At 32.7% G+C, this 144,179-nt stretch overlaps 3 protein-coding genes and 1 long non-coding RNA gene across 4 annotated transcripts; all 4 read left to right on the top strand.

The window, feature by feature from the left end:
* The first annotated feature begins 21,351 nt into the window (after positions 1–21,351).
* LOC123660632 lies at positions 21,352–22,373 on the top strand. The gene is made up of 2 exons (XR_006744229.1): positions 21,352–21,407; positions 21,654–22,373. It is a non-coding gene; the product is annotated as an uncharacterized LOC123660632 (long non-coding RNA).
* A 34,280-nt stretch (positions 22,374–56,653) lies between these two features.
* LOC123660103 (protein spaetzle 3) lies at positions 56,654–83,508 on the top strand. The gene is made up of 6 exons (XM_045595210.1): positions 56,654–57,580; positions 68,283–68,404; positions 78,992–79,116; positions 79,614–79,811; positions 80,700–80,825; positions 82,426–83,508. The coding sequence occupies exons 1-6, from the start codon at positions 56,785–56,787 to the stop codon at positions 82,580–82,582; spliced, it is 1,524 nt and encodes a 507-aa protein (XP_045451166.1). The 5' UTR covers positions 56,654–56,784; the 3' UTR covers positions 82,583–83,508.
* A 4,684-nt stretch (positions 83,509–88,192) lies between these two features.
* LOC123660104 (NFU1 iron-sulfur cluster scaffold homolog, mitochondrial-like) lies at positions 88,193–90,540 on the top strand. Its single transcript, XM_045595211.1, has 5 exons — positions 88,193–88,349; positions 88,460–88,686; positions 88,975–89,160; positions 89,428–89,615; positions 90,329–90,540. Exons 1-5 carry the CDS (start codon positions 88,282–88,284, stop codon positions 90,458–90,460), a joined length of 801 nt encoding a protein of 266 aa, XP_045451167.1. The 5' UTR covers positions 88,193–88,281; the 3' UTR covers positions 90,461–90,540.
* Positions 90,541–98,326: 7,786 nt separating this feature from the next.
* On the top strand, positions 98,327–113,964 carry LOC123660641 (piwi-like protein Ago3). Its single transcript, XM_045595697.1, has 17 exons — positions 98,327–98,446; positions 98,742–98,888; positions 100,772–100,850; positions 101,658–101,745; positions 102,357–102,486; positions 102,733–102,904; positions 103,637–103,764; positions 104,005–104,168; positions 104,667–104,864; positions 105,647–105,796; positions 106,247–106,424; positions 106,789–107,046; positions 107,325–107,552; positions 107,727–107,910; positions 108,523–108,688; positions 108,932–109,150; positions 113,638–113,964. Exons 2-17 carry the CDS (start codon positions 98,751–98,753, stop codon positions 113,900–113,902), a joined length of 2,745 nt encoding a protein of 914 aa, XP_045451653.1. The 5' UTR covers positions 98,327–98,446; positions 98,742–98,750; the 3' UTR covers positions 113,903–113,964.
* Positions 113,965–144,179: the final 30,215 nt, after the last annotated feature.

Here is a 144,179-nt window from a genome sequence, read left to right as displayed (position 1 = left end):
TCATTTAAATCATATGCTGTAAAAGGCCATAGAGATCTATATTAAATCAACAATGTATTTAAGGTATTTAATTAGATAAGGGTTAATGCTGTATTGGTTAAAATCGCTTTGAAAATTAGCCATTATTTGTCGTAAAAAATAATGACAAAAAAATGTTATTGTGGGATATCCATAAGAGATAGACATATACCACATTAGAAACCTCAAAAATAACAGTATTTCTCCACTATTTAATGGATGTTATTATACATATAAACCTTCCTCTTCAATCACCTTATCTAATAAAAAAAACCGTATCAAAATTCGTTGCGTAGTTTTAAAGATTTAAGCATACATAGGGACATAGGGACAGAGAAAGCGACTTTGTTTTATACTATGTAGTAGTATATATATATATATATATATATATATATATATATATATATATATATATATATCGCACATTCGGTGCAACAAAGTCAAAACAGCTCATTTCTTACTTTTACAGGACTTTTAATTTTTTTTTTTTTCTCTTTTACTTCCTCATTTCTGGATTATTATTTATGGTAGGTTTGAAATCTTTATAAAATTAATAGTTTACTTTCTTTGCTATAGTTTAAAAATCTTATATTGAACTAGCGACCCGCCCCGGCTTCGCATGGGTGCAATGCTGATACTAAATATACTACAGAATGTCTTTATTTATAGTATGAAGCTAGCTTATGACATGGTTATTAACATAATAATAATATTCAAATATGCGTCGTTAGATTACACGTTGTTACAAAATGCGTTGAAGAAATAAAGGTTCACTGCTCGTTCCCCGTAGGTGATAGCGTGATAATTTGTAGCTTATATGTTAACCCGACTTCTTAATAATATTCGTGCCAAATTTGAAGTAAATCCATGCAGTATTTTTTGAGTTTATCCCGGACATACATACAGACAAACAGACAAAAATTCTAAAAACTATATTTTTGGCTTCGGTATCGATTGTAGATCACACCCCAAGTATTCTTTTAAAAAAATATTCAGTGTACAGTTTTGACTTTACTACCATTTTATTAAATGTATTTATTATCAAAAAGTCCTAATAAAAGACATGACAAAAAAAGTGTCCTGAATATGTCCGTACTTTGTTGCACCGAAGGTGCGGTATTGAGTTTCCTTCAGCCGAATTGAGTAACCTCCTCCTTTTTTGAGTCGGTTAAAAAAGACTTCATCCAAACCGGCAGCGAATCATTTTAACTCCCTCTTCTACTACTAATCCTTCAAGATTTACTAAAAATACCGAGCTTAGCTCGGTCACCCAGGTACTATCTAATAATGCGTTTTTACTTGACGCGTTTTTCGTCGACCTACGTTGTATTATACCGCATAACTTTCTACTGGATTACCAATGTTTATAATTCTTTTTTTGTTGAAAAGGAGATATCCCAAGTTTAGTACCATGATAAGGAAACCAGGATCTGATGATGGGATCCCAGAGAAATCGAGGGAACTTCTTGAAAATCCGCAATAACTTTTTACTGGGTGTACCGATTTTAATAATTTTTAATTTAATCGAAAGCTGATGTTGAATGATGAATTTGAATGATGAATTTTATTTAGATCTGATAACTACTTTTTGAGTAATCTTTGATAACGCGCAGTTACTTGACTATTTTTTCGTCGATCTACGTTGTATTACTCGTCGATGTAATTGAAGTCGGTTTTTTTTTTTTCGTTTGCGAGCAAACACAATTATAGTTCTAATGATAAATCGCCTGTGGTATTATAATGCATATTTACCAAAAGGCATGGTATTTAGAGCCCGTGGATGTTATGTTTAAACAAAAAAACATTGAAATATTCTTTTCTAGTTTATAGTAAATAGAGTAGATCAAATTTTATGTGATTAAAAAAAAATTAAAGTGTTTTTCTGTACTCAATTTAAAAGTTGTTAAAACTATTTACTTATGTTTTGGTCCACTGTATCAAGTAATTTTAGAGATCTATGAATTCGCTTAGCCGTATTTTGATTGCATTAATATGATTGAGTTACTATATAATAATTATTATATTACATAAGTATGAAAATAATAGTAGATTGATAGAACAATAAATATGCGAAAAGAGTGGAATATTACAAAACTAATTTTGAGTGCAGGATTAGTCATGGTATAAGTAACGACGGACTAGGTGTGTGTAGTGACAAATGTTTATATAAGTATGTGTATATACATATGTAGATGTTGATCACGGTCTGGACTTTTCTGTTTGTGTGGAGTGTGTCATTCATCAAGGCAGGATTGTCGATCCAGAATGGGGCCGTTTAGTATTTAACATTTGTAAATTACGCTTTATCGTCAAATTTGATAAACTACGCAAAAATAATTACGAGTTCTAGTATAATATAAATGCATATGTCATAGAGATTGGTGTATTTAAGGTATTTTTCCGTAACATCCTTCTATAGTAAATAAAATCAAATCATAATAATTTCTGAGGTGTACAGCCTAGAATTTCGTATTGATAACCAAACCTCCTAGTATGGACTCTAGGCCATATTGAGTTGGGCACGGATCGACTCATCTCCCTCTATGTACGTCTATGGCCATAGATCTAAAAATTCGTAGTATAGGTTTCCTGAAGAGATTCTACCGTGGTCAGTCGGAGTAGCCGATAATTTTAATGTAGGTTTTCATCAGGTATTCCTTAGAATTTAGGGTTTCATCAGAGAAAGGATTGAAAGTCTTATTTGATTATCCTGATATCGACTATTCAATACATACCAAATATTTTTTATATAACTAGGTCGGCAAAAAAGCATACGACGCACCTAAAGGTAAGAGATTAACCGTAGCTAGATGCCTGCAACACCAGAAGCATTGCAAACGCGTTGCTGACCCTACCCTCAATTCCCCCCAGGAGCTCTGCTCACCTTACTCACCAACTGGAACACAACACTGCTTAAAAACAGTATTATTTAGCTGTGATCTTCTCTAAGTTCGAGGTACTATCCAGTCGGTCTGTTCCATATAATTATTATTTATCTGTAAGGAACCATTATTAGCGATAGACCGCTTTAGCAATCTGTTGCGTTTGTACATTGTAATTTTCTTTCAGGTAATTTAAATGCGTTTATTAATAAATAAACAAGACATTGTTTTTGTTTAAAAATAATTGCACGAGATCCAAAGGTGATTGGAATATTTAGAAAATTAAGAGATGAGCGATTTTTTTGTATAGCCTACGATATTCAGAAATACAAGAAGCATCAGAAAGATAAAGAGAAAATAAGGTCATAGATATCTTGAAGGAATATCGCCTCGATTTACAACAAGCTAGAATTATTTCGTTGTTTTTGTCTTCCCCATTTCGATGAAGATGTGTCCCTGGTAGCTTACGTAAGCAATGTGTATGGAATATTGTACTATGTACGTATATTTGCTAAATAAGCACTTGTGAAAAACAGAAGGATCGTATTACATGTTCGAAGAATTTGTGTTAAATTTTATCTTAAAATGTAAGATTATAAATATTATGTAATATTCTAATACCTATATTTTGACGACGTTCTTGTTAGGAATATATTCGTAAGGAAAGTTCCATTATGTGGGTGGTTGTGAATTCGATCACAGCACTGCTCGAAGAAAATTTAAATATATTTTATTTGAATTTTTAATCTTCTTTTTCAGCAAAATAAATTCACAAATAGCTCTAAAATCTAGTGACTAAAATTTAAGGATTTCTGGTATGTACATCATAGAAACATTATATATCTTGATTGTAACCGGTTGAAGCATCAATAGTGTATGTTAATGAAAGTCCGGCGCCACCGTTCCTATCTATGTGGGTCGACGGTGTTTATAAAAACCTCCCCTATTTGACCTTGTTTTAATACCGCGCTGAACTTCTGACAGTTTCAAAGCGATACGGCCCTTTAAGGGCAGTCACATTTATGTAATGTTTATTACTGTACAACTATTAGACTACCTCGATTCTACCTATCGTTCCATTAATTACTCAATTTGATGATCTGGTTGCGTGTCGTAATGGTTTGTATTTCGAGTTTGCGAGAGTCCGGTTGCGAGTAAAATTTATCTTACGCATAAATTACTAGCTTTATATGCGTTTGCATGATTTAAAGCAGTCTTTTCGGGCTTATTTCATCTTAACCAACAAACCACAACTTCACAGGTTGCGAATGTAAATATCAAATAACTAAGTACCTACAATTTGACAGTATAAAAGAAAAACGTATCATAATACATATTATCATAAACTAGTCAGTCTAATCAGTTAAAGCATGTGAAACAGACCCTAATACTTTTAATCAAACTATCGACAACTGAGTAGGAGTGACATTAAAAACGTACACTATATAATATTGACAAAATTATCAAAAATAGCATACATATTTGCCATACAAAGAAGGTAATTTCTCTTACATTTTCGTATACTTTTGATCCATGTAGACTATTTCCAATGGATTAACTATTTAATTCTAAATGAAATAGGTACATCTAGTAAATTTTTTCCCTGCTGGTCATTCTTACAAAATTAAGTCATAATGTAATATGTTACACACATTAAACAGAAGAATAGAAGATTAAAATTGATTTTTTATTACTTTTTGAAAGGTAGAGTCAATACTGATTCACTGTTTTATTCCATAAATGTAGATACCACCGCCATCTATGATTTCAACCGCACAACGTATCATTTTACACCTTTACTAACATACATCGTACAAATTAATCGGATTATTTTACCCCAAGTCACTTAGAGATGGCGTTAATTTTTCGGATTTTATAAATTCTTATTAACTCATCATTTATCACTTGGTATAAACTGCAGACTTTATCTACATCTACGATGAAATTTTTAAAATGTTTAAAAAAAATTAACTAGACAATCTCCTCACTGACAATTTTAGCACCTATTTATTTTAAATTTTTCAATTGTAACGATGTCAGATATGCCATCGTTCCATTTCAAGGTTTTTATTAATTTTGAAATGCGTATGTGGCATTTTATTTGTTTTTCATTAGGTAATTTCCCTAGATAAAGCAGTCCTTAAGAACTGTTTAGCCTTAATAAATAAATACAGATTATGGGCCAGTTTGACCAGTTAATGATAAAGTTTTCATTTATTTTATTCTGTCACCATCAAGCCATGTTACCTGTCCTGTCTTTAATCTGTGAATCCAAAAGTTGTTGTTTATTAGCTGGGGTAAAACAAGCCCTAAGGATATTAATGTTATTAGCGTTCATTTCGACACCGGTACTTTTCCAAAAGTAATTAAGGTATTATTTATTATATATTGTATGTAAATTTTATTTCATAACAGCAGACTTAACAGACGGCGTCCTGTTTTCAGGTAAAATCATACATTTCCGAAAATTGTCCGATTTTCTACGCAATTTTCCTAATTTTTTATTTGAAAGGAAAACATTGTATTAGTATACTGTAAAAAAATAATTAGCCAAGTACCCACTTGGCTTAATGTTTTCCAGCTGTTTTGACAAACTAAATAGGAACTAGTAAATATATATGTATTTATATGTAATTGCTCAATTTTATTTTATTCCTTTATATTAGTGAACTCAACTGCATTTTTTATACACAAAAAAATATATCATACATAATTATAATAAAAATGTTACGGGTCGCTGCCTGTACATTTAAGATATATGAGAAAAAACATTATTGGGACCTTAATCAACGCAAATAGGTCCCAAAACAATGGCTGTCAGAATTTTTGTCTGTTTATCTTGTCTGTGCGTTTGTTCACGCTTATCTCAGAAACAGCTTATCCGATTTAGATGTGGTTTTTACTAATATATAGTGGCAAGCTTAGCTTAACATTTAGTATTTGTTTCTTAGGTTTATAAATAAAAAGTTATGCCAATTTAAAGAATAAGAACATGTAAAGTCACTATTCCACGTGGACGAAGTCGTGACCACAGCTAGTTATAGCTAAAAACGTAAGCATTTTCTTGAGATTTGTGTGTACAAGGTCACAAAATTTTGTTTTCCATCAGTGGTTGATAAGGAGGATATATAGATGAAAGGAAATGCGTAGGCGCTGTTGCCGAGGCCGTGTCTTATTGATCATTTCACCGCTTCCTGCTGCTAAAGGTCAACCGCTTACGAAAGCCGAAAGCTCCAATTACATCAATAATGAATCAGATAACTAGTTATATTGATGACAATGTTTGAAAGCTTGAGGAAATAACGACATAGCTTTATTTTTATAAATATGTGGTATATTTGCTGCAATGGACTCAATTGCAATAATATATGAATCAATTAATAAATATACACAAATAATGTTATATTAACCTTTAACTAGGTGATTGGTAATAATATAGACTTTTCAGATGTTTAATATATATGTAAATTGTATAGTGAGAATTACATACCACTTATTTCTAAAATTATGTTGTATTTACGTAAAAAAAAAAAAAAAAAAAAAACATTTTACGGAAACAAAATTTTCTTGGTGTTTTACTTGCTTTATATACTATTTTCTTGTACAAGACAAATAGAGGTAGGAAGAGGTCTGGTAGGGTATCTCTCTTAGCTATACCAGATTGTTCAATTACCAGAAAAGAAAGAATACAATATTAATAAATTATTCAAATTGTTCAGACGACCTAAGACGAGACACATTTGAAATTATTTAATTTTTACTACATTAAATCGTGTGTCATTACTATTAATCACCGACTGAATATCATTAATTGCTGTACAATTTGTTTTAGTGTAGCAATTACTTGCTTGTTATTTTCCAAATAGCCAATATCGTGCGGTCATTGGGTGTGCCCTCATTTAAATCACAAACAAGTTCGCTGCCCACGATTTGACACTGACCAAATTCAGTAATAACACCCTTAAAGCCTCTCAAATCAATAATTTTCCCTATTCTAAAATGATAATGGCAAACTTTACTAAGTTAAGATATTTCTGTATAGGTGTTATAACGTCATCTACGGTAGCTATTCTAAGTCGTTACTTCATGGTTGTACTGGGATATCTGTAGATATTCAACCATAGGATCGCCTTTACAAATTGCTGTTGGTTACGGGGAATTTATATCCAATACAAAACTAGTTCTTTGAATTTTGAGCAAAAAGATCAAATTCATCAGTTTAACTCCAAGCGAAGTATCTGACTGAGTGACTCTGTCTCATCTTCAACGTTATAAAGATAGAAGTGTGTTTGTGTATCTATCCTTTTTGTTATCCATTAAGTTAAACTTTCATGCATTAAGATCTATTCCATTCTTTATTTCTTGAAGTGCATCGAAACTAAGACAATAATACAGTACGTATTTGTCGTAAACTATTAATATTATCTTCGGAATGAATTTGTCAAGACTAGCTCAAATCAAAATCAAAATCAAAATCAAAAAAATTTTTACTATCCATTCATGCACTTATTTAAATTGATCGCTATATATATGTATATAAATATTTAAAATCAATCGTTGGCTAAATCAAAACGTAATTATATTACAATGTTTATTATTACACAACAAAAAAGTTATCTGCTTTTCAATTTTTATAGGATTTATGTTAATATGCGAACTATCAAAGTGTGACAGAACCTACCAGCAACAAAAATACGTTTAAAGATACGACTAGGGTATTTAAAGGCAATAAGCATTGACAACGGGTACTACGTAGAAAAACATAAACAATGCAATTAATCTTCAATCATACCATTTTTACCTCTTAAAATTTAACCCACTACAGTTATAAGTATGTAATTAGTATTATAATCTACAGGAAGATAATACATGGCTAATTAACAAATTCTGTGCTTTAAATAATTGATTTACATTGTATAGAAATAATAAAAAAAAACACAAATGAAATATTTAAATGCATTAGTAATAAGAAACATAAATTAATGAAAATAAATTGCCTTTCTAATTAATTCACGGCGACAGTAATAGCCTCTTATAAAGCAATTTGTTATGGTTTGGGTATATTCGTGCTCATAATACTGAAAGTTTATAAAAATGTTAGAAATAGTTCCCTATACACTAATAATAAATAGATGATTAAAGAATGGTTTAAAGTAAATATGCTTGCCTTCTTTAATCCATATATTTAACAACATTTTAAACGAGACAAAATACGTCTTTATGCGTGTATGTTTTGCTACAATTCCACAGTCAAATTTGTTTAATTTAAATTACAAAAGATTATTCATAGACAAATAAAATACTAAAAGACTAAATTGATCTAGTTTTCAAAGCGACAATACATATTCGTTAATGCGTCGCAAATAAACACGTCGACTGCGGACATTTGTCATATTTAGTTCCTTGTATTAATCAGTAGTGTGTAGATTAATATATTTAATATTGAGGCAGAATGATATAGTAATTCATATATATTATATATTGTAATAGTACCGCCCAGACTCGGATCCTGGACACTATTAAGAATAAAGTTTGGAACAAGATTTTGTTAAGAAATAATTGTGTTTGTAGGTAAACGAAAAAAAAAAAAACGAATTCAATTATATCGACAAGTACAATACAACGTAGGTAGACGAAATAATAGTCAAGTAAATACGCATTATCAAAGATTACTCCAAAAATTGTAATGAGAACTCGATGAAATTTTAATGTGACCACATGATAAACATTGGCTTTCGATTAATAAATTAAAAATCACCTAAATCGGTACACCCAGTAAAAAGTTATGCGAATTTTCGAGAGTTTCCCTCGATTTCTCTGGGATCCCATCATCAGATCGTGGTTTCCTTATCATGGTACCACACCAGCGATATCTCCTTTCCAATAAAAAAAGAATTATCAAAATCCGTTCATCGAAATGATAAACATCGGCTTTCGATTAAATTAAAAATCATCAAAATTGGTATACCCAGTAAAAAGTTATGCGGATTTTCGAGAGTTTTCCTCGATTTCTCTGGGAATACATCATCAGATCGTGGTTTCCTTATAGTGGTACTACACCAGCGATATCTCCTTTCCAACAAAAAAAGAATTATCAAAATCCATTCATAAACGACGAAGTTATCCCCGAACATACGACCGTATATATTTATATATATATATATATATATATATATATATAATATTGAGTAACCTCCTCCTTTTTTGAAGTCGGTTAAAGTAAGTCGGTATCGAATTGAGTAACCTCCTCCTTTTTTGAAGTCGGTTAAATATTTTTTTGTTCTCAAAATAAACTGACTTCTATTTAAATCGATGAATATAGTCTTATAGAATAATGGCTACGGCATTAAAGAATATAGCCATCCCCTCTCTTCCCGTAGGTGTCTTAATAGGCGACTAACGCCGAATTGCACGAAACAAAATTAAAATTTAAGTAGAGATTAAACTAATTTAATCACAAGAATTTCATACAATTCTTGCGATTAAATTAGTTTAATCACTACTTAAATTTTAATTTCTTTCCGTGCAACTCGGCGTAAGGGATAAAGAACGCAGTTCCACTACCACCTTGGAACTTATAAAAGCCAACCGATGGCGGGATAACTATCCGACTGCTGGCTTTGAAATACATAGGCCGAAGATGGGCAGCAGCGTCTTCGGTGCGACAAAGCCAGCCCTGCGGTCACCAACCCGCCTGCCCAGCATGGTGACTGTAGGCAATACACATGAGTTCACACCATTTTAAGCGCGAATTTGTGGAGGCCTATGTCCAGCAGTGGACTCCAATAAGCTGAAATGATGATGATGATGATGAGTCTCATACACATTAATTGGAATAGCTTAAAAACTACTCGTCAAATCGCACTCAAATTTAAATGAATCCTACTACTGGTGTTGAAGAAGTCTATAAGTTACGGTAATCACTAACCATCAGGTGAGCCGTACGCTTGTTTACCGACTTAATTACATTAAAAAAAGTAAAACTTTTTGAGCAATATTCCTGAACAATAGGCCTGCACTGTCTTAGATGTGGGAAACGTAACTGGTTATGAGAGAAAGAGAGAAAGAAAATGTATGTGTAATGTATTTACCAGCTTACTCCCCAAGTCAAGTGTGCTTAAATAAGTTTTACTTTAAAAAATATCAAAATCTGTACACCCCCCTGTAAGTAAATACGCATGCTTAGGACAACTAAAAAATATTTGTCAGATCTCGATTAAATTTAAAGGCACAACCTTTCCGTTAAAAAATGAATCATCGAAATCGCACCATCAGTATAAAGTTGAGGTAGCGCATATAAGAAATGTAGCCGAATAAGAACCTTTTCCATTTTTAAAGTCGCAATAATTAGTATAATATTGATGCACGTTAATCTCCTATGTTTTATATACTCAACAAAAATACGCCGAAAATCATTCACTTTTTATCGTATCTATGTGTCTTTGTAAGCAGAAAAGCCTTGATCAAACTCTGTACGAGCATTAGTAGAAGTTTAAGCGTCGCGTTAGTCAAGCTTCCGTCAAATTCAAAGATAATTTTCGTCATATACCTTATTTATCAACACTTCATTAACACTTCAAAACAAAACCTTAACACTAGAAGAAAGCAAAGCTTTGTACTTTGTATTTTAATTGTTTTTTCTTTTATTCGAAATCAAAACTAACAATTTACTGTGTCAGCAGAGTTTTTACAATAGATTATATAACCATTACCCAGTGTCTAGACAATTTACAATATAATAAACCTTTTCGACATTTATTAGAAGCCATCGGCCAGGTCAATAACCTTTACCAAGGATATATACATATGTATGTATATTGTATAAATCAAAAATTTCATCATACCACTTGATTCTAGTGGTAAGACCACAAAAAAAAAAGAAAAAAAAAGATTTCTATACCAAAAATACAAAATTTCATTTAGAATTACAGCAAGAATCTCTAATGAAAAGATGGATTTAAATTTTTTATGTAAACTGAGCTCTATTTTTAACGTCATAAGGTTCATCGAATCTACATATTAAAGTTCACGGCTGCTGACTGAATGTCTGAACGGCATTAAATTGACCTTTCGTAACATCATCATTTCGACATCTTGCGACTTCTCTAAATCCATTCAATAGAACAATACACGCACCCTATTAAAATTGGCAACTTTTCCGAAATCGTAAGGTCAAATAACTGTCGATTTGAGTCATATGTCTTCTATAGGTCAACGATTTTAAATCGGAGCTACAAACAAAGAAACATGATATATATTCAACTGTTACATATTTTAAAGAGAGACAAATACAATGACTAATTGTTTAAAAAAAATAGTTGAAATAAAAATTAAGAAAATTGTGCAGAAAATTAGAATATTCCAGAAAACGTAACAATCTTTTAAACAGTGGGTATGATGTGTTAACAAGGCAGGACAATGTTTTTTTTTTATATAATTCATAAATACATGTCTTATGGCACACACACGGTCTTCTGTTCCTATGATAAGCAATTTAATGCTTGTGTGACAGGTAACAGCCAATGTCTGTCTCTTTTTTTTAAAGTCTGATTTTTTTTTTATTTAATATGCTAATTATTGAATTAACTTTTGTATATAACTTTTGTTTGAAATTGTACCAACAAACCAATACTTAAATATTACAATAAGATCAAAATCAGAAATCTAAAGCGAAGTCTGTCATGCGATTATATTTTGTTGTAAGGAGTGGTCGTTAAATGTTGTACATGCTAATTATGATATAATTATTTTAGTTTATATAATTAATTCGCTTTTCTTGTTGCTGTTATTGAAATAACGTTATAAAGACGATATACTTTTACGTCATTTACGACTTCACACGTATCGACATTTACGACTACTGTACTGCTAATGTATGAGATGTGATGTTTTATGGCCTATGTATTACTGAATCATACAGTTTTATAACGTTATAATCGGGTATGTGACTTAAGTGGAAGTTTTTGGTTAAAATACACTTTTCTGTAATATATTATTAATTAGACAAACTTTTTACTATATTAGATTCGCTATTATAGGAGAAATGACTCCACACACACTCTTCGTAAATATCTTTTAAATGGTTTATTTTGTAGGTAAAATTCGATATTTATTTGTTTGTATGGTACTACAAACTTTGTAATACATTTTCAAATCATCATCATCATCACTTCACTCTATCGCAGTCCACAGCTGGACATAGGCCTCCCCAAGTTCACGCCAGACAATGACTTTTTCTTTTTCAAATAACTTACTCTCATATTATATTTCATGATTTAAAGCAGCGGGCATCACACATTTTTTTTATGTCACTAGGTCGGCAAACAAGCGTACGGCTCACCTGATGGTAAGCGATTACCGTAGCTTATAGATGCCTGCAACACCAGAAGCATCGCAAGCGCGTTACCGACCCAATCCCCAATCCCCCAGGAGCTCTTTTCTTTTTCTGCCAAGAGCCACATAGGGCAATGTAGATATCTTTGCCGGGCCGCACACTGAGCGTTTGTAGGTTTGTCCGCTTATATGTATCTGGTCCGTATTCTTATTTATTATATAATTTGAAGATACTATGTCTAAGGTAGGATAGAAAACAGTGAGCGAGGTGGCGAATGCTAGCGCGACCCCATCTTGCCCGACCCAGGAGGACGACTGCTCATACGTGGTGGTTTTTTAGTCAGTAGGAGTCTGACATAAGATTCTAGCGCCCCCGTGCCGGAAGGTATCCATGATGGATTTTCCCCACGTTAAAAAAAAGGGATAGAAAACAGTACTCACAGCGGTCACAGCACTGACTCTTGCGCTAGCTAGTGATCTTGGTTTGATCGCCGCACACGACAAACAGTAGTTTGGCCATATAGATGTTTTTCGTGCCCTGGGCGTGTGTATGTTGTGTTTCTGGACCCCCGACATAGGAAGAAATTGAGTGTTGTTATAACTTTTACTAATATTAAATTTACCTATTTAAATGAAATAACTTGATCTAATTGATTTTAATTTTTATAATTTTTAATCTATGTAAATATGAGTACCTACTTGATTCTTGTAACAATATTATTTGTCAAGTAAATTTTTAAATAACGTTATATGTTGATAGTGAAAGTTTTAAAGTGCATTTTAGTGCGTTTAAAATAAAAGCTTTTTTTATGTTTATTTATTTAATTTATTAACTTTGTGCTCAATTGTGTACAAGACCTATATTTATTATATGTCACTAGAATGATAATATTTTCACTAATTTTTTAAAGCAAATATAATAAAAGCTGTAAAAATGGGTATATATGGTAATAGATATTGTTAAAATTGAATTACCTAATTGCGTATATTTTTTTTAATAATTGGTATTTTTTTTTTGTTTTTCGTGTAATGATAACAGGGTTTAAAGGAATTGCAACAAATTATTATATTCTACAAAGATCAGACGTTAAGTAACAGACATTTAATGACTTTGCCTTGGACTCTCTAAACTACGCACATTAAAAGTATGCGTCAATCAATTCACGGCTCCTGTATAATTTTAAAATGAATCAGCGATGAAATATGTTCAAGAAATTCATTTGTCTATTAAATAATTCACAACTTGTTATCGAAGTATTACGGCGCTTGTTATCGAAGTATCAATTTTAATGAACGACTTAATATTGTCTTCGATGCTGTACGTACTTAGACTACGTAAGTTCTTTATATGTATTTTATTTATTTAACTGAGGTAGGGCACAGCAGGAATTTCCTGCTCAAAATATGGAGCAGCCCGACTGGGGTAGTACCTCAACCTTACAGAAGATCACAGCAAAATAATACTGTTTTCAAGCAGTATTGTGTTCCTGTTGGATTGGGATTGGGGATTGGGTCGATAACGCGCTTGCGATGCTTCTGGTGTTGCAGGTGTCTATAAGCTACGGTAATCGCTTACCATCAGGTGAGCCGTACGCTTGTTTGCTGACCTAGTGACATAAAAAAAAATGTATATCATGACTTCTTCATATATATAGGTAATTAATTTTACAGATATGCGCATGATGGAGCATAATTTCGTCTTATCGCCTTATAAAATTATAAACACAATTGTTTGCTCACAAACGAAGACAAGCTCAATTCGATTAAATATATCGAAAAGTAATACAACGTAGGTATTTGATAAAACTGTCAAGTAAAAACGTATTATTAGGTATAGCTCAAAATATACTCGTCAGATCGAAGATCAAACAATGGTAAAATAATTAGAACCTGCTTTCGAAAGAAAAGAAAAAAAGAATAGGACTAACTGAGGTAGGGCACAGCAGGAATTTCCTGCTCAAAATATGGAGCAGCCCGACTGGGGTAGTACCTCGACCTTACAGAAGATCACAGCAAAATAATACTGTTTTCAAGCAGTATTGTGTTCCTGTTGGTGAGTAAGGTGATCAGAGCTCCTGGGAGGATTGGGGATTGGGACGGCAACGCGCTTGCGATGCTTCTGGTGTTGCAGGTGTCTATAAGCTACGGTAATCGTTTACCATCAGGTGAACCGTACGCTTGTTTGCCGACCTAGTAACATAAAAAAAGGACACTATATTAACATGCTACTACGTTACAGCAGATTAATACATGTACATGTCACAATTTCTTCCAAAACATACAGATATTCTTAAAACATAATGTTAAGAAATAAGTATATACTTAAAAATAATGAGATGAAACTCTCGCTGATGCCATTATGTTCAATCAGACGTCACTGTGGGTTAGGTATGACGTGGAACGGCTTAACCTTGAATGATTTTGATCACTGTTCTACCAATGTTGTGCCTTGGTGCAGTTCTAAGAATTGGTTTAGTATCGTGTAATGTCGTGAAGTGAAAGGATTCAGCCTATTAATGTTTAGTTGGAATGTCGGTCCAGATGAATGTCATAATAGTCCATTGTAAAAATTAAGAATAAAATCTATTTGATATTCATCTAGACCACAAATTACTATTATTCACACATCAATCGTATGTCTCAAGTAAATTTAATGCAGTACCTATTCGATTTATTACAAACTTAATTATATATGTGTCGTTCAAGATAAAAAAATACAGTTGAATAGAGAATCACCTTTTTTAAATTCAGATATTTAAAAAAAACATTACATTTTATTGTGTATTAGGTTATTTATTATGCTTATCAAATATTTTGTGTATTGCCTAACGTTTTTTGTTTGTTATTTAAGTGTTATAAACTTGAACACTAATCCTAAATATCACGGCAAAATGATGCGAAACTCGACCAAATATGGCGACCTCATTCTATCAAGAGATAAAATTAATGACTATAGTAAAGTTACGAAATTGTGTGATTTATATTAAATACATACAAACAATTCCTTCAGATAAAAATACGTGTTATATTGTCGATGTGTATTTATAGTACGCATTTGTTCCTTAACAAGTTATTTACGCACTATCATTAATGGTTTTATATAAAAATATCTAAGTAGATTTCATTTGATAAATAAACTATAGGAAATGTTATCAATTGTTTATTTAATAAATCAAATATTAACGAAGTTTTAAGAACAAAACCAAAAAATCCACCGCCAAGTATAAAAGTCTGTAACAATCGTCATAATAGAAATGTTGATAATGCCAATCGACGTACTTTTATTATTTTATAATAATATATTTATTTATAATAATAAATTATAAAACCTTATACATAAATTTAAATCTTTAATTATTACATTTCCTTGTAGCACATTATTAAGGCAACAGACTTTAATATAGTGACATGAGAAGAGCTATACGAGTAGATATAATATACATAGCTCAAAAGCTGTCATTAAAACCTTTTAAGTCTACAAAAATGAGATTGAGACTCATTAAAAGAATTATTTAAAGTCTAAAGGTCAGTGCACTTACTTGACCGTTAACATTGTTGCGAAGGTATATTAAACGAGTGTAAAAAGTAGGTAATATATCCGCTAATCCGCAGAGAAGCAGCGTAGTGGAGTAAGCGACCAATCTCCTACACAGAGAGCTTTCAGTCCTTTCAATCACAGTTAAGTATATAAAGGGCTAGAAGCTTAAAATGACAGTAAACTATGAATATTGTTTTATTAGTTTAAAATCTTTTGCTTATATAATTGTAACGCCGGTATTTTATGTAGATAAAATAAAACGTACTGACAATTAACTTGATTTATTTCTTAGTTAAATTTACAATTTTAATTCTAAGTACGAAATTATTTCTTGTCCGATCAGCGCGCTCTCGCCAAAAAAAAGAATGAACAGCTACTCGACTCTCCTCTCCTCACCACACCTCGCCTCTCCTCTCCACCCCTCACCGCCTCTCCTCCGTCTCACTCCTCTCCGCCCAACGTCACATAATGTTGCCCGTTACAGTCGGCCATCCTGAAACAATTGCACCGCAATTGGTGCACCATTCACAGATTTTAACTTTCTAATAAATCAATCAAGTCATCCCTAGTAACGACATCATCATCGCTGCTAGTCTCGCTACAGTCTGGGGCACTTCGATAAGTACGTAGAGAATCTGCGGCTACTACACCGGAGAACTTTTTGTAACCACGCATCCCCTTTACACTTCTAATCTCATATCGCCCGTTATTTAATACCTTTTGAACAATATAAGGCCCAGAGTAAAGGACTTGTAATTTACTATTTACGTTTTTAACTTCGCCACCTGATGGAGCTTGCTTCCAAAGAACTAAGTCCCCCTTTTTAAACGTATTCTCAGGTTTGTGGCGCTTATCATAATTTCTTTTCATTATTTCAGCTCGTCGCTCTAATCGCTTTGATGCATTTTTACGTTTTATTTCTACTGGTGTAGAGTCTACATTACAAGTTAAATTCGGCATTAATCTACCCCTATGGCTAAACATAATTTCGTAAGGATGATAACCTAGACTTTCATTAATGGTATTATTAATACCCCAAACCGTCTCTGGTACGCATTCAGTCCACATATTAGGATCAACATTGCGGGTACGTAAAGCATCTAATAAAGTACGATTGTAACGCTCAACTTGTCCGTTAGCTCGCGGGCAGGCTATGGCGTTCAATGTGTGACGGAATTGATATTTAATAGAGAATTCCTTAAAAACTCTACTAGTAAAGGCTAAATTCCTGTCAGTTATTACTTTATTAGGATAACCAAATAAACCGAAGACGTCCTTAAGAACAGTGACAGTTTCCACAGAATTTATTGTTCTAGTTGGACGCGCTATCAAAAATTTCGAAAAGGAATCGACAAGCATTAAAATATATTGATGACCCTTCCGTGTTTTACTAAATGGGCCTAGATGGTCAATATGAACTACTTCCATAGGAACATTAGGCTTGGCAATAGGATGCAATTCGCCACTCGGTTTTCCGTAAGGTCCTTTCGCATAAGCGCACTCTAAGCAACTATTCACATACTTTTTTATAAAACGAGTCATTCTCGGAAACCAATAATCTGATTTAATTAGTTCTTCGCATCTTTTAATACCTACGTGGCCTATTTGATCGTGAAATTTTTGCATGAATTTCCATCTAGCAAATGACGGCACTACTAATCTATCACCATACAAGGTTATCCTATATAATCTATCATTTTTAATCTTATAATTGTTTTTAACATCATTACAAGCATTTCCTTCTAATAACTGTTTTACGATGTTTTGTAACTTTTCATCTTGCATTTGTACCGTCAAGTACCAGTCATCACTGGATATCATATTTACATTAATACTACGATCTAATGATTGAAACGTATCAATAACTATTGGAGCTGCTATATCGGTTGATGGGTTACGACTCAGAGCGTCAACGTGTTTCATACGGTCTCCAGGTCTATACTCAATCTCAATATCGAACTCCTGAATCGTAAGCCACCAGCGAGCTATGCGAGGCATTAAATCTTTTTTTAAAAGAGTATATCTAACGGCGGAGCAATCCGTGACTACTTTAACCGAATGTCCCAGTATATACACTCGAAAATGTTTTAATGAGTCTACAACAGCTAATGTTTCTAGTTCGTAACTGTGATACATTGATTCTTCACGTGAAGTTACTCTACTGAAATAAAATACTGGTTTCAATTCGCGTTCATTTTGTGACTGAAATAATATACCCGCAATACCGATTTTACTCGCGTCTGTATGAATTTCACAAGGTAACAATGGATCATATAGAGCAAGCACTGGTCGAGAACATAATTTTTGTTTTATTTCGTTAAAACTACAATCTTGTTTATCACCCCATGACCATTCCGAAGACTTTTTTGTCAAGTCGGTTAATGGTTTTACTACAAGGGCAAATTTATTTATGTACTTTCTAAAATAACTACATAAACCTATGAATTGACGCAATTGATGTAAATTACTAGGCTTAGGAAAATTAAATACTGCGTTAATTTTTTGAGTACCCGCCCTAATACCATTCGAACTAATTTCGTGGCCAAGAAAAGAAACACTAGACTTAAGAAACGAACATTTCTTTAAATTTAATTTTAAATCGGCCTTCTTTAATTGAATAAAAACTTTTTCGAGTAATTTCAAACCATCAGAGATACAAGAAGTCGATAATAACATGTCATCCATAAATGTAACGATGTCATTACTACCCACAAGTTTTACTAGTTTTTGAATAACACGCATGAATACCGATGGTGCATTGGCCAGTCCAAACGGTACCCTCAAGTATTCGTACAGACCATCTGGTGTAATAAAAGCTGTCTTATTTACAGAGTTAGGATGAATTTTAACATGATGATAGCCCGAAAATAGATCTAAGCTCGTAAAACAACTTTTACCCGACAACTTAGCTAACTGGTCGTCAATGTGGGGCATAGGAAAACGATCTTTGATTGTAATGGCATTTAAATCCCTATAATCCACACATAGTCTATAGTCACCATTTTTCTTACGCACAAGTATAATCGGAGATGCATACTCTGAATTGGATTCCTTTATAATTCCTCCACTCATTAAATCATCGACTAATTTCCTCACTATTTGTCTCTCTGAATGCGCTAATCTATAGGGTTTTCGAACTACAGGTTTATTTGTATTTAGTTCAATATTCATTTCACCTAAATTAGTGCAACCTATTTCCCTGTTCGTACTAGCAAAACAAATTCTATATGATTTTAAAAGTTTAATCAATTCACAATTGTAAAATTCTCCTATGTTTCCTACATCTAATTTCTCTAACTCTTTATCAAAATTGTTTCGTAACTCATCTCTCCTCAATTCTAAATTATTTGCACTCACCTCAAAGTCTGATGTACACTTCTCAGCTCTGGTAACCGTCATGCCCTTCCTCCAAGTAATAGCATCTGATCCTATGTTTTAGACCCTGACGTAGCCCTGAGTTCTTGTGGCAGCCCTCGCACAATACAAGATACGGCAGCTTGATCGCTCAGTTGGCATCTATAACACATTGCTAATTTCTCTTGAAAATACTTAGTCATAGATTCTGATGAAAGTTTCTTTCTATTCATAAGTTCATCTAACAGTGAAGCATAATCATGATGACGTGGAAAAGCTCGTATGATCATAGCTTTCCATTCCTCCCAAGAATGATCATAAGAATCTAATCTGTTAAACCACTGCCTTGCCTGGCCTTGTAATTTTGATTGTAAAATAAATGATTTTGTTTCATCGTTCCAATTGTAAATTATGCCTAATTGTTCAATTTTATTAATCCAGCTTTTTATATTTAAATCACGACTATCCGGATCATAATCAGGAACTAACTTCTCAGTATTTTGTAACCGAGGGTATCTAGATTTTAACGTTTCACCATCATTGTTCAAACATTCTTTAACTATTTTATCTACCCTCATTTTTATCAAATTTTTTATAGAAGCAGAATGAGTTTTACTATTAAAGTTATTGATATTGGATTCGCTTACGTGCCAGTCCCGGTTCCTTTTTGCTCGTACAGCTTGACCTGGATGTTCATTGGTTCTCTTCATTTTGGGTTGATCCCGCTTCTGATTTGTAACGCCGGTATTTTATGTAGATAAAATAAAACGTACTGACAATTAACTTGATTTATTTCTTAGTTAAATTTACAATTTTAATTCTAAGTACGAAATTATTTCTTGTCCGATCAGCGCGCTCTCGCCAAAAAAAAGAATGAACAGCTACTCGACTCTCCTCTCCTCACCACACCTCGCCTCTCCTCTCCACCCCTCACCGCCTCTCCTCCGTCTCACTCCTCTCCGCCCAACGTCACATAATGTTGCCCGTTACATAATATTTTTGTCATTATGAAATGCAGACTTTTTTTTATAAATGTGTGACTAATATATGTAAATATCGTGACACAGTATTGTCCTGAATTTATCTAGATTTTATTAATGAATAGCGAGAATTTCAAGGCAGGTAATATAACCTGCCTTGAAATCCCGCAATATTTAAATACATTTAATCCTTTTATTTAAAAATTATGTATTTTATTTAGAACTGCGTTATAATTAAAAGTTAAACTAGTTCTTTTTTAAGTGATTACCGTAACTTTTATAGACTTCTTCAACACCAATGGCATCGAAAGCGCGTTGCCGAACCTATTCCCAAGTCCCCCCGGGGAACTGGTTACCTTGCTCATCAATTGGAAGACAACACTGATTGAAAACGGTATTAATTAGTGGTGATCTTCTGTAAGGTCTAGGTACTACCCCAGTCTTTCTGCTCAATATTTTGAGCAGGACATTTCCTGCTGTGCCCTACCTGAATTAAAGTTTAATTCGTTTAATCAATAAATTCAGTTACAGAAACTGGTAACAATTAAACCGCTAACCAGTTGATCACAATTAAGCCGCTACCGGATCAAAACCAATCGTGTTGATACTAATATCAGATTATACTTATATATTCATAGCAGGCGGAACACTTGCTGACCGCTGCATTAAGAACACAGAAAATAGTGGAAATGATACAAACATCAAAGCTTTTGTATTTCAAACACTAGTAATCCATTAAAATGTTTGTTTTAACGTGCTTAGAAATATAAATATACTAAATATAGATTTCTAATACCAATAAGACCACCTTAGCACCCTGATTTGTTTTGTGCTTTATTTTTTTATTTCCTGTAATGGAAGTCATTGCTATAAACTTTTTAGCTATCTATTTACGAATTATCGGTTTATGATAACAATTTAAAAAATAGACCAACACACACTATTTATATGAACATTTAAATAGTAACCGGTAAAACTAATAAAAATACTAAGTATTTTTATTGGATTCAGTTGCCTACTTTTTGATTTTGTGTTGGGTTGATGTGTGCTTGCATCTCTCTCTCTCTCTTGTAACGTATATTTTTTTTAATAATATTATTCTTCATTTATTTACGTAATTATTATTCTTCATTGCTAGGCGTTTCGCTATTGGTGTATTTCGTGTGACGTAGGGCTGCGTAATCAACCATTGGTGGGGTTCGCGGTGTAGATTAGGCTCAAACTTTATAAACCTTCGTTCCAACGTTCCTTCCTTTTCCTTTGTCTTCAGCCTCGGTCAGGTTCAGGGTGCGACTTTGTTGGGTGAGTTGTTGTAATATTAAACACTTTTATTTAATTTTAATTACTAACTTACTTTTGTTTTAATTGCGAGTATGTGTGTAGATTGTGTTTTAGATTAAATTTATTTGCTCTAAAATTTATTATTTTATTAAATTAAATTATTGTAAAATATTAGGATGTGCTTATCTTTGTGGGCCATTTCCGTGTCAACTCAGAGATATTGGGGGTTGACTACGGACGGGCTCACTTTCTGGTGTGACCTTCCAGGGTCCTTGGCGTGGTGGACACGTGCGGTGCCGTTGTTGCGGGTGATATCACGTGGCAGAATTTGTGGGCTGGCTGCTAGGACCCCAACATCTACGATAAAGAACTACTCCACCTTTTCGATCCTTCTTGTGGCTCGTGCTGTGCTTGAGCACGGATCAGCAATCGGGATTCTTCCCTCTGGTCGAGCAAAAAATTTTTTTAACCCTGGCTGATATCGTGATGAAGATGGTGTCGTGGAGTTTGGACAACTGAACTCAAGAGACTGGCGGGTGATTATCCAGGGAGTTTCTGCGGAGCCACGTGTCACGGAGACCAGCTATGATAAGTGTCCACAGTTAACTTCCACCCACGTGTCAGAAATAATTCGAACCCGCAATGTAGTTTAAATTGATATTATTAGATAAATCATAAATTTATTTCGGTTCATAGTGTAGATTTAAAATAATTTCGGGTTGTGTTAAACTCGTTCGTTTAATCCATAAAAGGAAGATAAAGTTGTTTGTTCATTCAAATTGTATTAAGCTTAAAATTGTGTTTCCTTATATTAAATTACTTTCTACATTAGTCTAATTTAATTTTGTTCAAATTGATCCAATTTGATCGCTAGCTTTTTTTTTAAATATATATTTAACTCTTTGTGATTTAGTTCGTCGCGTTAAGAAATAATTAATATTCTCTTATTCTATGCCCTTTTAATTTAATTACATTTACATTTATTTATTACGTGTTTTTTTAACGACACTTGCTAGGTTCGTCTCACCCGATCAAACTTTTCGTAACGCTCTCAAGTCAAGCTTGCGTAAAGAAGTTTTGCTTCAATAAATATTTCGTATTATAAGTAGGAATGTACATAGATCAAAATTTTAATTCTAAAACTATGCATACTCAAAAGCATAGTAAATTAGTAACCAAGAATAAAATGAATTTTAATAAAGTTATTTTATCTGACAATAAATTTAAATAATTTACTATGGTCATAAATTATAGTCTGTTTGTGTTATGAAAATAATAAGTTGTCAGTGAAACGTACGGTTAAACATATTTTCATAGTTTAGTAAAATTCAAAACAATTTAATTTTAAAGGTCAGTTTTGAAGAGAAGTCGTTTTATTGCCAAATTTAAATTCAATTTCAATAAATATAAGCATACTGTAACAAACATGATTAAAATAACATGACATTGTTAAGTAACGCGTTCGCCACTAGATGGCGCTGACTTCAGTTACATCACGCTATCAAAGATATACGGAAGAATGAATATATCTTATTGACTACCAATTTTAAAAAATGAGAATATGTACTTCTAGCGTTAAACTAGCCTCCAACGGTAAACTATTCTCTAGCGCTTTTTTCGTATATGTTCTTCATTGAGTGTTCTTACTGTGCCTTTTGACCGATTGCTCTCAGAAAGTCTCAGGTTCAGTATGAATTTGTATTCACCTCACGAGAATAAACATTATTCTACGCAAAGTCGTCTCTTTTTTATTGCCTTCCTCCCTGTCCGTTTGTCATGTCTTCGTGTCGCCACATTCTCATCGTATCGTGGTACCCGTGTCTCTCCGTGTCTTCGGGTCGTCGTGCCGCAACTGTATCATAACATAATTATTCATTTATTTTATAACAAACAATGATTTATTTATTATATTATATACTTATTTACTTATTAGAAGTAACTTAAACGTACATAGATGATTTAATAGAACACCATTATCCATTGTTAAACATTACCATATGCTGTCAATATTTCAGAATAATTAATTTTGTAAGATTTCTTACAATTTATATAATCATCGATAAATAGGCAGTCGTTCCTTGAAAAGGTCATTTAACTAAAACACCTCACATGACTTCCAGTAGGATTTTCTCCTGTGTCAGGGCTCTGAAAACACAAACGCCCAACAACGACAAATATTTAAATGACCAAAACATATGTCTATCGCGAGCGGGGATGAAATCCGCGACTTTGACCGCTGTGCCAACGAGTCGCCATTATATAAAAATCTCTGAGAATAAAAATGCCTTATTCAGCAATAATGTTGTCGGTATGAACTGGACTTGAAGACTTACGAAGCTACTTTATATAGCACATATATAGCATACTATTTTCTTATTAGAAATCTAATGGACTATAATTTTTTTTTGCTATATGGTTACGGCATATTAACGATACGATATACGATAACGATTAAGATATATTAACAATTGCGTCGCAATATATTATGTATATTCACCAGAATATTTACAGTTTTCAAATAAATAGTAGTAATCGCATTGTAAACATGAGAAGGAATAACAAAATTGTAACTCCAAGTTTCCGACTGCGCAAAGTAAACGTCTCCATTCTGGGTTATGGTATTCGCATTTATAATAAAGTCCACAAACACTAACAAACAACACTAACAACAATAACAAACAATTTTGGAATTGTTTTAGTATAAATTTAAAGTTTATATTTAAAAAAAAATAGATTCGCGCGTATTATTCGGTGCAGGATTACATAGTTGATAAAGATGCGTGAACTTAGTGGCGCTGTATTTCATATATTATTTTTCAAAATAATAATCATTTTTAAAGTTTTAATTTGTAAAATGACGATTGGAAAGTGCTCATGGGGCCTATTTGAATAAAGTTGTTTTTGATTTTGAATTTGAATATAGCTACCCCCTCTCTTTCTGTGAGTGTCGTAAGAGGCGACTAAAAGATAACACAGTTCCACCTCCACCTTGGAACTTAAAAAGCCGACCGATGGCGGGATAAGCATCCAACTGTTGCTAGCTTTGAAATACACAGGCCAAAGACGGGCAGCAGCATCTTCGGTGCGACAAAGCCAGCCCTGCGGTCACCAACCCGCCTGCCCAGCGCGGTGACTATGGGCAAAACACATAAGTTCACGACATTTTTGGCGCGAATTTATGTAGGCCTATGTCCAGCAGTGGACTGCGATAGGCTGAAATGAAAATGATGATGATGATAATAATTTTATTTTTATGTAGGTATCTGTTTTTTCTGTAATACTACAAGCATTGCAAACACATTATCGGTTATTTTACTATTAACAGAATAACAACACTGCTTGAGTGCAACGTTACTAAGAGGTATTCTATACGGTTGAGGTACGTCCCCAGTCGAGTTGTTCTAGATTTTTGAGCAAGATAAATTACATGCATGAAAAATTACAGTCAAATAAAAAACGACTTGTTCGTCAATGATGCACCATTTCCATTATCTTCTATATCCGAGGCCTCACGCATAATACCCATTGTTGTGGACTCAAACGAGTTATGTAATCACAATCGTATTGTCTATTAATTAAACAAACCTATTACCGCTCAAATTGCTTCGAAAAAACGCGGAAGGGTACTGTTTGGTCTGTTGACATTCATTTTTTATAGAAGGCTACGCATGTAAATGAGAATAAAGCACTTTAATTGTTCATTCAAATATGTCCGCTGATTGAAGTAACTGTAATAAAGACCTGAGCCTTGCGAAGTAAGTGGTAAGTGTAAGTGTATTGTACTTGGTAAGTGTCAAATAAAAGGTAATAAAAGCCAAAATAAAAATTTATACAGGTGGGTTTTGCTTCAAAAACGTAAAGTAATCTGTATACAATAATAAACTAAAACTATCTTGTAGCAAATGCATGCAAGTTACAAAAGTAAAAATAATATTAACATCGACAGTTTTTTTTTTAGAAAATACGTTTTCATTTGCATACAATAACAAACATAATAAAATAGAGAAAACCCAAAGAAAATACATCTGGTCATTTGTTAAAAACTTGTCAAGTAACTCATGTTCTAGTTTTATTTATTAGTAGTTCAATGCGACTCAGCCGGTCTGACAGCTTTTCAGTTCTGGGAAACCATTTTCTCGCTTCAGGGTAGTTAATTATAATGACTTATAGAGAGATTCAACGCCATATCATTCTAATATACTTTTAATATAGGTACTTGCAATTTAACGTTTTATTGTAATTAGTTGGTCGCCTAATGGTCGAAATTCGACCATAATAAATTTAAATTATAAGTTTGGACGTTATTAAGGTTCTGTCGTTAAAACTTCTATAATGATAAAGTTATTGTTAAGTTCACAGTGTTATAAAAAAAAAAGTTTCTAAAATAAAAATAGCCTCTCGTCAAAATCGATTCAGCCGTTTCAGAGATTAGCCGAAACAATCAGACAGACAGACAGACACAAAAATTGTAAAATTCATATTCATTTAGTAAAAGTGGTTATTTTATGATTACAAACAGACACTTAAATTGTTTTTATTTGTATAGATTGAGGCCTATTTTTAGAAGACGATATTTCAAAGTCCTTTTGTTGGTGAATTTAAATATTGTAATTTTTTTTTTTTAGCTCAGTACCCTTATTTGTGTAGTTTTTATGCTAAATAAGTTTTTATGTTAAATAAATATTAATAAAGAAACGCTTAATAATCCACAGCCTCCAATAGGATTTCTTCTTATATCGGGGGTTCCGAAACACACACGAAAATCAATTTTTAATTTACAAAAACGCTCAGAACAGAACAAAAATGTGTATCGTAAATATAAATGTTTGTCATAAGAGAAAATAGCTGTGTCTGCTTGGAAACGAAAAACTTAACTTTAATCACATCGATCAGTAACACAACGTAGGTAGACGAAAATATAGTCAAGTAAATACGCGTAATACAGTCTTTGTGGGTCTCCCCACCGTACCTCGGAAAGCACGTTAAGCCGTCGGTCCCGGTTGTTATCATGCACACCTGATAGCGATCGTTTCTCACAGTAACGAAAATATCCGCCAACCCGCATTGGAGCAACGTGGTGGATTAAGCTCTGATCCTTCTCCTACATGGGGAAAGACGCCTATGCCCAGTAGCCATATTACAGGCTAAAACGAAATACGCGTTATCTATACCTACTAATATTATAAAGCTGAAGAGTTTGTTTGTTTGTTTGAACGCGCTAATCTCGGAAACTACTGATCCGATTTGAAAAATTATTTTATTGTTAGATAGCCCATTTATTGAGGAAGCTTATAGGATATATATATCATCACGCGAATACCAAAAGGAGCGGAGCACCAATGAAGAATGTTTCAAAATCGGGGATTACTTTTTCCTTTTGGAAGCTCCGCTGCGTGCGCTGTGAAAATAGTTAAAGTTTCGCAAAAATCATGTATGACAGAATTGATCCTCTTTAAAAGTTCTAAAAAAAAGTCCGCGACAGCATATATCTGTCTTTTAAGGTTGACTCACTATAACCTTTTTTATGCTAACCACGTTCGTTCTAAAATAATGCATTATTTGCGAAGATGTTTTTATAAACATGATATTAATCCTTATCTAAATAAATGCGTTATTCATTACAAGTATTTAATTTATAATAAAATAGCCTTTTACATAATTCGATTTCAATAAGTATCTCAAAAGATATCGCAGTTTTAAATAACATTCCAAAATAATCATCAAGCATTGCGCGCCCCTCTGTTCCACGCGGACGAAGTCGCGCGCAGAAGCTAGTTAGAGATAAAACTACAAGTACTCTTCAGATCTCAATAAAATTTAAATAGAACTACAATACAAGTACCAGCTTTCGACTAAAAAAGAGTAATCGAAACCGGTCTATCCAGTAAAAAGTTATGAGGTAACACATAAAAAATACAGTTGAATTGAGGACCTTCTCCTTTTTTTAAATTGGTTAACAAACTTACACCTAAGACTTACACATGCAAAAAACGATTCGTTTAACAGTGCTTTAATATATTTTTTGAACGAGCTTGTCAACACAAAAAGCGAAATGATACATATTTTAAAATAATTGCGTAAGTATTTGAAACCTAGATGTGATTTAATGCGATCCAAATATTTAAATAATATTAATTAGTCGATTGACAAATAATTTAAAATTAATGTTAACTGACAAATTTCCGCAGCATATCAAATTTTATTGACATAGATACATTTTAATTAAGTATATTTTGTCAATCAAAAATTATACTCGTAAGTATATTTTTTATCTAGTTTACAGTTTAAAACAAACAACTTCTTCAGAGATTTTAACTACTTATCATATAAATATGAATTAAAAATCAAACGTATACCCGGTACTGTGAAACTCAAGAAAGAAAACTTAAGATCTTGTAACTGTTTATGTTCTCTTTTATATCAAACAAACTTAATGCAGGACATCTTTATTCGCTCGCTCGCTTCAGCCTATCACAGTCCAATAAACAATATTATTTTTGGCTGTGATCTTCTTTAAGGTTAAGATACTTCTCCAGGGCTGCTCCAGAATTTGACCAAGATATTTCTTGCCGTACTTTACCTCAATACTCAAAATTCATCAATCAAATTATTTAAATCTTGTAACAAGCTATTTGTTTAGTTAAGGCGAGTTTTAGACAATACATAATTATGACTCATAAAACGACAGTTGACCAAAATGTCAACCAGTCAAACAAGTATCAAAACTTAATGCTGACACTATAATTTGAGTCCTTCAAAGTGATACTAATAAAAGAGGTTGAGTGACAAAGAACAACAGTATATAAGTAATTTAAATATATAATTCAAAATACCAGATTTGCACGCGCACCAAGCGGTGAACGTACCGCCCCGCCCTGTTAGACAAACTGCTGATAACTACCGTTGATAAGGCTCAGTTGAATAATATCTATAATATTTATTATAAATTAGTTGTTCTATCCTAGTAACTGTCAAACGTATGAAATTTAAATAATCGTTATGTGTATGGATATTTTCTTATTTCTTAATCTATAGTACCATGAAAACCTTCTTCAAATTGGCCGAGCCGTTCTCAAGTTTTGAGTGATGCATTTTTTGTTATTGGAACGAAGTTCCTTACAGCAGGCTTGACATTTGGCTGGGCGAGCGAACTGAAAAAATGTGATACTTAAACGTAACGTAATATCAGTCATACGACTGTATAATATGACGTTTGTAATTTTATACTATCGATAAAAATAAATAAAGCCATGTTTTTTTATTTCACTTAATAGTTTGAATTATTATTATTATTTTGTTTGATTTATTTTATTTTACGGTATTTGTTATTTTCTAAAATACTAAATTTCCTAAATACTTTTATGTACTTAATTAAAAACCAATCAACAAAAAAAAAATCAAGAACTAGAAAATATATATAAAATTCAACATTTCTTCTATACTATCCGAAGGAACTTCGTTCCTACCTGGTGACCCATGACACCACAATTTTTATTTCTTATCTTTTTACAAATATTACAAAAAAAGGCTTAATTTTCTCTGCGTGTAATTTCTTTTGCATGGAGCCAATTTTCATCAGGTCGCCACAATTTAGCTTATGTTCAAAAGATCACTTTGCACTTACCAATCGACCAAGTGTGAATTAGACCCACAATCACATATTTTGTTACCACATCAAATATTTGTAATAGAGAATTTTTCCTATTCACTTCAGAAAATAAAAATTGCTTATAGTAGTAAAATCTCCACTTCATTTAATTTTTGTAACATCAGTAAGTATTCAGTTAATATTTTAAGTTTCCGCAGAATCAAATGGTCTGCATTTTTATGGAGCTCTGTGACAGAAAAACGTAGTAGATATGAAGACTCCTCGCGATTTGAGTGCAATCGATGTGGCAAGAAACGCCGGGCGGCAATAGGGCTCTATAGCCATCAACGACGATGTGGGATCCTACCAACACACTAGCGCTGCAACAATCATCTGCAACAGATGCTGTGGCCAATATAATAAGACCTTCTAGTGAATACCCTATAAACACTATTTGGGTAACCTCTTTAAAATTACCACATACCTTTTCTAATGTTTAAAACGCGACTTTCACTCTTTAAAATGAAACAAGTTTTTCGGATTTTATCGCGGTTTATTACCAAATATACCAAATTCTACTTATCTTACTATCCTACAAAAACTTTTGATTTGATAACAATGAATTCGATATGAAATTTATTTATTTACTAGCTTCTGCCAGCGACTTTGTCCGCGTGGAATAGTAACTTTGGGCTAGCTGGGTAGGCTTTAAAAAAACCCGATTATGAAACATTCTTCATTGGTGCTCCGCTCATGTTGGTCGTGATAATAGCCTATAGTCTACCTCGATAAATGGGCTATCTTACACTAAAAGAATTTTTCAAATCGGACTAGTAGTTCCTGAGATTAGCGCGTTCAAATAAACGAACACGGCTTTATAATATTAGGATAGATTTATTTATTGGGGTTTTATAGTAGTTGTAATATTTATACACTAAAATATTAATTTCCCTAAAGACTACATTTCTAAATGTACAACCACATTAAAGCTAATACGACATGCAAAATGTTCCTCTTAATGCAACAAAATAACACTTAAGCTACTTTTCAGCTCGATATTCTAACGCTATCGGAAGTTACGCGAGTCGCCAGATGCCACTGGTAAAGTCATTTGATTTTTATTGACCTTAAATAATGTCTTGATATAACGGATGTTACCGTAATTGTAGTGGTTGAACTTTATAACTAGTTTAATATATAATAAGGTTCGATAAGTGTTTCAAAATAATCACACAATTATGAAATATTAATTAGTTTTTTTATTAACCTGTCCTTTAACTTTATAATGTGACGACTTTGAAATTGGTTTTCTTAAGTAATTTATTACAACATTAGACTTAAGAAAACTGTGCCTATAAAATTCTTTAAAAAATAATTTAATCCGGTACAATCGTAAGAATCATGCCACAGCAATATCATTCGATATTTAAATCAAAGTTGTAAAGTTAATTCAATTAAAAAATAGTAGTTTATGCAACTGTCATATAATGAAGGGTATTAAAACACGAGTGTGAGTTTATGAAACGAGCGCAGCGAGTTTCATAATAGTAACGAGTGTTTTAATACCCGTGTTATATGCAGTTGCATACACTACTTTATCTTCACTAATGCAATTAATCAAACAACAAGAGTAAAAGCTGACAATAGTTTATTTATAATAATTGTTCAAATTTTGGATGGTACAATTCTGAAAGTTAATGTTAATTTTCATATAATTTTCTAGATTTTTCTGGCAAAATATTGTGAGTTAATTTTGTTGCCAATTCTAGAATATCCGGAGGCGTACAAATATCATCGTCGCTATCCATTTTTAACTTTTAATTTATTAAATTAAATTCACGCGTACGTGTATTGTCACAGTGATTTTGCCGCCATTAAAATCTAACCAATGAGAGCGCAGCTGCGCGCATGCGCGCGATGTTATAATGAGATTTTACGATATCGATGTGGATATTATACCATCATGTGAAATTGCTTAAATTGAGTGTTTTGTTGTCTGTGCTATAACAGTAGTAATTATAAGTCAAGTATTGGAAACATAAGTAGAATGTTACAACATTAGTGTAGATAAAAGGTTTTATATTTTAGAAGATGATTTTTCAATTTCTAGTCTAGTTTAACGGAAGGAAAATTATAGGCAACAAAATTACGTTGCAATTTATAAATGTTTTTAATTTTAAACCGTACAGGTATCTATTTATGTTTCTAATAATAATCCAAACACTAACATAATTTTTCAAGTCTAAACATACCATCTTGTCCTCGAGTTTCATTGACTTCTATATTGTTTAATTAAATATAAATAACGCCTATAATTATTTTACATTATCACGTTCATTCATCAACTTTTCTTTAATTGTTCATATGTATGAAACTAAAATAAGACATAGTATTACTCTTTTATAAAAAGAATTTAAATAATTTGACAATTTCACAAATTTTGGTTACAAAGAAAGTTTGTAAGGGCGAACTTATCTCTATCATTCAATCTATAACTTGGGTTTCGTTGACTAATCGCACCCATTTGAGGACCTAAGCTATTTATATTATTATATTATTGGCTACATTTGTCATCTTATTAATAAAAAAAGTAACTTTTAGTTGAGTGTGTTACTATACTAGTTATGATTTGATTATGAAAAAAAAATCAATAAATAATAGACATTCAAATTTTAAAATTATTGAGTTAAAATTATTAATCATGTGATTTGACGTACATTCAACTTAAGGTAATAAAGTGTCATAAAAACAAATATTCCACAAATTGTCGATTCAATTCAATGAAATGTCAAGTACACCGACGGTACGCATTGACAAGAGATGTCGTAAGGTCACTCATGTTTGCTAAGTCTGGTAATTCAAACGCATTGAGAGTACCGAGACTAAGTACTGCTGATTTAAATTAAATACTTCGAGTAACAAAATTAAATGTAACATCATTCTTAGAAAGTGAAAACTTACTTCTATATTTATGTGTGTGTGTGTGTGTACAATAATAACTCAATCCTATAAATAATTGTATACCTTAATCGCTTACTACCATAACATTTTTATTTGAAATTGATGTCAAAGACGTATTACAAATTTCAAGTGAGCAATAACAATGATATGTTAATCTTGTTATGACATTTTAACGGTGGTTGTGACGTATTGGAACTGATGTTTCCCGATTGTGAGAACAACCGCTATACTAGTTATTTAATTTTAGAGGGGTTTTTTCTATAAAATTCAATTAATCTCGTATTAGCGGTGAATATAAGAAAATTTGTATGTCTTGAAAGATATAGGCAACCTGTCGTTGATGTGAATAATAAAACTCCTACCTTTTTAAACAAATAATTGTGTTTGCTCGCAAACGAAAAAAAAACCGACTTCAATTACATCGACAAGTAATACAACGTAGATCGACGAAAAAATAGTCAAGCAACTACGCGTTATCAAAGATTACTCAAAAAGTAGTTATCAGATCTCGATAAAATTTATATGTGACCATATGATAAACATCAGCTTTCGATTAAATTAAAAATTATCAAAATCGGTATACCCAGTAAAAAGTTATTACGGATTTTCGAGAGTTTCCCTCGATTTCTCTGGGATCTCATCATTAGATCCTGGTTTCCTTATCACGGTACCAAACTAAGGATATCTCCTTTCCAACAAAAAAAAGAATTATCAAAATCGGTACATCCAGTAGAAAGTTATGCGGTATAATACGTTGTATTTTGATGCGACACTTTTTCGCATCGTACCCCTGGCGGAGTACTTGCTTTTCTTCGTGTGATCCGTCGAGTTGCGAACAAGCAATATCGGGAGTGATACGTCAGGCGATGGAGTACTTCATTTCATTTGCTGACGTATCGCTTGATGTCAGGGTCCCTAGGTGGTACAATGTAGAATGTGCTGAAGCTGCAGCCCGTAAGGACTCAGCGTTTGCAGCATGGGCTGAAGCCCGTACCCTTAAATCTCCGGACATAACTTCAAAAAAAAAAGCTTTCAACTCAGCTGCTAAGTCCTACAAAAAGGTTCTCAAAAGGGCTCGTTACGACCGCATTAATCGCATTGGAGCCAAATTAGCTTCCTATCCGTGTGGAAGTAAAGCTTTTTGGTCGCTGTCTAAGTCGGTGGAAATGAATTTTTGCCGTCCCTCACTGCCTCCTCTGCTGAAGCCAGATGGGTCGCTGGCCATTACTGCAACAGATAAGGCTAACCTTTTAGCAAACCTGTTTGCGGAAAATTCGCACCTTGATGCTGGTAGTGCCTCACCTCCTCGACATCCACCTTCCAACTTCGCTATGTCCGATATATGCATTCACCAAACGGTGGTTTTGAGAGCACTCCGCAATTTGGATACGAATAAGGCTAGTGGCCCTGACGGGATACCAGCTAGAGTTCTCAAAACATGTGCTCCTGAGTTGTCTCCGGTTCTAACGCGCTTGTACCGCCTCTCAATCGCTATCACCTCCATACTGTGTAAAAGTTTGGAGCGCATACTGAACGATAAGCTCCTTGCATACCTCGAATTGAATGACCTCCTGTCGGACCAGCAATACGGTTTCCGCCGTAACAGGTCCACGGGGGATCTTTTAATGTATGCCTCGCACATCTGGGGCGAAGCCTTGGATAAGCACGGAGAGGCGCTAGCCGTCTCACTTGATATCTCGAAGGCATTTGACCGGGTCTGGCATGAGAGCCTATTGAGTAAGCTTTCGACTTACGGAATACCCCCTAGCCTGTGTGGACCACATCCATACTGTTCGGCAGATTATCCAAAAGACGGAAGAATATAATCAACCGCTGTGTATGGCATTTGTGGACTACGAGAAAGCCTTCGACTCCGTCGAGACCTGGGCTGTCCTGGACTCTCTGCAGAGATGTCATATCGACTGGCGATATATCGAAGTACTAAAATCTATGTACGACGCGGCGACGATGACCGTTCATGTCAATGACCAAAGAACAAGACCTATTTCCCTCCGGCGCGGGGTAAGACAGGGGGATGTAATATCACCGAAACTGTTTACCACTGCGCTAGAGGATGTTTTTAAGACCTTGGATTGGGGAGAACGGGGCATCAACGTCAACGGTGAATTCATCTCTCACCTTCGTTTCGCCGACGATATTGTTATCTTTGCGGAGACGCTGGATGAGTTAGGCCAAATGCTGGCCGGCCTAAACGAGTCCTCCCGACGTGTCGGTCTCTGTATGAACTTGGATAAGACGAAAGTTATGTTTAACAACCAAGTCATACCGATACCGGTATCGGTCGATGGTACCCTTCTCGAAGTTGTTCAGGATTATATTTACCTAGGCCATACTATCCAACTAGGCCGCAACAACTTCGAGAAGGAGGCCGATAGGAGGATTCGGTTGGGCTGGGCGGCGTTTGGCAGACTCCGTCGAGTCTTCACTTCGAAGATTCCGCAATGCTTGAAGACAAAAGTTTTCGAGCAATGCGTCCTGCCTGTGTTAACATACGGAGCCGAGACGTGGACACTGACCAAGGGACTGGTCCACAAGTTTAAAGTCGCACAACGTGCAATGGAACGGGCTATGCTTGGGGTCTCTCTCAAAGACAGGATTAGAAATGAGACTATCCGCGAGAGAACGAAAGTAACCGACATAGCCCACAGAATTAGCAAGTTGAAGTGGCAGTGGGCTGGTCATCTGTGTCGCAGGACCGATGGCCGTTGGAGTAGACGGGTCCTAGAGTGGAGACCGCGTCTTGGCAAACACAGTGTGGGACGTCCTCCGGCCCGTTGGACCGACGATCTACGTAAAATTGCCGGTGTAGGCTGGATGAGGATTGCGGAAGACCGGGATGTGTGGCGCGAACTTGGGGAGGCCTATGTCCAGCAGTGGACTGCGATAGGCTGAAGTGTGTGTGTGGCTGGATATCAGATTTCCTGAGTGGGCGATCATTTCGGGTGGTCTTGGATGGCTCCTCGTCTGATTTGAAGGCGGTTAATGCCGGTGTCCCTCAGGGATCAGTTCTCTCTGCAACCCTCTTCTTGCTTCACATTAATGACCTCCTCAAGCCCGGTATCTTTGGATACGCGGACGACAGCACTGTTACGGAGAGATACATGTCCAGTCCCCGAGCTAGCGGGGCTGAAACTCTTGAGCATAGAGAGGCTCTGGTTGAACGCATGAATTTGGCTTTAAAAGAGGTATCCGATTGGGGTGACGCCAACCTAGTCAAATTTAATGCTCTCAAAACGCTAGCGTGTCTTTTCACCGCTAAACGGAGTCCATTCTCTTTAGCTCCGACTTTCCGGGGTGTATCTGTACCGATCACCGATAATATTGATCTTATATTTCGTCTAATATGAACTTCAGACAATGCATAGAATCCAAGGCAAAAATCGCCGGTAAGAAACTTGGTATCCTCAATAAAGTCAGGCAGTACTTCACACCGGAACAGCTTCTCACTCTGTACCAAGCTCAAGTTCGATCGAGTATGGAGTACTGCAGTCACTTATGGGATGGCTCTGCCAAGTACCAGCTTGCTGCTTTGGAGTCTGTGGACTAACGCGCCAGAAGACTCATCGGTGACGAACCACTGGTTAACTCTAGACTACAAAGTCTTGAACATCGGCGCAAGGTTGCCTGTCTGTCTGTCTTTTACAGAATATATTTCGGAGAGTGTGCCCAAGAGCTGCACAATTTGGTTCCACCATCACCATTCTACCACCGAACCGCTAGGCATCGCTTGAGTGTGCACCGCTACGTGGTTGAAATCCCACGATCTCGCACTAAGCGTTTTGCTTCCTCTTTCTTAATACGCACCGCAAAAATCTGGAATGCCCTTCCGGCTTCCGTTTTTCCAAATAATTACAACTTGGGTATTTTCAAATCAAGAGTGAATAGGCATCTTCTAGGCAAGCGCGCACTATCTTAGGCTGCATCTTCTTCACTTACCATCAGGTGAGATCGCGGTCAAGCGCTAGTCTATATATTTAAAAAAAAAAAAAAAAAAAACGTAGGTCGACGAAAAAAGCGTCAAGTAAAAACGCATTATTAGATATAACTCGAAAAGTAGTTGTTAGATCGCAAATAAATTTAAATGGGACCAATTGGCACACACCACCTTTCGATTAAAACAAAATTTGTCGAAATCGGTCCACACTGTCAAAAGTTCTGATGTAACATACATAAAAAAAAAAATACAGTCGAATTGAGAACCTCCTCCTTTTTTGGAAGTCGGTTAAAAAAGCTTTGAATCAGTAATGCCACTTATTTTGTCAGTTACAGTATAGTATGGCATATTAGTAACTTAAAAATGATGTGAAATAAAGACACATCAGAACAATTCAGCTTCAAAAAGGCTTTAGTTAAATTAATTAATACTGTTTTTTTCGCTAATGTGCGTCCGATTAACGCCCCAAGTATTGTTGTGATATTTATTTTTATGTTATTATCAAAAAATTATTATAAATTTCAGTCGACTTTTATCTGAAACACAATCTTTAAGTTACCTATCTTAGGAGCAGACGACCATGTAGAGTGTGTTATGTAAAATAATCATATATATATATATATATATATATATATATATATATATTAATACGCTAAGGTTAAGATATTTGCCTCTCATTTTAGAAAAAACCTCACAATCACTATTTATGGATAATTGCTTGCTCTACCGGCATCCACAACTAAAAAATTATAATTGCTTTTTTTGTAAATTGATTAATTATTAAAATTATATTATCCATATATATATATATATATATATATATATATATATATACACATATCTTCGACGGCCTTAATTTTGAAACAATGACAACATGATTGACGGTCGGTAAATTTTTTACTTATATTTAGTGCAAATTATTCGCACCGGTTATTGTAGTAGGTATTTTTATATTTATTTTGCGGATTTAATTTGCGAATTAACATATACACAAGGTTTTAAAAAAAAAGATATTTATGAACCAAATATGATCAAAAATGTTTAATGATTTATGATTTATTTATGCACTATTTTTAACATAGCATGTTACTAAATGTTACAACTCTTCAAGTATTCATACTTCGAAAAAATAAAACACGTACAAGTTAACGTTGATAGCATTTCCCATATACTATACGATCTAAGTTTACCACGATAAAACAAATATCACCGTAGTAGAACACTAGACATAGCTTACGAGTCGCGGAAACGTATATTATTAAAGACAACACATAAACATTAATATTTCTTATATTTTAGTACACATAATTACTAACCCCACCTATAAAACTTTACTACCTTCTATTGACATTGGCGAAATCTGCGCTCACCTGGCAAAACAATTTTATTATTGTCATTAAAACAACAAATGAATTGAATGTAATTATATCACTCAACTTATTTGTCGTTCAGTTGTTAAGTGACACGCCTTTCGTGTGGTATTTATGTACTGTTATTATATTATAATGAACTTATTTTTGCTGTATCTAAGTCAGTATAAATACAGATATATTTTATTGTACACTAACGGCCGAACCCAATATTCAATCTAAAGATAGAGATAGGTAGTTATCATCGACTGCTAATAACTAACTATCTATCCTTTGTAGTTGTCCCAATAATTCGCATAAGGGACTACTATCTCCAGTTAGCTGTAGATAGACCGGCTACCTGAGCTCTTCCTTACATTCCAGTATACGTAGCGTCACAGACGGCCTCAGTTATGTTACACAGATGTTTTGTAGTATTTAAATTTGTCATACAAATTTTATTCATATTAAAGTAATCTTGTTTTATAAAAATATGGACAAATTAATTTTTACATAGACTTTTTAATTTATAATAAATGATATTATTTTAATATGGAATCCATGGTAAATCTAGTAACGGAACGTTTTAACACGACACGAAAAGACGCTACGACGCCATTACGCTTTATTGAATCGTCGTTTCGTTTGTATTTTTTTTTTACAAATCAAAATTCAAATTATACAAATCATTGCAAATTATACAATCATTCACCAAATTTTTTGTTTTATTCACAAGATGAGTAAAGTAAGTATTATTTCACAAGAAACTTATTATTTTTATTCAATTAATTGTTGCAAAAGAGCAATATCACTTGAACTGCTACTTGAACTTGAGTCTGCCATTATTTTTCACTCGAAATTAATTTTATTTTAAACAAAGAAAATACGTTTTCAATTAATAAATCTTAGTTATCCCCCGAAAACTATAGATCGGATATTGTTGTTACTAAAGATAACCAACGCTACTGACAGATAGAACTCTATTATTATTGGGACGCTTACACTGTCATTTTCATACGAACTGTTATCTCTGGTAAGCTATCCTCCCTCTCGTCGATAGACAGCTTTGAAGGATAGGATTGCCTATCGTCGACAAGTTTATTGGGTCAGTAAAATGAATGATAGATAGATATTTCTGTCTCTAGTAGGACATAACCAGAGATAGATTGAATATTGGGTTCGGCCGTAAGAGAGGAAATTTTTACATCGAAAAGGAAAACATGAACATGTACAAAAGGCGGTCTTATCGCTAAAAGAGCGATTTCTTCTAGACAACCGAAAGCATGAAAAGGACATGATAAAGAATGAGACGGCATGGCGGTCTATACATATATAGACATACTAGCTGTTCCCGCAGCTTCGCCCGCGTTGAAACCAGTGTGTCACAAAGTTTTCCCGGCAAACTTCCAGTGAAACTCTCATCAAAATCGGCTTAGCCGTTCCGTAAACCTTCCTCTTGAAGCTCTCTCTCCATTGGTGAAACCGCATGAAAATTCGTCTAGTAGATTTTGAGGGAATCGTTCACATACATTTTTGGTGTTTTAACCCCAAAAGGGAGTTGATTTCTAAAGATAAATTATTTGGACACCTTCTCATCTTATATAGAGCATACATTTTAATTTTCAAGTCTCTTACTTCAAAAACGTAGGACTTTCATACAAACTTCCAAACCCCGTTTTACCCCCTTAGGGGTCGAGTTTCGTAAATTCTTAGCGGATGTCTACGTCCTATAAGAAACCTACCTGCCAATCATTACAGCCTATACAGTCCACTGCTGGACACAGGCCTCCACAAGTTCTGTTCTTATTCTGTTCTATTCTATTCTGTTCTATTCTTTTCTGTTCTATTCTGTTCTGTTCTTATTCTGTTCTATTCTATTCTATTCTGTTCTATTCTATTCTATTCTGTTCTATTCTATTCTATTCTGTTCTATTCTATTCTGTTCTATTCTGTTCTATTCTGTTCTATTCTGTTCTATTCTGTTCTATTCTGTTCTATTCTGTTCTATTCTATTTTGATCTCTATTCTGTTTAGTTTTGTTCTATTCTGTTCTATGCTGTTCTATTCTGTTCTGTTCTATTCTATTTTGTTTTCTATTCTGTTTTATTTTGTCTTGTTCTGTTCTGTTCTTTTCTGTTCTCTACTATTCTGTTCTCTACTATTCTGTTCTGTTCTATTCTGTTCTCTTCTGTTCTTATTCTGTTCTGTTCTTATTCTGTTCTATTCTTTTCTGTTCTATTCTGTTCTGTTCTTATTCTGTTCTATTCTATTCTGTTCTATTCTATTCTGTTCTGTTCTGTTCTATTCTGTTCTGTTCTTATTCTGTTCTTTTCTATTTTGTTCTCTATTCTATTTTATTTTTGTTCTATTCTGTTCTTTTCTGTTCTCTACTATTCTGTTCTGTTCTATTCTGTTCTGTTCCATTCTGTTCTCTTCTGTTCTTATTCTATTCTATTCTGTTCTGTTCTATTCTGTTCTGTTCTTATTCTGTTCTATTCTATTCTTATTCTGTTCTATTCTATTCTATTCTGTTCTATTCTGTTCTGTTCTATTCTATTCTGTTCTGTTCTGTTCTATTCTGTCCTATTCTGTTCTATGCTGTTCTATTCTGTTCTATTCTGTTCTGTTCTATTCTGTTCTCTTCTGTTCTATTCTGTTCTTATTCTATTCTATTCTATTCTGTTCTATTCTGTTCTGTTCTGTTCTATTCTATTCTGTTCTGTTCTATTCTGTCCTATTCTGAGCTATGATGTTCTATTCTGTTCTATTCTGTTCTGTTCTGTTCTCTTCTGTTCTATTCTGTTCTTATTCTATTCTATTCTGTTCTGTTCTATTCTGTTCTGTTCTTATTCTGTTCTATTCTATTCTGTTCTTATTCTGTTCTATTCTGTTCTATTCTGTTCTGTTCTATTCTATTCTGTTCTGTTCTGTTCTATTCTGTCCTATTCTGTTCTATGCTGTTCTATTCTGTTCTATTCTGTTCTGTTCTATTCTGTTCTGTTCTATCCTATTTTGTTCTCTATTCTGTTTAGTTTTGTTCTATTCTGTTCTCTACTATTCTGTTCTGTTCTATTCTGTTCTCTTCTGTTCTATTCTGTTCTTATTGTATTCTATTCTGTTATGTTCTATTCTATTTTATTCTTTATTCTGTTTAGTTTTGTTCAAATTTCAAGTCTCTTACTTCAAAAACATAGGACTTTCATACAAACTACCAACCCCCGTTTTACCCTCTTAGGGATTGAGTTTTGTAAAATCCATTCTTAGGGATGTTTACGCCCTGTAAGGAACCTACTTGTAGATTTTAAATTTGTAGCTGTTATAGTTTCGGAGATTTCGTGATAACTGAATCAACCTACCATTCCCCGTTTTAACCCCAAAAGGGAATTGATTTCTAAAGATAAATTATTTGGACACCTTCTCATCTTATATAGAGCATACATTTTAATTTTCAAGTCTCATACTTCAAAAACATAGGACTTTCATACAAACTTCCAACCCCCGTTTTACCCCCTTAAGGGTCGAGTTTCGTAAAATCCGTTCTTAGCGGATGTCGACGGCGTATAAAGAGTCTACCTGCCAAATTTCAAGTTCGTAGGTGTTATAGTTTCGGAAATTTCGTGATGAGTGACCTTTCGCTTTTATATATGTAGTATAGATAATCATACTCATAAATATACACATATAAATATATTACATACATATAACAATACAAATATAAATACATGTTATTACTATTACTTTAAATTGATGAATTTTGTGATTAACTAGAATATATAGTATTTACCGACATTATTTACTAATACTAATACTAATTAAATCAGATCAGATTTAATAAATTTGGATACAACCATTTCCGAAATAAGTTGACGCGTTTTGTAGAGTTGTATACACTTAAAATTTTGGGTGAATTAAGAGATTTTTCTAATATTTCTTACGTTCGCATAACTTCTTCAATGTGAAACGCAAAATATTCTTCAGTGAAACCAGGCAAGTATTAGACGGAGTTCTGATGCATGGGAAAAATATTACACATATTGCAGATATCCACAGAAAACTTCGGTAAATACTGCGAATATTTGTAGTGCCATAAATATTAATTTATCTTCTTGAAATAATAATTTAAGTCATTGTTGTTAATAATAAAAAGAAATATGGCATATAATAATCAATGTGTCGTTCTTGTTGATGAAACATTTCAAAACATGACTAACAAGAAAATACCACTCATAAAAATACCCTAGGACCATAAAATCGCAAGCATACAAGATCCTTTAATCTTTCTATTAAAAATACATTATTTATCTAAGATTAGAAGAAATAAAAAACAAGATCCTGCTTAATATAAAACGGAACGCATAAAAAGTGTATCAGATACCTACAACGTAAACCCTGGTTAACGGAAATGCGGAAATCCCAAACAATCAATTAATGTCATTACATGATGTAGAGTAAAATATTATGTGATAATTAATTCATCATACCGCATGTTTTATATCAAATTAGCATACAGTTTACATATTCTGTGTGTCATGTCTTGTTCAACAAGGTTCGTTGTAGTTCTATTGTGTGTTTAAAACGACTGTTAATGATTTATCAAAGACGTGATATAAATACGTGACATAAAGATTAAAATGTGATAATATTAGTATTGATAAAATTTTTGTATCTAAATAATTCTTATTAATTAACTGAATCGATTTTGCTTGTAACGAACCGCATTGTCAACATTTATATTATTATTGTTGACCGACTACGAAAGAGAGGTTTTAGATGAACCGTATATTTTGCAGGTTTGTTAAACCAGATAGTCTTACTTAGTAGTTACTTTTGTACCGACTTTGTTCACTTTTTTTCATCGAATAGGTATCTAAAGTATTTTGATAGCACATTTCTTTTTACAGAAAGCGTGTAGGCTTTTTATTGGTATGTTATAAAATCATCATCAGTTTGTAAATGTTACTGTTACGGTATGTACATTGTTATGGTTTTTCTAACTTGATTTTGAATAAAGTGTAAAATGTTAATAGTTGAAAAATAATTTGTAAAAATGTTCAACAAATTATTTTACCTACTAATATTTTTTTTTCCGTAGAGCACGTTATACTGTCGATCCCGTTTGTTATCATACACACATAATACCGACCGTTACTCATAGTAGGAAATATACATACCTTCAACCCGCAGTGCAGCAGCGTGGTGGAGCTGATCATTCTCCTATATACATGTTGCATAAGCCCAGCAGTGGGATGTTACAGGCATGGATGTACGTACTTATATAAAACACATAAATACAAAAAATGTTTGACATAATAAATATCGTATATAATATAATAACTTAACTGAGATAGGGCACAGCAGGAATTTCCTGCTCAAACGATCACAGCAAAATAATACTGTTTTCAAGCAGTATTGTGTTCCTGTTGGTGAGTAAGGTGACCAGAGCTCCTGGGGGATTGGGGATTGGGTCGGCAACGCGCTTGCGATGCTTCTGGTGTTGCAGGTATCTATAAGCTACGGTAATTACCATCAGGTGAGCCGTACGCTTGTTTGCCGACATAGTGTCATAAAAAAAAAGTACTGTGTGGCTACGGTACTAAAGAATTAAGCCACCCCCTCTCTTCCCGTGGGTGTCGTAAGAGGCGACTAAGGGATAACACAGTTCCGCTACCACCTTGGAATTTAAAAATCCGACCGTTGGCGGGATAACCATCCAACTACTGGCTTTGAAATACACAGAACAGTCGAAGACGGGCAGCAGCGTCTTCGGTGTGACAAAGCCAGCCCTGCGGTCACCAACCCGCCTGCCCCGCGTAGTGACTATGGGCAAAACACACGAGTTCACGCTATTTTTGGCGTAAACTTGTAGAGGCCTATGTCCAGCAGTGGACTGTGATAGGCTGTAATGATAATAAATATAATTCATAATTGAATATAAATAAAACTTACAGTATTTTAGTTCTTTATATAGATATAAAGCAGTAGCTCATAGAAATCTGCAACATCAGAAGCAGACTTGATATTCTTCCTTCCAAAGATCTTCCAGAAATTGGATTCCTTTGTGGGCAACTAAGATATTAGTTATTAGCTGCAATTTTCGTTCCTATTACATAATATTTTACATTATTTCTTTGCTTAACTTAAATACTGGTACAATGGCTACCCGTATCGAAAATTTTCACAGAAAAAAAAGTTGGGCGTCTAACCGAACCTACTCACAAAGATTCAGCCTGTTATTAAGCACCAAAAACTTTTCGACAGCTACTGGGCTATTACCACCAGTCGGGCCATACACTTGTATGCTACCTTAGTATAAAGAAGTGCAATAATACCGAAGCTATTATATCAATCGGTCACCATCCCGCCTGCCCAGCGTGGTGACTATGGGCAACACACATGAGTTCATGCATTTTTGGCGCGAACTTGTGGAGGCCTATGTCCAGCAGTGGACTGCAACAGGCTGGAATGATATTATATCAATATAGTTACGGTAATACGGTAACTAAAGCAACGATTTAAAAAAGTGCGTGCGCACAAAGTACACATGTCCGAAGTGAAACTTCTTTGGTAAACTAATTTTTAAGTCTGGCAAAAACGTTGCCGTTTCATCAAAACGTTGCCTTTTCATTCGTAAAAATTTTACCCTCATGAGCCTAAAGAAGTTTAACTTTAATAAGCTTGGAATTTCACACCGCCAAGAAGATCTTCGCTAACGAAGAGTCTATTCGAATATAGCTATAATAAATAAACGCAGGATAATATACGAAATACGTTTTATAGTACTTTATTGTAAATCTTTTAGATGTCGCAGCAAAGTACGCCTATTTAATTTGGTTTTTCCAATATCGCTATGCGTCGCGGATGTTACAGTCTAACAAGTAGGGTTGACTACATTATATTATTTAAATTACTAAGCTTACGATTCTATAAAGGACATACAGACAAACATTAATTTTTATATATATTTTTATATACAAACTTCGTTCAAATGTGAAATAAAACAATAAAAAATTATTTAAACAAATGTGGATTTATTTGCCACCGTGACGTTAGTAAATAAAAGAAATACTGTAATTCTGTTGTTGATTATTATGTTCATTGTTGTTTTTAACATATCAGCTGTTACCTAAAGCAGTAATTTATCTATATAGATAAAAATTAAACATCAAAATGTATGTACGCGCATATCTAACTTCCAAACGACTGCAGCTAATTTATATTATATTTTTGTATTCAATATTGTCAGGATAAGGTTTGTACAAAAGAGAATTAAAATAAAAAGGTTTATTAACAACAAAAAAAAGCTGTATGGGTTTCGCCGGGTCAAATAATAATATATAAAAATCGAAAACTAAATATGTGACAACCCTCAGTTTTAGTCATACAACGGATCTAAGGAGCAATATTAGCGTAACTAAAACACATTGTAAAAAATAAAAACAGCGACTTACTACTCAATTAGTACACTATAAGATTAGTTTTTTTTTTTTTTTTTTTTTAATAAATTTTTACGACAAATATTTACACAAGGTCATTTTTATTAAAAAAGTATAACAATTGGTTTTTTTTATAAACTAATTCAATTATTTTCAGGTACATAAATACTATTCACGTTCATTTTAAATTAACTATTGTGTTTGTAATGAGAAATTAAAAATAATTTAAACCAGAACGTAGAAACTTTATTTTTATTTAAATTCTATTAATTTTTTGTAGATTTATAACGTACTATCAAGAGTTTATAAATATATGCCTTACTTCATAATACCACTGTATAACAGAAAAGAATGATATAGGGGACATAATAGGTTTAAAAACTGTGCAGTGGTTCAACTAATCTTCTAAATTCCTACTTTTTTGAAGTCCGTAAAACATTTAAACGTCTCCTTTTTGCACTAGGTATTCTAAATGAGTACTCATGCTCTTGCCACAAACAAAATCTTGAAAATAATACTATTTACACTTGAACCTCAAACCATACAGCTTCCTTCCTTTTTACCTTTCTACAACTAAGACTTGATATATTACCTAATTATGTATGTCGATAGATATTATATACGTCTATATAAGCAAGAAATCAAATTAGCTAAAATTATTATTTAATTTACATATTACTTAAAATCTTTTTTTATTTATTAGATAATGTTGTAACATGCAATTAATACGTATGATGTTTAATTGTGAAACCAATACTTACATAATTTTTATAGCTTTTATAAGCAACACAGCCTATATGTTTATTTATAATATCGTAAAAATCCACCGAAAGTCTTACTTATTGTCTCATATTTAAAATTGTGGTGTCACAATGTTAGTTACCATACTCCTCCGAAACGGATAGACCGATTTTTATGAAGTTTTGTGTGCATATCGAGCAGGTCTGAGAATCAGCCAACATCTATTTTTCATACCCCTAAGATATAGGGAGGGGGGGGGGGGTTAAGGGGTTTAAGAACATAAGAAATTCCTTCATAGCCGTAGCCTGTCGGTCCGTCGATGTTTAAGGTTTAGGCACAAAACAATTGGGTTAAGTGTATTTTTTTAGTATCGTTAAACTGGAAAATTGTTGTAAAATTTCTAATGATATATAGCTGAACCATTAGAAAAGTACACTACCCAGAAGTTAATGAACTATGAAATATAATTTTATCAATAAATTTAATAATAGCGACACAGTAGAGCTACAAATATTAATGGCTGTGAAGTCGCATTGAGCACCTAGTCGGTTACAGATAAGAGCCAGTCAATCAGTCAGTGAATAGATAGCAATGTCCTTTTTGTTTTATTTTTTGCTAACAACTATAATATGAAACCTGTCCTATACTTTGCTATAAAAACAATCTAAGTGATTTAATTAATTTATACAAATACTACCGAAAAATTACAATATTATTAAAAATATAAGTAACGTATATATTCAGTGAAATACAACATTACTAATTCCCATAATCTCTATGGTATATTCTTAAATTAGGTTTCGCCTTAAAATAATCCCTATAAATCCGGGAAAATGGCGCAGGTGGTAAACCATATCACAAAAATTTCCGTAATTCCCAGACAGTGATTGATATACAATGGGCTCAGAAAAATTCGATTCACTATAGTTTCCGCGTCCGAACGCATTGATTTTATTGTACTTGTATATCAGCCGGAATTCATATATCATCGGAAGTTTGAAGGCTCTTATACACAGTACAGCTGACCAGTGACAATAAGACAGTCAGAGTAAAAGGTACGCGTCATACTAGTATACGCGCGACCGGCTACCAGTATGCACGCGTTTACTGCATAAAAATAATACCCGCCAAATTCTGACGTGAACTCTTTCGAAATTCAATAATTAAAAGTATTCCTATAAACAGTTATGTTATCTACGATATAATCTGTGGACAATTAATGTTTGTTAGGAAAATAAATATTCAGTTTTAACGATTGCGTGAAGAAGTTTACGAAGAATAAAGGTAAATATTATTACGAGAATAAAGTTTATTTAATTTACGTGTGCTTTATATACTCGTCGTTTCGTCATGTAGCCGTTTTCCTAATTGCTTTTAGCTTTATATGACCTCTTATTAATATATCATAAAAGGTCATTAACCACATTAAAGGATATTTAGATTTTTTTCTCTTGTCGTTATGCAATGTTAAAGCTAAATCGACATTATTCATTTTACTGTAATTTAATGTCATATTTTGTAACGTATAAACAAACATAAGTCTTAGTAGCTATGGCCTTATGTCATTGGCGAAATTTGATTGGATCGGAGATTCGTGGTTTGCGTAAATACATGTCATCAACAGCTGTTCAAGGTTGTTCTATTTTGACCGTTCAGAAAAGTGAGAATTCAAACTGACATGTAATGTCAAGTGATAGTGTTAGCTTGTATTCGATTAACATCAACGAGATAACGGCTAGACTCAAGAACGGTAATACAGTAATTTATTCGTGTCTACTACTTACTATACTTTTTGTAGTTTATATATATATTGTTTAAATTAAATACAATAGTTTTATTAAAACTATCGTAATCGTTTGGTTGGAACTAATCTATACTAATATTATATAGCTGAAGAGTTTGTTTGATTATTTGTTTGAACGGACTAATATCAGGAACTTGTGTTGGATAAAATCCATTTACTGAGGAAGGCGTTTTACTCAAATTAACGCGGGTAACATCGCGGGATATAGCTAGTAAGATATAAGCTTGCAATTTGTCATTACTTAGTTTATCAACAAAATATGTGTTTATTGATAAACGAATCTTTTATTTGAGTTTTATTAAACGAACAAATATTTGTTTTTCCGCATTACGATTGCTAAATCAATAGCAGTTTATAATGTTTTTTATCTTAGAGATAACTGAAATGTTTATTAGATAATTAATTGGAACTTACACAGAAGAGTGCAAAAAATGTAATTGGAATGGTTGTGAAATATATACAGTTTTTTAATTCTGGCACAAAACGAAGCTGAAGTACTAAAGTATTTTTTTTATAGGAACGTTTGTAAAGACAAATTACCAAATATCCGACATAATAATGTTTCATTCTGTATGAAAACTCCATAACTCTCATCATCATCACTTCAGCCTATCGCAGCCCACGGCTGGACATAGGATTTTGATGCGTTTTTCTTTAGTAAATAGAGTGATTCCAGAGGAAGGTTTATATGTATAATATATGCATCATATAGTAGAGGAACATTGATAGTTTTTGCAACCGTGCGAAGCCGGGGCGGGTCGCTAGTTATTAATAATACTGACAACATTTACAATTAATGTTGTTATATTAAAATCTTAGGAATTGTAGATTTGACGATAAAAAAATATTTATGATCTATTTACATATATAAGTAGGGGTTAGAAGAGTATCAACGGGGTTTTCATTCATAGCTATTCACATATTTTCACAGATATGTAATGGCAGCTGTTATGACTATTAACAAATTAAGACAAAATCGATAGTAACTAATTCTCTACCCATAAGAGTGACAGGAAGAAAGTGGTACAACTACCCTGTTATCACTATTCTCATTTTAAACGACTTCAAAAAAGGACGAAGTTCTTCATTCAACTGTATTTTCTTTTATGTGTGTTACGTACTTACATATTTTGATGATTCTTTTTTATTTGAAGGTTGGTGCTTATCATGATAATCCTAATCAAATTACAGCGAGGTATGGCGGGAACTTTTTAATTTATCTCTAATAATGCGTAGGTATATATATTTTTTAATTCGACTATGATCAAGATGTTCTCATTTTATAACTTGTCAATGTAAATGAAATTAAGTTTTTTTTTGTTTGAGAGCAAACACGATTATTCTATATATTCGCTAGGTTTATCTATTTATCAAAAGTTTGTTGGATATTCTACAAAAATATAAAATAAAAAACAAGAGACCTCAAGACAATTACAGATTGTATAGTGCAAGAGATCATATAGCCTAGATAGCCATTTCTTCCTGGCAACTTACAGACTCGCAGACTTCAGACAGAACATCTTTCCAAACTTTGGGTATCAGGTCGACTCAATTGCGCCAGTTTTATTTGAAAAGTAAATAGGCTATATAGCATCAAGCTATAAAAGAAATGATTTCGAGATGAAATACAAATGTAACAATTATATCACGTGTTTCTCTATTAAACATTCTCGTGTTTTAATATTAAACTATAAAAAAAAATTGACATTGAATAATTTATTCGTGTAACAAATCGGTGTTTTACAAATATTAGATAGACGAATCTATTACTTAATAATTTTAAACATTTCCTAATAATCTCTAGCTAGACGTTGATTTATCTTACTTAATAATATTAACTTATAAAAAATATATTAAGTAATTGTCAAAATTAAATGTTGCCGATTCACCTACACTGATACTTGATAATGATGAGACGACGTTTGAAAGAGGGCACTAAATAATGTTAGGTAGACTGACGTTCATTCTCGTGGTCAGCAGTTGGGGAATGTGAGAGGAACATCACGTCGGGGTCACCAGTTATGGGGGAGTGCGAAACAGTATGTATGTTCCTCATCCACCCTTGAAAAGGGAGGATCCTCCGACACGTGTTGGGTCTGGTGGGCAACTAGCGCAACGGTTGTCGTCGGGTTCTTGTATATATGTTCAATCGCTCGGATAACTTTAATATCGCGATGTAGGATACGTCAGTTTTGCAGCGAGATAGAGGTCGCTACAAAAAAAAAACTGATTTCAATTTACATCGACACGTATTGAACCAAATCATTATTAGGGATAATTCAGAAACTACTTGCTCTAACTTATACGACGCTACATGTCAAGCTCCAGCAATCGTTTTTAAATGACTACAAAAATGCTTAAGATCTCAACTCGATTGTATTTTTTTTATCTCTGTTACCTCGCAACCTTTTACTGATTGTGTGTTTACCGATTTTGATGTTTTTTTTTTTTGTATTCGAACGATGATGCTTGTCACGTAGTCCTATTTGAACGATATCTAACGATCAGTTTTTAAATTAAAAAAAAAAAACTTTATAGAAACATTATTCCCCAATTCTACCCCTTAGTAAAGGAAGGCGACTATAACCTTTCTCTTGCTGACTTCTTCTACTAATATACCCTACAAATTCGTGCCTTCGTGCCCAAATTCATTCTTTTAATAAACTTCGAGACTATTTAGTGACTAGCGGACCCGGCAGACATTATCCTGCTCAGAAAACAGCTACCAAATTTAATAGCTTGCATATCGATAGCAGCATTATCTACACGGTCCGTTTGAGATAAAAACTACCCTATCTCCAAAGTTGAACCAAATTATAGATGCTTTTGTAAGCATTTTGCAATTTGATAAAAATTGGTTTAGTAGTTTCGGAGTTACATATATTTGCGGGGGTGGGCGTTTAAATTTTCATTGTTTACGCCCACCCTCGCAATCCTTATTGAGATGAGTTATCATAAAATAGGAGATTCCCACCAAAATTTGGAATCGATAGGAGCTATTAGTTTAAAAACGGGAAATTTCCATAGTTGATGCCGCCGCAACCCCCTCTGAAAACCACCTGGTGGAATTTCTTAAAATCCGTTCTTAGCTGACCTTTACTCAGAGAAAGAAATATTCCTATCGAATTTCAAGTCTCTACAACCTCATGGTTCCAGAGATATCGTGATGAGTCAACATATAGGTATACATATAATCTCATATATAAACTCTCAACCCCAATTAAACCCACTTAGCGGTGGAATATCGCAAAATCCGTTCTTAGCAGACATCTATTAACTATAATATAATCTACCTCCCTACCAAATTTCATCTTTGTCCATCCAGCGGTATTTTGAGTTCTCGTGATGAGTGAGTCAGTGACCTTTATCTTTTATATATATATATAAGTTTCTCTCCAATATGTATGGTGACAAATATATGCAATGTCCTCTTAAGTAATATATAATAAGCATGTAAGAAATAAGTATGCCGTGTGGTGTCAGCCGAGTAGAATAGCACCACCCCCTTTCTTCCCGTGGGGGTCTTAAAAGGCGACCGATGGATAAACCTTGCTCAAAATCATCAGGGTCCTGGAAAAGGACAACTTCATTTGAAACCTGGAACGGGATCTCCGTCAAGCATTCGTGGCATAGCTCTAAAATGCGAAAGACTCCTGCAGCCGAACCGGCTCCACACGTATCGACTCGTCGTTCCTGTTGCCCTAGCCAGTGAGATCGAGAGGGTGGCGCAGAGCTTAGGCAACTCTGCGTTTTTCTGAAGAGTGACCTAAGCGAAACAGTGTCTGTCTGACCTGTCTAAATCGTCTGCAAAAGACAGACTAAGGCCAATAATTATTGAGTAAATTAATAAATAACAAAACTTAGAAATTCAACTTGAATAAAAGTAGAGAACGTTTAAATGATTTAGCATCGAAGATTGATATAGTATTTTACATTTCGTTTGCGTTTTTTTAATAATAACTTTTATAGTTATTTTATTCTTTGCACATTGAAAAACTCGATCATTTAAATCTTTCGAAGTGATAAACAATTTATAAATTCTTCAAATTCAATACGATATTTATAAAGGTGGTAAACTTGTTATTCTTTTCCATGAAAAGAATGTCAGTCGACTATTACGTGATCTGACTGACACAATAGGGTCACAGCACACTAGATCGTCGAACTTAAAATGTGTCGTACAAGATTATTAGGTATAATATTATATCAGTTACTTTATACGTACTTGAATTATATTTTATAAAACTAATAATATACTTTATATAAGTAGAGTAGTTTTGTTTTATTTGTATGCAAACAACACCGCTTACAGAGTATAATACAGTTTTAAAATATAATAGTTTTGTCTGTTGTCAACCAAAACAAAAATATCAAAACAACCTTTTTGTTTTATATGTTTCAAGATAGTATAGTTACAAAAATTTGAAACTAAAGCACTTTGTAGCTAAAATTTTAAAGATTCAATTTAAAAAATTTCAAACTATTATTTAAATAATACACGTAAAGATAATATTTCACGTTATGCATATTTTATCACATTCGTTCCAAAATTGAAAAATATCCATAGAAACCGAGAACAATAAAAATGTAGAACGTGTGGGTGTCGCGATTATTCCGTACAGATCGTTTCTCATAAGATCCTTCGGATATTCTGTTGTCGCATTTTATTACCGTATAGTATTACAAGTAATAAGTTATATTTTTTATGACTTCAATAAAAAATATTTGAAGCATTCGTATTCACGGTCACTGTTACATTCCAATGAGTAAGTACTGATCGAAATAAAGTAACAAGGTCGTTATCACGCTAAAACTAAATTCCTGCTTGCATGTCTTAATTATAAAAAGTTGTCGCTTTTATTTTTATCTATCTTAAAAAATGTTACATTTTGTTTGGAAGTTCATCGCAATTTTAATGTTGTGTTTTTAGTTTTGATCTATGACGTTTTTAGTAAAAATTATTTTAATATTTTTAATTTCTCGACACTTGAAAACTATTGTATTAATAATTGGCTGAAACTTTTAAAAGCGTGTAAAACTGTTGAATTGTTAGATAGCCACTGATCTACTAATATAACACGATCGTAAAGTTTTGCATTTTCTCTAGGAACAATTAAGTTTATTTGAGTCGGTCAGAGTTCCTAACAATCTGTGGTTGTTAATGTTACCTGATATAGTAGATGTTGAAAACATAAGTCCATCATGTTTCTTCGACTTTCAAATGTACTCATTTTATAAAATTCTAACAATTTACCATATTCATTCAAGGTATTTTGATTATTGTATTTACAATTTAAAACTTAGAAAACTTTTTCTGTTCTTTCTCTAATCAGTCTTTATAAAGGACTGATTACATACAAACACACAGAACGGTATTCTACTTTCTTGTAAATGAGTTAAATACAGTGATTGATGACTTTGAGTTCTTAAAATAAGTAGTGTTTCTCTCAATAAATCTTAGTGTATTTATCTTAACACTTCGACAATATGCGCTATAAAATTCATTATTGAATCAACTATTATCCCTAAATCTTTTTTTTTTTTTACTTTTTTTAGATCGTAATCATCATATTGTAATGATCGTTATTATGTTATATAAATTTACATTTCTGCTGATTGTTATACTGTGACATTTTGCTTCATTTAATCTCATGTGATTTTCACAACACCATTGTACTAAATTATTCCGATCATTTTGTATTGATTTTGAATATTGAATTGTATATATATAATAACGCATAAAAACTAAATCTGCTATATTTAAAGCAATAAGCAGCAACATTAACGAAAATATTAAATAAAATGTGATCCAGACAAGAACCTTAGGGAACCCCAGATATTGCCATGAATCTGTTTGACTCAAAACTCTTAAAACTATATTAATTTTTCTATTTTTAAAATAAGAGTATAAAAGTTCAAGAAAGTTCCCATTGAACCTATTAGTTTTAAAAAGTTTACTCTTCAGAATATTGTGATGTACGAGGTGAAAAGCATTGACTAAATCAGTGTAAATACAGTCTACTTGGGTATTATTATAGAATGACTTTGAAATTTTATCAACAAGTTTTTGTTTAACCTTCATTCTAGAATAAAATCTTAAATTTTAATCATACACTTTAGTTAATACTATTACAATTTGTCGTAATTTTTTTCATGCTTGTATAAGTTTTTAAGATTTCAAGATCACTACTAACTTTTTTAGTCGGGGACTTACCGTAATTACTATTTTATAATTCCCTATATTTCAGCGACGTTGCAGCTATGTTCATGGGATGATTCAAACTCAGTTGCCATAAAAAACGGTTCGTTTTGTGAACCAAGCAAGTTCGAAATAAACCTTATATAAGGTAACACATAAACAAAAAAAAACGTTCTTAAAGACAATTAATTCAAAACTATAGGTACTTAAAACCCATATTACTTGTACCTAACCATTTGTATGCTAAAACTAAACATAAAAACCGAAGACGGTCAAATAGTAACTTGAAATAATAGTTTCCTAATTGTATAAGTTCCATTAAATATAAAACTATTATTATATTTACTAGTTTATATGGTCATTGACTTTGTCAATGAGGTCTAGTTATTTTTTGCGCAGATCAGGAACAAACATTAATTAGCGATCACAAAAAACTTTGGAGGATGCAAGCTAGTTACGAATTGAGCTATTCAGTGTTTTGTGACAATAAATAATGTTTAATTTGTTTTTTAAATCATTAATAAAAATTTAAATACCAAATAGTTATACATAAATGTTTGCGTTTGCAGTTTTTTTTTTCTTTACTTCCTTAATTTTTCCTTAATACTCTACAACTACTAGTATTTAGCTTATTCGTTTTTATTCATACAACAAGCTATTTGAATACAAATTGGATTAATATTTTGAACAACAATAATACACACCAATATTTTATCGAATAAATTAACAATATGTACTTTCATTAATTTAAAACGATGTTCCTCAATTAAGAGACTGTTATTCCAAGTCGAATTAGAATGAGTGAAAACTAATATAGTCGACGTTCATTCAATATATGTAGTTAAGTGTTGGATTATATTTTAAAACAGTTCTTGTATTCTATTAAAACCGGTAAACTTATTTTTATACCTTAACTCTTAAAAGGTATAAAAAGCAGTAGACGAAATTGAATTTACTGACTATTTAGGCGCCGCGCTGTAAGTGATAATGTACCTACTCGCCCACGTCCGGCATTAACACAAAATTGTAATGCATAATAAATCGTAATAATACTCGTTGAACATGTAATCATATCATTAATTTTAGATCGAATGCTTCTGACATACACATACGACATACCTGTTATTTTTATATTCCTCGTTTATTCAGTAAGTTTCTACATTCTGAACTTTTATACCTATAACTATATTATTATATTACGACAAGAATGGAGTAAAAAACGTGATGCAAATATTCGCTTGGGTTAAGATAAGAAATAAGTCGACAGACTTTATCAATAGACATTAAAAGCCTAAAGCGATTAAAATCGGCGATATTATATATCAATACATATAAATTCACACGTATGTATCAAACGAATAAAGTATGAAGATCAGACATTTAATACCTAAAAAAAACTTTATTAGTGGTAAAGTAAAAAAGATTCGTTTTAGGATTGACAAGAATTTTCCCATTTAAGTATATTGTTGGAAGAAGGTTGAAGGGACGTAAAAACTACGTACACAGAATAATATATAAGCTATGTGCTCGATCATGTAACACTATTGTGTTGTGTGTTACATAGCACTTATATAACTGGTATATATGTTACATTTAAAAAGTCTTGGCATTATGGAAATGTTAATAACTTTCAAAGATAATTAGTGAAATTTAATGTGACCAATATGGACCAGATCTTACAAAGTCTAGTTTGAATTATTTATTTTATTGTTTAATTTTTTTTTTGCTTTTTACATTTCAAACATGTATATGTATGTACTCGTATTTTACGTCTAAAATATGAAATATGTACCTGCAGATGTTTTTTACGCAGGTTCTGTGATTTTTGTTTAGAGAATGGTTTCATACAATTAATTGCTCGGTCTTTACCTAATTAAATCTTGTAATAAATTGTTAATTTTTTTTTTAATTTGAACTAATATCTAAACAGCCTTCCCATATTTTTAATGAAGTTTTCTTTAAAAGATGCATTACCATATAGGTACGTCGACGTACTTTTTGACATGCATTGTCGTGAAGCTGATGGTCTTCGGCGATAGTGCCAGGGTGAGACGTGCGAGGACAGCACGAATATACACACTAACTTCTACCTTTGCCTTCGTTTACACGGATGTTAGAGATAATATAAAACCTACTTGATATCTGTTACACCTATTTCGAAAACATTTGTTTTGACCTTAAAAAATATCCTTATTTTTGCATTAACACAAATAATAATTATGGAATATATAAATAGAACAGATATACACTCTATTTATTGGAACAGTTTTCTTTTTATGATTTATTCTTTATTTTCGTATTTTTCCTTACAAGTATTGTGTAATATTTATTCCTAAAATTTTGCTTATTTTATTGCAAATATATAAAATGTGATAGTATATTTCACATTGCATATTTTAAACAAATTCAGTTTTAGAATGTCTCCTATACTTTATTCTTAAACTATTCCTGAGTACCTACTGAGCTTTTATTATTTCTACGAAAATCAAAAGAAACTGATTGGATTATTTTTGTCTATTTTAACAGATCTATCTTTGTTCATGCAAAACGAAGCGAAGTTCATTAACATAACTGTAATACGTTGATAGTACTTAAAATTTTATTTAATAACCTCAAAAATTAAGATAATCACACAATAGTACCTAAATTATTATTTTGAGAATGTAAGAAGAATCTAATTCAGAATTTATTACACCTCTATTACAAATTCGCTTTTCAAAAAACTAGTTCATTAAAATTTTAACTAATAATGAATTCGCAATAAAGACACGTTAGTCAACGATTTTATGTATTGACGAGAAATTACGACAAAGATCCCATTGTTTGCACAAGGACAGAGGCGAACGCTTCGTCGTCTAGAAATCGGTTTTTCCCTATTTCGGTACCAAAACCATCTGCAAACGACGTTCGTTGATCACGACTTGTGCCTTTAAATATGAATGCTATTTGTTAAGTTGCAAGGATATCACGAAACGAGGGAAATCCAGTCATAAACCTTTGTACGCAAACATGCAAACTAGTTCAGTTCAGACCGATATCATGGCTTGAAATCTAAGTGATATTATCATTAATGAATCGATTGTGCCTGATTTTATTTATGTAAATAAAATTATTTAAGCATATAGCTTAAGCTTAGTTTTATTTTATTTTTTTATAATTTAAAATATCTTGTTGCAGGTAAAGGTTGCACCTTTGTTGAAAGTGATTCAGTGAATTATAGTGGCAGTGCAGTGTGTTCTTTGTTTTTACAATGAGAAAACGCTCGCGAAGCTGACTATCCCACGTATTTATTATTATGCAAACGCGGCCGTAATAGCGCATAAACATATGAGTTGACATTAGAGGAAATGTCGAGCGAATACTGAATAATGGCTCTGGCGAATTTTACGGTACCCTTGATCGAGGCTGCTACACCTGCACTCGCAGCATCACCTTCTATGCCCTTACGGGTAGATCTGGATGATCTTCTTTACTCACCTGAGGAACAACAACCAGAATATGCAGCGCAGTATACCAGCAATGAACCTTTTGTACCGCCCCCTAATATACAACAGTCAAGAAACTCTAAGGTCAGAAAACGTGCTGGAACAGCATACCTTCCCCCACCTAATCAATTTACTCACTATCAACAACAAAATAATAATCCACAAAACCCTTTCAATAGTCAGTTGAATACGCAAATTTATCATCAAAATACGAGACTCGATTTACAGATAGATAATCAGCGAGTTCAGGAAATTAATGGTCATTATGATAATACAGGGCAATACGTTCATGATCCTACAGGAGATTACGACTATGATCAGAGGAAAAATGTTAAAAATGCACCGCTAAGACCGCCATACAATCCAGGTTACGCGAATGCACCTTTTCTACCTGCAACTGAAGCCGGTCCACCATCTAGTCGAAGGTTTGATGGCATCTCCAACCAAAACTTTAATAATGTAAACGTTCCTGCGACGCCGCCACCTCAAACGGTATCGCGGAAGCCAAATGAGGCTGGAAGTAAAATTAGTGGTAATAGTGGTACTAATGGACAAATACCTCCAGATCGTCCCCGAGGGTTTACTAAAGTGGAAACAGGGGGATCAGAAGGCAAAACACAGCTGCATGCTATCCTCGACTACGATGACGATGACTACTACGAAGATGTACCGGGATCAGGTAACCATAATTTTTTTTATTGGTATACTATCATAATCATAAACGTTCACTAATTTTTATATTAGAGAAAATTGATTGGTTTAAATTGTTTCGTTACGTTACAATTAGATTGTTATAAGCTAAATAGTTTTAATACCTACAAGACATTGAAATGGCACAATCGGTCCAATTACTTCCACTATCAGTCGATAGCAGGTAGCCTTCAGCTATGCCGTAAGATTCAAAATAAAGGTGAAACAACTTATTTCCTTATTATATAATGGCACAAACTTATGAGATTAGATTTAATAACTATATTACACACAACAAGAGGAAAATAACACATTACATACCATACATTATATATAATTGTAATTGTATTTATAAATCATCTTCACGTGAAATGAAGAATTCAGGTAGCATTTCTCTTTGAATCGCAATTTTGATAGTCGATGGAAAAACTAACTCTAGACCTCTCACTAATATTATAAGACCATAATGAGTATATAGATCGCTAACTCTTGTAATTTATCTCTTATACGAAAAGCCTTCGATTGTTTTAATGTCGACTTGCCAATGTCGACAGAAACAATGGCTAGCCTACCGTACATCGGTAATAAGCGTTCGAAAAGTTCTAGAAAATTAGACCATTCTATTTCGTGACACCTACTGTGAGAGATTACGAAAATGAAGACGTTCTTTCTTCATGTTTTATTTAGTTATTTTTCTAAAACACTTAATGCAACACTTTTCCATTTCTATAAATGAAGTTATGGAATAAATCCTTTATTTTGTACCAAACACTTGTACGATTTCTTACCCTGTTTAACTTTGTGACAGCTTATCGGTTGAATTAGCGAAGATATTTAAATTAAATAGTACTTAATTAAAGATACTCTATATATATTTGCAACTTTACTACAATTTCCAGCTTTATTACAATTAATCTCTGTAAGGTGCGTTTACGACGCAAACCTTATTGAAGTGGTAAAATATACATTTTTATTTAGACATTGCTTAACATGCAGCCAGTTTTCATCGGCAGCACAAACGGCTATTAACATATGTGTTTATGTGTGGAGGATTGCGTGTAAGCGTCTTCACTTTTAAGACAGTGTATATACTCGTAAAAACACAGTGCCGACCTTGGTTTCACTTTCGTGCGTATTATCATCGAGAGGTCAGGTTAATTTTACGTCACTTTCACATGAAACTGTTAAGCTGGTTTTATACCAACGATTTGTAATATATATTTAACTAGTTTTAATATTGAGTTATTAAAAAGTTTCTCAAAATACAATTTATAAAAGTTATGATAATAATAATGGCATCCACAAGACATGGTAGGGTAAATTTATACTCAACACATAAAGTACGACCGATGCGTTAAAAGCGTAATGATTAAACTTATTGTTTATAATATTTTGGTTATCCAAATTTTTACTAAGCATTCTATTTGGTACATTCGCATCTAAATCAAGATTAAAACAGTTAATTAAATACAAGGACTAATTAAAATTTGCAATCAATAAAAATGTCAAATATTTTTTTTTACATCTTATTTTAGTTCAGTTTTTAAGAAATTTAGAATCGCTTCAGCCTGTAATATTACCAATTCGTTTTAGTTCCGTTTTTTTTTTAATATGTTGAGTTAAAGTAGCTATTTAGGCTATAAAACTTTTTGCGACGTAGGTACTATAAACTCATACAACCGGATAGCTATATATAGCTATGTACCTGAATATAATATTCTCTAACAAAAGTCCATTGAAAAGACATAGGACGTCTAGTGAAATCTAAATTTATTATTCAATTCAATCCCACAATTCCTAAGAAAGTCCTGCTGTAAGCATGTTTATTTATTCAAACTATTGTTTTGTTTGAATTTTGCATACAAATATGTTTTACTATTCAAAACAACACCTACAATATAAATGGTAAGGAGACAGTTTAATACATACATTTTTATCGGTTTAAAAATGTTATATTTCGACGCTGGTGATGAAAAAAAATGTAAGTAGCTTATGAGTACTTTCATAGAAGTTACAATAGTAAGTAAGTAGAAAAGTAGAGTCAACTAAAACATATTAAATTATTTTATATTGATGAAATTATATAAGCTAATGATAATAAGTTATTATAAACAACAAGTATTGTTTAGTTGCGGTTCGATCCCCGCACATGACAAGCATTTGTATTGGCATTGATGTTTGCCGTGGTCTGGGTGCTTGTGTAGTCCTTGAGGGTCTCCACACAGTGCCTTAGAGAGCAGGCTAAGCCGTCGGACACGGTTATTATCACGTACACCTGGTAGCGATCGTTACTCATAATAGGGAATATATCCGCCAAACCGCATTGGAGCAGCGTGGTGAATTAAGCTCTGATCCTTCTAGTACATGGGGAAAGAGGCCTATGCATATTATAGGCTGAAGCGAAGAGGTCTTGCCGATAGTATTTTTTTTTAATTCATAATAAAGTATGACGCTTTAAAAAAATAGATATTAATTAGTATCTTTTATTAAGTTCGTGCCTAATTTACATAATTAGATAAAACAAAATGAGATTAAACAGTATCAGTTATATTTACGAAGTATATAACCTGCTTAAACATGATTTTAGTATCGTAGTTTTTCCCTAGTTAAGTCCTACAAAGCAATTATCAATAAATCAACAAAAGATTGTTTTCTAACTAAAACACAATGGAAACTAGCTGTGTTCCACGGTTTTCCCTTGTTAATCCAAATCAAGTAGATCCGTGGATAACAAAACAAACAAACAATTTATGAATAGCTTAATTTTAACATTAGGTACATTACATATATTCAATAAAACTTGCCACCTTAAGGCGATCCCTTATAAGCTATTTTGAGATTATAAAATCTTAAAATCACCTTCAAATCTAGACAACTTTTGTTATTCGGGTTGAAAATTAAAATAACACGACAACAAGAATAATAGTCAAATTTACTCACGAAAACCGATTGATCAACGAATACAAATAACCTTTAAATAAGAGCCCTTTCAAATACCGACCTTACTTCAGGTACTGGACCCGTTTCTTTGTCAAAGTCTAATCTAATATAATAATGTTAGAGTTTGACCATGCTAATCTTAGGAGCTTTAAAACTTACATTTACATCAGATAACTCATTTATTATAAACTAGATTGAGGTACTTGTCGAATTTATTTACTAAAACAGAACATGTGAATGGCAACAGTTGATGTTTTGGAATACGATCTTGTAGCTCTGAATCTCCAGTGCTTATTGTTCTTTAAAATTCGTTTCGTGTTATGTGGGAATGATGGATATCGTCATAAAAAAACCTACAAATTATTGAAAAACTTTCAGCCTATAGAGTTTGTTCGGTTAAAAAAATCAGGCTGTAATGCAAGTGCGAAGGTTCATGTATATGGCAAATCATAAACTACATTCGATATAAACTATGCTATCTCAATACACCCGAAATATTTATCTAATTCTAATAATACACTCTCATTCTAAGAAATGAATTTGCGTAATTTTTACATCATTAGAAATTTACATTGGTCGGAAGCAAATAGGCTATAATAAGTCATGCTACTCACGGCACAGGAACAGTACTTATAAACACTGCTGAGTTCTAGAAGACAAACTAGTAAAATCTTAACTTTAATTAAGTTAACTTCAGTTAAGGCGCTTACATGGCGCATGTGGCTCTTCACCAGAACGCTCGGAAAATTGAGTGTAATTGTGCAAAATTGTGCCTTTAAAAATTCTTAACCTTGAACATGTCTTATATTTATCAAATACATAGCTACTTTATCTTTTTATTTTTTATTTATACTTTTTCTTACTATTATTTTTCATCAATTTAAGCTTATTTACAATTTCAAAAAATTACAAAATTTCATGCTTTTCACTCTCTGTCAATCAAAAAGAGCTAAACTTATGTTAATCATGTGTCATGCTAATCACATGTTTGTAGATAATTTAAAACGTTTACTTCAGAGTGAGTTAAATAAAAATATATTATGTCCAAGCACTTAATATTGACGTCTTAATTAGCAAGATATATTTATGTTACACAATTAATCACCTTAATGTCCTAGTTTAGGCAAAGACCTTAATGTCCTAGTTGAGACATTAGAGGCGACGAAGTCAACCTTACAAATTGAGGATTCCGTATAATACAGTGTAATTATTTCCCGTATTTTTAACCGACTTCCAAAAAAGGAGGAAGTTCTCAATTTGTATTTTTTTTTTATATATGTTACCTCAGAACTTTTTACGGAGTGGACCGATTCAATGATATTTTTTAATTGAAAGGTGGTGCGTATAATGTGGTCCCATTTAAATTTAAGTGAGATCTCATCATCATCATCATTTCGGCCTATTGCAGTCCACTGCAGGACACAGGCCTCCACAAGTTCGCGCCAAAAATGCGTGAACTCATGTGTGTTGCCCATAGTCACCACGCTGGGTAGGCGGGTTGGTGACCGCAGGGCTGGCTTTGTCGCACCGAAGACGCTGCTGCCCGTCTTCGGCCTGTGTCTTTCAAAGCCAGCGGTTAGATGGTTATCCCGCCACCGGTCGGCTTCTTAAGTTCCAAGGTGGTAGTGGAACCTTGTTATCCCTTAGTCGCCTCTTACGACACCCACGGGAAGTGAGAGGGTGGCTATATTCTTTGGTGCCGTAGCCACACAGCACAGTGAGATCTAATAAATACTTTTCAAGTTATATTTAGATATAACTTGAAAAGTATTTGTACTTGTGTAAAGCATATTTGCTTGACTATTTTTTCGTTGATTTACGTTTGTAGTTAACCGTATAACTTTTCACTGGGTATCTGATTTTGATGATTCTTATCTTAATCGAAAGCTGATGTATGTCTGGTGGTCCCATTTAAATTTGATCGAAATCTAATGACTTCTTTTGTAATTGAAGTCGGTTTTTTTATTTGCGAGCTAATACAATTATTTTATCAAAATAGTAGTAAGTAACTCGAAAGACAAAGTGATATTACTCTAAATTCAATAAGGTGGACTTTTAAAGATAGCGGGCTAGTTAAATTTTAATCCACTCTTAACGATATGTGTAACAAATGAAAAGGCTTAATAAGAATAACTCGAAAAACAAAGTGATGTCTCTCTTAATCCACCATGCACTTCTAAAGATGGCGGACTAAGTTTTTTATGTTTTTAGTGTTCTGTACCTCAAAAGGAAAAACGAAACCCTTATAGGATCACTTTATTGTCCGTCTGTCTATCAAGACCCCTTTTCTCAGGGACGCGTGGAGGTATCAAGTTGAAATTCATATCAAATACTCAGGTTTACTATCCTTTGGAGCTTTGAAAAAATAAAACTCCAAAGCCAGCATAATCAAAAGATACAGTTACTTATGATGCAAATTTTCGACACTAGCAAGGGAATTAAAACCTACAGGGCACTTTCCCTGAACTCAGAATTTTGAAATTTGGTACAAAGCAATGTCTTGTACCACAGATAAAGGAAAAATTGCGAAAAACATAAATTTTTAGTTACATCATGTAATAAAAATATTTTTTACTAATTTTTGTACGGAACCCTCGGTGCGCGAGTCCGACTCGCAAGTGACCGGTTTTTTCTACAATATTAATCAAATGACAAGACTTGCTGCGAATACGAATATGACTTAAATTCCATTGAATATATCCACGAAATCTGCCTGAATTTTTGATGGGTTGGGGTTTTTGGATTTCTCAACTATTAGGAGTATACTGAGGTCAAAAAGTTCGAGTCTGTAGTCTAGTAATGACGTGAGACACTAATGACTTAGTAAAAGCCGTGATCGAAACGATAGCGAATTACACACTTAATAATTGTTGAAACTCATAAGGCTCCCAGCTCTCCAGCGGTATCAGAGGAATACCAAACCTAAAATATACCAAACCGAATCAGTTGAACAACGAACGCGTAAGTCAGGGCAAATGAAACTACGGAACAGCGAGAGATTCGCTTAAGCCATTTACAAATACATCTCTCTAGTCAGAGCGGACGAAACTCATTAATAGCGAAAAGTTCATTTGACTCCATATATTAATTCATAACTCCCGAGTTAGAGCAGACGAAACTCCTAAATAGAGATGATGCGCTTGTGTAAGGTACGAGAGCATAACTCTTAAGCACGAACAGCAGAAAAGTCACAAATAGAAACTTTTAACAAAACCATAAATATGTTCTGTGACAAGGTGTGCAAAATTTGTACTAAAAGGTGTTATCCAAATCAAGTATCAAATCACAAAATAATATGAGTATAAAAGCACAGGATTAATGAGTAAAGGAGCCATATTGTTGTTTCATCGTTGCCATTATTTGTGGCTGCCAGTGATCCAGAAAACTATTACTTTAGCTTACTTCTTCAATATGTTCCATAAAAATTAGAGGGAATTAATCGTTGAATGAAAATTTAACTTAAACTAATTAATTATAATTTTTATAATTTTCTAACAAAGTAAATAGGAGTACCTGTTTTAATCACGCGCCAATCTTTTATATCATGTAATGTTATGTGTAATGAATGACCTTATCCGTTGATACTAAAGGTTTGAAAGGAAAAGTTTATTTTATTCTTTTTTAGCGAATTTAAATAAAAGCTTGTTTAAAAGTGTTTTTATTTTTAATTTTTTTTATTCACTGCAAATATTATATTTAGAACATTCGTTGCAAATTGTATCTAACAGATGACCATTTATAAGATAAAGTGGCCATTTTTCATTCGTATTAAAGGAACCCAAATTATAATGTAATGGCATGGTTGCGCATCGATACATATAACATAATACATAAAGCCTTCATATAAATATTCATATGTGTGATAAATTAATCTCATATATCATTAAAGATCAGAGACGACCGATGCTGATCTACAAACATCATAGGATTTCACTCTCATTTATATTACCATGGTAATCAAATGTGTTGTAATATGAAATGGCATTGACCGGAGAACGGAAGCTAGGTCATATAAAGATCACTCGACTTTCGAGCTTGATTTCGGTTTTATTTCCAGTTTTATTTGTAACACTAACTTATTGATACATGGCCATAGCAACAATGTTCAGTTACACGAGTTTCATAATTTATTATATAATGGATTCCTCGCCTCTGCAAGTATCGATATTTTTTTTTTCTTATTTTCCGTAATTAAATACTTATAAAGCCGTTAACATCAATATAAAAGACACTTTATTAGCCGTCAGTCATTTAAATTTTTTAAAAGTATTTCGTAAATGGGTATTTTTTTAATCCGAGAATAATGACTACAGGGTAACAAAATTTATTGAGTTACATACATGAATTATTTATAAAGAGCTCTTATTCGTTTTTTTTTTTTTTTGGTACTCGTAACTCTACGTCGATTAATTACAAATTGAGGATTCCGTATAATACAGCAATTTTTAATACTAGCTGCCCGAACAGACTTGGTTCCGACAAAAGTTAAAGATATAAATTTTTATATGATGTTATAATGTTATTAAAACCTTCCGTGGGCCTTAAAGAACATACCAAAAAATAAATTAGCTGAATTGGTCGAGCCGTTCTCGAGTTATGCGCTTAGCAACATTCATTTTTATTTATATAGATAAGTTGTTGACACAAAAAAATTAAATCAATCAACAAATGATTTTTTTTTTTTTTTATAAATATAGAACTCAATGTCCAAATTCTTCGTGTAACTGCAACTATGTATCCTATACAAGATATAGGACTTTCGTAACCCCAGACCTCACTCTGACACACCCGTGTTACGAAACATCTTCCAACTAATAAGATGTCACACAATTTAGTAATAGCTGTTGTTTATCGTCTAGATATTGGTGGTCTACTGAACCTATCTAGATTTTTAGTATTTGCTAAATATTTCACCATCGTATCATCAGTAAAATAAGTTAGGTTACCTCGATTATTATTCTTGAATTTTAATTTAGTTTCATCGTGTGTATTTGAATATTTTTTTTGATTCTTTTAAATTTATTAGGATGAAACGTTACGAAGAGTTTCTTAAGTTTAATAATAATAATTTAATTTTCTTTTTTTCTTTTAATTCTAGTTTAAACTCCTTGCGTAAGTTGATATGCTTTTTTTGCCTCATTTTCATTAATCTTCTATCGCCTTTTTAACCTATTTATAAAGTAGGATATTTTTAACTTTTATTTATAAATGACGACGCGTTAGCGCAGTGATCACAGCACTGGCTTACGTTACAGTTACGTTGGCGGTCGCGGGTTCGATCCCCGCTCACGACAGACTTGTATTGGCCATATAGATGGCATGGTCTGGACGTTTGTATTGTGTGTTTCTGGACCCCCGACACAAGATAAAATCCTACTGGGAGCCGTTGAGTGTGAATCGTTTATTTATTTATATTATTATTAATGTGTTACCTCATAACTTTTTAATGGGTGCCCCAACTTTGATGATTTTTTTTTCACTATAAGTTAGTGCTTGTCTTGGTATTTGATTGACTATTTTTTCGACTACCTACGTTATATTAATTGTCGATGTAAATTAAAGGTGTTTTTTTTTTTTGTTTGCGAGCAAACATAGTTATACATTATACAGTACACACAGTTGCACATATTAAAGTTTATAAAAGCGAAAGGCTATTCACTCACTTATTCGCTGACTTATCACGAAGTCTCGAAAACTACTACATCTTCGAATTTTACCAAAAACTTAACCCAGGGGTAGGTTATAAGTATTATACGTCTGTGAAGAATCTTAGGAATAAAAAGTTAAAAAATAATTTTTAACAAAAAAAAAAACCGACTTCAAACAGGAAACTAAAAAGTGAAAAATAAATTTACTTAGTACAAAGTAATTCGTATTTTAATTTAGTTAATCAGAAATGATTAAATAAATATTTTATAATTTTGAAGTCGGTGCCAAGTAAAACAATAACTACTCTAGTATCTACTCGTAAGATGTATTCAGTTTTCTTTCATAATTTGTTTCATTGACTACTAGGTTGAATACTGTTATTATTCTGTTATTGTTTTGACATATCTAATAATATTTTTTGTACTTGTTTGTTGTGTGTGTGTTGTTTGTATTTGTTATTGTAGCCAGGTTGTTGTAGTATTTACTTGGCACCAACTTCAAAATTATAAAATATTTATTTAATCATTTCTGATTAACTAAATTAAAATACGAATTACTTTGTACTAAGTAAATTTATTTTTCACTTTTTAGTTTCCTGTTTGAAGTCGGTTTTTTTTTTTGTTAAAAATTATTTTATTTTACAATTTTTAGTGATGGGTAGACCTAACAAGGATGCTTTTTCTCTTGTGTCGGGGGTCCGGAAACATACACAATACACAAGCACAAACACCCAGATAATGACAAACATCTATATGGCCAATACAAATGTCTGTCGTGCGCGGAGATTGAACCCACTAACGCCAGCGCAACAGCTGGTGCTGTGACCGCTGCGCTAACGCGTCGACATACAATGAGTAAAGTTCGCTATCAGGTGTACGTAATAACAAGCGGGACTGACAGCCTAGCGTGTTCTCTGAGGCTAGGTTGAAGGAACCATAAAGATTAACAACTAGACCGAAAATAAATATTTGTATAAACATAAATATCCTCTCCGAGCGGGAATAGAACCCGCGACCGTCGGTGTTTAGGCGCCGCCGACACGGCACATGCACCATTATATCAAAGCGGTCGTCAAACAGCAAAAGGTAACTGCTGTAAATTGTTGAGAAATTCCCTCGAGTGTTTATGGGTTCCATCATCAAACCTGGTCCTGCGACACAGATGATCACACAGCAGGTAATTGCTATAAATCGTTGAAAAGTTCCCTCGACTATCTTTCGTCTTCATCATCAGACTGTAATGGCACTTGTAACTCATATATGTGCAAAGTTCTCATCAATAGAAACGAATTAAGTTCAAACAGCAGGTAATTGGTATAAGTCGTTGAAGAGTTCCCTCGACTATCTTTCGTCTCCATCATCAGACTGAAATGGCACTTATAGCTCATACATATGCAAAGTTCTCATTAATAGAAACAAATTAAGTTCAAACAGCAGGTAATTGCTATAAATCGTTAAAGAGTTCCCTCGACTATATTTTGTCTCCATCATCAGACTGTAATGGCACTTATAACTCATACAGGTGCAAAGTTCTCATCAATAGAAACGAATTAAGTTCAAAAAGCAGGTAATTGCTATAAATTGTTGAAGAGTTCCCTCGACTATCTTTCTTCTCCATCATCAGATCGACTCCAGACCTTTATTAAATAGTAGTGCTTTATAGTACTTAATGAAAACATGATTAAATTTACTAGTCACCCTTACGATTTTTGAAAGTTTCCCTCGATTTCTCTGGGATCCCATCATCAGATCCTGGTTTCCTTATCATGGTACCAAACTATGAATATCTCCTTTCCAACAAAAAAAGAATTATCAAAATCGGTTCATAAATGAAGAAGTTATCTCCGAACATACATAAAAAAAAAAAAAAAAAAAAATATATACGGTCGAATTGAGTAACCTCCTCCTTTTTTTGAAGTCGGTTAAAAAAGAGTGTGCTGTTGCCACACGACTGAAATAAAACTTTCTATCTTCACTAACTTATATCTGACTCTTAACTTCCATCCGCCTCACATTTACCAAGTTACTGCCCAAGTCAAGCGTGCGTAAAAAAGTTTTACTTCAATAAACAAATAATCTTAAACAGTATTTTATAATTTTCAGATTCCGGTCAACCGGCGGTAACTCCTCTACAGGGCCCTATCTTATTACGCAACGGCTCAGTACCCGTTGTGCCTTTAACATCATATCCTACAGTCAACAACGGATCTTTCTACCAAATACCTGTAAGATGAACAATTATATCATTACATTATAAAACCTATTCGTTAAGCTGATAATAAACAGTACATAATGAAGCTAGTTGACAAAAAAGTTAAGTACAGGTAATAATATTTTGTCCATAATGTCAATGGTAACCATCCTTTATAGACAACCTTAATGGTGTTTATTTTGTCAGAAAATATATAAGATATTGAATTTTATTATTACATATTATTACTATTTATATCATCATTACAGCCTATACAGTCCACTGCTGGACATAGGCCTCCACAAGTTTACGCCAAAAATAACGTGAACTCATGTGTTTTGCCCATAATCACCACGCTGGGCAGGCGGGTTGGTGACCGCAGTACTGGCTTTGTCGCACCGAAGACGCTGCTGCCCGTCTTCGGCCTGTGTATTTCAAAGCCAGCAGTTGGATGGTTATCCCGCCATCGGTCGGCTTCTTAAGTGGTTCCAAGGTGGTTGTGGAACCTTGTTATCCCTTAGTCGCCTCTTACGACACCCACGGGAAGAGAGGGGGTGGCTAAATTCTTTAGTGCCGTAGCCACACAGCACTATTACTACTATTTATATAGTTATATACATACACACCGTAAGAAATCTTTAAATTGTATACAGTTACTAGCTGACCCCGCAAACGTTGTTTTGCCACATATGTTATTAACCCCCTTAATCCCCCCCCATAAAACTTAGGAATATGAAAAATAGATGTTAGCCAGTTCTCAGACCTACCCGACATGCACACAAAATTTCATAAAAGTCGGTCCAGCCATTTCGGAGTATTGTAACTAACATGGTGACACAAGAATTATATACATAAGATTTAATTTTAGTTTCTATGTGGTTTCTGTTATTAAATTATTGAATCGTTTACAATAAGATAAAAATTAGAAGGACCAAATAATTTCTTAATGGTGAGTTAGTAATAAATTACTGTTAAAACAAAGCGTAATTATTGCGCTAGTTAAAAACATTAGCGCCTCTAACAGAAGGTCTGCCTTATATCGGTCAATGAGTAATTTGCAGAATATTTAAAGCAAATGATAATTGTTTACGCTGGGCCGAACAAACACCTGTGTTAAATGTAATGAGTGTTTGCTTGTCGCAATACTTGTATCGTGTGTGTCATTTTGTTAGAACCTTTTTTACTTGTTACGTTACATATAGAAACTATTTTAATGACTTTATTCGTTCGCTCATGGTTTATTTTCATGGTCAAACGCGTGCTAATATCTATAATTATATGTATGTTGTTAGTCTGATTTTTAAAATTTTTATTGAATAAACTGAAAAACTTGGAATACAATAATAAATGTTAACAAATCTATTGGAACTCGTGCAAACGAAGCTCTACATGTCGTTTAGTGACATTAAAACTATTGGAAAGTTGTTACAAATACATAATTCATCAATCATTAAATTATTAGTTATTATTTCTTAGTAAAGAATGATTTCTATTAATGTATGAATTTCTCGTTTTCGTCTTGATGGTGGTTTCAAATTACGTAAAAAAATGTGTAGTTGTAATCTTCAAACAAAGTGCTCGCTAAAAGTTTTGCAATCTATTGTATTGACAATTGACACGACATTGACTATAGCTTGTTAATCACTTAAACTTTGACACTTCACATTTTTAATATTTAACAAAATTTTCATTGATAATAATAAATACAATTTTAAAATCTTTCTCCAATCATATCTTTTTTAAAAGTGATCGAAAAATTCGATGTGTTTTTACGTTCCATAATAAATGAGGGACATAAAACCTTTAATATAAGAGAATTCGTACCAGTCTTTTTATAATTTAAATACTTGTTAAAAAAGTAACGAAGAAATTTATTTATATAATAATTGTGTTATATATTAATTCGCACATAATCATTACTTTATGTTTTCTAACACGAATCCTTGTTCTTATGTCTACAAATAAAATTACAGTGTAAATACATTGAACAAAACACAACCATTATAGCTATGGCCACGGGCGAAGTGACCTAATAATGAGATACGAACGTTCATAGTAAATAATTTTTATAGCTTTATTCAAGTAACTCGAAGTAATACCGCAATACGCTTGCGTGGTTCCTTTAATACGACACATTGATATCACTAAATAAATTCTTACGCTTATATGTCCCTATACGTTTTTCTAAGTCATGGATTATGTTTTAAATTGACGAATAGATTTACATGTATACTAATATTTTGAATAGGAAAATGTGTTTATTTATATAAGACGTATACAGTATGTTGTACCTCTTTAAAGTTAAGGCTGCGTCTGTTTCAAATGTATCACGTACCGCGGCTTTAACTGAGGTAGGGCCCAATAGGAAATTTCCTGCTCAAAATATGGAGCAGCCCGACTGGGGTAGTACCTCGACCTTACAGAAGATCACAGCTAAATAATACTGTTTTCAAGAAGTCTTGTAGTAAGGCGACCAGAACTCTTGGGAGGGATTAGGGGAAGGGTTGGCAACGCGCTTGCGATGCTTCTGCAGACATCCATAGGTTACGGTAATCGCTTACCATCAGGTGAGCCGTACGTACGATTGTTTGCTGACCTAGTTATATATAATTTAAAAAAAAATATATAATTCATGGTTTAGTAATTATAGAAGGTTTAGTAGGAAGGTTTTGTGATTCGTATTTAAAACATTCATCAATAATGATTAATGTAATATAGTTTTACATACATCATATAACGATCGTTAAAGTAAAACGATATTGACTAATAAGCTGGGCAACTTACACGTCACATTATGGAAGTAATTGTGTAGACGTACATAAGGCATTATTGAAAGTTCTAATACACATTCTACGTGTACCTACCCTCAACATAAATATTATTTCGTATTTATTGATTACTGATTTATTTCATTTAAAATAAGTGCAAGACAATAAAAAGATGAAACATGCAGATAGCGATATATTGGTAATATTAACATAATAATGCTTAAATACTTAATAGTTGCATACTCTCAGTATCTATTGATATAGTGTAGGTGCTAATAACTAGACGCTTAGAAAGCGCAATGACAATAATATTGCTTCATCCAGTGCTGTAACGTCACAGTTATTGTTTTGGTACTAGTTATTGTTGATAGAGAGAACTCTATAAAGGTTCGTCATAAAGTGTCATTTGTCTGTTGTTGAAATAAGGAAATTACCATATATACCATATTTTTGTCTTGATAAGTGAATCGTAGTTTTAAAAACATAAAATTAATTATTTTAATGAACGCAGGACACTCAGCCACTTTAGTGAAATTTATATAAATAAAAAGAAATCGCCAACATGACTGTATATACACACGCGCACAACTTTGATACTACTGCAAAAAATCCACGATTCCTTTTTAGTGTGTGCTCGCTATTGTAAGGATTCGCATAAAAGAAATAAAAAAAAGTATTTTATTTTGGTTATATGTATGTAGAAAATAGTATTAATCGTAATCATATATGCATGTAGTTTTTGCTTTCAAACGATTTTATAGTCTCCATGTATTTAGGTTTGTTAATGAAATATCTATTTTCTCTATGTAAACTCGCTAGTGAACCTATTAAATAAAATAATTATATATTAAAAGAGAACAAAAGTATCATTTCTTATTGGGCATTATTTTGATGTTTGTATTATGCAATATTTTTTTTAATCTGTGGAAGGCATATAACAATTCTAATGTTCTTTAATATTGTATAATTGGTATCAAAATACATCCAAAAGATTCAAGTTTCGAAGGGATTAATTATATTTATTTATTTACCTATTTTTTGTATGTACATATTAAGTGCGCAGTTTGTAAAATGAATACGTGAATAAGACCTTGCAGTTAGAATGAAAGGTGTAGGCGTTGGTGAAACAAGAGCAAAATATAATTCATACCGGTCCGCCATCGTCTAACACACAACTTATTAGAATTGCGATCGCGTAGGAACCGCAGGAAACGTCTGTTCGGTCAGTAACCACGCATTTCGCGTGATTTCTTTATTACTGACAATTAGATTTACATATATTATATATATTTAGTGAAAGAGTTGAAGTATTTGAAGAGATATACATAGTCGAAAAGTTTATCTAAAAAACGCTTATACACAAAACCTTATTTTAAAGGCTCTTTGAGCGAGAAGAGGTTGTGGAAAATATTCATAAGAAAAAATATGAAATGAATTGATAGTGACCCCGGAGGTAAAAAAGCCACACTACGCCACTTTATATAGGAACCATCCACAATGCGCTCAAAAAGGATTTTTTTCATTTTTAAATGTTTTGATTGATTCCTGTAAATTAACAATTTGTTTAACAAAAGCTCACTTATTGCTAATATCATATTTGAAGATTTTTAGGCTAACCCACCTCTACAAACACATGTTCAAACATCAAATAGTAATTATAAATAGTCAGTTTGATTAAACAATTAGCATGCATTCATATATATATTCGTTTATAGAAACGATACACATTTTTAAAATTAACTCTAAAGAAGACAAGTGATAATCTGAAATATCAATCTGAAAAAAGTACGTCAAAATATTTGTACTTTCAAAATTTTATTGCTCTACAACATTAGAGACTTCACGGCCAATTATTCTTACTAAAGCTATCGCAGTAGTCACGTATACATCGCAACTTAAATAGCTGCGCCTTAGTCACACGCGTGGGCTACCTTTTAAACGTGCGATTTTAAGATACTAATGTAAATGATATAATTTATCCTTATTTGAGTCAAACAGTATTTACCTTGTTCCTCAAAGCCATGGTACTAACCTTTGTAAGCAATTTAAGAGTAGCCGAGTCTGTGTCTTCGTTTTTATAGACGTTAATTATCATTTGCAAGTAATAATTATGTGATAATAACAGAGCCGTATTAGGTACTAAGTAGATAGATCTACTTATATAGATACTTATAACATGTATGTATGTCTTGAAAGTAAAGAAGCGAATTCGTTTACTAAATACAGTATTTAAGTTCCTATCTTTTTTTGCGTAAAAAGAAAATATTGACAAAAAACGTGTACATGTTAGACGTAATCCGAGTTAAGAAAATGAGAAGAGTATGTACTCGTAGAGTGTTCCTTGCTCTCGCTATAACAGATGTTGCAAAAATTAATTACACTCGGGTGCAATATACTGAAGATTTTATTTAATAAAATATCTCCAATAAATTATTTTATTGTTTAATCATCAATAAAAATAATAAAGTAAATAAATAATATTAATTTCTATAAAGTCGTAATACCCACTAAAATCTAGCTATACGAGTAACTAAGATATTTTTTGTTACATATGGCTATTACAATTAATCTTCTCAAACGTTAACGTTTAGTATACAAATAAATAATTATAAAATCGTCGTCTTACATTTAACAAGAGTTTTTGCTTACCTTGAACTATAGTCCTAGACTAGAAGATGTTTGCATATTTTTTCTAAATGTGACGTTAAAATTTTCAATATAAATACCGAATCATAGGTTTATTATCTTAAATGACTCTTGTCTGAGTTTATACATCTGTCTATGAGTTTAAATTTGATATGATTTTTCAACAAGTAAAAATGTATATCTATGAACACTTGATACATACTATAACTTTTAACTTGTGATTAATAAAACCTGTAATCACTCTTTAGTCATTTTAGTATAGATTTTAGGTTATAAAACTTGTTTGAGCAATAACAAAAAAAAAAATTATTTTGGGTCTACACAAGATAAACAGTTAAAACTAAAGTGCTCTTTTATATTTAATTTATTGAGGTTCTTAGTGAATTATTTTCCAGCAAACCTACTTATAGAATCTTATTTGTGTTTTTGAATGTATAATTTAAATTTTAATATAAATGAACTCACTGTACTTATGAGTCAGATTATACGTTTTAAGATCGTCTACGTGAATTGAATAGACGTATACGCACATTATCTACTAACAAACTAATGCATACTAGCAAAAATGAACCATATTTTATTTGCTTAAATGTCGAAGTACTTCACACACAAAAAAAATCGCCTTGCTTTGTTTTAAATACTATAAACATTCACGAAATCGCGTTTTGCATTTCAAAGAACTTATTACTAATAGAATGAAATAATCTTAGTGTTTACAGGATATTAGTTTGGTATATAATGTCTGTCGCATTGTTTGACCTAAGAACTAAATATTTTAGATATACATTAACTGAGCTTTTTTTTTTTTTTTTGATAAACCTGCGGATGATTATTATAAAAATGAAAAGTTTGATTCATCTGACGTTCAGATCCATAATATCGAACGATAACATATTTCATGCTTTTACGAATTTAAACCAGAAACAATATGAAGATCTATTAAAAAGCGAACTACTATATATTAATATGTATAATAACTGAGAGAGATCACTTCAGCCTATCGCAGTCTACTGCTGGACATAGGTCTCCACAAGTTCGCGCCAAAAATGGTGTGAACTCATGTATGTTGCCCATAGTCACCACACTGGGCAGGCGGGTTGGTGACCGCAGGGCGTGCTTTGTCGCACCGTAGATAGACGCTGCTGCCCGTCTTCGGCCTGTGTATTTCAAAGCTATAAGCAGTTGGATAGCTATCCCGCCATCGGTCGGCTTTTTAAGTTCCAAGGTGATAGTGGAACTGTGTTATCCCTTAGTCGCCTCCTACGACACCCACGGGAAGAAAGGGGGTGACTATATTCATTACTGCCGTAACCAGTCAATACAACACAACATGAGTGTAACGCTTACGCTACGCTTCAGCCTGTAATATCCCACTGCTGGGCATAGCCCTGTTTCCCCATAGAGCTTAATCCATCACGCTACTATATATGTGCGGGTTGGCGAATACAACTAAAAACTTTGTTTAGTTAATAGAGTTTGAATACTATTTGACCAAAGTGGTAACAAGAATTTTTTTGTTTGTTTTTGTTTCCTGCTTCAGCCTGTAATATCCCACTACTGTTCATAGGCCTCTTTTCCCATGTAGGAGAAGGATCAGAGCTTAATCCACTTATATCACTGCTCCAATGCGGGTTGGCGGATATATTCCCTACTATGAGTAACGATCGCTATTAGGTGTACACGATAACAACCGGGACCGACGGCTTAACGTGCTCTCCGAGGCACGGTGGGGAGACCCACAAGGACTGCACAAACATCCAGACCACGAGAAACATCTGTATGGCTGATACAAATGATTGTCATGTGCGAGGATCGAACCCGCAACCGCCAGCGCAGCAGCCACAAACCAGTGCTGTGACCTTTGGGCCAACGCGTCGTCATATAGTGAAGGTAAATGAAAGGTTGCAGTAAATAGAAAGCATTTTTAATTTCTACCACTTATTGAGCTTTGACATTTTTTTATCCCACCCTTACAAAATTCTTGGTAAAATGTAACAATTAATTTTATTTTAATTACGAAAAATATAGTAACAAGAAATATGTCACACTATCGTAATTATGACACCATACATAAAATTATCATTGACCTCATTATAAATAAAAATCAATTAGATCATAGTCAATTAAAATAAACTTAGCGTCAGTAATCAAGAATTTTTTTATTGTTAATCTTCACGAAAAGTGAGTTCAGCATCGTGACTAATGAGGTATAGATGAGTTCCGTTCATTATTTATGGTCACTAACAGCTATCGGCTTCTGAATTCGCAAGTACGGATAATTAAGTTTATTATGACTTAACTCAAGATAAATATTATGTTGACGTCTAATTTAAATTAATTACATAACAAAATATCCGCCAACCCACAATGGAGCAACGTGGTGCATTAAGCTCCCACCCTTCTACACGGAGAAATAGTCCTATCCCCAGCTGTGGGACGTTACGGCCTATACAAATAAAATAAAAGACAAATTTTGTATTAAAAGTTTCATTACTTCACGAAAATGTTTCTCATATAAAAGAAATAACGTGATATTAAAAACTTAGAATTTCTAATACGTCAATCGTTTCCCTTCTACGCTTACTTGATACATTATTTATTTCACATATTTCCTTAGAAAATCAAATGCCTAATGTTGCTGCTACGATACATTGTTATTTAATTTTAATATTATGTTACAAAAACGGCTAGTCGAAGAAGATGAATCTAATGTTTCTGAGACTTTTTTATGCACTGATTTATGTTAATATATTTGAGTTAGCAAGGTTATTGACATAATTTACTCAAATATACCTTCAGAGAATCGCTTTAAATTGCTAAATAACGATCACTTGCCAAATAGTGACGTGATCCAGTTTTACATTTTGATATATTATGTAATTATTCCTAAAAAAATAATTAAAGTGAGAACAACTTCATCTAATATATAAAATTCTCGTGTCGCGGTGTTTGTAGTTAAACTCCTCCGAAACAGCTTGACCGATTCTCATGAAATTTTGTGTGCATTTATGTGCATTTTTCATCCCCCTAAATGTTAAGGGTAGTCCACCCCAATTTTTTTTTAATCTTTAGATAAATTATTTATTTTTTATTTTATTATGATTTGGCGTTGAAAAATACATACAACCCTAAATTTTCACCCTTCTACCACCAAGCCCTAATTTTAAATAGCGTTTTGCGGCAAGAAAACGTTTGCCGAGTCAGCTACTAATTGTATATATTCTGAACATCTCCGTGTATGTGCAGTTTAATAACGATTTTGTTATAAGTTAGAAAACATTGACATGCAGTATTGACAACGTGAAAATTCAATCAGATATATCTTTTGTTTACGTATTCAAGAAATGCGTGAATTGCTATTATGATTCTCAACACCTTAACATTTCCTTCACAACGTTCTGATTTACCTTCTGATAGTCAGTAATATGCTGTATTTCAATTTAAGATACATCCTAAGCATTTCATTTGAACGACAGTGATTGACGATTTCATAATACATATAAGAACTTGAATGGGAAATAAATTTCTTTAGAAAAAACCAACATAAAAGTCAATTATATTTTGGTTAATACATTTATTTACCACTACACCGAAAATTAAAGTAATAAAGTAATCGCTACGTTTTCTCGAATTTTTCAATTCATCTGCTAATTGATCCAGCAGTTCTCGAGTTTTACGCTTAACAACACATTTAGCGCTTTATTTATATTTATAAATAGATAGACATAGAACTTATGAGAATTTATAAATTGATATACAAAATTCTATGCTAGCGGTTTTCTCAGTGCTATCGCGTCACGGCGCCTATATCGACGGATGTATCTTAAGATTTCAAGTCACTGTATACAGTGGCGTACCGCGAATAGCTAGTCTTTTTTTGCGAAACGCTGACGTTCGTCTTGTTTCAAATGAGTTTATATAATTAGTAAATTTCAAAGAGACGGGACGTGTTAATTAAACAATAAATTCGGTTGCAAACATGGTTTTGTGTTATTTTACCACGTTCAGTGTGAGTTTTTTTCTACTAATACTGTTATTAAATACGACTTTTTTTATATAAAATCTTTACTTGTATATATGTAAGTTATACACATAAGTTTCGCCTGGCTTATAATTATTTGCTTAGTATATATTATTTTAATAGCAAATTATAACTTGATTAAATAATTCAAAATAAATATTTTTTTTTTAATATAACACATGGACAGTAATAAACTGTTTATACATACAAAAAATTATACATATAAGTATATATAATTATATATAAATATTTATTTATATTGATATTATACATCTCATAAAAGTTACGTGACTTAATTTATACTTAGCTGCGACTTCTTTCTAAAAAATTATCATCATCGACCCTTGTGAAAAATTCTATTAATAACGCCGAAAAGTGTACTAAAATATACATACTTATGTATTATATATGCTTAGAATAGAAAAACTTATTACAAACCATTTAACTAAACTCAAACAAATTAACAGATATCTATTTACCGAGATAGTATCTAGCTATAAGCACATTACTTACCTTTAAAAGTACCTATATAATATGGTATTTTCTGTTCCTATACTTTAAATAAAAAAAATGAGTGTGCTTTAAACCACATGACTGAAGTAAAACTTCTTTAGCAATAGGCCTTGCACAATATTCCTGCACTGTGTATTACATGTACGAAACGTAACTGGCTATGAGGGAAAAAGATAAAGAAAATGTTTACTCGCACCTCTCTCTCTCTTGCTCCGTTCACACTTTTCGTAACGCTCTCGTCAGCTATTCACCAGCTCAGTCCCCAAGTCAAGTGTGTGTAAAGAAGTTTTACTTCAAAAACATGAACAAACTTAGATCAGACATAAGTTATCCCTACTAATATTATAAATGTGAATGTAAGTTTGTTTGTTACGCTTTCACGCGAAAACTACTTAACCGATCATCATGAAACCTTGTTCACATATTCTTGGAGATATTAGAAGTAACATAAGATACTATTTATTTAAAAAAAATTCAATGCAAGCTAAGCCGCGTGTACAAGCTAGTTTGCTATAAACCTATTATTGTTAATTTATTTGAACTCAGGTCAGCTTAGGTGCCTTCATGTGGTTTTTAAAACTTTGTTTAGTTAATAGAGTTTCAATATTATTTGATCAAAGTAGTAACAATTTTTTTTGTTTGTTTTTGTTTACATAAGCAAATTGTTTTTTAGATCCTTTGGACTGCCCTGTCATTAGCCTTGGGTTACGAGCTCCAAGGTCAAGTAATCCGAGGAGTGCCATGCGTGAAACGAAATTTTCAACTCTATTGTCCGACAGCCGGCAACACATATCCTATGTAGGTATTCATTGTTTCGTTAATTTGCATTCGTGGATTAAATAAATCTATTTCTTTTCGAAATAATATTTAAATGCATATATATATATATATATATATATATATATATGTGTGTGTTTGTGTGTGTTAGTTATTGATGAAATAAACATTTTATTTTTTTATTATTATTTTTTATATCATCCAATGAATATCTTATAAACAAATCTTTAACATATGAATATGTATGTAAATTATAAAATGAATTAAAATGAAAGTATACGAGTATAAAAAATAAATGTATATTAACAAGGTTAAGGTTAAATTTAAGGATAAGTTTATTCTCAAATTTTAACTGGATAAAATGACCTTATCTACGCAAATTAATTCTTTTTCTCCACATTTTTGTTACCTATAACTTTTTCGGCCTGTAGACATTTTTTATTTTAAATTATTTCATGTTTCACCTCTAAAAAAAAGTCGCCAAAAAGGTAACAGACAATATTGATGACTTTTTCCAGAGACAAAATCGAGACGTTCATAGATGAGAATAAAGCTCTAATCAAGAGAATGTATGGATCGTTCACAATACCAGGTGGTAACAGGGTGAGAAGGGCACCAGGTGTACCTGACATGCATGCAGGAGACTCGTACTTCCGACATGTGCGGCAAACCAAGCCGCCACTTCCTGACGCTCAATCTGTCAATAATACTGGAAGGTAAGTAAGCTTAAGGGCCTACACCGCCTTACACCGGTTGCCATTAAAGCTATCTGACGTATGACGGTATCCAACAGATACCTACCTAAAATTCCATTTTATTGATGGGATATTTTAATTCGTAATTATGAATGTTAAATTTGCAGTTTCTAATTGAGGCCAAACAAGCTCTAACGATATATTTTACCTGTTGTTGTTAAACCCTATTTAAGTTTAGCTAAGCCATCGGTCCCGGTTGTTATGGCTATCAGGTGTACATACACCTGATAGCGATCGTTACTAGTAGTAGGGAATATATCCGCCAACACACAATGGAGCAGCGTGGTGGATTAAGCTCTGATCCTTCTCCTACATGGGGAAAAATGCCTATGCCCAGTAGTGGTATATTACAGGCTGAAGCGTGTTAAACCCTATTAGAAACTTATGTGCAGCATAAACTTTATCAACCACTTACGATACACGCTGTAAGAAATTTTGACAACCAGTTCAGTAAAGTACTTTATTCGCACAATTTATTTTTGTGTTTCCCACACATTAGGGAATTCTAAACAATTTTTAATACCATATCAAAAATTGACCGTTTTATTTATTTGTTTTGTTTAATGAGCGGTACGATGATATTTCATAAAAACTCGTCCTACTTACGACTTCTCCTGAGCTCATCCCCTAAAATATGTTTTATCTTTAGAAATCGCAATTACCTGTTTATAAATCTATCAATATAGAAATGAGAAATGAGATTATTTTAAACCTTTTGTGAATTCTTACATAGATTACCAACTTATTATTCCGTGTGCAGAATACAAACCTATCAAATTGTATCTTATACGTGTTCCAATCTTATATTGTGAAGCTAAATAGGAATAATGCAAACATGCAATGTTTCAGGATAGACGCTTGCGAAAGTAAAACAGAAATAATGACGCCATATTGGGCGTTGAACTCTGCGAGGAAGCTACGGGCGATTGTGAACACCATGCACTTCGAACAGGCCATACATCAAGAAGTTTGCAGGTAAACTATTTATTTGTCATCTTTTTAAACAATTTTAACTCTACGGAACTTACCGCGATTGTAATTATGAAACTCTCGATATTTCGGTGACGTTGCAGGCGCCATAGTCGCGGATGACTGAGAAGTTTCAAAGTGACAGTCACGGTAAGTCCTATAGAATTAAAAGTGTTCATAATGAACGTGAAAGTTTAAAAACTTATGTCACATATTTTGAAACGTATGGAAATGTATAAATTTTCTTCACGTCCTCTCATATCTTTGTATCACTGCCGAGTCTGCCGTACCACTTTGGCACTTCCATTCATCTTGTAAAGTCCCGCTGTTAGGCAAAGGTCTCTTTCCCCATATGTATAAGAAGGGTTGGATCTTAATCCACCGTGCTGCTCTACGTATAACTTCACTTTTAATTGAGATCATTATCAGGTCTCTGATAATGATCTCAATTGGCGCACAGTGAGGAAATTTATAAGTACATATAGAGAACAGGAACAAATATTCGTAGAAATATTTACCCCGAGGAGGAATCGAACCCGCGACTGCCGACATATAGGTTATTTACACGCATCATTACACCAAAACGGTTATTTTGGGAGATGCTATTAAAAGCCATTAATTGAAATGAATGATTGAACTATATTATTATGGGAAGTAACCGCTTTAAGTCTAATTATCGATAAGTGATGAAATGTTTGCTGTATGTGTTTTATTTTGCTTAAGTCTCGACAAGGAAAATAAAAAACATACTGACTAAGCTAAGTGTTAGACCTGCAATTTGAGAGACCTAAGCTTTTAAAACCCTTTTGAAACCTCAATATATTAGTTTCCAAATAATTTGACGAACTATTTCAATTCGGAACGCTGTATTCGTCTACTGATAAAATGTATGACTATACCGATAGGAATGCAGAAACTCCAAATAGAGAATATATATAATTATGACTTTTATTTATGGGAGCATTAAAATATTTGAAATTACAGTATATAGATTTATTGTTTTTACATAAACTATCATTTAATTTTTTTTCGTTCTTATTTATTCTAAGACAAAAATTCTTAACATTCTTATTTTAAATTATCTTAATAAACAATAGATAGGTATGTAAATGTAATTAAAATTGAAAGAAAAAAAAATATGTTGTCATTCACTTTCTCTTTTATAAAACCTGTTTGTTTTACTCGGGTGTACCAGATCAATTACAACATTGTAGCTTAAAATACTTACCTCCTTAAAATTAAAATACAAAATGATTAATGATTATTTTTTATCATTAACAAAAAATGATTTCTTAATTTATATTATTCCTTATTCTTTCTTTGCAATGCTGACAGTTCTGTTTAATTTTTTAACAAATACAACCGTAAAATACTTCGTGGATTCGTGGCACTTACAGAACTACTCATTAAGCTTAAAAAACATAAATGAGAAATTAGTTTTAAAAAAACTACTCTATATACTATAAACACATAGTTTTCTAAATAACTTTTTTTTAATAAGTAATATCCGCTGACCATGGTAACTAATAAAATAAAATATAAAATAAATTATGATTTTTATGAATAACTAGTATTGTCTATGGTAATTAACTTTTTTTTATTGCAGTAAACAATCTACGTCGAGATGTTCGGGTGACTGTGGTTGTGAACAGAAGTATAAATGGCATCGACTGCTGGCCTATGACCCAAATGACGACTGCGCTGGCATTTTCATGGACTGGTTTTTATTCCCCTCATGCTGCGTGTGTCGATGCAAGCCATAGATTCGAAATAGTTATTCCATATTATTTTTAATCACTGTCAATTGATCAATATCATATAAATTATATCAATTTTTTTTTTATTCTTGAGCAAACTATTTATTTTTTATTCAAAATCTTATTTAATGAAAATTTGTAACTGTTAAATAATTACATAATCTAAGACTTCGATTATATATGATGGAATATTTCTTTCATAGTTACTATGTTACTGAGAGCTATTAAATAAATATTTATATTAAGATTGAAATAATTTTGTATAATGTAACCAGCTATGGTAAAACCGAACCTTCATAACATAATATACGAACTGCACCTTCTTTTGTTGGAAATTAAAACTACCTTTGGTGATTGAAATATTGTGTATGTAGTTACTTAATTTACAAAATTAAAAGTCGTCAATATGCGTTTTATGTTGATTGTGGCAAAAAAAATTTAATTTATTTTTCACTATGCTTTTATATTTTTATGTCACAAACAAAAACCTATACACATAGGTAAGAGCGTCTGACATTTTTTGCACTGCCATCAATTTTTTTTAGTTAAATGTAAATCGTGATGATATTGCTAAACTACGTCTAGCTGTAAATAATTTCCGTCCGTTATTTGTAATATATTCATATATAGGAATAGGAAGCTTTATTAAAAAGTTGCAAATACAATCTTAAGAATATATAAAACTAGTAAAGTTACAAACTTATTATTTTGTGCTGTATTTAAACTTGCAAAGCTCCTAGAATATTTTTTCATAAAAATGAAACTAAATTAGTATAAATACTTAATACTACTCCGAGATACCGATTCTTCAATAATACGGTTCAATGGTAAATAAAAGTTGCACCTATTTAGTAAGATACCGTAATAATCAAGTTAAATACTTTGTAGCTTGCTATAATTTACCTTTTCATAAATATAAAAAACTATTTCGATGATTTTGTTTTATTTACACTTAGATAATTATTTGTAAAATATTTAAAATAGTATTATAATATATTTAAGTAATCTTTTAAAAAAGCGTAGTTCAGACGACACGCCACACACAGGGTCGACGCCAGGTTGAGGATGCGACGTCACGACGACACGACGAAACGACCATACGACAAACGGTTAGAAAGGCAGTTCAGAGGGACTTAGTGTAGGATAATCTTTATCCTATGGGACGAGACTTTCTGAGAGAAACCGGTCAAAAGGCACAGTAGGGACACTAAATTAAGCGCGTACACGAACTAAGTGCTAGAGCCTAGTGTACCACCAGAAGTGCATTTCCTCCTGAAGTGCATGACTACAATTTCTTTTTCGGACTGTGAAACCGGCAAGAAGGGCCGGATACTGAGACCCAGCCGTGAAAGAAAAAGGGAGCCCTTTAGGAGGGCTCGAGATGTCCGTACGTCCTAAGGGTGTCTCCTAGCGAGATAGCACCTCGGCTTAGGACGAAGTCGGCTTGGAGGAAGCGCTGTGCGGAGCGCTGAGTCGGGCTACATGCCTACTATTGGTAATCAGTAAGGTATATTCATTCTTCGTATAACTTAGATAGCGTGACGTAATGGAGGTCAGTAGTGCTATCTCGTAACGAGCGCGTTACTTAACAATGTCAATCTCATGTCAATAAGTTTTGATAGCGCGATACAACTGAGTTCAGCGCCATCTAGTGACGAGTGCGATACTTAACGATATCTAAACAATACAATACAAATACTCTTTATTGTACACTATCAGAGGAAAAATTTTACACCGAAAAAGAAAATATAGACATGTACAAAAGGCGGTCTTATCGCTAAAAGAGCGATCTCTTCCAGACAACCTCTAGCATGAAAAGGACATGACAAAAGAATTAGACGGCATGGAGGTGTACATACATAATATATACATATAATACGTAAATATACATACATATACATATTACATATATATTTATATATCAAATATATATAAACATAATATATAAAAAAATATAAAAATACGAATATACATACGACAGATGAGAGGAAGGACCGGCTAAAGTCATTGTCAGTAATGTATATTTGTAGTAAATTAATTTATAAACTTATAATGTGACTCATAAGTTTAAATAATCTATCTTCTGTTAAAAACTTTTGATAGCGCAATGCAACTGAGGTCAGCGTCCTCTAGTGACGAGTGCTTAACAATGTCAATCATCTATATTAATACACTAAGGTTAAGATGTTTGCCTCTCTTTTTAGAAAAAAATTCACATTTACTCCATATAAATTATATAAATCATTTTATAGATAATTAATTGCTTGCTCTACGGCATCCACAAATAAAAATTTTATTATTGCTTTGTTTTTGTAAATTAAATTATTATTAAAATTATATATATGACGGCTTTAATTTTAAGACAAGGTTAGCATAGTTGACGGTTGGTAAATTTTTATTTATTTAGTGCGAATTATTCGCACGGGTATTGCTAGTCTTATGTTAATATGGTTTGTTACAATCTTATAATTAATTTCCTTTGAATTTAACTTTTTGTAAATTTCTTTATTTTAAATGGCTCTTTGGGCAAGGTAGAACATCTATTCCTACAGCTAACCACTCCTTTTTCCGAGTTTGTTAACGTATATTTATTTCATCACAGATCTCTATTTTCGCAATCACTGAAACACACGTTTGTTTTTTATCTTTTGAAGAAAAGAACTGAAAACGTCTAATGAAATCATAATTAGAATCAGAGTACATAATTATATTGATTGAAAAAATATACAAAAAACTTTATCAGGTTTCAAAGAAGAAAGAAAGAACAACAAATAACACATAAAAATTCAATCGATTTTAGAACCTCTTTTTTTGAAGTCGGTTAGTAAAGGGTAGGTACTGGGTGATCTGTGAATCCCTCAATCAATTCAATCAATTATGAAGACAGCACTCCTCTTCTCCGCTACTATCTACTATGGATGATATGTTCCTAGTTCCTACTCATATTTCTTTTTTGGATCTTCAGGAATTTTCTTTTTTAATAGCTGATAAAAATGGAATGTTTTATCTTTACTTTCTTGGTAAGAATTATTATTTTTAGCTTCTGCATATATTCTAAAAAATTAAAATATCCGAAATTTCATGCTCAGAATAGTTCGTTATATATTCGTGCCTCCTAATGATGAGTAATATAAATATATAAGTCGAGTTATTTAAGTTGTATTATCAGAAAAAAATAACTTTTAAAATGTTTTGGTCAATTCAGGTTCTTCTGTCTGCTGTAATTAAGGACAATCCACGGCTGTGACCGTTGCGCCAACGCGCCTGTGTGTATTTATTAATGATAACATAACGGAAATTGGATTCTTTTAAAATTAAAAGGTAAATCATTTGGACTTATTGGGGTGTGAGGTATAAGCTCTGTTTGACCAACTGCTGGACCAGTCAAAATTATTACTACGATCACGTTGTTGCGCGGAAATTTGACTTGAAGTCGGGTCCGTTACATAAATTTGTTGGTTTAAGATGGGATTATTGGGATGCCTATTTTTAACTTGAGGGAATGTGAGGAAAGGCCACTCGGTTTCAAAGAATTAAGAAACTCCTGTAGGTAATGGACCACATCTTCTTGACCCATTACATTATCAATAGATGTGTGCAGTGTAGGTAACTATATATCCTGGAAGTTTAGTTAAAATTAGGTCGTTAATTTCGTCAACGCTACTGTTTCTCGCCGCCAATATTGCCCTTTGACACATCCATTGATAATCTTTATTTTCTATTTCGACGATATCAGGGTAAACTTTCTATATTAAATACTCAATACTAGTCACTCTTTCTCCTAAAACGCGATCAATTTCAATTTTATTTTCAAAATGAGGTATTTTCCCATCTCTTATTAAAAGTGACTTTGAGGAATATCCCACTACTGGGCACAGGCCTCTTTCCCCATCTAGGAGAAGGATCAGAGCTATTATTTGGATAAGGATTAATAATATGTTGATAAAATTCTTTGGCAAATAATTGTCAGGACCTGGGTGACCGAGCTTAGCTCGGTATTTTTAGTAAAATATGAATAATATTTTTCGATTTTATTTTTTTTAGAAAAAAAAAGAAAAAAAAACGATAATCGATCTGGAAAACTTGAGGATTCGTACCATGATCTTTTCGGCCGAGCGCGATCGGCCGATTTCCCCTGAGCTATTACAACTTTATTGACAGATGCGAAATTTACCTTCTTATTCTAACGATATTGTAGCCATTTTTTCATTGCCTTAAAACAGGGATAAAACGACATTTTCTAAAAATGAATCCTAGCTAGGTTTATTTATCTCCCCCGTAATCCCCTGCATACTAAATTTCATGAAAATCGTTGGAGCCGTTTCCGAGATTCAGATTATATAGATATATATATACAAGAATTGCTCGTTTAATAGTATAAGATTAATGTACTAATTTCGACCAAATTTGATTACCATAAAAAAAGGTTATAGTGAGTCAATCTTAAAAGATAGATATATTGTCGCGGACATTTTTTTAAATCATTTAAAGTGGTATAATAGAGGTATATAATTCTTTCATACATATTTTTTGGGTAACTTGAACCGTTCAATTTTTAGTCGATGCGTGATGTTATATAGCATTTAGGCTTTATAACATCACGCTATTGTCATCTCTTTATCGAGGAAGGGTTTAGCTTTCCTCGATAAATAGACTATCCAACACAAAAATAATTTTTCAATTCGAACCAGTAGTTCCTGAGATTAGCGCGTTCAAACAAACAAACAAAACAAACTCATCAGCTTTATAATATTAGTTTAGATTAAATACTCGTGATGAATAGCGTACCCATTTATTTAGATAAGGATTAATATCATGTTTATAAAAACATCTTCGCAAATAATGCAATATTTTAAAACAAATTTGGTTAGTGTAAAAAAGGTTATAGTGAGCCAACCTTTAAAGGTAGACATATGCAGTCGTGGTTTTTTTTTTAGCACTTTTAAAGGGGAACAATTCTGTCATACATGATTTTTGCGAAACTTTAACTGTTTCCGCAGCGCACGCAGCGGAAGCTCTCAAAAGGAAAAAAGAACCTCCGATTTTAAAACATTCTTTATTGGTGCTCCGCTCCTATTGGGATATATAGCCTATAACCTTCATCAATAAATGAGCTATCTAACACTAAAAAAAATTTTCAAATCGGACCAATAGTTTCTGAGATTAGCGCGTTCAAACAAACAAACAAACAAACTCTTCAGCTTTATAATATTAGTATAGATATGAAAGGATATTTGATAATGGTTTATCTTTACCTATAACTAAAAGCAAAGACGTTAACTGATTAAGAAAAGAGAGGAAATAGTGTTTATGCATGTCCATTAGGTACTACACGCACCACCACACTAGAGCGGCTTATGCCAATAAGAACAGTATGAGTATTAAATTTACATCTTAGACAAAGTTAATGCTACTGACTTCATAAACTATGATAGGTCAACTTTTATCACTTAATTTCTTATGTACAAACTATTATGATAATTGATGAAAGGCAATAATCTTCGAGTAGCCGTAACATTTATAATAACATTTGATTTAAATGTTTATCTACTTACTTCTAACTATAGTAAACAAATAAAAAGGCTTAGGGTTGGCAGCCCTAGTTTTGTCAATTGTCATTAATGTCATTTCAATTTGAAATATTTTGCTGACTTCTTCACCGAAAATTGAAATTAAATATTAACATCGTAATACAGAAAATAAATATGCTACGAAATTCTGTACGGGTTTTCAGAATTGGAAATCAGTGTAAACGGCTAAATCTGATGTATAGGTAAGTTTTACATGTAAATATTTTGAAAATAGTTATGCGTAATACCTTAGTCTTATATTTAATTTATTACTTTTTTCCATACTGTATTTTCATCATTGTTTCATTTTTAGGTACAATGACAAGAAATACTTTAGCGGCATATCTCAGGTACCATTATTGACAAGAGAGCACCAAAAAAATCCATTAATAAATCAATGCAACTGCCGAACAATGTTTATTCAAACCCAAGAAACGCCGAACCCAAATAGTTTAAAGTTTTTACCTGGTACTCAAGTGTTGGAGCCTGGACAAACTCTAGATTTTCCCAATATAGGAGCTGCACAATGTAGCCCTTTAGGTATGCAAAAGTTTGTTTGAACATAACCTTGCTACCATACTGATCATTGAGGTGTTAGCACAGTGGCTACTGCACTGGCTTATACGTGTTGCGCTGGTGGTTGCGCGTTTGATCCCTGCACATGGCTCCCTATACATTTGTATAAGCCATACAGATGTTTGCTTATGGCCTGGCCATAATGTGTTTGTTGCCTGACTAAATCTTAGTATGGTGCCGTAGAGTGTAAAGTATTGGTCATCAAAAGTATGATATCATAAAATGTAATAGTCCTAATACTTAAAATTTCAGCTAAAATGCTATTTCGTATTGATGGAGTACGTGGCGTATTTTTTGGATCAGATTTTGTAACTATTACAAAACAAGATGATGATGTTGACTGGAAACTTTTGAAACCAGATATATTTGCTACAATTATGGATTTCTTTGCCAGTGGACTTCCAGTTGTAACTGATGCCAAGCCTTCTGGAGATACACGTAAGAACACATAACTTTTAGTAATATTCAAGTCCCTGATGAAAATTTGTTAAATATAAAACTAAAACATAAAATTATAAAAGTGGTGTATTTCACGTAGGGTTTATGTTTGGTGAAAACTTTAAACAATTATGTAATATTACAGTAAAATAGTCAGATAATTATCAACAGAAAATAACTATTATTACACAACATAACATCAAAGTCCTAAAAATAATAGAAGTACATATTTATTAACAATTTAAAAAAATTATCAATTGTTTCTAGAAATCAACGAAGATGATGATGAAATAGTACAAATGATCAAAGAACTGCTGGATACCCGCATCAGACCCACAGTACAAGAAGACGGGGGTGATGTTCTATTCGTTGATTTCAAAGATGGAGTACTGAGGTTGAAAATGCAAGGGTCTTGTTCATCATGCCCTAGTTCAATTGTTACACTTAAAAATGGAGTAAGTTTTAATGCACCCTAACCCATTTCACCAGTGGTTGATATAGTTTATTCTGCACATAAGTTATTATAAGGCTCTAATCGCCGGAGGTAAAATAGGTCATTAGTTTACTGTCATAGGTCACTTCACTCTTCACTTTCATTTTGATTAATTTAATAATAAACCATAAATGATAGAGATTCACAATGCAAATATAAATATCCCATAATAAAATTGGAATTTGATTATTATATGTCAGATAGCTTTAACAGCAACTGATACAATAAGCTCTAACAATTATTAATATTCATAATGTATTAATGTACTGTAAAGGGTCACAAACACAAATTTTGAACATTTTTTAATACAATTTGCCCCTGTAATGTATCGTAACATATTGCATGACTACCCCGCTCTCCAAATTACGTTACGTAATACATTACCCCCTTAGTAGAATCATTGCTACGTAAAACAATTATATAATAAATATAAACTTGTCAGTCAGTCAGTCAGCTCAGCCTATTGCAGTTTACTGCTGGACATAGGCCTCCCCAAGTTTGCGCCAAACATCCCGTTTTTCCGCAATCCTCATCCAGCCTACAACGGCAATCTTACATAGATCGTTGATATAAACTTGTACATAATATTATTGCCAAAATTAATTGATATTAAAAATTAGACAAGCGCCTTAAAGGAAACAAATAATGTATTTATTTTTATGGTCTGTCTTTTAGGTACAAAATATGATGCAGTTTTATATCCCAGAAGTATTAGCAGTTGAACAAATTGATGATGACGGTGAAAAATTGAGTGAAAAAATATTTAAAGAATTTGAGCAATTGAAAAATAAAGAAAAAAAGGAATAAAGTAGTAAGGATGTTATAAAAATTATTCACTTTATGTAAATAAAACTAGTCTAGATAATAAATAGACACTGTATATATTTTATTCGTTTTTTATTTAATCCCACTATACTTCAATTCGATGCTAAGGATAAACATTTTTTTTTTTTTGAAGTATTACCTAGTTTACAATCAACTTCAAAAAGAAAGAGGTTATTAATTTGGTGGATTTTTTTTATGTATGTACACCCATAACGTTGAAATTTCTAATCCTATTTACGTGATTCCTTTTCGGTTTGATGTGGAATAGTTGCTGTTTGGTCCCATAAAAATTTAATTAAGTTGGCTCAGTAATTTTTATTTTATAAGCATTTTTGTTAACTTGGCTGATGTTAATGTTACGATATTTTATAATAAATAAACGCTTCACATACAATGGCTCCCAGTAGGATTTACTGTGTTACTGGGTCCGGAAACACAGACTCAAACGCCTAGACCACGGCAAACGTCTATATGGCCAATACAAATGTCTGTCGTGAACGGGGATTGAACCCGCGACTGCCAGCGCAACAGCCAGTGGCCAGTGCTGTGATTGCTGCGCCAACGCCTATATATGTCCAACGATTGTTTATATGTCCAAAGATTACTTAATTCCAAAGATACTTTGATTTCTGATCCGATTTGCGTGATTCTTTTTTTGTTCTGTTATTGAGTAACCGCGGAGTTTCTTGCTGATTCTTCTCTGCAGAATCTACATTCCGTATCGGTGGTAGCTTTACTTTTACCAAAATAATAATTTATTTTACAAATTAAAACTAAAATAAAATTAAAATATTCGATTATTATGCAAGTCGATCTTATAATCGGTGGTATGTATTTATTTATATTTATTTATTTAATCTATGGACTCTACAACTTTTGAGCATGTTCGATAGGGTTGGCGCAAGAAGCACCTACCCCACCCCAGCCCGCAAAATAATGATATTTGTAATAAAAAAAATACTAATTGATAGATTTTGAATTGCTCAATTCAACTACGTTGTCCTTTTAAATTGCTCGCCTCAAATTATATAAATAAAAAACCAAATTTAAAAAAAAAATCAAATATTTTCAAACTCCTATATCTTTCAATGTATAGAATATTTTAAATTGCTCAAAGTGTTAAAAAACTGCTCAAGTTGCATTTATAATTGCTCAAGTATAGTTTGGAACAGATCCACTTCCCTTAATTTTTAAATAAATATATAAAGTTGGAACAAATTTAACGTTTATATCGATAAAGTGAGCGCTGCAGATGCGCATAGACAATGATGGGAAGCCAAAAAAAATGCGGATATTCGTAATTAAAAGATGCTAATCGTTCGATTTTCAATAGCTCAATTCGACTACGTTGTCCTTTTAAATTGCTCACCTCAAATTATATAAATAAAAAACCAAATTTAAAAAAAAATCAAATATTTTCAAACTCCTATATCTTTCGATGTATACAATATTTTAAATTGCTCAAAGTGTTAAAGAACTGCTCAAGTTGCATTTATAATTGCTCAAGTACAGTTTGGAACAGCCCCACTTTACTTAATTTTTAAATAAATATAAATAGTTTGAACAAATTTATCGTTTATATCATAAGACAGGTGTATATACGCTGCGCGTGCGCATAGACAATGATGGGAAGCCAAAAAATTGCGGATATTCGTAATAAAAAAGATACTAATCGATAGATTTTCAATAGCTCAATTCAACTACGTTGTCCTTTTAAATTGCTCACCTCAAATTATTTAATTATAAATTAAAAAAGTCGTTGAAAAATATTCTTTTATCAATATTTTCAAACTCCTGTATCTTTTGATGTATACAATATTTTAAATTGCTCAACGTGTTAAAACCCTGCTGAAGTTGCATTTATAATTGCTCAAGTACAGATTTGAACAGCTCCACTTTCCTTAATTTTTAAATAAATATATAAAGTTGGAACAAATTTAATGTTTATATCGATAAAGTGAGCGCTGCAGATGCGCATAGACAATGATGGGAAGCCAAAAAAGTTGCGGATATTCGTAATCAAAAGATGCTAATCGTTCGATTTTCAATAGCTCAATTCAACTACGTTGGCCTTTTAAATTGCTCACTTCAAATTATTTAATTAAAAATCAAAAAAGTCGTTGAAAAAAATTCATTTATCAATATTTTCAAACTCCTATATCTTTTGATGTATACAATATTTTAAATTGCTCAAAGTGTTAAAGAACTGCTCAAGTTGCATTTATAATTGCTCAAGTACAGTTTGGAACAGCCCCACTTTACTTAATTTTTAAATAAATATAAATAGTTTGAACAAATTTAAGGTTTATATCATAAGACAGGTGTACGCTGCGCGTACGCATAGACAATGATGAGAAGCAAAAAAATTGCGGATATTCGTAATAAAAAAGATACTAATCGATAGATTTTCAATAGCTCAATTCAACTACGTTGGCCTTTTAAATTGCTCACCTTAAACTATTTAATAGAAGCAACCGGCAATTGAGGATAACAGTGGAAAGTAATGTTACTTTAACAATGTATGTGAATCCTGATAACTAATAAAAGTAGGTAATTATTTTAATTATACGAGGAAAGTATGAAATCTACCTGCCAAAAAAGTGAGGCTGTTCTAAACTGAACTTGAGCAATTATAAATGCAGCTTGAGCAGTTCTTTAACACTTTGAGCAATTTAAAATATTGTATACATCAAAAGATATAGGAGTTTGAAAATATTGATAAATGAATTTTTTTCAACGACTTTTTTGATTTTTAATTAAATAATTTGAAGTGAGCAATTTAAAAGGCCAACGTAGTTGAATTGAGCTATTGAAAATCGAACGATTAGCATCTTTTAATTACGAATATCCGCAATTTTTTTGGCTTCCCATCATTGTCTATGCGCATCTGCAGCGCTCACTTTATCGATATAAACGTTAAATTTGTTCCAACTTTATATATTTATTTAAAAATTAAGGGAAGTGGATCTGTTCCAAACTATACTTGAGCAATTATAAATGCAACTTGAGCAGTTTTTTAACACTTTGAGCAATTTAAAATATTGTATACATCGAAAGATATAGGAGTTTGAAAATATTTGATTTTTTTTTAAATTTGGTTTTTTATTTATATAATTTGAGGTGAGCAATTTAAAAGGACAACGTAGTCGAATTGAGCTATTGAAAATGTATCGATTAGTATTTTTTTTTTTACAAATATCAATATTTTATTTGTGCAAACTATTTATATTTATTTAAAAATTAAGGGAAGTGGATCTGTTCCAAACTATACTTGAGCAATTATAAATGCAACTTGAGCAGTTTTTTAACACTTTGAGCAATTTAAAATATTGTATACATCGAAAGATATAGGAGTTTGAAAATATTTGATTTTTTTTTTAAATTTGGTTTTTTATTTATATAATTTGAGGTGAGCAATTTAAAAGGACAACGTAGTTGAATTGAGCAATTCAAAATCTATCAATTAGTATTTTTTTTATTACAAATATCATTATTTTGCGGGCTGGGGTGGGGTAGGTGCAAGAAGCTTCTGTTTTATATAAGCTTCTTGGGTTAGCGATACTTTCCAAAAAAGACCGATTTTAAATCGAGTTGTATCGTAAACCTGATGAATCGATTCATGAAAAATCGAAGTCCAAAAGATCGATTTCTAAACAATCGATTATATTCAAGTTTGTATTTACAAATTAAATATAAATCCATTTTATGAATAACAAGAAAAATACAATAATAAACACTTTCTCGGATCTCATCAATCAAATCAGGGATTTTTAGTTCAGGGAATTCGATAGTAAAATTATTTTTATTACCATATCAAAGTATCAGATCAGGTATAAAAGAAGACATTTATTTTCTAAATATATTTGTTATATTAAAAAGTTAAGAAAATATAGTCTGGCTAATTAAAGTAGATGCTCTATTTTTTGCATACTTTTTAAAGGACAACACTGTAGGGCTTCCACCATCGTGTATATTACCTCTTTAATTGGGAAATATCTAGCGGAAATCTATTAAAAATAGACACAAGTAGTTGGCATTATGTACTTCTGTTAGAGCAGTTACACCAAAAATTATGCTCATTAATCTATTTTCATACACTAAGTAAAATCCCACAAAGGGAAATCCTTTTTCTTCTTCTTTTCCTCTTTCTCTCCTCTTTATCCTCCTCCTCCCCCTCCCCCTCTTCCTCCTTCTTCTCCCACTCCTCCTCCTTTTTCTCCTTCTTCTCCTCCTCTTCCTCCTTCTCCTCTTCCTTCACCTTCTCCTCTTCATCCTCCTTCTCCTCCTTCTCCTCCTTCTTCTCCCTCTCCTTCTTATCCTCCTCCTCCTTCTTCTTCTTTCTCTTTTCTTTCTTTTTTCTCTGAAATGAGAAATTTATTTTTATGCCAACTACAAACTCTTTTATTTTGCATATACATAATTGATAGTTTTTAATAACTCTTCATAAGGACCTAATCTAATTTTAAGATTAAAATCTAATAAATCTAATTAAAATCTAATAATCTCTAATCTAATTTTGAGCTTAGATAGGTTAGGTTAATTTTTTATTTTTATTTAATTCATGTTATGTTTATCACTTCAACATATTTTTATTTTTAACTGACCTTAAAAAGAAGGGGTGGGTTACTCAATTCGACCGTATATATACCGGGTGATTTTGAAAGCGTTTTGGAAACGAAAATTTTGAATTATTTATCAATAACAGAAGCTATATATAACGTTAATTTAATAATATATGTATTTTTTTTTCATCAAAGTCGATATTCATATCGTTTACAGACAAAAAGTGAGAACCAGTAGTAGCGCTACACGGTAGGTACATTCTAAAAATAGAAATACTATACGTTTTAATATCGCGTCACAAAATCGTATTAGCCAATAAAAACGAAGCTACCGAGTTGCGCCGGAGTCGACCAATTACGGCATTGCTCACCTGTAACCGTCGGCGTCGCGCGTCCGTCGGCTTTCAGTCGGTCAGTAATACCATAACGGTTCATGCGTACACTAGGTCAAGGACATTTAAATTATTATTCACCGGAGTTTGAAGATGTTCTTGAGTACTTCGAGCGTGATCCCCGGCGGAGGACAAGGATGGCAGCAAGAGAATTCGATGTTAGCCAAAACTTCGTACGGAAGATATTACGTACACAAGGATTACACCCGTATCATTTTCGTAAGGCTCACGTAATAAACAACGCACCGGCAAGAATCGCCTTTTGCCAGTGGTTGTTAAATAATACAAACGCCAACATACTTTGGACGGACGAGTCACTGTTTACTCGAGTGGGACTATACACTGTGCACAATGAGCATTACTGGGCTCTAATTAACCCCCACTTGATACGAGAAAACCTTTGGAGAAAACCATCACCAGGTTCGTTTCAGTGTGAACACGTGTAGGCCGGTATTATTCTTGTGGTCGGAACACACAATATACACGTCAATATGAAAGCTGTGATGATTTATGCATTGCGATAGTGGACGCTTTTGATAAAGTGAAAAGTGATAAAGACACATTAAGAAAATTAAAAGTCAATTGTATTAAACGTGTACGTTTGTGTATTGAACGCAGCAGACTCCATTTTGAGCAGTTGCTTCGATACTGAGAAGTGTAAATAGTGTAAATAAACTGTTAATAGGTATGTAAGATTATTATTCTGTAGATAGCTCCGATTTTTAAATACGCCTGAAATTTATACCTACGGCCCGTTTATAAATTGATTTGTTGTGAAAAGAACAATCGTGGTTAATAATCGAAAAGAAGTTTAAATAAAATAGGTATTTCTGACGGTCCTAAGCCCGTGTAAAGTATGAAGGACAAACGAGTCTATCTACGTAAGTACTCGCTAGCTCGCGCCTATAGGTATACTTTTATCAACCGAAACGCGCACGGACGTGTTTCATTCATATAAAATAATGAATGAATAATCAGTGCCTTACTACTTTCCAAGTCGATCGAGTAAAAATGAATATTAAAATTGAAACTTTTTTTTAGTCAACATTACAATTGATTTATCCATTTTTATAGGTACTATAGATGATTCCAAAGTAAAATATTTCGTTTCTAAAACGGTTACAAAATCACCGTGTATACATATACATATATATATATATATATTTTTTAATGTATATTCGAGGATAACTTCGTCGTTTACGAACCGATTTTGATAATTATTTTGTTGGAAAGGAGATATCCTGGGTGCAGTACTATGATAAGGAAACTAGGATCTGATGATGGAATTCTAGAGAAATCAAGGGAAATCCATATAACTTTTTACTGGGTGTACCGTTTTTGATGATTTTTTATTTAATCGAAAGCCAATATTTATCATGTGGTCACATTTAAATTTTATCGAGATCTGATTGCAACTTTTGGAGTAATCTTGATAATGCGTACATGAATATTTTTTAGTCTACCTAGGTTTTATTATTTGTCGATATAATTGAAGTCAGTTTTTTTCGTTTGCCTGCAAACACAATTATTATTACTATATGTACTTATTTACTGTCATATAATTATTCAGTTACAATTATTAAAAATGAACTGAAATATTGATAACTTTTTGTATATAAAAGTAAATAAGAAAAAAATAAAATGAATTTAAGTGAAAAAAATAACATGAAATAAGGCTGTATGATCTTAGATCTTTGATTTTTTACAGTTATTTAGACAAAAACAATGCATTTATGCTTACATTGCTTTGGAGCGAAACGCTAAATGGCGCGTCATTTTTTAAAGCATCTATCTCTCAGTCAACGTTAAAATAACGTGTGAAATGTGAAAATAACGTGCGAAATGTGAAAATAACGCGTGAAAGCTACGGGACGGAGCATAAGTAATGTAAGTTGTATTGTTTGTTGATCTTGCAGTCGAGATTGTTTTTACGTACTTCTGCTCGAAAATAACTTGTTAAAGCTGCAGAATGGAGCATAAGTGGCACTTTCCGCAGCGCCGGAGCTAAGGTGGAGTCAGACGCGGAGCTTGAAGGTAGAATTATAATAGCTTTAAATTCTTCTACTAATCTCAAAACTTTAACCATGGATATCTCCATAACCATTGGTTTCCGAAGGGTGATAGTGTTACCTACCGTAGCTCCCCCTCCACACTCCACCCTCCACCCCCCAAAACCCCCTTAATTCGTTGGTTCTTAATCTAATGCTTAGTCCAGAACCGAGGCCGGGTATACTCGAAGCATTCGAACACTTATAAGGATTAGAAATAATAATGCCAGTAAAAAACACCGACTCCATATACAATACAAATACAACAACCGGTCAGGTACAGAAAGAATAAGAAGAAGTTATTTACTTTGGCGGTCCCGGTTAATGATATAAAAGAAGAAGTGAAAGGGCTTAAGGCTCTGCCGACTGAAATCAATCACTGTTTCAATGATTCTGTTTTGTAAATAAATTTTTGTTTGGTATTTGTATTTTTTTTTGAGAGTATATTTGTCATATAGATGAGGATGTATAGAGAAAAAAATGAGTGAGTGGTAGTAAATAGAAAGGGAAAATATGAAGAGTAGATAGTGAATTAACTGAGGAAGTGGATACAAGGAATACTATTTTGCAAGTTTTTGAGTAATTAACCCTTTAACCGGCATCACCGTTACGAGTATATTCAGCTAATTGTAAATAATTTTATGGTTTTTAGCAAAACAGAGAAAATCGAATGTCGATTTTCAACGGTCAAATATCGATTCACTGAATCGGTTCAGTACAAGATATCGATTTAAAAAATCGATTTATTTGGTCCGAGGAATCGATTCTTCAATTAATCGATTTCAGATCACATGGCTAATGTTTGTTTGAGCGAAGTTTGTTAGCTATTTTAGTATTACTATACTCTGTGCTTTATAATACTCTTTGATAGGTACTTATCTGTGTAAATTTGGTACCTATAAATTTTCAGTTATAAAATCGGGGGCAAAACTTTCATCAAATTTCTTTTCTTATTAAATTTGTTCAGTAAGTTGACTTAAACATACTAAAATTAATAGTATTCAAATGATAACATTTATTTTATATATTAAAGTTAAAGTTAGATTTCCTATAATAGCACGTTCAGCAGTTTGTTTTCATATCAACTACCTATATTACAACGCAAGGGTACTCGAAGTTTGTTTCCAAAAGTAACTACCTACATAGTTAAACATTTTCTGTTAAAATGTTCCTATTATTCCTAGTTTAAAAAACTTAAAGTAAGGTTAACGATACATTTATTTTATATTGTATTAATGTAATCTGTTAATATATTTTGCAGCAGATAACAATGGCAGACCCAGGGAAGGGTCGAGGTCGAGGCTTGGCCTTGCTTAAGGCTCTTAAGTCCCAAATGATGGAAACTCAGTCACAAGCTGAACAGCCAGCCCCTGAACGCACCCCAACACCAAGTGTTGCCTCTAATGTTGTAAGTTTTTTCTTTTATATTACTAGGTCGCCAAACAAGTTTATGGCACTCCTGAATGTAAGCAATTACCGTGGCTTATAGACAGACGCCAGACACTACCCCCAATCCACCCCTCTAGTCAACTTACTCACCACAGGAACATCACTGGAGCTTTATTTAACTTCAGTAGGACTTAGTTAAGTTAAAGCCCAAGGGAAACACCAAATATTTAAAATTATAGTTAGAAAAGCAACTGTGAAATACCAAGGCCATGGGCGATAACCATCTAAGTCACCAACTGTCTACGGTATTAAGATCAATCCTTAAATTTATTCAAGGAATGTTGCAATAATTTCAACAGAATTAAACATTTAGACAAAAACTTAACTTAAGACTGACAAAAACCCTTTTCAATACTCGAAAAACATTTTCAAAGAACAGAAAGGGAAGCTTCTCTTGACCAACCAACAGATGTATAATGTACCTACCCTAGATGAAATAGTCAAATTAAAAAGAAAACATCCAAGTCAGCTCCAGGCCCTGATGGTATTCCTTATATAGTGTACAAAAAATGTCCATTGGTTCGTAAACATCTCTTAAACATGTTTAGTGAAATATGATCAAGGAAGCAAATACCAACAACATTTGGCAAAGCAATTTTTGTCCCCACTCCAAAGATACTAGGCCAATAGCACTAACCAATACAATTTCCAAAAATTTCTTTAGTGTACTACAAACAAAAATGAAAAAATTTATGGTCAGCAATAGATATTTCAGGCCTAACCACCAGAAAGAGTTCTTGCCCGGTATTTCTGGTTGCCTAGAATATAACACATTACTAACGGAAAGTTTAAAAGATGCCAGAACACATGAGAGGCAACTAACAGTCTGCTGGATAGACCTTGAAAACGCATTTGGTTCTATACAGCAAGAACTGATGATCTCTGAAGTAGTATAACATTCCTACTGTGGTTATCTACTTAATCACATCTTATTATTCACAGCTACAATTTTGCCAAAGCAGCAAACAAGGAACACATAGAACCATTGCATTATAATGTAGGGCTGTTCCAAGGCTGCTGCTTTTCACCAATAGCCTTTAATATAATTATAAATATTCTTATAGACAAGTTAATAAGTCATAAGAAAAAATGGGGCTATGGTTTTAAAATAAACAATAAATACACCGAGACCATCTTAGCCCTTGCAGACAACCTTGCAATACTGACACATAATCCAAAACTATGTCAGGAATTATTAACTGAAGTAGATGAGCTCTATACATGGACTGACAGACTGGGGGCTGAGGATAAATGCCACTGTCTATGTCTGGGTACACGACATACCAATTCTTATGATCCGGGAATCTCAATAGGAGGACAATTTGCCACCTTTTTGGTAAAAAGATTGATTACAACGGACATACACCATTATTAGGGGCAATTGTCTATAATTTCCTTAATGTCTTAAATAAGGTACACCAACAACCATTAACTCCGAAGACAGTCAGCAGCGTCTTAGGTGCGACAAAGCCAGCCCTGCGGTCACCAACCCACATGCCCAGCGTGGTGACTATGGGTAACACACATGAGATCACGCCATTTTTGGCGCGAACTAGTGGAGGCCTATGTCCAGCAGTGGCCTGCAATAGGCTGGAATGATGATGATGATGATGATGATGATGAACAACCATTAAGCAAAATTAGAAAAGTTTGGATTTACAACAATTATCTTATGTCATGTCTGACTTGAACTTTCCTAGTATATGACATTGGTAAAACCCTCCTGGCAGAACTAGACGCAAATGTCATAAAAATGTTGAAGATTTACAAATTATAAAAGATATCATATTTTTGTATAAATAAATAACGATAGTTTTACTGTTAAAATTATATTGTTATCAGGCACAAGCAAGTACAAGTGTCGGGGGGCGAGGAAAAATGGCAGCTATGTTACTTTCGAAAATGCAGCAGAAGCCTGGAGGTCAGTTATCTACTATATTTTAAATAACATTTTAGAACCTGTGATAATTTTGTTTGTCTTTGGCGCAACGGCCACAGCCATGGGTTGTACCTGTTGCGCTGGCGGTTGCGGGTCGATCGCCGCACATGACAAACATTTGTATTGGCCATACAGGTGTTTGCCGGGGTCTGGGTGTTTGTGCAGTTTTTGTGGGTCTCCCCACCGTGCCTCGGAGAGCACGTTAAGCCGTCGGTCCCGGTTGTTATCATGTTCACCCGATAGCGATCGTTGCTCATAGTAGGGAATATATCTGTCAACTCGCAATGGAACAGCGTGGTGGATTAAGCTCTGATCCTTCTCCTACATGGGGAAAGAGGCCTATGGCCAGTAGTAGGATATTGCAGGCTGAAGCGTAATAATTATTTTCCAGACAGCACAAAAAACATTGAATAAATCAGTGTTTACTTATACCTATTATTCCTAAAATATTAATCCATCTTGTTAGAAATTTTGTACTTATATCATACTTATATATATATTAAGTGTATGATTGATTGAGTCAGCATTTAACTTCTCACTACTGGCCATAGGCATCTTTCTCCACTTATTAGAAGGATCGGAGCTTAAGTGCATTAATCATAATTATGAAGTATATAAATAATGTCTCGTATATGCACTGCATTGTTATGTTATTTTCAAAAAGAGTTTTTTTTTAATAATAACCAGGTATGCTAATTTTAAGTATATTTTAGTAATTTTGTTTTGATAACATTCTATATTATCGAATTGCATTTTGTGATATTTACATATGTTATGATTTTATTTTAGAACCAACATTTAGCCCAGCATCAGATGTAAGTCCAAGCGCACCTACGGGTAGGGGTGCTGGACGTGGCTTTGAACTTTTTAAAACTTTGTAAGTATAAAACTTAAGAAAAAGATAACATGCTTTATTATTTCCCAATATAATCCAATTATAAAAAGATTTATCGATATTGCTGTTAAATAGGGTAAAAATTCAAATAACTTAAACTATCAGTATAAACAAATGCTACTAGCTTAGAAAAAATACTGTAAATAAAATCTAAATTAATAATAATTTAAATTCTTTTGTTAATTTATTAGTAATATTTCATTAAATTTCTTTTAAAAGAATTATTGTTATAAATCATAAATATTTTCATAATGCAGGTTTAATCTAAATTATTAAATCTGGTCTAGCTTTTAGACTTTCAATTTAGATTTTTTTGTATAAGAAATTCTGAACACTAAAAGATTTGTGTTTAATGCTACCTTACTACTACTTACATACCTTAATGAATAATTATTATTTGTATCTTGTGTAAGTTAGTTAATCTTAATACATAGTACCTATTCTTCTTATTCTTATTCTTGAAATGGCTCCCTTGTGGATTTGCCAATATCAGAGTATTTACGCTTTATTTGGAGTTACAGTGGAGTACAAGTTTGGTTCCAATTCTGCACAAGTTATTTCTTATGAAATTTCATGACAATGTATTGTTATAGGAAAGGCTCGCAATCTGCAAAACAAGCACCTGTCAATGTTGATAAAACTGTTGACGATTTGTCAAAGAAAATGTCTTCTTCAACTTTATCAACTGATCAGACTACATTAGCAGGGAAAAATAAATATTTTGTAAGTGATTGTTTATTTGTCAAATATTGCTTATATAGAAAGTCAATAAGATTTTTCCATTTGCTTTATCAATTTACTTATTATTTACATTATAGTTTGATGTTGCTTTGTGATAAGTAAAGCAAAGGTTTTGGTATTGGCTGTTAAACATTTGTTAAAAATTAAATTTACTTCATAACTTATCTATTGATTGATATATAATAAAAATATATCAATTTTATGTGAAATGTATAATTAATATCTTAGAGAGAAGTGAAAGAGACTCCACCGGTAGTTAAGAAAGGTGAAACTGGCACTCCCTGTGAAGTAACGGCTAATTTCATTTATTTAAACTTTGAAGAGAACAATGTTTTCGAATATGAAGTCAGATATGATCCGGACCAGGATTATAAACATTTACGATTTAAACTGTTGAATGGTAAGACGATTTATTATATAATGTAAAATATAATTTTTTTTCGTAAAATGGTTTAATGTTTAGAATTATGTAAGATTATATCTTTAATTTAAAATTAATTGTAAAACTATTCAAAGCCCACTAAATCATTACAACAATAATACTTTCACGCAAAAACTAGATAGATAGATGCCCGGGAATCCAGAATAACACATTAGGCTACTTTTTTCTAGTCATCTTATGATTACTAAAATTTATTAATTTATGTTATTATTTTAACTAATATAGTATATGTATATATATATATATATATATATATATATATATATTATATGTGTATTTTATATATGTAAGTGTTATGTATGTTTATTATTATTATATATTGTCTATTAGTACTTTGTTCGAGTATTCTAATTCGCACACCAATCGTTTGTTTACTTCCTAATTGCAGTTTCTATTTCGTGTCCTATACCCAAAGGTTGCCTGGAAGAGATCGCTCTTTCAGCGATAAGACTGCCTTTGTACATCTTTCATTTTATGTTTTTTTTTTCTCTGTTGTTTCTTTTAATGGTGTACAGTAAAGAGTATTATTATTATTATTATTATTATAGTATAGGCCTAAAGGTTTATATTATATCTTTATAAATTTGTTATTATTTTAACTAATATAGTATAGGCCAAGAGGTTTATATTATTATATTTCAAACTCAATAGTTATAATTGGAGTTTTTTATAATAAGGATTGTTTTACAGAGCACAGTCACTTCTTCAAAGAGAAAACGTTTGATGGTACAACATTGTATGTGCCACATATGCTACCAGAAGAAGCGCTTAATTTAGTATCAACTAACCCGTTTGACAATAGTAAAGTTAATATTAGAGTAAGTAAAAACTTTTTTATAATTTTTTCATATTTTTATGGTTTCTCTATATGTCCAGATAAAGTTAAATTACCAAATGATTTTAACCATTTTTTAGTCAATGTATTGACCAAGAAACAGTACAGTACCATTAAAATAAAAGAAGTATGTATATATTTTATATTGTTTTCCACTGTGTAATGTATTTTCATAGCTTTTTTTAATATTATCATTGTATATGTATTTTCTGTTTAATTTCAGATACTCTTCCGTCGGACACGTCGTCTGAGTGAAATGATACATATATACAACATACTTTTCAAGCAAATTATGAAGGATTTAGAGCTAGTTCGCTTTGGACGACAACATTTTAACGAACACTCTGCTATACAGATACCGCAGTATAAGTTGGAAGTTTGGCCAGGGTAATGTTTAATCTATAAAATAATTCATATATTCTCATGTATAAAAGCTGAACCTGAAAAGATAAAAAATTAAAAATTGATTTGATAACCCTACATTAGCAGTAGCAATGCTAACTCACTTTAAAATTTTAAAATATAAACCACAAACCTTGTATAGCTTGATACTCAACTGCTTCCATATCCAGTCTTATCACTTAGCGAGGATTCAGAAGTATAACAATCAAAATCGCCCAGACCATGACAAATGTCAAAATTTGCATGCAAAGATAACTTAATTTTATTGTAAAAATAATATCTATAAACATTTTAATAAATATTATTAATAATGCTAGTATTTTTATATATTTATTTGCTTTTGAGGCAATGTCTGGGATCTATGGAGGTTGCCGTGTTGTAGTGTCTATGGTGCTTTAATGTATAAGTTTAATTAATTAAAAAGTTATCCATACAACAATGTCTCCATAGTGGTTTTCAACTAAATTAATTATTCTATTACAGATATGTAACAGCGGTAGACGAATATGAAGGTGGTCTCATGTTGACTTTAGATACTACTCATAGAGTTCTAAGGACACAATCAGTGCTATCCCTTATTAAAGAGACCCTTAAAGCTGAAGGTTCTAATTGGAAAAAAGCTTTATCCAATAAGCTAATAGGAAGTTCGGTTATGACTACTTATAATAAAAAACTTTTTAGGTAAATATTGATTTTATTATTTTAGTAGCCTATATACTGCTCTGATATCCATCAACGCATAATAATAAATAAATATCTTAATTTTACAAACTTAGAATTATATTACAATAATAATGTGGCAACAATATCAAAAGTAATGAGATTAGCATCTGTAATCGAACTAGGCATAGCCTGTATTTCGGCTATCAGCACCATTCCCTTCGAGGAATTATTTATTATACAATAATAGATGCCAGGAAATATATATCTTATACATTAATTTTATATATACATTAGATTAAAGTTTATAAGATGGCAAGCACATTAACTTAAATTCTAAATTATTTCATGGATTCTTATGTATATTATATAATGTATATTATAACGTCAAAACAGTTTTGTATTCGTTTTTTATTTTATTTTATTTAATCTACCTAAACCTACCTAGTGATAGAGGCAGGCAGGCAGGCAGACAAAAAAAAAATATCTTAAAAAATAAAAAATAGAACTATAATTGTGGATGTAAATTGAATTAAGTTTTTTTTTGTTTGATAACAAACAACGCCGCCAGCAATTCATACTAAGCTAGCTCATAAAAGTGCACTTTACTATAGAGGCTTATTTATTCATTGCAATTTCACAATTTTTTTTATTACATATAAGTTACGTTTGATCAAGTTTGCATTAAAAAAAAACCAAGTTATCGAAATTCGAGTTCGCATAGTATAAATTGCTGGTGTCGACCATTATATTACAAGCGGACAACACATAAATGTTGTTTGTACATTTAATGTTATTTACAGAGTAGATAGTATTGATGACACAATGAATCCATTGTCAACGTTTGAAAAGAATGAAAAGGGACAAGTAGTTCAAATTAGCTATATGGATTATTATAAGAAGAACTACGGGATTGATATTATGGATACTGAGCAACCAATGCTTATATCAAGGTATGTTTTATAATAATTTATGGGAGACTAACATCTATATTTTTGTTGTTAATTGGCATACAAAACAAGTTAGTAACAGTCAGTAAAACATATCTAGAATGCATTAAACTGTGTGTGTTATAAAGATGTATGCATCTTAAAATAGAGGTGGGATGTAGGGTCTATTTAGATAAGAAAGACATTACCTTTTTAAAATGACCTCTTAGAATAAACCTAGGCATGTTCCTTAAAATTTCTTGAAAGAATATTAAGAATAAAATTAAAAATCTGATAAAAAAAACGTAAAATTCTAAATATACTCTAATCAAGTACATTTCTGTGAGTAATTTCGAATTGTTATATTGTTCTTACTACCGAATTCCGATTCTTTCAAAAAAAGTTATTAAAAAACTCAACCATTGTCAATTCAAAAATGTAATCCTTTTAGAAATTAAGCATTTAACTTTTCAGAGATACAAAACGTATGCCGGGTTCAGAAAAACCTACAGACTTCTTGATATGCCTAGTACCAGAACTGTGTCAACTCACAGGGTTGACTGACGATCAGAGAAGCAACTTTAGGCTTATGAAAGATGTGGCCACTTACACTCGTGTAACTCCAAACCAACGACATGCAGCTTTTAAAAAGGTATTCATAGTCTAAAAATATTACAAACTGCTAATATTACATTTTTAGTGAAAATTTATTTATCTGAACAATAAATCAACAGTCATCGAATCAAGGCGATTTGATAAAAAACTGTTATTTAATAGGGAATTTTGTGATGTTATATCTTAAAGTTGAAAATAAGTTATCTATAATCCCTTATAATATTATAAATGTGAATGTAATCTTGTTTGTTACGTTTTCACATGAACTACTTAACCAATCATCATGAAACTTTGTACACATATTCTTGGAGATATTAGAAGTAACATACTTTCTATTAAATGCTAGTTAAATCATAAACAAAGAAATTGTGTTAATATAATTAATATTTAACTATTTACAGTATATCGAAAATGTACTTAACAATGAGACGGCCAGAAATCGTCTCAAAGGATGGGGTTTAAGTATAGCCCCAGAGACAATAAATATTACAGCCAGGACATTACCACCGGAAACATTGTATTTTGGCAATGATGCTAAAGTACCAGGAAAGCCCAATGCCGATTGGAATGCAGATTGCACTAGAAATCCCGTGATGCAAGCCGTCGATATAATAAGATGGGTCGTACTATATACAGATAGGGATAAACAGGTTGCAACGGTTAGTGATTGTATTTTTCTAAAAACAATCTTGTATAAAATATACTAGGGAATTGGAATTAATGGCTTTATTAATAATAAAAACTCTTTACTGTACACCGAGAATGATAAATAGGCTATCTAACATTAAAATAATTTTTTATTTTGAATTGATACTTTCTGAAATTGGCATATACCAGTAAACAAACTGCAGCTTTCTTTATATTATTAGTATAGATTCTAATTAAGATATGACATTATTTAATTATATTAAATGTAGGTATATTTATTTTCTTTCAGGATTTCATTGAAACAATAAAACGGTGTAGTGGTCCAATGGGTATAAGTGTATCCAAACCAGACTTAGTCCGTTTGCCCAATGATCGTACGGACACATATGTTATGGCCCTTAGAAAATGTATCACATCTCAACTACAGTTAGTCGTCGCAATCGCCCCCACTATGAGAGATGATCGTTATGCTGCTATTAAAAAGATCTGCTGTGCCGATAACCCGGTGCCGTCTCAGGTAAATATTACTAAAATTAATTTTGTTAATTATTATTCATATTTAAAAAAACGATATCATTCAAATTCATCTTATTGTAATGGACTAATAAAGCTACAGTTGCAAAAATTTATTTTGTTCAATATCAACATTAATTAAAATTGGTCTTAACTAATAAAACTGGATATTTATCAGGTTATCAATGCTAGAACACTTATGAACAGCCAGAAAATACGATCAATAACTCAAAAGATTCTGTTACAAATTAATTGTAAACTTGGAGGTACTTTATGGAACATCAGTATACCGTTAAAGACAGCCATGGTCATTGGTATTGATTCATATCACGACGCTAGCAGGAAAAGTAATAGTGTTTGCTGTAAGTATATTTTTTATTCCATCCATCCATCAGACTTGACGTCCACTGCTGGACATTGTTTTACATAGTTCAAAAATAAATAAAAAATTACTAAATTATTACTAAATTCAAATAAGCTTCAAGATCACCTTCATTCCTCGAATCGTCATTTTATAAATTAAACAGTTTAATTAGTTAGTTATTAGAGAAGCTACCACAGATTTCGAATGTAGATTCTGCATAAAAGATCAGTTTTTTTTAATATGGTTATATTAAAAAAAAAACTGCAGTTACTCATTTGACAGACTAGGATAAAATTTTGTCAGGTTAACATACGTACACTACTGCATACAATGATTTGCTGTGACCACTAGTGTGATATTTATGTTTGCCTATGTTTTGTTGTGGACCACCAGCTATCATCAACTAATATTTAAGTTTTATCGTAATAGGTTCAGTACATCTTATTTGATTGCATAAATTAGTTAGTAGTAAATAAGTCAGGAAAAATTATTTAAGATAAACTTTATAATGTTGGAGCCTTTAATTTATGGCGTCATCTCTTGGCGAGAAATGATTTGCTGTTCAAGCTTAGTTTTCCAGGAATTTAATATAAAACTTTAAATATTTCAGCTTTCATAGCATCGTACAATCAATCTATGACCCACTGGTACTCAAAGGCCGTGTTCCAAGAACGGGGCCAGGAAATTGTCGACAGTCTCAAGTCTTGCCTTGTGGACTCGCTGAAGCATTATTTAAGAGTAAATGGCAGATTACCCGATCGGATCATTATTTACAGGTATATTTGACATATAGTGGTAAATTATACACGCATCTTTACCTGCATGTAGTTTATATTTTTTTACATTAGTTGATTACTTTGCATTTATTAAGCATCTGTCAAAGCGAATTTGTGTGAACTCCCTAGTAACAGAATAACTTAAATAACCTTACCACACCTTAGATACATACAGATTAAGTTTGAATGAAGACGTAATTTATCGACAAACCCGCGAAGCTTATTTCATATTTTCTTACACAGAGACGGTGTTGGAGACGGTCAGCTAAAGCTCGTGCAAGACTATGAGATACCACAAATGAAGATTAGCTTCTCTCTAGTTGGAGAAACGTACAAACCGACACTAACATATGTAGTTGTTCAAAAGAGAATAAATACACGAATATTCTTGAAGACTGGGAGAGACTTGGGTAATCCCATGCCAGGAACAGTCGTCGATCACGCTATTACTAGGCGAGATTGGTAAGTTTACGTTATAAATTTAAATTATAATTTTAAAATAACAGTAACTCAACAAAATAGCAGTAACTCAACCTTCCAGAAGATCATAGCCAAAAAACACTGCTCTCAAGCACGTGCTTGACTATTATTGTACCTTTACATTATATATTAAATGCATTTTTTTTTGTATCATAGTAATAAGTGGGTTAAATTTTCATTAGTAATATGAATACGAATACGAAAGTTTTGTATAGTAATATTTTTTTATTTCCAAAAGATTACCATTAAATCAACACCAGCAATTTATACTAAGCTAACTCATAAAAGTAAACTTTACAATAGACGCTTATAAGGTTAAAGATCGTTTATTTCTCAAAAGAATACAATTCACTTACATGAGAAATTACAAACACTAAAATTTAACAAAAATATTACATGTTGGGTACATCGCATCACAATATATTAACAATTTATAGTCGAGACAAGAAATTAACAGTATGTAGGGTAGGCTTAAAACATATATACACAAGTTAACAGAATATGCGCAACTGGAAGTGTCATTGTTAAGGTGTTATTTTATGTTTCATTATATTATAGTAAAAATTAGTACACGTATTTATTTTTATTTATTTGTTAATTTATTTATTCATTTTTTTTTTAAAGTGAAAACGTATGATTTTTTTTTCTTTATTATATGTATATAATTTTAGTATTTTTTTTTTTTTTTTTATTATAAGTAACAAAAAAAATATGCTATTATTATTATGTTTTTTTTTTCTTGCTAAATTCCATTAACCGTAGTTTAGTTTTAATTTAATGACATTCATGTAGTTTAATTGTTATGAAATTGAAATATTAGTGCTTAGTTGATCCTGACTATACTATTCGATTTTTTACATAACTTTTGAGTAATTTCTTGAAAGTAAAAAGCGATTTAGCTCCCTTAACGTCGTTTGGCAGTTTATTGTACAGTTGGGTACCTTCGAACATTACACATCTCTTCCCATAGTTAGTGCGTGGTTTGTAGAGTATAATATCATTGGCAGATCTTAGTTTCATTTTTTGTATTTCTTGTTTTTTTGTAAAAGTTATTTTAGAGTGTAAATCCTTGTTTAATATTTTACGTATCAATAAGCAATTATAATAAACATAAGTTTGATGAACATTCATAAGACCAGTTTCCTTGTAAATTTTTTGGTTGGAGGTGAAGAAATTATATTTAAATAAAATTTTTATTAATTTATTTTGTGCTACTTGTAAAGGCTCTAAATTTGTTTTTGCCGCGGAGCCCCAGATTTCAACCAAATAATCTATCTGTGGCTTAATAAGAGAATTATATATAATGTAACGTACATCATGTGGCAAACATCGGACGATGCTTTTTATAGCTCCCATTAAAGAAGTTAATTTAGATTTTATTTTATGGATATGTGGTTTCCATGTCAATTTACTATCCAATATTAATCCTAAATATTTTTCCTGGTCAACTTTTGTTATTTCTTGATTATTTATTGTTAACGATACCTTTTGAGATATTTTTTTATTTTTTGGAGCAAATACGATATATTTAGTTTTTGAGATGTTTACTGTAAGCAAGTTAGATTGGAACCAAATATTCAAGATATCCAAATCGTCCTGAGCATCCTTTACAATAGTTTCTAAGTTATTTCCATAGTAAAATAAGCTAGTATCATCTGCATATAACGAGATATCGCCGCGAAGATTTAAAGTATGGATATTGTTTATATATATAAGAAAGAGCAAAGGACCCAAAATCGAGCCTTGGGGAACGCCGCAAGTAATGACTCGTGGATCACTCTGTGTCTCTCCCATCTTAACTACCTGATATCTATTTGTAAGATAGGATTTTATCATTTTAAGCACTGATCCCGCGATGCCAATAGATTGTAGCTTTTTCAAAAGAATTTCGTGGCTCACAGTATCGAACGCCTTTTTCAGGTCAATAAATATTCCCAATGCTACCTGCTTCCTATCGATATTCAGTTTAATCTTTGTTACAACGTCTATAGTTGCTGATAAAGTGTTACGTCTTGGTCGAAACCCGTACTGTTTATCATAAAAGAAATTTTGTGAATTTAGAAAAGATTCTAGTCGCATATATATTATTTTTTCAAAAACTTTGGACAAAACAGGAAGTACTGATATGGGACGATAATTACCTGGATCTGACTTGTTGCCTGATTTATAGATAGGAGTAACTTTAGCTATTTTTAGAGTATCGGGGAAAATTCCTTCATCTAAGCATTTGTTTATACAGATAGTAAGTACATCTAATATTAAAGATTTTATACATTTTATGGATTTTACATTAACACAGTCAATACCTGCACTTACGTTATTTTTTAAGCTACTAATGATATTCGCAACTTCTTTAGTATCTGCAAATTCAAAATTGTTTAGTCTTTGTTCGTTCGATCCAGTTGCGCGTATATCCGTTACGTAAACATTTTCGTTATGATATCTTAATGGAATTTGTTTTGCTAAATTAGATCCAATATTACAAAAAAAGTTGTTAAAATAGTCACAAATCTTTTTAGAGTCTGTTATAAGTCCATTTTCAGTTAAAAGTGTATTCGTCGACGAGTGAATTTTTACTTTGTTGACTGACAAGTTGTTTATTAGGTCCCACATCTTTTTTGGTTTTTTCACACAGGCCGTAAAGGATTTCAAATAGTATGCACTTTTTAATTTTTGTATATTTTCAGATACCTCATTTCTTTTTTTGTTAAATTCTTTTTTAGTAATATCACTGGGGTTATTTTTATGTTGTGTCCAAAGGTTATTTCTCATACGGATATCCTCGATAATTGTTTGGTTTATCCAATCTTGTCTTGGTGGATTTAATTTTTTGCTTTTATTTACTATACTGTCACGAATACAACTCATCAGCTTTTTTTCAAATGAGATGTACAATAAGTTTGGTTCGTTGCTGATACTGCTATCAGCGATGTTTTTATATAACCTCGTATAATCAATAGCTTTGTAATTTATTTTCTGCGGCTTAGGTGACAAATATTTTTTAATTTCTACATAAATTTGTTTGTGATCGGACATGGACGAATCTATAAGAGAAAAATGGAATTGCGTTTCTTTCAAATTAGAACATACGTGATCTATGATGGTTTTCACTTTAGAAGTTTCTCGAGTACAGAAATTTTCAGTTATACTGTTTAGAAACCTGTAACCAGCTTCTTGTAGCATTTGTTTGTACAAAACGACTTGACGATCTGATCTCAGTAGGTTAATGTTGAAATCCCCAAAAACTATAGTCCTTCGTCTTTTGTGTAGTTGCTGAGAGTAGTTATCCAAAAAGGAATTAAGATTAGTAGATTCAGGTTTTCTGTAAATAACACCAACGTTCAAGGAATAATTTTCAATATAAATCCATAGGTAGTGGTTGTCGTTCAAACACACTTCTTCCATTTGGCTGTGTTTAAGTTTATTGTGAGCGAAAATCGATACACCACCCCCTTTTGTAGCTCTTCTGAAATTGTAATAGTGTGTATATCCAGTTATTTGAAAACGGGCTGCTTCATCTTCAGACTTCAACCAAGTTTCGGTTAGAACGATAAAATCAAAATCAAAGCCGTTCACTATACATTTCAATTCGTCAAATTTTCCACGTTTAACAATACTTCGTATATTTGCATAGAAAAATTTCAGTGATTTTTTTGACTTAGTTAGTTTTTCGTAATCATTGACATGTTCATAAGTAGTATCATTATTATCTGGGTTTACAATTTGCTTACTAGAAACTTTTTCATTCGCATATTTTAGTTTTTTGGGGACATCTCAACAATCCTAGGCACATTTTTAATAAATTTAATCGTTAGATTTTTTTTGCCGTTATCAATTTGCTTTTTAAGTTCTTCCTTAAGATGATATATGTATTTTCGTTGTTGAGGTGTTTGATCAGAATAAATCGTAATAGATTCCGTACTTACTTTATTTTTGGCACGCAAAATTGACTTGACTGTTTCATGAGAATCAAAACAAACCTTTAACGGACGGTTTTTATCAGATTGATATTTTCCTAAACGAAATATTTTTTGAGGACTAGGAAAATCTTCACTGATTTTTTTAATTATTTTTACTTGCTTATAAAAGGGAAAACGTGATACCTTTTATATTAATTAAGAAACTTGTTTGAGATTTGGTATCTTTAATATTTAATTTATACATTGCTATTTCATAATTTATTTTTGTAAGTACATATAAAAACACATTTATCAAGTTCACATAAAAAACCACCTTATGAAAAATTCAGTTTGGCTGTACAATTCAAAGCAATTCAGGTGTAACATACATTGGCGGAGTATAAATTGTTGGTGTTGAAATGTATGCTATGAATACCTAGTTGACTTATGTTACGTTATTTAAAAATACAAGTTTACAATCAATGATAACAAATAATTCCAGTAAAAAAAAAAAAATCACAAACATAATACATATACATATAAATTTCTAACTAATATCTTATTTTTCAGGTACGATTTCTTAATCGTATCTCAGAAGGTGAACCAAGGCACGGTGACTCCCACCCACTATGTAGTAGTCTATGATGATAGCGGTATGACTCCGGACCAATGCCAACGACTGACATATAAGTTGTGTCATTTGTACTACAACTGGCCGGGCACTGTAAGAGTACCGGCACCTTGCCAGTATGCTCACAAGTTAGCTTCACTTGTGGGGCAGAGTGTACGTTCTCAGCCCAATGAGGCACTTGCAGATAAGCTGTACTTCCTATAATGGATACTAACTGTACCTTACTACTCTCAATATAAGGTTTTATCGCTGTTATTGATAACTTACATCCAGTTTCTTTGTCAAGGAAACGTTTCGTTTTGCTCTCAATCGTTTTTATTATCAACGAATTGTTTTGTTTATATTAACACCTTTAGTATTCACTTGCCAAAAACTCTACTTCCTATAGTGGAGCGAACCTTACTACTCTAATAGTAATAGAAATAGATAATCTCTATACAAGGTGCTGTATTCGTTGTATGTGCGGTTTCTATATTCAGAAAACGCATCGTTTTGTATATAGAAACAAAGTTGTATTTGGTTCTCTAGTATCAGTAAGTAAAATTTCATTTCTTTCATCTTATTTAGTTCATTTGTTGTTGTGACGATTGATATGATATATTTACGTTTACGTTTAAAGTTATGTTTATTATGTCTTCAGTTACAAAGCGTTTTCTGTTCCCAAAAATAAATTTTAATTGCTTTCTTGCCCGGTAAATTACTCTGAATCTAGAAGATTGACTCTAGCAAAGATAAATACGATTTATAATTTTATAGTTTATAAATATCCGAAAATCTAATTCTCGCATTAATATTTCTATATGTGTACATTTGCTTTCAAAAGTTTGAAAATCATTACAACTAACGATAATGTAAAATATAATATCTATGTGAGTAATCTAAATCGCTAAATGTTTTGCTAAGCGTAACTCAAGAACGTCCCGACCAATTTGATTTTAGTTCTCTTATTTTTTGGAGGACCTTTTTTTATTACAAAATTGCTAAACAAGCGCCCGCCTGTTAGTAATTACCGTAGTTTATAGACATATTAACTAAGGTAGGGCATAGCAGGAAATTTCCTGCTCAAAATATAAAGCAGCCCGACTGGGGAAGTACTTCGACCTTACAGAAGATCACAGCTAAATAATACTGTTTTCAAGCAGTTGTGTTCCTGTTGGTGAGTAAGGTTTAAGGTAAGGTATTCCCCGAAGTGGGTGCTCCGATTTTGAACAGGATATTTTCTGCTGTGCCTTACGACAATGACTTCTTATAAGATAAAAAATTAACATAATTGCACAGAAAAAAATATTAAATTTTTAATGAAATATTTAAAAAAAAGATTATATGCTATATAAAAAATGTATGAATATAAAATACGACTGATATGTGACGATGAAAGAATTGCCTATTGTAATTTAAAAAAAAATATATAAAATTTATTTTGTCAATAACAGCGATATCGTAGACAGTAAAATATGGATAGTATTATATTTTTATTTTTATATGAATCTTTAAATACGATAGTCATATAGGTACAGTAGTCCCCCCTATAACGCGGTACCCCTATAACGCGTTTTCAATCCGCCGTATAACACGGGCATTCCCCCATATAACGCGGGGATTTCCCACATATATTTTCTGTTACTGTGTAATTTATAATGATTTGTACAGTTCATAATTAGCTTCGTGTACCTTTGGTGACACTTGAACATTCTATTAAAAGAAGATGTCGGAGACATTATTTTAGATAGTCCTGACAGTGAATAAACAAGTAATAAAACTGTTAATTTATTGGAAATTAACTTTTTTTTAGTTCATATGCTTATTGTTCTTAGTTTAGTTTGATTTTAATTAAACGTACCTACATATTTCGTTCATAACATAGCTTTTTCTTAATATTTAGCAGCCACAAAAGTTGATGAATTAGGTATTTATATGTAACGCGTTATACGAGGTCGTAAAAACGCTTTATAGGGGAATACCCTATAACGCGGACCGATCTACCGCGTTATAGGGGGAATTACTGTATTGTTAGTTATAAGATATGATATAAAAGAAATAATTGACGACATATTAATTTTAAGAGTAATCTCTCTCAAGGCAGGTTTCTATATTCAAAAAACGGATTCGTGGAATCGCTGATTTTCGAATACTATATATTCGAATCGACATGTTTTCTGACTATAGTAACTTGGAAGGATAAACAAAATCCTTTTGCATTATTTTTTTGGTTATCGACACGCCAAAGTTATATAAATATTACTAAAGTATTACCCAATTTTTTTTTGTGTCTAAGTTTAGACAAGTAAACTCTGTAAAAGAATTTTTGATTAAGTTTATTTTGGGTATGGTTTTTAAACTATGAATATTTTTGTCGTTAATTCTATCAGTCATATAATAGTAAGGGCCATATATCACAGATATCGCTTCAGCCTGTAATATCCCACCGGTGGGCATTGGGGGCGTTCAAGTACTACGTAACGCAAATTTTGGTTTGGATTTTTGACCACCTCTCCCTCTTCCCGCATCTAACGCGCTGATACGTTTTCTTGTACCCCCTCCACCCCATAAACGTAACGTAACACCCCACTGACCATCGTATTATTTATTTATTTTGAAAATTTTTACCCAAATGTCACAACTGTTTTAACTATGTTGTTTACATTTGTTATTGTTTTAATCGCGTTTGCGGTAAGTATAACTATATATATACATATATATATATATATATATCCTTCCCCTTTTTGTATATACAAAATTAGGGTATAAACGCAAAGGGCTGCCAAGTTATGATATTTTAATAGCCTAGTTTTTTATTTAAATAAAAAACAATGTTACGTAACGCGATGTTCGTACCCCCCTCCCGCCCCTCTAACGCATCGTAACGTTTTACAAAACCCCTCCCCCCAAATTGCGTTACGTAATACTTGAATGCCCCCATAGCCCTCTTTCCCCATATAGGAGAAGGATCAGAGCTTAATCCAGTCAGATATAGCCGAGCCTTATATCGTTTCCTTAAATAGACTCGAATCAAATTTCCTAATCGTTAAATAATTCTCAATTATTTTGCAAAATGTATAGAAATTTTATAAAGTTATCATTCTTATCACTCAACGAAGGAATTCGATCATCGCTAAATAATTTCGCCTAGCTCTGTTTGTTTCTAAGTGATTTCGATTATGGCTACGAATGATTAAATTTTTTATGTTATTGCACCGTGTACTTACTTTATTTGAAAATCTGTGTTGCACAGAAAAATTTACTTTAATATGAAATGTTACCTTTCTAATATTGCTGGAATCTGTATTTTTGTTTATCCGAATCGAAAGTAATTATACGTGTACTAATAGTACAAAAATTATTTTGATTTGTTTATTTTTGTTCTAGATCAGGGATTCTCAAACTATTTTGGGCAAGAGACCTCTCTTTCTAAATAGTACTTCAAATTAATTTTAAAAACTCTATCTCTAGTTTTTACTTTTCATACAAAATACTTAACAATTTAAAAACTTTGCTTCTTACGTCGACCCCTAAAAATAACTTTGGGAATCCATTTTCTAGAATTTTCTAGTGTAAATCACTGCCATTGCATTTGTTATGTCAATTCGATAATAAAATGTTACAGATATAATTTTAATTAAGTAAGTATTATTGATTAACTTGTTAATACTCTATAATATGTAGGCTTTATAAGATACATTTTATTATTGTTACGAATACTAAAGAAGAAAATAATAGTTAAAATATGACAGATTAATGAGGTTTAATTGTTTCGTAATATAAAATCGTCTTTATGGGTAAAAAATCTCTTCTAAAGCCCTGTTTCTATATATTAAAGAATAATATTTTTTTAGAAGTAAAACTTTATGCACGCTTGACGTGGGGAGTTAGCTGGTGAATGTGTGATGAGAGCGTTACGATATGAGTTAATGAAGATAGAAGGAGACAGAGTTACGTTTCGTATATTACTGTAGGGGCAAGAGAGAGAGAGGTGCGAGCACACATTTCCTTTCTTTCTCTCATACATATAGATGTAGCTAAAGTAGTTTTATCTCAGTCGTGTGTTCTAAAGCACACTTTTTTTTTTAATATAGAACCCGGCCTAATAGTAAAGACGGTATCTAGTTTCAAACAATTTTCATAAATATTCTCAGTTCTCTATTATAAGATTTTTCGTGTTATTTAGTTAAATAGCTTTTACGTACATTCGACATCAAAACAAAAAAAAAAATTGTAACACCATATCAAATTTCAGTTTATGCTAATAAATTCTGTCCCTAGTATTCCACTACACACAATATATTATAAAACAAATCAATCAATAATTTGAAAGTACTAAAAAACTAAGATAATTTAGAATTTACCTAATGAATCAATCATGAATCAAAGACTTTGTTAAGATTGTCAACAAAGTAGTTTTGTTACTTTTTAGGTTCGTGGCAAATATGAGTTTTTCAGTTATAATTTATCTCTTATTCTATGAAAGGAAAATTTACTTCATAATTATGACGCAAATTTGTAAGCCATTAAAGTAAATCTTTATTTCATGGCTACTGAGAGCCCCAATGATAAGATCAGGTGCTATCTAATAACTTTCTACACACATCTGCTGAGTTTCTTGCCGATTCTTCTCAGCTACATCTACATTCCGAATCGCCGGTAAATTCACATAATTATATTTTGCCGTACAATGATAAATCAAGTGATTTTGAAGCCTATTTGAATAAAGTAAATTTTTGATTTTAATTATTCTACTATTTTTTTATAATACTATTACAGGCCCACTTTATGGTAAGCTTTTACCGTGGTTTTTAGATGCTTGCAACACTAGACACTAGCATGGTCGTTGCTGACCTCATTGAGCTTTTTTTTTCCATAGGACTTGTAGTTAAGCCGGAAATCGAGATAAACCGCTTTTTACCCTTAAACCCTCCCATCCACATACGACTTCCCGACCTCAGATCGCCCTCAATTTATTTTTCCTTTTATTTTTGTTGTATTCTCTTTCTTTTACAATGGGTTTCATCCTACTATATATATATTTTTTGGTTTCAAAAGTTATGCACTGGTCTATAAAACCGTGGTGGGAAAACCTATCGGAATTCAGAAAGGCCGTGTATTCCGAAGGAATAAACCTCCATTCCTTACGGATATTTCTGTTCTACGCACTGTGACCTGACTTTTTATTTGACAAAGCCTGGTAGATTTTGTTACTTGGAACACTTATTATTATTAGTGCTTAATGCTTATGAGTATTGTGAATTAATGACATGGCAGGCCACGGCAAACATCTGTATAGCCAATACAAATGTCTCCCATGTGTGGGGATCGAACCCGCAACCGCCAGCGCAACAGCCACAAATCAGTGCTGTGACCGTTGCGCCAACGCGTCGTCAAACATATTCACTGTACTTCAAATAGATCCTGTTTGCCACCGTTCTATATTTTGCAGTAGGTGGGTGCTACTGTTTAAATTATATTCTTCAGCCAATTTGTTTATTTCACTGTTTGTGATATTAATTAATAAGGACATCCACGTTTATACTGTGAATTGTAAGTTTTTTCTTTATTTTTTATTAGTATGAATACATTCTAAGTTTCATTTTAAGTAATGTATAAAAAATTGTGATGTTGATTTTAAAGTTGTTCGCTGAAGTTTTTATAATGGACGCTGATTTCCGGTACTACTTTTAATGTTCAATTATATGTACCTGAACATAAATTGATAAGATCTTTTGAAGCGAATAAATGACTATTTGTTACATAAACATTTTAATTTACTCATGTGACATACCTACCTGCCCTGTGATTTCTATTAAATATTTTTCTTCATTACGTCTTCTATTTTACGTGATATGGGCGGAAAACAAGCGTACTGCTTGCTGGATGGTAAGCGGTAACCGTAGCCTGTAGACACTTATTGTAACACCAAAAGCAACGTTAGCGCGTTGTCGATCCTACTCCTCATCCTTCCCAATAGCTCTGACCGGCTAACTTACTACAGGTATACAGTACTATTTGGGAGCAGTGTTATTTAGCTGTTATCGCTCTATAAGCTTGAGGTAGATATTTCCCCAGACGGAATGTTCAGAACCTACTGAGTAAGATATGTCCTTCTGTGCCTTACCTCAATGAAAATAAATATAAATATTATCAGCCTATAAGTTAAGCAACTTAATGTTTTGAGTTTTTTCTTACAACCGACTGATACAGCTACACCTACATATAATGTTTTTGTTCGCTCGCTTCAGCCTGTTATACCCCCTACTGGGCATAGGCCTTTTTCTCCATGTAAGAGAAGGATCCGAGCTTAATCCACCACGCTTCTCCAATGCGGGTTGGAGGATATATTCCCTACTATTAGTAACGATCGTTCTCAGGTTAAATGATAACAATCGAAACCGACTGTTTAACGTGCTCTCTGAGGCACGGTGGGGGGGGGGGAACCACAAGAACAGCACAAACACCCAGTCCACGGCAAACATCTGTACGAGGGATCGAACTCACAACCGCTAGCGTAACAGCCACAAACCGGTGCTGTGAACGTTGCGCCAACACGTCATCTGCGCCAACGTGTCGTCATCGTATGTTTTTGTGATAGGTGTAAGTTATAAACTACACATACGTAAATAAATATACGTTACACTCAGACTTAAGATAAAAACATAACCCAAATAGAAAGCAGGGTCAAATGTAAACTGCGCCATCGTGTTACTAAAATTATTAATGGATGTATCTACCTATACCTACCTACACATCCAAAATATCCATCCACACGTACCTACACATAATTATAATGTTTTTTTTAATGTAAACTATTTCAATATAATTAAACATTTTCAGTGTAACAAACCCACATAGCAACCACTTGCTTCAGTGGCGCAGTGAGGGGTAGGGGTCAATCATGCCTCGGCCGCTACTCACATAGGGGCGCCTGCAAAAGGTCCACAAAACAAAAAAATAGGTAAAAAAACTTTTTAAGTTAAACGGTTTTATGTTAAACATACATTGCAATGTTTAAGATAAATGTACTAACAACCAAAAAATAATAAAATAGATACAGTCGTGGGAATTATAAACATATGCATAGACTAGACTAAAATAAAACCGTGGGGCACGTCAATTGTCTACAATCGTTGATTAAAATGTTTGTTTTGTAATGTTACACTATAATTATGCAGTTGTTCAACCGACAAAGATGGACGTGTGATAAGTAGGGCTAGAATGTGGAAACAAGCTAGCAAGCTCGATTATAAGCGAGTTTTAGGGTTTCATAGTGGTGAGCGAGTAGTACTTTTATCATATGTTTTGTCGATTAAAGACAAACTACGAGCAGTGAAACGATTCCTCGCCAGCCAGCAGTGTGAATGTCCAACGATAAACTAGTTGAAACATCTCTTTTATTTACATGGAGTGTATGTAACTATTGGAATTTCCATGAGCAAGAAAATAGTAAGTAATTTCCTCACCGTCTGCGGGCCAACTGCCTATTTTAACGACGAATTAAACGATTCTTCTATCGCACATTAAGTCGATAATTTGTAGACAATTGACGTGCCCCACGGTTTTATTTTAGTCTAGTCTATGCATATGTTTATAATTCCCACGACTGTATCTATTTTATTATTTTTTGGTTTTTAGTACATTTATCTTAAACATTGCAATGTATGTTTAACATAAAACCGTTTAACTTAAAAAGTTTTTTTACCTATTTTTATTTTCTAGTTTTTAGTTTTTATTTCGCATTCTGTTTAATTCATTTAGTGCTTCATTATTGCAAGGCCCATCTTAAATATTGAGGTTGTATAGTGCACTGTATTCTTCTTGTCAAGCCCTTTTATTTGATACCCATATTGGTGGGATTGATAAAAAATTGTTATCAGACATTTGGTAGCGGCGGCCAGCTTAGATTTCAGTTTTGCATAGTAAATTGTATTCTACTTGTTGAGACCTTTCATTTGATACCCATGTTGATGGGATTGATAAAACCTAAGTTATCCGCCATTTTGTAGAGGCCGCCATCTTGGATTTTAATTTTATATAGTACATTGATTATACTAGTTGAGCACTTTCATTTGATACCCATATTGATGGGATCGATAAAACCTACGTTATCCGCCATTTTGTAGCGGCCGCCATCTTGTATTTCAATTTTTTATAGTATATTGTATTCTGCTTGTTGAGCCCTTTCATTTGATACCCATATTGATGGGATTGATAAAACCTACGTTATCCGCCATTTTGTAGCGGCCGCCATCTTGTATTTCAATTTTTTATAGTATATTGTATTCTGCTTGTTGAGCCCTTTCATTTGATACCCATATTGATGGGATTGATAAAACCTACGTTATCCGCCATTTTGTAGCGGCCGCCATCTTGGATTTCAATTTTTTATAGTATATTGTATTCTGCTTGTTGAGCCCTTTCATTTGATACCCATATTGATGGGATTAATAAAACATAAATTATCCGTCATTTTGTAGCGGCGGCCATCTTGAATTTATAATGATAATGAATAAACATAATTGTATTGTCACCAAAATCCAAAGTGTATACAAAATTTCAGATTAATCGGTTGACAGGAAGAGGGTGAAATTTGAATTACTAAATTTGACCCAAGAATAAATAATAAAAAATAAATAAAACAAACGGGGTGAGCTAAATAAAACCGTTTAAAAATAGCTGGACATACATGGTTTTCTAATTCACGATAACCAATCGAAGTCGTCTCGTAATGTATGTCTATTACAATTAAATGTTTAGGTAATGTGTGATGAAGCGACATCTATCTCGCGACATATAGACTAGAGAAAACTGACGTATCCTAAATCGCGCTATCAAAGTCATCAGAGTGATTGAATATATATAATTTACAAGAACCAGACAATAACCGTCGGGGCCAGTAGCCCACCAGACACAACTCCCGTCTGGTCGTAGGATCCTCCCTTTGCGATGGCGAACGAGGAACTGAACACCCTGGTCCTCTCTTCCCCAAAAGTATTTCTCTTCCGAAGAATGGAAAACATTATCAAAAGTTCTGATTTATTAGCATGAAGCGACACTAGCTTTAAACAGGCTTAGTGACTGTCTAGTTTAGTCAAAAACTAATTGACTACGAGTATATGCAGTTTTTCTCATATTTGACTAATCTATTAAACTTTTGTATTAGACTCCTTCTTTTTCAAGAAGGAGTCTAATACGAAAGTTTAATAGAGGTAGGTAGGTAGGTACTTTTACCGTATTTTTTTTCAAACATTAAACATTATTTTGATCTTTAAAATCAACTCTCTATCCTAAAATAAAATGAGGATGGTAAGAGAACACTGTAGTCTAAAGACGCCTACAACCCCCCCCCCAGAGCTCTGGTCACTTTACAGACCACAGAAACACAACTCTACTTGAAAATAGTATTATTTAGCTGTGATCTTCTGTAAGGTCGAGGTACTTCCCCAATCGGGCTGCTCCAGATTTTGAGCAGGATATTTCCTGCTGTGCCCTACAGCGCTTCCTCTACCTCTACCTACCTTAGTATGCATACATAACACTAAATTACAGTAACTAAAATTTGCCTGAAATTATGACTGCCTTTATTTGAGTTCCTGCCCTTTATTGAGTTTGAATTGTTTAATAACATTTGTACCCTATATGACGTTGTAAAGATCAATATATAAATCATATTAATGGAATTCAATTTTTAATGTATAACTGCATTTTTAACACTTGTACGGATTGTTAAAAATTACACGCGTGTCTATTTGATTGAAATTAAAAAAAAACGTATTTTTTTAAATATACTTACAAAAAAAGTTATTAAAATTTGACGTTGCTGTAGCGAGGTCGTATTGCTGCGTCTCTGGATAACACTTATTGTATGATGCTATTAGCGCTACAAAATTATAGTAGAAATCGCGCCATCATAGGCGTGAAATCCAACCGGCAATTATGCAAATATAAAAGCCAAATTTCGTACTGTGATCAATTTTAACGTTCTTATAATTCGATATAAAAAGAAAATAAAAACATGTTTGACGTAAAAATAACTGCAATTACAACGAAGGTTAATCCTTAGTCTAATCGCTTGTCGTGTTCGAAATATCCCTAATTGGGTGCAATAGAGTTTGCGCCCGCGGCTTTATTTGACAGAATACGAGATGTGCACGAGCTTTAGATGGACAGGAATTAGACAACGCTATACTGCGTCTGTCTGGTGTGTTTGAAATTCATACCTTACGTTTTGGCTTCTCAAACGTTATATACGTACCTACCTTTTACCTATGTAGGTATTTTACAAGTTACTAGATTTTGCTACTTTATAGGTAACTTAGCTGTGCCCGCAACTTCGTCCGAGTCGAATTTAGCAAAAAAAGTTGTTTCTAAACCGCAGAGTTATAAAATAAATACATTTCTAAAATAAAAGTAGCCTAAGTTAATCCTTATTATATTAGCTATCTGCCAGCGAAAGTCCCGTGAAAATCGGTCCAGCCGTTTTTAGAGATTAGCCGGAACAAACAGACAGACAGACAAAAATTGTAAAAAAATGTTATTTTGGTATGTGTACCGTGTATACATCCATATGCATTTAGTAAATAACAGTTATTTTAATGTTACAAATAGACACTCCAATTGTATTTATTTCTATAGATATCCTATACGTATGCCATTAAAATTTGTTTGAAAACCAACAGCTTTTTATTTAAAGTTATACTCAATAGAAGAATATGTGTGGTACTAATGTAAAATGGTTCTCTACACGAGCTAAATAAACGTAGATGTACTTAGGATTTTTACGGATGCTTATGTGCATATCTAGGTGTGCTTCGTTTAACGAAAGAGCTTATGTGCATATCTAGGTTCTGAAGGCGGCTTGAGCGCGAGGCTTCTGAAAATAATTCGAGGACCATGTGAAAATGCTTTTGATTCGGGTTCATGTTGTGCGCAGCGCCAAACATTTTATCTAAAGAACATTATTATTGTTATAACTCCTTAATTTGTCTGTCTAAAAGTGTGTGTTGTGCAAATTAGATTTTTGACTTTCAGAGATAAAAACATTGTTAAGTAAGGTACCTATTATTCAATTTTATGTTTTAAGATTTTATTTACTTATAAGATAATTATTAGTTATCCATTGTTTCTTGGCTTGGCTTTATGCAGAAAAGAATGTTCTAGCTTACCTGTGAGCTAACGAAGCTAATCTATGTCGGTCTACCTCGGAATAATCTGAAATACCGACACCGTGTGTGGGTGTGCTTCGTTTAACGAAAGAGCGGCAGTCCATCAGGGGGGAAAAAGACGGAGCTATATAGACAGAACGAGATGGAATACTACGAAGCCCGTGGGAAATGCACAGTAGTGGTCAGATCAGACTGCGCGCGCGCCGGCCCAGTGCACGTATTATTGTAGTTGAATCTCCGTCGCTTACAACAGCTTATGGGATTATGTTTCGATGTACGAGCACGATTTTATGTGTATAGGCATAAGTATCATATTCCATCGGAACTACGTGGGCGGATTGGTTGCTATTTTCGGATCAAAAGACATATAGACAAGCGGCAGGCTTAATACGATGGATTTTTTAGCGATCGATTGAGTTGGATTCTGCGGCGGGCTTTGGCTGGATGCAAATTCGATGTTTACGGAGATCGGCACACGCCTAGTCTCTATCGCGAATATCTTCATGCTTTGTTGGAAGTGTGTTCCTAAATTAAGGTCGCATGATTGTGCCTACATAACAAAAATAATAAATTATCATAGATCGACCTCATATTTCCATCACAAAATATTTTGCAAAGACATACTTTCTGACATTGTGTTTTGAAATCGTAATTTTACGATATGATTTATTTTGTACATTTATAAGTTCATCCAGATTCGAGATAATGCCACGGTTCCAAGGGCGTATTATGGCAACATGGTCTTTCCAGTATTAATGCGAATAATAATTAGAAAAGTACCTACCAAGATTGTGTACCTAGATGTTTTCAAATGTTAAATTAAAAATATTTCTATTTTATGTTGAAGCAAATAGATTTTAATGAAGTAGTTAGTGCATAATGTGTATTTTGTATTTATATTAAGTAGCAAATTATTGCTCTAATTTCAATGACAAATAATCGATAGATGTCTAATACTAAAGTATTCGCAACATTTATAGCTGCCCACCCAAATTCGATCCACAATGGCCTATAATTCGTATCTCCGTCCCACGCCCGACGCCGCTTCGACACATTCAATTAAAGAAAACCCGAATATTTATTCGTATTTACCTCACCATATATTCACTCACAAATGAATTTTAATCACACTTTTTTTAAATACACTTTTGTGGTAGGACCGGTAGGTGTGACACTTTATGTGGGTTTAGGTAAAACATAATCGTTTTATTTTCAATATTTTCACAAAAGTAAATTACAGTAAGTATCATTAAATTGTCGTTTATTTTTAATGTATTTTGGGGGTCTTGTATTTCGGCTGTTTCCATTGGCAGTTTTAATTTTAGGCGGTAATCGATTACAACTAAGTAATTGATATTTGTAGGGACTTTTAGTAAAATTAATAAGGTAGGTTGATTTCCAATTACCTTTCGGTATACCAAAAAAACTTACAAATTATTTTATCACGTTTTTTTATAATTTATTATAATAAGTTTTTGTTTTAAATATTTCATATGAAAATACATAATCATGGCTCGCCCCTGGGAACTAAGATTTCTCAATATACCGACTAAATAAACCTCTATCTCCGATCAAACCTTTACATTATGTATTGAGCACAATGTGTTGCCGGGACAATAGTGCGTCTAACAACGGTGGGCTGGTCATATCGCTTACATATCTTAATTAGACCGCACAAGGCGGCCATCGATTCATTTTTTTACATCCGCCCGCCTGTGACCGTGACGAATATTTGTATAGACGGACAAATAAAATTATCTAAAGGAAAATACGCTCTAATACCTATTTAGTGGGAGTAAAGACCAAAATTGGTATACGAAACCGTAAAAGCGTTGGCGATAAAGATGCGACGATAATTAGGAGCAACGCTGACGAGCTTGTTCGCTTTTCCATTTACGACTCCCCGTATTCGTAATAGACATACAATAACAAAACTGTTCAAGCCATTTTAGCCTATAGTATGTGATTATAAATATTAAAATAGCTTGTTTAAATTGTAGTATTACGAACATCTCGAATGCCCTGTGTTGAAGCTCGAATCGCGTGCTATTGGCTCGATACTAATGACAGAGTTATGAATGAATAAACTCGTTAAGGTATGAATTAAGATGTGGTCAGAAATGAGTTTGTGAAAATACGCATAAATTTATTTTTGATTTTAAATGTCTCGACATTTTACATCATCATACAAGTTCCTTATAGTCATGTTTCGTAATCTGCTATTGTTTTTTATGTAGGTATTATTATTGAACATAATTAGTTAGTAACGTTTAATTTTTAAAAAGTAATATTAAAAATAATTTAAACTATCTATCATAGACGCAATAGATAAGTAAAACGTCTTTGGTTTATTCCCATGTCCATTACTGTATAATATACAATTTGTATTATAGCAATAGACTCTGCGAGCTTGCGAACTTTTACTTGGCCATTTGGCTAATAATTAACTACTATTTTTTTTACAGAGGAATGATTTTTCCTTTTTCTACTTCCTAGACTACTGGCATAACTAAATAAGGTATATATAGTAATGTATAAGGTATCTGTAATAAGGCAGTTTTTTATTGTTTAGATACTAGACAAAAAAAGGGGCAAGGATTTCAAACAACGAAAAGGCGTTAAGATGGTTATTCTGGCCTATCGGTGATTATTGTGTTGAGTTGAAGGTTCGATTTACATATACTAATAGTGTGAAATAAATTTTGTCCTCCTCGCAGTGATTTTGGGAAAGCTTACTGTCACTCTTGGTAAGAGAATGCGTCAAATTGCAGATGAGCGTGGCGTCGTTGTACACTAATCTTCAACCGTTCTTTTACCTATATATCAAAAAGAACTGTCCGGTATTGGGACAGTAACAGTCTGTTACAGTTAGGTATGTTCAATGAGGCGTTAAAACTTCTTGTTTACCTACCTACTAAAAGTCTTAATGTCATAAATGACATGAAAGCTATGGTATGACAACCATTTCGGCGTCAACAAAACTTTGAATTTGTGTGGTATTACCGACAAAGTTAGTGTATCCTGTTCCCGCTGAGAGGCCTTAGTTTATGTTTGAAACGGCTTTAACGGCACTATTATGTCTGCATTTTTTTAAGCAGTGCAAAAAAAAATCAAACTTTAACAGTTATGTACTTAATTATATTGATTGTAGTCGAGTATAAAACAATTTTCTAAATTTACATGTCCTTTTTATTTCTGTAGCTTTTCATAAAAAATAGTTTGTAGAACATTTAATTAGTTACTGTCGATTTCGAACATCTGAGAACAATTATTCTATTGAAGTTTTGCCACAAATACATGCAGATCACACTACCATCACCATCATAATGGGGTTTTCTTTACAGTTTCGATATATTTTTTAAATTAAATTGTGACGTTTTAGCCTCATTATACCATTATCTCCATCATCATAATTGTTAGCTAATGGACGTCCACTTCTGGACATAACTACTCCTGAGGGTATTATGTAAGTCTAAATGATAGCAAGGACTTAGTATATTTATAAAATTATTTTAACAATTTGTGTAGTTTACGGCAGTAAAGAATATAGCCACCCCCTCTTTTCCCGTGGGTGTCGTAAGAGGCGACTAAGGGATAACATAGTTCCACCTTGGAACCACCTTGGAACTTATAAAGCCGACCGATCGCGGGATAACCGCTAACTGCTTGCTGGCTTTGAAATACATAGGCTGAAGCGTCTTCGGTGCGACAAAGCCAGCCCTGCTGTCACCAACCCGCCTGTCCAGCGTGGTGACTATGGGCAACACACCTGAGTTCACGCCATTTTTTGTGCAAGCCTATGTCCAGCAGTGGACTGTGGGAGGTTTACTCTATTAAAATCAAACCGGGATGATCAATAATATTTGAAAAAATTTTTATAAAAAAGTTGAAAATCTTATTATGTTATAATCATATTATTGTTACAATCTCATTGCAAGTCGTTTTTAAATAATAAAACAACAGCTGAGCAAATAAAGATATGCACAGATGCATTTTATATTATAAGAACTCCGCAGGATGTCTCACGTTTCAGATTTTATGGCTGCTTGGTCTAGGTCTTGTCAAAAGATTGTCAGGGAAATCTAGTTCATAATCCGTATAATATAAATTTTATAATTGCGTGAAAAATTTAAAGAAAATTCAATAGACATATTAGTAATGTTTCTTAGGTTTGTTTATTTATAAGTAAGTAATCATCGTTTTGTCGTCTCTGCTTTGAAGATCAGCTACTGATGGACAAAATCATTTTCTTTAACTAGTATTTAACCTTAACATCTCTCTTAAAAAATACATATAAAAATATAAATCACTGAAATGTGCGTACGCGCATAGCTTCCGAGTAACTGCAAGAATTTGGACAATTATTTTTTTGTGTTCGGTATTATTTTTTTGATGAATTTTAGAACATGGTTTTTAAAAAGAAAAAAAAAAATCGAGTCTCGCAAAAAAAATAAGACGCCGGCGAAGTTTGTCGGGATATTACTTTAACTTAGTATATGCGGGCACGAAACGACATCAACATGTTAGAATTATATACTAATACTATAAATAGTCGTGATTAGCTAATCTAGCCAAATCAGGTCGGGTACCTAGTTACTTATATTAGTTTATAGCTCGTTTAGCTTCAGAGTCGGTCTGTCCGACACGTTTCAGTTCAGCCTGTCGCCTCGGGCGTAGCGTGGGAACTAACTTAGTACTGCCGAGGTATCTATACATCGACCAGGAACGTAGCTAATTCTGATCTTATTTACGGTTTAATTCTATGCTTACAAGTTTGTAAAATTTAGATTCGTATTTAAAATATTTTAAGCAAAGAACAATCTGGTAGGTAGCCTTAAGTAGGTTATATATAATATCATAGTTTTCTTAAGAGCTATGGACAGTGGCGTAGCGAGGAGGAGCAAGGGCATCATGCCCCGGGCGTTACAAAGGGGCGCCAAATGGTCCGCAAAACTAAAAAATGAAGGACACATTATATGGTTTTCGAATTTGGTCTAAAAAGGTATTGTGCCCCGTACGCAAGTTAAGCTCACTACGCCATAGGCTTTGTCGATTTGGCAACTTAAATAAGAAATACATTTTTATAGTTTATACCTACATATAGTTTTACATTTTTATTAGATAATATAATACAATTCATAAAAGCTATTTATAAATATCAAAATTGTCTTTACAGTAAACTAATAGAATGTACATTGAAATGCAGATCTTGATACATGATTTTTGAATTGAAACACAATTGGGATTATCTATCTATCTACATTCCTTATATCTACTTCGAGGTTCTGAACTTAATTACGAAATTAGACAACACTACAAACTTACTACAAACACAATTAAAAAAATATATTATGTTTATTTGAAAAGAATTCAAAAGAGACTCCAAAATGTATACAAACACCAATTTAATATGAGAATAGTTATGTGCCGCGGTTTCTTCTTTTTTCTAACTTATCGGTGAAGAGGTCTATCTACAAGGCGGTTTATAATATTTCTACATATTTACCCAAAAAGTATCAAAAATATTCAATTTCCCTATTACCTTTGACATCAAAAAGTCACTGGCGTATAAAATCACTATAACAAATGGCTTTATGTTCTGCCAAGTCCTACTGTAATATTTGATCAGTTCTTTCTTCAGGAACGCTAAGTAAGAAATGATTACTATTGTGAGCGTCCCATTCTTCAAGTATCGACTTGAGATGAATGGTCGCTATATGAACGGTACAATGGTCGGACCTATTATACAGGCGGTTGGCTTTACAGACGTCAATATACAGGGGTATAAATAAGTGTGCATGTCATGTACAGAGGACGTACAGCGACGTCAATATGCCCTGTTATACTCGTATATTATCAAATGTGCCTCACAATCCTTTGAGGCTTTTAAGTTTAATTTTACAAGTGGAAAAATGTTTATCGAAAATTATTTATATTTTTTTAATATTGAATAGAACCAACCTTTACTAATTCAAACTATATTCCTATAAAATACAATAATTTTTCTTAAGTAAATAAAATTTTTAACTAAAAATTCTACAAGTAGTATATGTTCGCTGAGTTTTTGGTCGGCAATAAGAACTCTTAAAAAGTTTTTATGTTTTGTTTATAAAATAATTTTAATAAAAGTATTTAAGGGCCGGGCCTATTATCTAAGAAACGTAAAAACGATTTCTTTTTATTCCTTTATAACCAAAACCAAAACGTGAACTGATCGTAAAATCATCAAAACTTGGAAAGTTTCATCCCCCTTTTCAGTCAGCCAGCATACGTTACTTTATATAGAGGAACTTCAAAAGACGCATTTAACCAATACATACTTAAATGTATTTAGTAACTAATACCTATGTATATATCCAAACCTATGTAATATTTGGGTGATTTGTTTTTTAAATTTTTTATTTTAAATATGTATTTAGTAAATACATACAATTGTACAGAAAGATAAATGTAGGTACCTATAATAAATACATGCACTAAATTCCAAATGCATTAATAATATCAATACAAAATGTGTGACAAAACAATTATCAATTAGATATCACTCAACTAAAATGAGTGATTAAAAATGCATTTTTTTTCGATAAAGATCTATGTCGTATTGCTTTGATTGTTATAGATATTGATGTATCCGTAACAGACCGCCCGCAATCGCCTAATGAAAGCCGACGGTCCGATCTACATGCGCATACTTATTTGCAAAGTGTCACCAGCACACCGCCAACGACGAGGTGTATTCATACGAACAACATCTAAAACAAAAAAAATACAACTCTCTATTAAATATATTAAAATTCAATTTCCTTCAACGCGGAAAATTTAAAACAAAAATTTTGATTTGAGTGCTTACGTAAAGTCGTAAGAGGTAAGGCACCCTATCGTTTTTCCGCGGTGTTCCAAGAAAAAGTATTGATTTTGTATGTATTTGAATGGTTTGTTTCGTAAATGTGTTGTATCGTTGTCGGCGTCAAATAAAGACTTCCTGTGTGTTTGGGCAAACGTTTATCGTCTCTACACTTAGAGGAAATCCTCTCGAGATTAGTTACGTCTGTGCATCGTGAGCTGGACATTTCTTGATTTCGTTCTATAGTTTATTTACATTCTGAAAATTGGGAAACATTATACAAATTGCAATAATATAGCTGATGCATCTTTCTACATAATACACGACTCTTGCTAATCTGGTAACGACTTGATCAGATTTTTAGGGCTTACAGTAGCTGATCCCTACGGCTAAAAGGAAAAATATCCGTCAAAGTTAATATTTTTACGTATTCAATTAGTTGAAAATGAAAAAAATAGTACTTTAAGAAATAGTTTGGAGTTTTTATGCAATCACATATTTACCTACTCATGTTTTACTCAATTTGTTTATTTTGAATATTTACTATTTTTTACTAATAGTTACTATTTTTTGGATTTATACAAAAATTTTAGATACTTGCAAATATTAAAAATATGGTGTACTATTAAAAAAAAATGACTAAACAAAAAGATATCTAACCTACAGCTCACTCATTTACAAATTTTTGTGTTTGGACCATATTTCATTTGTTTGGAATTATTAGTATTGTAAAACTACTGCACTCAAAATGTATTTAATATCTCGGCAGTACTTCTATATCAGGAAGAAGAAGAAGAAGAAATATACTTTATTGTGCATACAAGTAAAAAAATAAATAAAATAAAATAAATAAAAATAAAAATAAACCTTACAAAATAATATGCACAAATAGGCGGTCTTATCGCTAGGTAAGCGATTTCTTCCAGACAACCTTGGGGTAGAGGAGATTTTAAAACAAAACAGAATAGGGTCATCAAAAAGGCAAAACAATGTGATTCCTACAATCTAATGATATAATAATAATATAAATAAATAAATACACAAATAAATACATACCCATTACATTATGTTTTATCGTAATAATAAATACACAAAGGAATTAAGGGAATTAATGGATGGTAAAAGTATTTCTTTACAATTAGTCTGAGTTACTTGAACTTTAGCGTTTAAAGAACCAACCATTTTGATTTTCCTAAAAAAAAAAAAACTAATTACATAACAAGTGTGTGCTGGGACTTAGAATAAAGATAAAATGTTGTAACCTCACTATTAAAGCAGTACCATTACAAGACAACATGGTAGAAAGGAAATTGAAACTACAGTTGAAGTTGCTTGTTGTTTGAAGGTAACGCCGGGGTGACATGTAACCTAATACGTTCTTCGTCTACATTTAAATAGGTGTTGTTAACCTCTAATAGAATAGTAATCTTTGTATAACAGAATAAGTTAAGTGTGAATATTAAACATGGCGTTAACCATTCGTGTGAGCTATTACTCGTATTTTATTATGTAACAAAATTATTTGAAATAAACTATTTCATGATCAAAAATTCGAATTACAGCCTTGCAACCCACTTGAATATTCTTAGATAAAAAGTCATTGCTTTGCTCCTAAGAGTGATGTCATAATGTTTACAGCCTATAGGGGAAGACCCCAATATACTCGTACCCAAATACAAAAACGGTTTTTATTATTAGATCAGTATGTCACAAGACCACCTCATTGAAACACACAAAAGATACAAAATTTGGCGCTTTATAATTTGAGCTTAAATAAATAAAATTGTGTATTTAACACACCTAAGATACAAAATTGGTTGAGTGTATCATTATCTTAAAGAACGCTCCAGATTTGAAACTGAAGAAAAGTAACATCGGACGTAAGTTTGCAAACTTTTAAGTAGTAACACAAGGATTTTTTTATCCACTTATTTTAAATATTTGGTATTGCAAAAACAATTTGTAACGATATGTCGCAATTATTAAAGCTCACGACACAAAGCGTCTTTTCACAAAGTTGATCAAATGTAACAATTATAGACACAAATACAATATGATCACTAGGAAAAAGATCAAACAATAATAATTATATTATTTAGTTAACTATGATAGAACAGTGATAACAAAAAAGTGATGCATGAATGTGAAATTCAAAGAAGTATGTTACGTGTAAATACGAATGTTTATGTGTGTTTGTATATGTGTGTAAGTTTTATTTTGTTCACTTATAAGTACACTAACAGTGTCTAGTTAGGTTACGGTGACCAAAAGTTTCCACCTGATTGTAATTTAATTTTAATACCCAGTTTGTTAATTTAACTTTATATACACGATTATTTAGAAGATAAACATTTAATTTCTTATTTATTTTATTGTAAAGTATGGGACTCAAATAATAATACTGATGAATTGAAATTGGAAACGAACTGTACTCTCTTATGAAGATATTAGAAAAAAATATTTGAAGATACTGATTGAGTGCTAGTCATAGCTTTATTATTTGATGATTCTAATACACTTATTCGGAAACTTAACTTGAAAACATGAAATTTTGAAATGCATACACATCAGCCTATCGCAGTCCACTGCTGGACATAGCCCTTCACAAGTTCGCACCAAAAATGGCGTGAACTCATGTGAGTTGCATGTTGAATTTTTTTTATTTTATTTTTTTTATTTCAAAGCCAGCAATTGAATGGTTATACCGCCATCGGTCGGCTTTTTAAGTTCCAAGGTGGTAGTGGAACTGTGTTATCCCTTAGTCCTCTCTTACGACATCCACGGGAAGAGAGGAGGTGGCTATATTCCTTGCTGTCGTAACCACACAGCCTTTTTTTTGAAATGCATATGTGACTTAAATATGATTCTGATGATGAATCCAGTGGTCTAGAATTCTAGATATAATTCAAAATACCTCAATTTTCTTCAGTTACCTCATCTGCCAATACAATAATTTTGTCTTGTACTTTTCATTTGAAGCGAGACCGTCAAAAACAGCAGTATGAGCAAGTAAGGCACCGTAACACTCTAAACAAACCTGCACATATTTCTCGCTCACTTCTGTAGTAAATAACAGTCTCATACCATTTTCTACAGTTACTTTTCAAGTTAGAAAAGGGTTTTTTTCAATCATCATTACAGCCTATACAGTCCACTGCTGGACATAGGCCTCCACAAGTTGACGCCAAAAATAACGCGAACTCGTGTGTTTTGCCCATAGTCACCACGCTGGGCAGGCGGGTTGGTGACCGCAGTACTGGCTTTGTCGCACCGAAGACGCTGCTGCCCGTCTTCGGCCTGTGTATTTCAAAGCCAGCAGTTGGATGGTTATCCCGCCATCGGTCGGCTTCTTAAGTTCCAAGGTGGTTGTGGAACCTTGTTATCCCTTAGTCGCTCTTACGACACCCACGGGAAGAGAGGGGGTGGCTAAATTCTTTAGTGCCGTAGCCACACAGCAGTTTTTTTAAAAGACTTAAAAGTAAACTTTTTTTTCCTACTCAAAATAAAGTACTGGAGTAGGTACAGCTGTCAGTTCCAAGATAGGTCTTTTTGATCTGCTAGATAGAAGATTGATATAACACATTTTAACAAAAGTACACCTTAGCAAATTAAAAAAACTAAAAACACGTTAAAAAATTTTAAAAGGAGTTAAACTACCTCGCATATCAGTTAAAATAGGGTAACTGTAGTTAAAATTTTAGTCTTAAGGAATGGAGACATAGCGTAAGCAATAGTATTCTTACTAAGTATCATTAGTGTTTTACCTACTTTTTCAGAAAGTTTGACCAAATTTAAAATTGATTGTCATCAAAAATTTAAAGAATATTTCGACCAAAGAAGTAAAGAAAAGGGTATATGGTACAAAATTATTCAAAATCAGCTCCCTCGTTTACCTTGGTTTATAAAAGCAAGGATTGGTAGGAAGTACATCACTACAGCATTCAAATTACGTTCAGGCCATTTTCCATCCAAAAAATTTGCCTTTTTAATGAAAAAAGCTGAATGCCCTTATTGTGACACATGCGGCCTGCTAGATGATGTACAACACATTCTAAGTGAATGTTATAAATACGAAACGGAGAGAGAATCATTGATGAAACGTTTTAGTATAAATAAATTTGATATGGGTACTTTTTTTTCTGTGTTAACAGAACCTTTGGCTAATACAGCAAATTTGTTAGTTAATATGATCTTACATCATCAAAATGATTCTTTCTTCATTTCTAAGACATAGCGAGAATTAGGGTATGATGGGGCTGGCATGTCTGTGTAGACAAAAGTCCCTAAAAAAAATAAAGAATTAAAAAAAAAGTGTTATTAGTGGGAATCTGAACCATTCATAACCATACAGTCCATACAAAAACATATCCAAAAAAATGTCATCAAATATGTTCTACTGTTAGGTGGAGTTCAATATCATATACATGTAAAAAAGGACAGCAGGTAATATTACAGGTTAGTATTGACATAAAATACATTATTTAAAATATAATATGAACAGCAAAATAAATAATCAGTTTATGTATATTATTTAAGCAATTGTGTAGGCGAGACAATATCGGATTACCGGGCGATGAAGTGTTTTACAACACCTAAAGTTTACGTCTTAATGTCCCTCTTAACTCGTTATTATAAGCAAATCAATATAAAACTTGTAAAAATCAATAATATCGTACGTTTAAAATTGGCCGACGAATTAGGCTTCATTTGTCAGAAAAAAAATCTGAGGATTTCTATAGGGCGTTCTGTATAATATTACTAATTAATTTATTATTTCAATAATTCACCTACATGTTTTACATTTTTATGTTTCTACTGTATAAGACGACGGATTTTTGGAGTTCCATAAGAAAATTGGAAAAGAATTTTGGTTCAAATTTCTTCAAAACTTATTTCAAAGATTCAGTTAGAAGCAAATAGCAAGTAATGAATAAGTATGCAACTACTGAGAATAAAAACTCATTTCCTAAAATAGTTTACAAGCTTGGTGATATGATGATTTCTGTTCCACAATTTATAGTTTAGGATTTTAATTCTGTCAAGCATAAACTTTATAAACCTAAAGCAGCTTGAGCCTTTATGGCAATATTTACCTTTTTCTTTCTAAGTTGGTCACGGAAACAAATTAAATAATACTTCGTTCAATACTTTAGTTAAATTCTTAAAAATAATTACATTGTCTGGGGAAACGAATACATTTTTACAACCTTTTATTGTAATTAATATTTTTGAAGGAGCTTATAAGTCAATTGTAAAGAGTAAAAAGAAATCCGTTTCTGCAAAAAGCTAATCAGTAATTATTGTTATCTAAGGTTCGGGTATCCATAGCCACATTACCTCCATTTCAACTATGTATTATTTTATAATCCCTCATCACTATGTACTAACACGTTGTAAAAATGGCGTGTAAAATTATAATAGCTATAATAATAGTAATCTACCTTTTTTTTGTTTTTTTGGGCAGCTTAATGATAAAAATGAGAATGATAGAAATGAGATTAACGATAAAAAATAATCAGCTCCACGGAAATAACGCATTTCCTCAAAACATTACTTAGTTTTCAGCAGAATATTGAGATGAAATGTTCACTAGTGACAAGGAACACATAATGTAAATATGCGTAAAGAACAAAAACATCTTAAATTTTTTATTGTAATTAAATCTTACCATAACGCTTTTGGGACCGAGAGGTGTTTGCAACGGCGATTTAAACCGTCAAACTGGTCTAAAACACGGCCACTAAAAAGGATCTTTTTTCTTTAAATTTCGCAACAAGTTGATTCTTGCAACGATGTTTAAAAAAAAATGGCCTTGTCCTTACCAGATTTTCCAATGTTATGACTTATTTGTCTCGCTTTTGTAGATTTATCGATATTCGAATAACTAAATCGATGAAATCTGCATAATACATTCATTAAATAGCTTGTAAATTGATTTTTGGACATCTCGTTCTTATGTGGCCAATGGAAATATAAACATCTGGGGTTATAGATTTGATAAGGAAGGAAATAAGACAGCAAAAAACGACTTTAAAACGTTCTTGGTGACATTTCAATTATAATTTATGTTAGCAAAAAACATTCGTGTTACTCAGTCTGGGCTTCATAGATTAAAATATAGCTATTCATGTACCGTATTATTTTAATATAAATATATGCGTTTCTAATTTATAAGCAGAGGTTTTTGTACGTCTCGTTTGTTGTATAAAATATGCCGAGATTCACTTACTTATAAAAACAAACGGCAATATCAAAAGGTAATAAAATTTTGTATCCAAAGGGTTCTCTGTATTTTTTGTTTAGAATACAATTTTGTGTCAAAATATTATGTGTCTTGTATAATATAATTCTTAGGCTGTGTCATAATTTATCGTCAACTTATGTATTGTGCAACATTACGAGATCAACAAATAGTTTGATGAAACTTATGACAACTGTTACCTACACATTTTGTCAATAGTAAAAAATTATTTCAAATTATGAAAAAATTCTAGATAATTAATTAGATATAGGCAGGTACATTATAAGTATTACGAGTAGTCATAAAAGTTAATCATTTAACATTTATAATAATTAGTGAAGATATTGTTACCTACAAGTTTTGCTACAAGATAAGATAAGGAGACCTATGGAAATTTTTTGATCAAGCAAAGGCTTGGTGCGGTGAATCACCATTTGCTTTTATATTTTTCATTTTTTAGATAGAACGTCTTTCGAAAAAACCATCGAGTGACGTCATCTGGTTTTACTTTTTAAGTAACACTAAAATCTTATTACTTTTTGTTTATATTAGTTAATAACCCACCTACAAAATTAAATTTATTATTTAATTAAACTTTGAAACTGTCACTATAAAGCAATGATTATACCTAATTCAATACAAATTCTTAGTACCTACTTATGACGACATGAAACTTACAATATTTCAATTAAATGTTACAAACGGACACTACTGCTTAATTTGCATATATTGATTTAGAAGACAGAGTAATCTACTAATGATATATAGTACATAATAAAACAGGTTAATAAGCTTATATTGTGTAGGTGTAATAGAGAATCTTTAAGGATTTGGCACATTCTCATGTACGAGAGAAGCGAAGAAGAAGCGAACGCTAAATCAACCAGTACTTTGAGACCACTATTTCACTACTTTATAGAGAAGTAGCGTAGAGTCTACAACTCTACAATAGCTTTTTCGAGCATATTTGTCATAGTATACTAAAATATTCAAGACATCTGAATCAAGTAGTTTAAGTTAAAGATAGCTAATGTTGAAAGCCATATTAACACATTAAGTGCTGAACTTAATTAGAAAAAAATGTGCTCACGAAAAATTACTGTGTTAAATATATTAAATAAATTTATGAGATATTCCGAGACACACACTCGTTTAACTTTCCATTTAGTATAATTGAGAGTTGAGTTTCATACTCTGGAACTGGAGTATATACTGTTGACCATGATAACCCACTGTTGGACAAATATTTGTCCAACAGTGGGTTACTTTTTGTAATACTATTATTATATAGCAAATAACAATGTTTTCCCCCGAATTTAAACAATTAATTCATTTTCATTTAATTTTGTTTTTAGGGATTAATTTGATGTATATACCTATATACATATTTTTTTGTGTTATCGCTCTTCTACACCTGTTCCTCCTTTCTCGACACATATTACCGCAACAATATTTTTTAAAACTAGCATGATACTAAGATTAGCGTAGCAAAATAAATTCTTTAATATTATTATACAGTTCGTATCGCTTTCGCTCTGCTTTGTCTCATGTGTGCATTTCATCCCTAAATATGCTTGTTTAGCCTATGGTAAAACAAATAAATAAGTTAACGTATTCAATATATAATATTAAAATATAATAAAATATATATGTTTGTTGTTTATTTAATACTGTTTGATATTTTTTTTGTTTTTGCATTGTTACATTGTTCAAACATTGTATTGGCTATAATTTTTTTCCCTATAAAAGCATTTAAACCACTTTTATACATAAAATAAGACAAAATGTTCCATAAATTATGCAACTTAATTAACAAGTAAATTAAAGTGAACTCTTTTATAAACGTTAAAACGCTATTAGGTGTTAATAACGATGTATAGCAACAATGTGTTAATTTATAAGCTAAGGAAAACTTTGTTAGAGTTTTAATTAAATTTTAAGGAGGTTCTTTGTTATTGTTAGTAGATTTTAATTTGAAAACTAGGGAATAGGGAAGAAAAACTAGAAGAAGATAAGTTTGAAGTAAGCTAAAAAACCGTTATTAAATAGATTTCAAATATGCATATTTAGTATTTAATTTGCCGTAACACTCACACGAGTGGACCCACAGCAAATAACTTGTATAAAAAAAAGTATGGCAGCAGCCGGACAGGCGATTGTTTCAATGTCTCAACACCGTAAATAACAGCATCGTTGGACGTCATTTGCATTTTTATTGTCGCCTGCATCATACGGAATGGATAAAGGCTGTAATTTAATCGCCGGTCCGCAAAATTGAATTATTTATTATTCGCTTCGTTTGTAAAACACAATTATTCGGCGGCCGAATGTCATCAGTCGATGTCTTTTTTTGTATCAGTCCGAATCGGTTCGGTCCTGTAAATTCACATATTTAAAAGCTAAAAAAATCACTATCATACTTTCCTGATTTCTTTTACAAGCAGTTGTGTCGCAGCGCTGATATTGTTCGGTCTCATTTATACGTTTTAGAGAATTTTTATTTTAACGCGGGTCTTCACCGAGTGCTTCATATTTTTTTTTTCGTCGGCAGCTAATAGCAAAACGTTACAAATGGGTAAGCGTTCTCCTTTATTAAGCTTATAATTAAAATGTTTCGGTCCGCTAATTGAAATCGAGAACAATTTAATTTATTTTTATAAGATGTGATCACGATATTATAAATTAGTAAGTACAAGATTATAAAATACGATACCGTCGTATAATTTACAGGTTATGCGTTAAACCTCTTCGGAGGAATGTAGCGTGGAATTCGGTGGCAGATTGCAGATTAATAGCATTAATCATTCGAAAATATTTGCATCGAAATACCATATTATTTTTAATTGATTTTAATGCGATAGAGATTTCTTGAGAACAATATTTTATATTTCATTTTTGGGTATTTCAATGATTGAATTTTGTTTTTATTAATCGGCGTGTCTTGTTGCATATTTTTTAAAACCGTATGAGACTTTTTATTAATAAGGAATTTTTCGAATATGAATTTTTTAAATTAATTTTTAACATTAGTCATATTAAAGCGGCGTTTTTAATTTAAAAGATTTTTACTTTATCTTAACATATTAATTGTATCACAAATTATATTTAAATATGTATTTCTCATCCTTTTCAAACAACACAGCAATAGTTAACCGGCCGTTATATTCTTACAAGGCTTGGAGTCTATTTAGATTGTCATAGTCTGTGCCGACGGGAAAATATCTGATAATCTCTATGCTTCTACCGATCCGCATTGTACCGTCGCGTTCGAAATTAACAACGAATGTTTGACAAGCTAACTAGTAACACCGCGGCTGAAATATTGACACAAAGACGGCTGACGGAGCGCTTTGAATACGCTAAAGAATTTAAGAAGCGACTGTACTCTCGCCTCGAAAGTTCTCACAGCATCATGAGAATGCTCTTTACAATCGATATTCAAAAAAGAATAGCATCGATGTCTCTGTTGTCAACGGACGATTCTTTCTGAGAGTAACATGGGTCGTGTACAAGAAAGTTACTACTCTAAAACTTTAAGTGTAAGTTTTATAATCGTTTGATGGTGCTGTACTTTATTTTATTGTTCCGTTCGGGTATGAATTGCGTCACCGACTAAAAAGACAAAGCACCGAGCGATCGCGGCGCATTGTGGAGTTAATGATGAGCCAAAACATTATTTTTAGAAGAGGTTCGACTAGCGAGCTCCGTTTCTCTTTATAAGGTCTACAGACGATCTCGCTACAGATACAATTCGCTTTTATGGTGCCGGTAGCTTGCTAGTTTTTTACGCTACGGACGCTAAAAAAAAACAAACATCCAACGAATACTTACATATTCTTATTTGGCGAAGTTTCGACTATATCTACGATCTAATCCTTGATGTACATATATTATTAATGTTGGTCGAACTTTGAAATGTAATTATAAATTTTAAATTATAAATTCATATCGTTCAATAGTTTATGAATTAGGAAATTAGTAACGCACGTCAAATTTGTGTGGTCGGCAATTGGCATTAATTCTGACGTGAAAAGGGTCTACGTGACGTCTTTGTGTTACTATAAAAGTTGTAGAATGTTTCTGCTCATTGTGAGCAAACATTTGGATACTGAGTGACACGATTGTTTGTTCAAGCGCATGACACTTCGCAGTTAATAATGTAGGACAATGAAACTATGTGCTTCCCGTAGATCCGTATAAAGAAATCCAATTTCGTAAACAATAAACGCCGTAATATGTTTTGATGTTTTTGGCCATTGTCGAGTTTTGTCACCCTGCACGCTTGATTAGTTGTATAATGTAGTACTTAGAAAAAGCGACGATTCTAAATGAAATATTGGTTAATTTTTGTCGGAAATTCCGATATTGTTTGTTCAATTCGTCCGAAATAGATGTTTTATGCTTGCCGCCTGATCTTCCGTTAGATACAGTTAGGTATGTAGTTATGTATCTTTTGATTAGTTAATCCATGTTGTGTACAATTTTTTTCATAATGTAAGTATAGATTAACAAAGTAATTGTGTTTGCAGGCAAACGAAGAAAAACCGACTTCAATTATATCGAGAAGTAATACAACGTTGGTAGACGAAAAAATAGTCAAGTAAATACGCATTATCAAAGAATACTCCAAAAGTTGTAATCAGATCTCAATAAAACTTAAATGTGACCACATGATAAACATCGGCTTTCGATTAAATTAACAATCATCAAAATCGGTACACCCAGTAAAAAAGTTATGTGGATTTTCGAGTTTTCCTCGATTTTCCTGGGATTCTATCACCAGATCCTGGTTTACTTATCATGGTACCAAACTAGGGATATCTCCTTTCCAACAAAAAAAAAAAAGAATTATCAAAATCGGTTCATAAACGACGGAGTTATCCCCGAACATATATATATATATATATAGGTACGGTATACGGTCGAATTGAGTAACCTCCTCCTTTTTTTTGAAGTCGGTTAAAAATTAGAGAAGAGTCAAATCAGACGGTAAATATATTTATTTTAATTGTATAAGTTCCTACAACATTTTTGTGCTGTTATTTATCTGCCTCCATAATTTGCTTGGTAGAAATAAAAATATTTAATATAAAAAAATACTAACACTATTTTTAAGACAAACATTTTGAAAAAATACGTAAATAATATTTTACAAATAAGTGAGTTATTACAAAATTAGATTTTTGAAAATAAAAGAAATGATTTTTTACAAAAATGAAATAAGTGATTGTACAACAATATATATTTCGGTTGTTAGTAAAAGAATTACACAACCCTTTTTGGTATGATTGATGAATGTCGAGTGGGAAGTAAATTGTAAGAGGCGGCGCGTAGCGCGGTAGCCGCGGGCGCACATAAATAACCGGCTTCACCGCAAACAAGCGACGTATTTACTACATTATTATATTTTATACATGCGCGGGCGCAATACACGGAGGCTCTAATGCGCGTTCAACCTACTTAATAACGAGAACGCGCGGAAGGCGTAACTCGGTGGCAGTCTACCTTCTCGCTCCACGACGCCCCGGGCGCGCGCCTAAGCGAAACGAACGACCACAAATTTATTAAAACGAAAAAAACCTCAACTGCTACTGCACTCCGCGTCGCCTCCACAGAACTAGATACATTTTTCCACGTCGATATGTGCAAGCGAGAGGCGTCAAACCAGGCACGTGCGAGTGAGACGGCTAGCGTTTTGCGAGCTGCGCGCGCAGTTAAACGGCCGGTCATGTGGGCGCTGCCGGTGTTGCGCACGCGCAGCTACTTCGGCGCGGTCGAGTTCCACGCTCACGCTGCGTCGTCCGGCTCGCTTAGCCCGCGTGACCTTTACTCGGTGAACTTAGGAAGCGTTGTTCGGTTTAAAACGTTTATTAGGCCCCCTTCGACCCGCCCGACCCCGGTCCTCCGACGCACCAGCAACGACAAAAGAGTGAAAAAGATGGCAGGCGATCGCCAGCGCCGTAGCTAAAGGTATTCGTAGAATGCGTGATCTGTATCGAGCGGGCGGCGTGCGGTGCGGGGCGCGGGGCGCGTTCGGAAGCGGTGGCAGCTCCCATCGACTCCTGGGGTTATTCTTCCTCAGGCCACTGCTGCTCGAGCTACGTACCAAGCAAGCCAGTTTTTTCTCACCACCGCACCGCACGCCACACACTCGTTAAGCCCGTGCCAACACGAGAAGTCGCCACTAATAAATTACTGTTTTTACTGCACTCGAGCAGTCTACGCCGCGCAGCCGACTAATTTATA

Source organism: Melitaea cinxia, chromosome 15 (assembly GCF_905220565.1).
Source record: "Melitaea cinxia chromosome 15, ilMelCinx1.1, whole genome shotgun sequence".
NCBI classification, from domain to species: domain Eukaryota; kingdom Metazoa; phylum Arthropoda; class Insecta; order Lepidoptera; family Nymphalidae; genus Melitaea; species Melitaea cinxia.
This window is presented reverse-complemented; position numbering and strand designations above follow the sequence as displayed.

Coding starts and splice junctions, on each gene's coding strand:
- LOC123660103 (XM_045595210.1), top strand. CDS start 56,785: ATGGCTCTGGCGAATTTTACGGTACCCTTGATCGAGGCTGCTACACCT. Junction 79,117..79,613: donor GCCGGCAACACATATCCTAT/GTAGGTATTCAT, acceptor GACTTTTTCCAG/AGACAAAATCGAGACGTTCA. Junction 80,826..82,425: donor ATACATCAAGAAGTTTGCAG/GTAAACTATTTA, acceptor TTTTTATTGCAG/TAAACAATCTACGTCGAGAT.
- LOC123660104 (XM_045595211.1), top strand. CDS start 88,282: ATGCTACGAAATTCTGTACGGGTTTTCAGAATTGGAAATCAGTGTAAA. Junction 88,350..88,459: donor CGGCTAAATCTGATGTATAG/GTAAGTTTTACA, acceptor TTTCATTTTTAG/GTACAATGACAAGAAATACT. Junction 88,687..88,974: donor TGCACAATGTAGCCCTTTAG/GTATGCAAAAGT, acceptor TTAAAATTTCAG/CTAAAATGCTATTTCGTATT.
- LOC123660641 (XM_045595697.1), top strand. CDS start 98,751: ATGGCAGACCCAGGGAAGGGTCGAGGTCGAGGCTTGGCCTTGCTTAAG. Junction 104,865..105,646: donor TATAATAAAAAACTTTTTAG/GTAAATATTGAT, acceptor TGTTATTTACAG/AGTAGATAGTATTGATGACA. Junction 109,151..113,637: donor GCTATTACTAGGCGAGATTG/GTAAGTTTACGT, acceptor CTTATTTTTCAG/GTACGATTTCTTAATCGTAT.